This window comes from Haliotis rubra, unplaced genomic scaffold (genome assembly GCF_003918875.1).
Source record: "Haliotis rubra isolate DU_JTF1 unplaced genomic scaffold, ASM391887v1 Scf305, whole genome shotgun sequence".
Classification (NCBI taxonomy): domain Eukaryota; kingdom Metazoa; phylum Mollusca; class Gastropoda; order Lepetellida; family Haliotidae; genus Haliotis; species Haliotis rubra.
Window position 1 is genome coordinate 961,314 of NW_025766975.1, and position 144,179 is coordinate 1,105,492.

General features: G+C 40.1%; 1 protein-coding gene and 2 long non-coding RNA genes across 4 annotated transcripts; 1 reads left to right on the forward strand and 2 right to left on the reverse strand.

Moving 5' to 3' along the window:
• Nucleotides 1–42,980: 42,980 nt before the first annotated feature.
• On the reverse strand, nt 42,981–87,762 carry LOC124282875 (major vault protein-like). 2 transcript variants are annotated; one of them, XM_046718910.1, is made up of 26 exons: nt 87,609–87,762; nt 86,620–86,753; nt 84,174–84,237; nt 83,013–83,237; nt 80,101–80,192; nt 78,604–78,673; nt 77,471–77,565; nt 76,645–76,711; nt 74,490–74,631; nt 73,805–73,906; nt 71,746–71,836; nt 70,866–70,926; nt 70,148–70,242; nt 69,241–69,319; nt 62,020–62,076; nt 61,480–61,576; nt 59,859–59,938; nt 59,027–59,086; nt 58,783–58,861; nt 58,275–58,420; nt 56,838–56,938; nt 53,739–53,965; nt 47,189–47,253; nt 45,260–45,340; nt 44,719–44,799; nt 42,981–43,915 (listed from the first exon to the last, which is right to left on the reverse strand). In XM_046718910.1, the coding sequence occupies exons 1-26, from the start codon at nt 87,675–87,677 to the stop codon at nt 43,790–43,792; spliced, it is 2,586 nt and encodes an 861-aa protein (XP_046574866.1). In that variant the 5' UTR covers nt 87,678–87,762; the 3' UTR covers nt 42,981–43,789. The 2 variants fall into 2 exon arrangements, 1 of the variants encoding a protein (XP_046574866.1); XR_006900274.1 differs by lacking the exons at nt 42,981–43,915; nt 44,719–44,799 and adding an exon at nt 53,150–53,182 and having other exon boundaries at nt 45,284–45,340; nt 53,771–53,965.
• Nucleotides 87,763–88,848: 1,086 nt separating this feature from the next.
• LOC124282878 lies at nt 88,849–91,284 on the forward strand. Its single transcript, XR_006900275.1, has 2 exons — nt 88,849–88,915; nt 90,950–91,284. It is a non-coding gene; the product is annotated as an uncharacterized LOC124282878 (long non-coding RNA).
• A 4,676-nt stretch (nt 91,285–95,960) lies between these two features.
• On the reverse strand, nt 95,961–105,956 carry LOC124282848. Its single transcript, XR_006900267.1, has 3 exons — nt 105,857–105,956; nt 103,871–103,875; nt 95,961–95,973 (listed from the first exon to the last, which is right to left on the reverse strand). It is a non-coding gene; the product is annotated as an uncharacterized LOC124282848 (long non-coding RNA).
• Between the last annotated feature and the right edge of the window lie 38,223 nt (nt 105,957–144,179).

A 144,179-nucleotide genomic window follows, 5' to 3' on the forward strand; every position in this document is an offset into this window, starting at 1 on the left:
ACCATCGTTATATATGATATACACTGACACTCGAGGTTTTCTATGAGGTATTTTATTTTTCTCAAAGGAGCGGGTTTTATTCTCTAATGGGGAATGGTTAACCCATCGAGAGTGATGCTCTTGCTATCGCCCATTGGTCCCACTGCGTAGACTCGAAATTACCAGTCGATAAATACCGGAAAAAACTTTACTGATACGTAAAACGTCATTAAGCAACCCATTCAATACTTTCGACAAAGAAGGTGCAAATTACGTAGTATTTTTGTCATTAGCCTACATTTGTTCAAATGTATACTCATCTAAATGTATCATGTTTCATATTAAGCTCACATGTCTGCGTCATTATTTATTCATCTCCAAATGATTTGAAATCTGCTCATACAAATCTACTTCCAGCAGCCATCATTACATTTACCAGAAAGGCAGTGAGATTTGCTTCCGTTCTACACAGTAAACACGCCAAATGCTTGTGTTCAGGAAACCACATCAGTGTTTGTCGACACCCAGTTAGCCTAACAATACCCGTATCCCGACAAGCCTGGCCTACCCTCCGGCTCCATTGTTGTTGAAAAAAATGATGAATGTGCTCGACCAGAAAATTGCAGAGGTCATGGTATGAGGGCAGAGTTCACACCGTCCACAGCAGAGCTGGGCAAGACTTAATAGACTGCAAATGAACTCTCATGGCCAACAATGGCCCTGGCATTACCTCGACAGACCGTCGATGACGGCCCATACTGCGACTTGATTCCTGGAGTCGCAGAGAACCATTAAAATGGCCGGACCTGTCTACTTGATTGATGTATCATTGAGGGAACCCTCTGTTGGTTGTGACAGGCTATGTACGAGCCTCAGTCAGGGCTTGCATCAAGGCTCCCGTGCATACTGTTTCATTAGGGCTTTCAACTTGTACGGTATAGCGATGTACAAATTCTCAGTCAAATTACCAGATCTCGGTACGGATTCAGGTTAGGCCAATGTAGTATTAGTATCTGGTACAATTGGAACTCAAATTGAATCTGATATTTTACATGATGTTTCACTGAATCGTCGTGTCAGGTCAAAATGTATCCATCAATGGATTTACATACAGTGGCATATCCTTATTAGGGCCATGTATGTAGATGACGTCAATCCTGCCCCAAATCTAGTGCTAGATGGAGATATTTAAGATATGGAGCCTGAAATACCCATGATTGCCAGGGGCATGTTTACCTCCATGTTGATTTCAATTATACGAACAAACCTGGCTCAGGTGACTGGTTTCGGAAAAACAAAAATCAAATAAAGGTGACGTAGATTTCACGCCGGTTGTTGGTCAGGCAAATTTGAAATTTAAAACCAGGAATGACAAATGATCATTAAGGAACGTTTTTTCTGGGTTAATCTCTTTGTTTCCTTGGCTTTGACACAGTTCAAATGGGATATGTTTTAGATTATCGGGATTCCATGAACAGCTGGACTAGTGATAATGAACCTTGTCCTGACGAAAACACGTGCTGTCTTGATAGTTTTCAAAATGTTATTTTACGCCGCAGTCTGTGATATATCTGCTATAATACAACTGCTTGCAATTGCTTCATATACATTTACAGAGTCTGATTACTGTCTTAATATTTAAAAGCTTATTCGCATATTCATTTAGAGTATATATTGGATAAAAGGGCACCTTTTTCAACCGAGATGTAAACAAAATAGTATTAGGTTTCTGACAAAACAATAAGGTTTTTATGTCAGTTACGTAAATAATAAGTATGTCTGTCATTATTGTGGTCTCATTTGGTGTACCACATACGGAAAAATGTATAGGGTCTGTTCCCTACTGTTCTGAAACTGTCATGAATGTGCCATCGCAGGCGTATGCATCAGAGACGTCAAAATCAACCATGTCTCTAGGGTTATTATGAACTCTTGTTTATGCCCCTGAACGATATAAATACACTTTAGAAGCTTCAGACAAAAAGAATGTTCTTCACCGTTTTGTTTTGTTTTGTTTGGGTCAGTTACGCTGGAAGTTGATAGCATGAGCGACAGGACGTCATCATCATAGACGCATTGTGACAGTGCAGTCATGGACATCTTTGAGACCGACATGCTGTTCTGAGAACCTTTTCTTTCCCGAAAATTCACTTTATTTTCATTTGAACACATACCGATGACACGTCAAAAGAATGGCATAGATGGGATTGATTGACAAAGAAGATAAGACGCGGTGTTAGCAAGTGATTCTGAGTTATTCGGCCGAGTTTTGTGTCTTGGACAAAACATACGTCAATCATACGTCAACAGTAATAACAACGTATGAATTAATCACGAATTAAAACAAGCCACAACATATTTTCTACTGCGCAATTCTGAGATGGATGAATAATTTTTCAGGACCAATGCTAATTTGATGGGTAATTTAACGGGTAATTTTAGTTCAAGAAATAACGTCAAACTTTATGGAAGTTCATATGCTTGATGGACATTTAGAAGTTGGAAGGTAACATAACAACGTATGGTACAGATATACAACTTCTTTAATATTTACAACACGACTTTTCTGAGCAAATTCTTGCCCCTTCATCAGATGAGTGATGAAGGGGCAAGCATTAGCCCAGAAACGCCCTGTTGTAACTATTAAAGAAGTTATAAATCCATACCATACGTTGTGATATAAGAATATGTCCCCAGCAAACGAAGCTGGTGGTGAGAGGTGATCTCGTGAATCGGTGGGTAACATTGATGTCATTGTACCACGAAGATGCAGAATCTGCTTCACCGTTTCAGTCACCGGATTGTCTGATCCTGACTCGATCATGTTTTTTTTATTTATTGTCAGCAATATTCCATCTTTATGGCGGCACTGTGTCTTATTTTATTCTGGCTTTGTGGACCAGACAATCCAGTGAGCAACAACACGAACATCGATCTACGCAGTTGGGTTACAATAACGTACATGCCGCGATCATATCGCTATAATATTACCTAGTACGGCGTCAAACAAAACACCCAAACAAAACAGCTGGGATCTTGGTAATTATAAAACAGGTTAGCTAAAGGCTACAACAAGGTCCATCCTCTCTGAAATCAAGGTCTTCGTGTTTCTATACAAAATTCATCAATGACCAAGCTCATCTAAGAAGTATTATATCTCGAGTAGTGATCAGTTTTGGGCACCAGCGACCATACAATCGATGGTTTATCATACGTGCCGCCCCCAGATACATTTCATGGGGCTGTAATGTGTCCAGCTATGGATTATTTACGCAGTCTGGTCATTTTCCTAAATATTGAAACATTTATTCGCACATTCATTTATAGCAATCTTCGGGGATATATCTCATTGAATAATAGGGCATCCTATTCTATCGAGGTTTATAGAAAATACCATGGTAGTTCTTTGACGAACCGTAGTTTCTTTGAAGTGAGTTACGTGATATGTATGTCTGAAGATATTATGGTCTCACATCTGAACAGGATTCGGGGTGAAATATATAGGTAAATATTTAGGCTGTACTCTTTACTGTTCTAACATCATGAATGTGCTCCTGCAGTCCAATGCATCAGACTTAAAATGAATGGTTTCAAAATAGACAAAGTCTCCAGGTTTATTAATAACGCTTGTTTGTGCCCAAACGGTTTAAATACAGTTTAAAAGGTTCAGACAAAGGGGATATTCTTTAACGTTTTCAAATATTTCCTGCCACTGAAAATACAATTCCTTTATTGTTGACATAAGCGCGTGCTGAATTTTGCCGAAAAGGCAAAAGTTTAAGTGTCTCACAATATTCTTTGAAATACGCCAGCCACATCGACTCCTCTCAGAACTGAATATTCGTGGTCTCGGCGGCATAGGAGTATGGCCAGCTTCGTGGGTGTGTGTTGTGTCAGATCGGAATCTACACATGTTGGAACATGTCCCGTCCCTATGCGGCACAATTAAATATGTCCCTATGCCCTTCTAAGTACACAAATATAATAGCGCCCAAATCGGCCAAAGCTGTCTGGAAAGAGACAATGTAATTGCAAGACAATAAGATGTGGCACACATGAGTGCGCATGACCGTGGGGACCAGTTCGTGTTTTTGTTACTCTCTGCGACATGTGCGCCAAATCAAGCGACGACATGCCATCTGTCCACGAACTGTCCTCGGGAAGCCCGTGCAGCACGGCTAAATCTGTCCACGACCATTTCGTGAGCTGATCGTTTGAAGTCCTAATTAAAGAAACATTTTAGTTGATTTGGGCTAAACCTTCTTCCTGTGTCATGATCTCGTATCTCCTTTTGATCGTTTATGTCCATTTTGGACGAAAAACTGTATGCCCCACCTACTTACGACGGGCGAGCTGACAGAGGCACGCGACGTGCAGAAGGACAGACGGGGCGACCGGGCGGGAACAGCCCAAACATCGATAATTTTATTGTAATGGCAGAGAGGACGGGAAATCTGAGATGGAGGCTTTTCAGCTTTTATCGCCGGTAATAATCGTGAGAAGTTCCGTTCTCTACTTGCTCCATTGTTTCCCGTTGGTGTTCAATGTAATATGGCGTTATTTTCTTTTCACCGTTTCGCTCCTTGTGAATAATTGTCGACGGCCGAGCGCGGTAGGGGGTGGTACCTCAAGGCGAAGGTGTTATGTGGCATTCGGTCCTGATGTTAAAGTCATCTTCAGACTCCTCTCAGCTCCACGGGAACTCTTTCATATTGACAACATTAGTTTACGATGTGCTATTTCATGCATAAAGTACAAAGTATCACGTGACTTGAAACGAAGCTAGTGAGTGTTTTAACTGGCAGGACGGAAGGGCTGATGCTTTAATCTTACTACGTCGTCAGAATATGAAATCTCATATTTGATGCCGAACGGTAGGACAATTAACGCATATTTTATGTTCAACTTTTACATGTGCTTCTTGAAATTTCTTAGGCCTCCGTGATAGCTTGAGAAAAAAACCAAGTTGCCAGAGCTTTGATATCGAATCTGATAGCGAAGATAAACACTTCTATATGTGGGAGGATCTCTGATAATCATATTAACACGTTTGAAGAAATTAGATTAGCTGCAGAAGCATCACAAGAAGTACTGAAAATGAGCGTGTATGTTTAAAATATATCCGATCTATTCCTATCTTCTGTGGATGATGTTCACTTCCTTCACGAAGGCTTCGAATCAAGTTTGTTGCTAGGAAACACATCAGATAGGATGGAAATGGAGGAACGCCCGTTACCCGCCTCTCCAAATACACAATTCAGCATGAAAAGAGGTTCTAGATTTGAGTGAAGTCTAATTGTGAACGTGTTACATTATGAAGCAGCGCCTCGTGGTAGCGGACAGAGCAGCAGAAAGATGACGGTCGGGGTTCGATCCTGTCAGCGTCATACCAAAAGACGTGAAATGATGTTACTTTTCGTTACCCTGCCTGACGATCAACATTACTGGGATATTATTGTTTTGTTGTTTTACGCCACACTCAGCAATATTCCAGCTACATGACGGCGGTCTGTAAATAATCGAGTCTGGACCAGACAATCCAGTGACCAACAACATGAGCATCGATCTAAGCAACTGAGATACGATGACATGTGTCAACCAAGTCAGCGAGCCTGACTACCCGATCCCGTTAGTCGCCTTTTACGACAAGCATTTGGTTACTAAAGATCAATATTCTAACCCGGACCATCACGGGTACATTACAGGGTAAGAAAGACTGAGTATATGAGTGAGTTTAGTTTCACGCCACACTCAGCAATATTCCAGCTATATGGCGGCGGTCTGTAAATAATCGAGTTTGGTTCAGACAATCCAGTGACCAACAGCATGAACATAAACCTATTCAATTGGGAACCGATGACATGTGTCAACCACGTCAGCGAGCCTGACCACCCGATCCCGTTAGTCGCCTCTCACGACAAGCATGGGTTACTGAAGATCAATTCTAACCCGGATCTTCACGGGTCGTAATAAAGAGTAGTCTGGTCGGAGTCGGTTTACTGTATTTGAGTGGAAGTCCGTCATTGCAGCTTGGTGACCTAGATTGCAACAACAATACCACCAATAACAATAACACCACCACCATCAAGACCACAAACAAAATAGATAACAAAAAACCCACAAAACAACTACAACAAAACAACCATCTGTCCAGATTTATACAAGCAACCGCACACTAACGTGCATGAACGTCGTTTTATCATCTTGACCGCCACGTTAAACCTCCTTTTATCTCGCCTTACCTCGCCCTACCAAAAAGTTGGATATACTAAATAGTGTGATACCTCGATCATTTTGCGGCCGATGACACTTTAACACATATATATTTCATTGAAAACATATCACGGGATTAATTAATCCAGAAGTGCGTTTCTCTGGACAGTTTCACTGGGAATGGACCCGATTAATTTCTTTGTGTATGCTACTTAAAGAATAACAAGCTACGGGGCAATATAGATTGTCTGACCAAAGCGATTGAATGGGAAAGTCCCGACATTTTGCAGAGGTACCCAAAACACTGATGCCCCATCATAATTAGAAGATAAAGCTACTCTGTTTTCAATTTTGCGGTCCTTTATCGTTGATTTAAGACCGCTAAATGTAATTGAAAAACCGAACGCGTTAGCGTGAGCTCTCAGCCAATCAGAATCGAGTATCGCACCATGTGCTAGAATTCGTAATTCTGTGTTGAGGCAGCCCCTTGTTGACGCATTCTTCTGTGTCTCCGAAGGCCGATTTGATTCCCCCCAAATGGGTGAAACGCTTATGTGGTGTCTGCAGCATTGCTGTAATATTTATAAAAGCGGCGTAAAACCACACTCACTCTCTCACATACTCACACAGTTATTCTGATTTTGTTTGTTTGATGTTTAACAGCGCATTCCAGCTATATGGTGGCAGTCTATAAATAATTGAGTCTGGATCAGACAACCCAGTGATGAACATCATGAGCATCGATCTACACAACCGGGATACGAATACATGTGTCAACCGAGTCAACGAAGGCTGACCACCTGGTCACGTTGGTCGGCTCTTACGACAAGCATTCGTTGGTCGTAAGAGGAGACTAACAGGATCGGGTAGTATGGCTTCCTCACCTGGTCGTATTCCAATTACGTTGATCATGCTCATGATGTCAGTCACCGGATTGTCTGGTCCAAATTATATTGTTTTTACAGACCGCTGTTATATAGCTGGAATTGTGTGGGTAGTCGATGCCTGAGTTTATGATTACATTATTGTAGAGTTTCCGAGTTCACGATGCCACTTATATACATTTCCATGTGTTCGTTATGACAGTATTGACGTAGTTTATGGCGTCTTATTTCTGCCCTCTTTTTAATGTATACCAGTCTCTGGTAGCAATAATAGTAATAAACAAACGTTTGATGTATTACTGACCCTGGCAGTGTATTCACTTTGTTATGTATCATCTCTCCTATTGTTATGCATCTCCAACCTTGTGTTATCTCTCCAGTCCAACCCTGTCATTGTTTGCCTGATTGTTATGTATATCTCTCCTTATTGTTATCTCCTATTGTTATGTATTATCTCTGCCTGTATTATCTCTCCTATTGTTATGTATTATCTCTCCTATTGTTATGTATTATCTCTCCTCCTATTGTTATGTATTATCTCTCCTATTGTTATGTATCATCTCTCCTATTGTTATGTATCATATCTCTCCTATTGTTATTGTATGTATCATCTCCCTATTGTTATGTATTATCTCTCCTATTGTTATGTATCATCTCCTATTGTTATGTATCATCTCTCCTATTGTTATGTATCATCTCTCTCTCCTATTGTTATGTATCTCCTATTGTTATTGTTATCTCTCCTATTGTTATGTATCATCTCTCCTATTGTTATGTATCATCTCTCCTATTGTTATGTATCATCTCTCCTATTGTTTGTATCATCTATCTCTCCTATTGTTATGTATTATTATCTCCTATTGTTATGTATCATCTCTCCCTGTATTGTTATGTATCATCTCCTATTGTTATGTATCATCTCTCCTATTATGTATCATCTTATGTATGTATCTCTCCTATTGTTATGTATCATCTCTCCTATTGTTATGTATCATCTCTCCTATTGTTATGTATCATCTCTCCTATTGTTATGTATCATCTCTCCTATTGTTATGTATTATCTCTCCTATTGTTATGTATCATCTCTCCTATTGTTATGTATTATCTCTCCTATTGTTATGTATTATCTCTCCTATTGTTATGTATCATCTCTCCTATTGTTATGTTATCTCTTATTATCATCTCTCCTATTGTTATGTATCATCTCTCCTATTGTTATTGTTATGTATCTCTCCTATTGTTATGTATCATCTCTCCTATTGTTATGTATTATCTCTATTGTTTGTTATGTATCATCTCTATTGTTATGTATCATCTCTCCCTATTATTGTTATGTATGTATCTCTCCTATTATTATGTATCATCTCTCCTATTGTATCATCTCTCCTATTGTTATGTATTGTCTCTCCTATTGTTATGTATTATCTCTCCTATTGTTATGTATCATCTCTCCTATTGTTATGTATATTCTTATTGTTATCTCCTCCTATTGTTATGTATCATCTCTCCTATTGTTATGTATCATCTCCTATTGTTATGTATCATCTCTCCCTATTGTTATGTATCATCTCTCCTATTGTTATGTATCATCTCCTATTGTTATGTATCATCTCTCCTATTGTTATGTATCATCTCTCCTATTGTTATGTATCATCTCTCCTATTGTTATGTATTATCTCTCCTAGTTTCTTATGTATTATCTCCCCTAGTGTTATGTATTCTTTCCCTAGTATTGTGTTTCCCCTCCCCCTTAATGTTGTGTATTTTATGTATTATTTCCCTAATGTTGTGCGTTCTTCCCTTAGTGTTATGTATTCTTCCCTTAGTGTTATGTATTCTCCCCTTATGGTATGCATTCTAAGCATTTTTCACATACCGTTATGCATTCTTCCCATAGTGTATGTATTCTGAGTATTTCCCTCTAGTGTTATGTATGTTCCCCCTAGTGTTGTGTACTCTTTCCCTAGTGTTGTGTATTCTTCCCCTAGTGCTAGAAGGTAGGACAAAAACCCACCCAGACAAAATCCCAGCCTGACAAAATCCCATAGGATTAAATGTCTGCACACTGCGGACAAATCCCAACAGTGTGACAAATGAAATACGATTTATTTTGAAATATATAATTTCATTTTTCCTCATAAATAAGCAGTATTGACCATAAGCACATAAGCACATAAGCACTAATAACATAAAAATAACGTCATCGACTGGCAAGAATGCTAGTCCATCAAGCCTTTCAACAAAATGTGTTCTGACAATTACAGACTAGACAGGCCAAGCTCCTGTATTTTGCGCCAGGTGGCCTGTGTCAAATGAAAGAAAGACCCGTGAAGATCCGGGATAGAATAGGTCTTTAGCAACCCATGCTTGCCACAAAAGGCGACTATGCTTGTCGTGAGAGACGACTAACGGGATCGGGTGGTCAGGCTCGCTGACTTGGTTGACACATGTCAATCGGTCCCAATTGCGCAGATCGATGCTCATGCTGTTGATCACTGGATTGTCTGAACCAGACTCGATTATTTACAGACTGCCGCCATATAGCTGGAATATTGCTGAGTGCGACGTAATACTAGACTCACTCACTCACTCAAATGAAAGAAACAACCTTGAGTGGTCACTTGCTCTCCAAAGACATAACAGGGTACATTTGCGTCTGCTCCAAATCAGTAACAACAACAGTGGGAATCGGCACTGAACCAAGATCATCATATCTATCAGAAACAGCTCTAAGCATTTCTTCACACAAATATGCCTGATAATCAAAACATGCTAATCAGCTTATCTCACTGGCCTCTGTCACGAAGACATGATAATTTACTTATCTCACTGGGTTCTTGGTGAAAAAGGGTAGCAATAACATATTAAAATGGGATTTTGTCTTATGTTGGCCATTTTGGTGTGGGATTTTGTCCAGAGAAATTTTGTTCAATGGGATTTTGTCTGGGTGGGATTTTGTCTGTCCCCCCAGTGCTATATATCCTTCCCCTAGTGTTATGTATTTTCCCCTTGTGTTATGCACTCTTCCTCTATTGCTATATATTCTTCCCCTAGTATTATGTATTTTCTCCCTTATGTTATATATGCTTCCCCAGTGCTATATATTTTCCCCCTAGTGTTGTTTATTTACTCTGTTGTGTTATGTTCTCTTCCCCTAGTGCTATATATTCTTCCCCTAGTGTTGTTTATTTACTCTGTTGTGTTATGTACTCTTCCCCTAGTGCTATATATTCTTCCCCTAGTGTTGTTCATTTACTCTGTTGTGTTATGTACTCTTCCCCTAGTGCTATATATTCTTCCCCTAGTGTTGTTTATAGTTGTTTATTTACTCTGTTGTGTTATTTCTCTTCCCCTTTTGCTATATATTCTTCCCCTAGTGTTGTTCATTTACTCTGTTGTGTTATGTACTCTTCCCCTATTGCTATATATATATATTCTTCCCCTAGTGTTGTTTATTTACTCTGTTGTGTGATGTACTCTTCCCCTAGTGCTATATATTCTTCCCCTAGTGTTGTTCATTTACTCTGTTGTGTGATGTACTCTTCCCCTAGTGCTATATACTCTTCCCCCATTGCTATGTATTCTTCCCCTAGTGTTGTTTATTTACTCTGTTGTGTGATGTACTCTTCCCCTAGTGCTATATATATATTCTTCCCCTAGTGTTGTTCATTTACTCTGTTGTGTGATGTACTCTTCCCCTATTGCTATATACTCTTCCCCCATTGCTATGTATTCTTCCCCTAGTGTTGTTTATTTACTCTGTTGTGTGATGTACTCTTCCCCTAGTGCTATATACTCTTCCCCTAGTGTTGTATATTTACTCTGTTGTGTGATGTACTCTTCCCCTATTGCTATATACTCTTCCCCCATTGCTATGTATTCTTCCCCTAGTGTTGTTTATTTACTCTGTTGTGTGATGTACTCTTCCCCTATTGCTATATACTCTTCCCCCATTGCTATGTATTCTTCCCCTAGTGTTGTTTATTTACTCTGTTGTGTGATGTACTCTTCCCCTATTGCTATATACTCTTCCCTCATTGCTATGTATTCTTCCCCTAGTGTTGTATATTTACTCTGTTGTGTGATGTACTCTTCCCCTATTGCTATATACTCTTCCCCATTGCTATGTATTCTTCCCCTAGTGTTGTTTATTTACTCTGTTGTGTGATGTACTCTTCCCCTATTGCTATATACTCTTCCCCATTGCTATGTATTCTTCCCCTAGTGTTGTATATTTACTCTGTTGTGTGATGTACTCTTCCCCTATTGCTATATATTCTTCCCCTAGTGTTGTATATTAACTCTGTTGTGTGATGTACTCTTCCCCTAGTGCTATATACTCTTCCCCCATTGCTATGTATTCTTCCCCTAGTGTTGTTTATTTACTCTGTTGTGTTATGTACTCTTCCCCTATTGCTATATATTCTTCCCCTAGTGTTGTATATTTACTCTGTTGTGTGACTGTACTCTTCCCCTAGTACTATATATTCTTCCCCTAGTGTTGTTCATTTACTCTGTTGTGTGATGTACTCTTCCCCTAGTGCTATATATATATTCTTCCCCTAGTGTTGTTTATTTACTCTGTTGTGTGATGTACTCTGTTGTGTGATGTACTCTCTTCCCCTATTGCTATATACTCTTTCCCCATTGCTCTTCCCCTAGTGCTATATATTCTTCCCCTAGTGTTGTTTATTTATTTCTGTTGTGTGATGTACTCTTCCCCTATTGCTATATATTCTTCCCCTAGTGTTGTTTATTTACTCTGTTGTGTGATGTCTTCTCATTTCCCCTAGTGCCCCATATATATATTCTTCCCCTAGTGTTGTTTATTTACTCTGTTGTGTGATGTACTCTTCCCCTAGTGCTATATATTCTTCCCCTAGTGTTGTTTATTTACTCTGTTGTGTGATGTACTCTTCCCCCATTGCTATATATTCTTCCCCTAGTGTTGTTTATTTACTCTGTTGTGTGATGTACTCTTCCCCTATTGCTATATACTCTTTCCCCATTGCTATGTATTCTTCCCCTAGTGTTGTTTATTTACTCTGTTGTGTGATGTACTCTTCCCCTATTGCTATATATTCTTTCCCCCTAGTGTGATGTTATATATATTAACCCTAGTGTTGTGTGATGTACTCTTCCCCTAGTTGCTATGTACTCTTCCCCATTGCTATGTATTCTTCCCCTAGTGTTGTTTATTTACTCTGTTGTGTGACTGTACTCTTCCCCTAGTACTATATATTCTTCCCCTAGTGTTGTTTATTTACTCTGTTGTGTGATGTACTCTTCCCCTAGTGCTATATATATATTCTTCCCCTAGTGTTGTTCATTTACTCTGTTGTGTGATGTACTCTTCCCCTATTGCTATATACTCTTCCCCCATTGCTATGTATTCTTCCCCTAGTGTTGTTTATTTACTCTGTTGTGTGATGATGCTATTACTCTTCCCTAGTGCTATATATTCTTCTCCTAGTGTTGTTCATTTTCTTTCCCCTCTGTTGTGTGATGTACTCTTCCCCTATTGCTATATATTCTTCCCTAGTGTTGTATATTTACTCTGTTATTCTTTATGCCTTTCTGTTATGCATTTCTTTCCCTAGTGTATGCATTGTATCCTCAGTGTTGTGTATTCTTCCCCTGGTGATATGCGTTCTTAGATAAGGTGTGTTGTATTCATACTCTTTCCCCTAGAGCTATATATTCTTCCCCTAGTGCATTGTTATATATTCTTCCCTAGTGCTATATATTCTTCCCCTAGTGTGTTAGTGTCGTGTATTTTCTGCTTGTGTTATGTACTCTTCCCCTAGTGCTATATATTCTTCGCCTTGTTTTATGTATTTTCTCCCTTGTGTTATGCATTTCTTTCTCTAGCGTTATGCATTGTACCCTCAGTGTTGTGTATTCTTCCCCTGGTGATATGCGTTCTTAGATAAGGTGTGTTGTATTCGTCCCCTAGAGCTATATATTCTTCCCCTAGTGCTATATATTCTTCCCCTAGTGCAATATATTCTTCCCCTAGTGTTGTGTATTTTCTGCTTGTGTTATGTACTCTTCCCCTAGTGCTATATATTCTTCGCCTTGTTTTATGTATTTTCTCCCTTGTGTTATGCATTTCTTTCTCTAGCGTTATGCATTGTACCCTAAGTGTTGTGTATTCTTCCCCTGGTGCTCTGCATTCGTAAATAAGGTGTGTTGTATTCTTCCCCTAGTGCTATATAGTCCTTCTGTTCTTCTGTAATGTATTCATTGCCAAGTGTTGTGTACTCTTACAGTCATGTTCATTATGCTCTTATACTGTAATCCCTTGGGATGAAGATGACAGATATAGCCTTCCGTTAAATTCATGAATGCATATTTTACTGTCCTTCATGGTTCAATTGATAGCATATCATGCAGTCCCCATGGTTCACTGTGACATTACAGTACATTCCCTTGACACATGATGACATTCGTATATTGTTATCAGTAGCTTTCTGTACGGCAACTAATAATGTCATAGCAGCGTAGAACATGTAGAATGTTAACCAATATCAATTTCAAACGTCGTGTTTTAAAGGGAATGTTACATAATACGTTATCGCTAAGAGCGTTCATAGTGAACAATATCCTTGATATGTAAAGTCATAATTACCCCCAAGGGAACTTGAACAAATAGCATTATTGCCTGTATGGTTATAACGAGGTCATTATCTCGACGGACTGTTATATATAACGTCAAAATAACCAATGGAATTGTTATATAATATCATTATTACCTTCAAAGTGATATGAATTACACAGTACCGTTTACAGAGTGGTCAAATGGAGCATATATTATATTTGGGATTACAGTGTTTCAGTCAAGTAAAGATTCTTGTACCCTTTGGGTTGAATATCATTATTTTCTGAACGGCGGTTGCTACCGGTAGAGAATCATGCTTACCCTCTTGGCGAACACCTGTAGTCACCGCTGATTTTCAGTGATAATTTTCACAGCTGTTTTAAATTTGATTCTGGTTATAGTCAGTGTTAGTCTCCCTTCAGACTTCGATGTATGTTCTCACGCCGAAGACCCGGGTTCGAATCCCCACATGGGTACAATGTGTGAAGCCCATTTCTGGTGTCCCCCGCCGTGATGTTGCTGGAATATTGCTAAAAGCGGCGTAAAACCAAACTCAGTCAGTCAGTCGATGTATGTTCTGGCAGAACCCCAGACTAACGCTCTGAATGCATAATATTTTTAAAGAAACAGATTATTCCATTTACATGTATATTGAAACGGAGCCCCAGTGACTTTGGAGATTTCAGACCCCGAGGAAATCTAGACTAGCTTCATTTAGGGCTTTGGAATTGCAGAAAGGGCTGAGCGGAGGAAACATGATGCGGTTCAGAGACTGTGAGACAAGCGAACCCCCGATCCGGAGTTAGGGATTGGTCCTCAATACCCTCTGCTTCTCAAAGCGTCGATTAATGTGGATTGGATGGTCAGGTTGACCTTGTTCATTTTGTGTATGATTATACCGTGCCGGTGGAGAAAGGTTGCTCTTAATGTGGTTTGTCTGGACCACGCTCGTCATTCTCATTGTTCGAAAAGATTGTGACTGCCGAGTAAAATAACATTGCAATATATGTGTGTGTACATCTTACGAGTCGCGTTCTCCTTCATCGGAGTATGATCCAAATTCACCATCCAATGTCGGGCTTAACTGGGTATCTCTTATACCTACAATGTGACAGACCATATCAAAATATAGTCCATTTGTAGAAACTGAAAATGTTGAGTCACCAAACAAATTGCCTGATTTATTCCATGTTTATATGTTATTAGGATTGGCACGCGTTACACTATCAGATGACTGGTTTAGCCGCATTGAACTTCTGTAACGTTATTAACCTTACTTATATACAAACCGAAGCAAATATAGACTATTAATCACTAACGCGTTTATTGGTTGCTTGTTGTTTGATGCAGTAGTCACAGATAGTCCAGTTGCATGACATCAGTCTGCGAACAATCGTGATATCATAGTTTACTCTGACCTATTTTTGTCACCCAGAAACCGACGGGTGCCCTATTTTGTTATTGTGTTTCACTTACTATAATTCAATCATCTATATAACAATGCAATACATCAATAACAAGTTTAGAGGGAATGAGTTCCTCAAACAACGTGTAAGTCCCATTTCATTCAAGGGATGGTGTAAATGCAGCTAGGGTCCATTCAGGTAGCAAAAGCACTGTAAGTCCCCATGGACCCTAGAATGGTGATCTACCTTTAGTTGTTGACGATCTATAGCCCGTTTTTATGTTTTATCGTGTATAAAAAAACTTTGTAATCTAAATCTGTGATTGATCATCTCGTTGTTTTTACTGTCCTTCGTTGGCAGGTTTTTATAATTCAACTCATGACTTCTTGTCATGATATGGCTGAAATATTGCCGATGTGACTTTAGATATTACCTCACTCACTCACTCTTCAAACAATGCGTATATTTGCAGTAAGTGTCAGTATTTATTATAAATAGACCGATTTGTTCAGCAGATTATTCAGTTATGCACAAATTATTACCTAAACAGATTGAGTTGTTTAGTTACCACACCTATTTACTATTTCTTCTGTTAATACCCCAAATGATTAACTTGTTCATTTATTAAATAAATACATTGAACAGTTCAGTTACTACACAAACTGACTTAATTGTGGGTTAATACACGAACTGAATAAATTTTCAGTTTATACATGAATATACAGAAAATTTAAGATATTACACAAACTGGCCTAATGTGTTGGTGATTTGCCAGACTCACTGAATTTCGACATTGTAACACAAACACCAACAGCCTGAAAGGAGCTGGGCGTTAGCGCTTCCAAATACTTCGCCATCCTTCTTGCACTGTAAAACAATTAACCATGCTCTATTTGTAGACTCGCTCTCTTACAATTGTTACTCCTTTCAAACTTGTCATTTTACGGTAAATTAAAACTTGGCAAAACGCATACAGAAATAAAGGGTAGTAATATATCTTAAAAAACGAAGACATACGTTTTTATGTGTTCCGCCTTAGCGACAGAATTTGAAGACAAGGAATTGACACCTGCTCGGAACTGTCACATACATGCAACCAAAAGATCTGTTTTTTACATTTAAAAAAATAAGAACTTAATAGTTTTAGAAAGTTTTCAGGCAATGCCATAGCGATGAATTTTGAAGGGTGTAATATATTACAGGATATTAGTTTTTGTTCGCGGTGGTTATCTAAACATTACGTCGGGGTAGGCCATTTGTCAAGGGAATATATAAGAACCCTTTCATGTGTCATGGAACGTAACGCGTTGTAAATGACATGTGTACTTTGTAGACGTTAATGGTTTGTTATGGGTCGAGAGTGAGTGAATATTGTTTGACGCCGCACCAGGAATATGTGCTATTCGCTGCTAGATTGGACTAAATAATACCCCATAGTCTCTCTCACAGACCCCGAGACCCGTGAAGGTCCGGGTAAGAATATTGGCCTTCAGTAACCCATGCTTGTCGTAAGAGGCGACTAACGGGATCGGGTGGTCAGGCTCGCTGGCTTGGTTGACACATGTCATCAATTCCCAGTTGCTTAGATCGATGCTCATGCTGTTGATTACTTGATTGTCTGGTTCAGACTCGATTATTTACAGATCGCCACCATATAGCTGGAATATTGCTGAGTGCGGCGTAAAATTAGACTCACTCACTCACAGACCCCGAACCACATTGTTTCTTCTGCCAGCCCATTTTGAAGTGTATACGCTTCATAAAGCAAGTATAGATTTAGGCTACATATTCCACATCACGTGGGCTACTTTTCAGTTTAAATAGAGTTATATGTTTCTTTCAGAATTATATATTTTCAGAGACTAAGCCTTAGTTTTTACATAACCAATAGTGGTTTTCAAATCTGTTCTGACTTGTATAGTGGGAAGGTTTATAGGTCCTTGAATCAAATGCAAACAAAAGTACAGCAGTCTAGGCTGTGGTCTTTTATGCCTCGAAGAAAAGCGATAAATCCCTTTCCATAAGGAATGAATAGGTTACCGGTAGGACGAGATGGTAACGTTACTGTTTACCTTCAAACACCTAAGGGAGCGGTGGGGTAGCTTAGTGGTTAAAGCGTTTGCTCTTCACGCTGAAGACCCGGGTTCGATTCCCCACATGACTGCAATGTGTGAAGCTCATTTCTGGTCTTCCCCGCCGTAATGTTTGCTGGAATATTGCTAAAAGCGGCGTAAAACCATACTCACTCACTCACTCTAACACCTAAACAGCTTGATGTGTTTACTTCCCATGGAGCTGAGAAATAAATCATGCACACTGTTTCTTTGACCGGGATAATAATGTAGCGAAATAGACAGACAGACAGTTTTATTTCAGTATATAAGGCCATTGCCCATTTTACAGAATAATATTACATTTTATTTGATGCGGGTAAAACCAGTAACAATCATACATTATTGCCTTTGAAAGCTATGGAACCATTTTTGCACAATGTACAGGCATAATATATCCTTCTAAAGAAAAAGTAGCAATACTTATCAAAACATCATCCTTAGATGACGCAAGTCTAACAAAACTATCCTTACACGGGTTACCAATATATAGGTATGGTGGAAAACATTCTATCTTATGCATCTTTTAAACATTGACAATTAAATGGTATTCCTCTTCAACTACTAGTATAGCAATATAAACAGAGTCTATTACAGTACAGTGTATTATGCCTCCCTGTTACAGTTGGCGGTTGGAAGCTATTATATCTGGACTAGCTTAAAACATGTTTATAATACTGTAGAATATATCTAAGGAAATATATCTTTCAATTTGCACAAGTGTCAAAGAAGAATTCAATATGAGTGGAATTTGCCACCTTATATATGGACAGAAATCAATTCCTGTAATTCCTCAATTATTTTGATAAATGCTTTTTTGCTGAATCCTAATCATCTAATATTTCAGAAGACGTTCAAATATAACAATGTATGCAATTAATGTCATGTAATGTTTAAACAATCGTAGAAATAAAATCTATATTGCATATGCGTACCAATTCATGCATAAAAAACCGATCTCTGCACTTGACTTTAATCTGTGATGCATTAGGTCCGGTAAAGAAAACTGATATATCTACATTCTTTCAAAAGGGTAGAATATATGCTTTCAACTAAGACCGTTGTGTGGTTTGTCAACACTGTATCTTTACAAACGTTTGAAAACCTATTTCCAGACCGCACATTTCTTCACTTCTCTTCAATAAATTAAAATAAAATAAATAAAAATAAATGTTGGCTATTTGCTGTAGCATAGTATCAAATTTTCACAAAACTTTAAAACACACTCAGAGTAATAAGTACCAGGTCATCCACATTAAAACGTAATTACTTCTTAAACCTAATTATGACGATAGGAACTGTATTGACATACAGACAGATCTGTCTTCCACACGTGTTCACTCGAAACGAAATTGAATCATAGCACCCATAAAGAACGAAAAAAGGTATTAATAAGTTCAAATATATTAAGTATAGTATTCATAAATCCTATGGGAATCAATATACTTTTTCAGCCAGTACAGGTAAAGAAATAACTTTAAAAATACATTTTAAGATTCAAATGTACTTCAGATTACAAGTGTTAATGAATCCAGTCTTCAACGTGCCGATACGAATGAAGAAATAGATGTTAGCTGAGTAGTTTTACAGTGTTGGGAAAGATCATCTAGAACGATTCATATGTACAGATGAAGTAAGAAATACACAAATTGGGTAATATATATGAACGCTATGAACTGATGTCAATGTTTTTTGTAATAAAGAGATTTCAAGCACTTATGACAGTCTCAAGGGTCAGCTAGCTACGCACCTTCCGAACTCACTGAGATTGGTTACTCATTTGTCTCTTTTTGTGAAAATGTACTATTTCCGTTTTAGCTAATCTCATACCAGCACGTGACAGGTTTTGCATATATTTTTTCTGAATCCTTGAAATACCTGCACTTAGTGTGTATATGAATATAAGAATCTTAGTACAACGTAGTCGCTTAATAGAGGTTAGAACTCCTGCAATATCTATTTATTAACTTGAATTTTGTCTGTGACATACAAGGTGCGGTCAAGAAAACTAATATATCTACATTCTTACAGAAGGGAAGAATGCTTTTAACTAAAACCAATGTGTGTTCATGTTAAATATTGACAACGCAACTGGCAGTTAATTCAACACTGCATCCCTACAAACGTTTAAAAGCCTATTTCCAGACCAAATAGTCCCAAACGTTCTTTTCATATTTTGTCAAACTTTACTCTGCCGAGCTACACGGGTTATGAATCTAAACCCTAAGAAAATACGCGCTTGGAACCTCACAGAGCCACACTCATGTTTTATGTGTTTTCGCTCTGAATATCATCGATGTTTCACGCAATTTAATGGCCTTTCCACCGATTCCTCATTTTAGTAAAAACCTCCTAAAGTAACGATTACTCTCGAAGCGTGGTAGTCGAGAGTGTTAAACCCATAACCCGGGATAATTCTTTCCGCGTCAAATTTGATGTCATATTCAAAGCCGTACCACCTCAGGCAGCCTTTCTTTCATTTTCTCCTTACTTTCACAAGAAATATATTCCGCATGATGTATTAGGTGGGAGTGCTTGTATGGGTTATTCCTCAAAGAACCATTTGACGTTCTTGTACACAAAATGTCAAAATATTTCTGATGTTTATCGGATATGTAAGTTAACTCCCCGTAGGAATTTAATGATTTGGGGGACTTTTTACTACCTGCTTCATTTGTTTTTTAACACACATGAATTTTAAATAACAACAAATTCGAGTATTAAGTTTATAGGATAATACATAAAGAATCTTACTATATCTGAAAATGAAAAAGTCGTACTCTTTAAGTTGCATTCCGCTGGGATGCAGAAAAAAGAATTATCCTCGGTATATTATTGTCGTTAGGACAGGATAAAGGGGATCAGGTGGTAGGGTTATCTTATTTTGGGGATTGAGTGTCAACGTTCTCAAATGGGGTGTTGTTCATAATCTCAATCACTGGTTTGTAAGATTTGTTCACATTTTGAGTTTGGTCTCGTCTCGCCTCTTACAGCAAGCATGGGTTGCTGAAGACCAATTCTAACTCGGATCTTCAGGGGTCGACTTGTCTACAGACCGATCAGATCTAGTTAAAACATTGTTGACTGTTATGTCATGCGGAAATAAACACCAGTTTCGCCATTTTCTAAAGAACACATGAGTATTTGGTAGAATAGATTTTAAAATTTGTTGCATTAATTGTTATAATACAATGACAGTCTTTAGAAATGACAGGACATTCATTTGAATTCAAATTGTAAATCTATCAACTTATTTGGAAAAACAGTGACTTTATGGAAAATGGGCGTAACGTTTTGCGCTTTTTGGATTTAACAAGATGATGCATGAAAATATGGAAAAAGCATGATCATATTCACTTTTATCTTTTGCTTATCGATGTATTCATTGCTACAACATCGTGAGTGGTAAGGTCAGCCAAAAATATTAATGTCAGATTCACAAAATACACACACACGCGCACGCACGAACACACACACATAACATGGTATCCGTCACTTAGTTCACATTAGAAACGTACTTTTCTGCATAGTGATATGGAAGAACTGGTTATTTTTCATTGATATGTACGTGTAGACTTATATCTGTGAGAATCTTTGTTTTTTCAATGTCCATTGCTGACAGGTGTTTGGTTTGAAATGTATTATTAGTGTATAACTTGTTTTAGTCACGATATGGTTGAAATATTGCCGATGTGATTGTAAAAATTAACTCACTCACTCGTCAGTATGTAACACACTATGATGGACTTATAACGGAACTCGTGAGCTGTTTCTGTCGGGACATTCATTTAATTCCTTGAAAACAAGCATAAAACCGAGACACGTGTGGAATCAATAACATCGCAAGCCTCCGGACTATTTTCAGATTTCGTACCTGGTCATAGATTCCCGTCAAACTCATACATCGTTACGGCGAATACCTTCAAAGGAACTATCTTCGAATTCTATTCAAAGTAACGCTCTCGCCTTAAATCTCGGGACAAAAAACACGCTTCTCACATTTAATATCGGTGTAAACTTGTAGGTTTTTATGCCTTTGTTTGTCATTTTCTTGTAAAACCAGATAACTTCGTTTTCTTTTTCGCAACATGATGTTAGTTTATGTTAAAGTGCTTGTCGCTTTCGTTTGTTCGCCGTCAGCAAAGCCCGGTTAAGCTTTTAGTATCCCCCATCTAAAAAGAGGGAGCGAAATCCAGACACGGACCCCGACCGCTTTCCATTCTAACGACACGCTATAACGTCTTACTCTTCACTGATGGCGGTCCAAGAGCCATGAAAAACCTGTAGCTCTCATTAGAGCCAAATGTTTGCGTTATTGGAAATAAGTTCCGCTCCTGCGGGTAAGGTTCGTTGGAGAAGCAGGTGAATTTATGCCCCAGTGATAAACATGTTGGAAGGCTATCAACGTGATGAAATTTGCCATAATTGACGGCCATCAATTTGTTCAACGCCATGTTGAAGCTTGTAACAGGGCAGGTTTTGTCATTACCGAGTAATCTCCCCTTGAACGATAATGCAGATGGCGCTCGCGAAATGGATGGCGACAGTTGTGATGTTGTTTCATAAATCTTGAGAATGCTTACCGCATCACTCGCCGCGAAATGAGCATTTAATACGAGATTTCAAACTTTTAACGGTCTTTCATTTGGTTTTTATTTGAGATTTTTGCGTTTCTTCATCAGGGAGGTTATGAGCTATCATCCAAGAATCCCACTATGAATTTGAAACGCGCTGAGTCGATGTTTCATTAGAAGTTAAAACTGCCTTGTATTTTATGAAGTCATATTTTCACAAGGTCGTTTTGTAGTCTGCGAATATGTCTGATGTAATGAACCCGTGTCTCGTTACAAGGAAGAGCCGATGTGTGTGTTTTCCTAAATATCCATGGCCAATCAAGTATGACGTGAAATTGACAAAAAACTGTAATGCCCTAAAAAAGGTGACATTATACAGAAGACTGTGTGTATCTCATGGAGAAAATTGCGAGAAAAGAGACAATGTGACGTAAAATTGAAAACGTAATAAAGCGACTTATAACCGTATTAAATGATAATAATTGGGAAAAGGAGAGAGAGAGAGAGAGAGAGAGAGAGAGAGAGAGAGAGAGAGAGAGAGAGAGAGAGAGAGAGAGAGAGAGAGAGAGAGAGAGAGAGAGAGAGAGCTGTCGACGTTTTTTTTTGGGGGGGGAGTTCTATTCAATGGAAATCGATATATCTCTACACAGCCCATAGTTGCCGGGATCGGGAGGTAAGGCTCATTAACTTGATGAAAACATGTCATCGTATCCCAATTGTATACATGGGTGCCCATGCTATTGATCACTGGATTGTCTGGCCCAGACTTGATTATTGATGAGTGCGGCGTTAAACAACAACCAAACTAATCAATCTTTAATGGCAATTGTTTTAGTTGGCATCAATATTCCCTTTACATCGGATAGGAATCAGCATCCCGTAGTCATACAGAAAATATCTGAGTTCTAGTCTCATATGGTGTGAAGATCACCTTGTTGAAGTATGATGAAAGTGCAAGTGGCGTAAAATGAGATTCACTCACTCACGCAAATGACCCATGCCAACCCTTCAGCCCCACCCCACTTCCTAACATACACACACTATTATTCGACATACGTAAGATCACTACAGTTCATAAGCGAGAGTTGAATAGCGTCATTAAACAGCAAAAGAACATTACCGGAATATGGGAGTTCGTTAATACAATAAATCAATGTCAAGATGTTGCCTAATTATGCCTTAGAGATATATTTAAGCGGATGATAAAACAACTGCAAGATAAATGTAAATACATTTGTCGTGTTGAATTTAAGCCCCATTGTACATATGCTCATAGTGTGTGGAAGCATTGGGAATAAAACGGTCTTTTGGGGGTCGTTTATTTCTGCTTAAAACACTCTCGCTTTATTCCTGCCCGTCGTCCGTGACTTGTCACACTTTACCGGGTCATAATTGCCACGGGACAGGGAAACAGTCGACTGGCATCAAGAGCCCTCCATCCCGTTATCTTAGACAATATAATGCTCGCGCACCTTTGTCTCCGACTTCCTGTGACACGCTCCAACATCCGGGACTTCTAGGTCCTTAAGACAAACAGCATTAGGCAATGAGAGGCAATTGAGCGACTCAACGACCCCTGTTACGATGATCTAATTTAGTCCTGTGCCCGAGTAGCTAAACTGCCATTCAGGACCGATCCGCATCCTAGCGCTCTGCCATATTGAGAGAGGTGCTGGGTGATAGCGAGCCAAACACAGGCCGAATTGGATCACATTAGCTTCGTCCAGCGTTCAATTGCCTGGAAAGGGAAGGAAATTGGTTAACCCAGCTTTCAGTTTCTTCTTTAAAGCAATTGTAGCCACGAGTAGCCATTACATCGGTCATGTGCATGGAATCAGCACGTGCGCACGTGCATCATGCACGCGCCCTGCACGGGGATCCGCTCGCCTGGTGCGCCCAAACACGTGACCTGAATTGAGGGGAGAATTTAATGAATAAAAAAGTCATCTATGCCTCCTGTTCGTATCTGGTTGGTCAAACATCCTGATGGTCACTCTATGCTAATGTCCAGCGCAACGTGTCCTGCAGACGTCATGCCAAATTCGATTGGGTCAGCCATATTACTCTGTCAATCCAACATTTGTTTATGATGAGTAATGATAGATGGAAGAGCGATACGAGCGAAAAGGTCAATTTGATAGCAATCTGTCGTATGGGAAAAGGTCGCGGAGCTTTATAGGTGAGCCTAATAGAAGAACGATTCCGGACAAAAGAAGGCAATTAGTACCTTCCTAGGACATATGTACGTGTGTATGTGACGCTGTATGATCATGCGCACACATCAGCATGGCCACTGTGTTTGTTGTCAAAGTCACCCTACCCACACGTGTATTGGTGGACAAGTCACTGGGCAGGTACTTGTCAGGCTGTTAGTTCTTTGGAGTTTTCACACAGTAAACAATGTGAAATGTTGATACAACATAAATCAGCTTACATACAGTATTTCCCCTATTAAATGCCCAGACGTATATATTTTTGAGATGTTAAATCGCAAAGACAATGATCGGGAGATGTCCGTGAATAATAGCAATCGAGCGTTTAACTGAAACCGGGCGTTTGATCGAGACCTGGAATTTAACTAGAGAAAATACGGTAGGTAGTGTTTTCGCCATAACGAAAATTCAAGTATCTCTTTCAAAAGAAGTAACAACGCTCTGAATAACAACCATATGTTTAATATCATAACTTAAATTGCTTTATTTCTCAAGATGGAAAGTGGAAAGAGGATAATCGCCTCCCTCTTCAGAGATTTACGTTTAGGGAGCCCTGTGGAAGGATACTCCGAGAGTCGTGTAGACACGCACTGCAGCAAAGAGAAAATTGCATTTTGAGTTATTGACTTTTCTTCTATGTGCTCTTTGCAAATATTGCCATCGATATTTAATAACAGTTAAAAAACGCCCTTTCATTCTATTTGGTTTTTGGCACGTCGATACCAGGTCATATCGTTTTATGATCGCAAAACACTGAAAGAGTGCGGACTAGGTTTGCATTCCTGCGGTATTTCAATGTCAAGGTCACGTTTGCGTAAGGTCAAAGGCAATCATTAGAATTGAAGTTTCATTACCTTGAATGTTGATGAATGTTCGAAAGCTAGTGTTAATCTTCTGTGTCAGCTAAGACATAAAACTTTCAACTCAATATTCCAATGAAGCTTACTGATGGTCCGTCAATATGAACTAAAGTCTCCAACTGTAAATATGTTCCAGTAGCAGACCTGGGATTAACGGTTAGCTGGAAGTTGATTAAACATCAATAAGGCAACTGATAGCACATGAAAATATCCAAATATTATTTCATTTCACAATTATGACTCTTCAAAAGCGGTTTTAAATCATGAAATAATCAATGGTAATTGCTCTTGGCTAGCTTAATGGCGGTCTTATCTTCTCATCCACTTCTCGCGAGATTTGAATCGAGGTTACGTTGCAATGAAGGGATGTCGTCACGGACGTGCACGGGATTTATGGGGCGGGGGCTGACATGGGGGGTATCACTGTGCCTGACGAGGACGAGGGGTCAGTACAGGAATCTCATAAAGTAAGCTGAGTCACATAGGGGAGAGGAGAGAAAGATGGCGGTGTTCCAACTGAAAACTCCTTTATTCAGGGCCTTGGTGACCTTGAAATGCCAAATGCTAAATTAAGCTCTCCGTCACTTAACGAAATTTAGGATAGTGAGTTGAACTGGACTTTGTGACTGCAACTGTCAGTAACGCCATTTACAGGTATCTCAAACAATGAGATTCACATTGTCTTTGAAATTGTACTCGTGTTTTCGAGCTATGCGCGAACACAGTGTTACCACTAGACGTGTAAGCTGTACCATTTTTATACCAGATTAGTGTTTGGGGACACATATAGTCTTTGTATAGATGAACATCACACGAACTGTCAGGTCATGAGAGATCTAAGCTAACTATTAAATACCTGAATGTGCAGAATAATTTATCAGAGGGTAACCTTGATAGGGGTGGTACGATAGCGATGTGGGTTAAGCGTTCACTCGTCATGCCGAAGACCCAAGTTCGATTCCCCACACGGGGACAATGTGTGAATCCCATTTTATTGGGTCAGCATGATCCTTGTTCACAGCACCAATCACCAGGTGAGTGAGTGAGTGGGTGAGTATAGTGAGCGGTCATTAAATAATCGAGTCTGGATCAGACAATCCAGTGATCAACAGCACGAGCATCGATCTACGCATTTGGGGTATGATGACATGTGTCAACCAAGCCAGCGAGTCTGACCACCCGATCCCGTTAGTCACCTATTAGGAGAAGCATGGGTTGCTGAAGATCAATTCTAACCCGGATCTTCATGGGTCTGGTCGAGACAGGATCATGTGCAAGTCTACGTCAATAGATGGAATGTTGATGAGCATGGTGTGACACCCAAACATTTATGCTTGCCATTACGTGTTCTGTGTACGTTCTTGGGGTACCGACAGACGTGGCATACTGTGGCATCATTACTGTATTATACGGTTTTGTATTCAAGGATTAAATCCTAGGTAAGGGGAAATCATCACAAAATATACTCATGCCAATAATGGTTGTCACCCCCCCCCCCACCCCAACCCCACACATACCTCACACCCCCACCCGACACCCCCTCTCCAATTAAAAAATTGAAGGGGGTGACAACCATTATTGGCATGAGTATATATAGGAACATGAACATACACTGTTGCGTTATACCACCCACCTGACATCCTCTCCAACCCTATCTGAATCACGTTTTGTGTTATTTTTACAAGATCGAAGTTTCGCCAGGCGTTCCTTTAAGACAGGTGTTGGTTCTTTCTCTGAAACAGTTGATCTGAAGCATATTGAAGGGATCACAGTACTGTATATGTTATCACTATTACCTGGGAAAACATGGCCACTGAACGAACCCATCAACTTCGCATAGTTGCCCCTCTTAGGCACGTCATCATCACCAGATATATCCTGCTTATGATCCTTGATGTTTCAACAGTACAGTACACGTTGGTTTCACCAGAATGGTAAATGCCAATGACGTGCATCACTCTCGTCTTTGCCAAATCCAAGTCACATTACTTTTCATATTTGCTTTGAATTCAACTCACTCACCCTGAACGGCGTGGGAATCAAAACGACGTGTTACTGTATTTGTTGTTATACTTCGCCTTCACGTAATATTTCAGGACAATGAGAAGTCTCTGTTGTGACTATTTGTGGAATGTGACTGTGAACTAGCACTACATGACTCACCACAGCAAAGCCAAGGAACAGATACTTTTATTTATTTGCACAGAGCCCAGTCTCAATAATATCATCATGGACAACCGCTGGTCAAGCGGTCCTTTCACAATATTTATCCCCGTGAGAAGGTCCGCGGATTGCAAGCCCAAACAGACTAGTTATGAAACTGGACGCCGGCATGAAGCGTCGAGAGAACGCACCTGCAGAACCAGTCCCGAGGCTAGGGGTGTTGAAGAGCGAGCCGGCTTTCATTTAGGGTCATTTAAAGAGGAGTTTGTTAAATTGAGTTACCGTTTTCGGATATTTTGGTCATCGCCACCAGATGACCTCCGGCTGTGGTTTTGCCACAATCTTTGTTGTGTCAGGTTTTAGAAGGACGTCTTAAATAGTTGCTAATGGTGGAGAGACAACTACCCGATATGGGTTGATATTTGAAACAGACTTAATTGAAATACTTTGCATATGTCATTCCCTCTGACGTCATTGATGAATGCCATTGTATCCCAGTTGCATGGATCGATGTTCATGATGTCAATAACCGATTGTTTAGGCGATAATCGATTATTTACCGACCTCTGTCATAGAGCCTAATCATTGGTGAGTGTGGTATATTTAACACCGCACGAATGAACGAACGAGTGAACGAACGAACGAGCGAGAGAACGAACGAACGAACGCACAAACCACGTCTGTGGCACTGTCGAACCATCATCCCAACAACTATTGGTGATTCCAAATCGCAAAGGCTTTGAAAGGAGTCTTAAACGATTGAAGTTTCCGATGAGTATTTTTATATAGTTCTTTGTCCAATTTTAACCGACTTTAAATTCTTTCTAAAACGCTGGTTCAAACACTAACCGCACTCGCATTTCAGTGAGTGAGTATAATTCACGCCGCCTTTAGAACTACAACAGCACCATCTAGGCGGGAGGGACCACAAAAGGATTAGTTTTTTAACGAGAAGGCCGTAAGAGCAATTGCACATGCTTGTATCATGTAACTGCCTGGACTACCTACCTAAATCAGAATCTGACAAGGAAGTATATCAGAACACTGACGTGATACTGACGATTCTACAGCCCACAGCCTTATAAAAATGAATGAGAACATTTCGGTTCGGCACTTTCACTTTTTCTCCACCCGTTTGCACCATATATTGTCACGTGACCATGTATATTCCCCAGGGTATATCTGTCCCACAGATGTTATCGCGTGTTAAAGATAAGACACCGAGGTCTAATTTCAACTCTTCCAATTTGCGCAGAAAAAGCGAGGTATCAAAGTTTCCTCCCGGGAAATAAAACATAATTCCTCTTCCGACGATGCATTTACCGGACTTTAAATGTACAAGCCGGCTCTGTTTTAAGCGTTATGTAAGATGCTTATCTGTTTTTGGTTGGCCTTCTTATGACAATTAAGCCGAATTCCTCTACCCTGTAACATAATTGTTCAGAGGTTTACCAGATGAAAGCTGTGGCGCTGGTCTGGTAATATGGATAAAATGCACTAGCTCAAAGAGTTTTCATTTTCCTTAATGTAAACACAGTTCACGATGAGATAAGATGTATGAAAATGCACGGTTCGACAGACACGCGGCGTTTGCCGATTCGCGAGTTCATAGCCAATCAGAATGTGAAATATTGCTTAGAGGGGTCTCCATGGGTGGTAGACAGGTTTCGCAATAAACACCATTTTTTGTCACGTTCTCGAGATATCGTCATATTTGTGGAGATAAAACGCGGAAGGGGAGAGGCTGCGCGTATGGTTATTGTAACAGTAAATTCTCAGATCATACGGGTACTGTACGCGCCCTGTGGAGGAAACTTGCATGCTGGAACAAATTCTCACTGCGAATCTGTATTTACGCACCGTAAGTGCTTACTGAACACAACGGTTGTGTTGCCACGGCCACGGCCACGCCTAGCGTTATCATTATAATGTTCAAGTACATTGTTGGTGCTATTATTTCCATTTAACAGCAGTTGGTAGAGGAACAGAAGCAGTAGTATTGGTAGTAGTATGTGCAGTAGTAATAGTAGTGGTGGTTGTTGTAGTAGTAGCAGTTGTAGTAGTAGTAGAAGTAGTAGTAGTAGAAGTAGTGGCATGTGCAGCAGCAGCAGTAGTAGTAGTAGTAGTAGTAGTTCTGGCGTGGTGAGGCATATCGTTATCAAATAACGTTTAAGTACATTCTTATTGTTTGTTATTATTTCCAGTTAACAACAAGAGCAGTTGTAGCAGACATAACTGGAGCAGTCGTGGTGTCTGTTATGTTGCGTGGTGTCTGTTGTGCTGAGGTAGCAGGAGTAGTAGTAGTATTATAAAAAGTAGTAGTGGCAGAGGAGTATGTGACCACTAGTAGTGGCAGTGGTAGCAGTAGTATGTGACCACTAGTAGTGGCAGGGGTAGCAGTAGTATGTGACCACTAGTAGTGGCAGAGTTAGCAGTAGTATGTGACCACTAGTAGTGGCAGAGGTAGCAGTAGTATGTGACCACTAGTAGTAGCAGAGTTAGCAGTGTATGTGACCACCAGTAGTGGCACTAGCAGTAGTGGCAGCAGTAGTATGTGAGCAGTAGGCAGAGGTAGCAGTAGTATGTGACCACCTAGTAGTGGCAGCAGGGTAGCAGTAGTATGTGACCACTAGTATTGGCAGAGTTAGCAGTAGTATGTGACCACCAGTAGTGGCAGTAGCAGTGGCATAGCAGTGACCACATTGGCAGAGTAGCAGTAGTATGTTAGCAGTGGCAGGGGTAGCAGTAGTATGTGACCACTAGTAGTGGCAGTATGTGGTAGCAGTAGTATGTGACCACTAGTAGTGGCAGCAGTATATGTGCAGTGGCAGAGGTATGTGACCACCAGTAGTGGCAGAGATAGCAGTAGTATGTGCTAGTAGTGGCAGTAGCAGTAGTATGTGACCACTAGTAGTGGCAGAGATAGCAGTAGTATGTAGACAGAGTAGCAGTAGTGACCACTAGTAGTGGCAGAGGTAGCAGTAGTATGTGACCACTAGTAGTGGCAGAGGTAGCAGTAGTATGTGACCACTAGTAGTGGCAGAGATAGCAGTAGTATGTGACCACTAGTAGTGGCAGAGTTAGCAGTAGTATGTGACCACTAGTAGTGGCAGAGGTAGCAGTAGTATGTGACCACTAGTAGTGGCAGAGACCACTAGTAGCAGTAGTATGTGACCACTAGTAGAGGCAGAGATAGCAGTATATGTGACCACTAGTAGTGGCAGAGGTAGCAGTAGTATGTGACCACCAGTAGTGGCAGAGGTAGCAGTAGTATGTGACCACTAGTAGTGGCAGAGGTAGCAGTGGCAGAGATAGCAGTAGTATGTGACCACTAGTAGTGATAGCAGTAGTATGTGACCACTAGTAGTGGCAGAGAGATAGCAGTAGCATGTGACCACTAGTAGTGGCAGCAGTATGTGACCACTAGTAGTGGCAGAGATAGCAGTATGTGACCACTAGTGGCAGAGTGTAGTATGTGCAGAGATAGCAGTAGTATGTGACCACTAGTAGTGGCAGAGTTAGCAGTAGTATGTGACCACTAGTAGTGGCAGAGGTAGCAGTAGTATGTGACCACTAGTAGTGGCAGAGGTAGCAGTAGCATGTGACCACTAGTAGTGGCAGAGTTAGCAGTAGTATGTGACCACTAGTAGTGGCAGAGGTAGCAGTAGCAGTAGTCATGTGACCACCTAGTAGTGGCAGAGGTAGCAGTAGTATGTGACCAGCAGTAGTGGCAGTGGCAGAGGTAGCAGTAGCATGTGACCACTAGTAGTGGCAGAGGTGGCAGATGTGACCACCTAGTAGTGGCAGAGGTAGTAGTATGTGTGTGACCAGTGGCAGAGGTAGCAGTAGTATGTGACCACTAGTAGTGGCAGAGGTAGTATGTGACCACTAGTAGTGGCAGAGGTAGCAGTAGTATGTGACCACTAGTAGTGGCAGAGGTAGCAGTAGTATGTGACCACTAGTAGTGGCAGAGGTAGCAGTAGTATGTGACCACTAGTAGTGGCAGAGGTAGCAGTAGTATGTGACCACTAGTAGTGGCAGAGGTAGCAGTAGTATGTGACCACTAGTAGTGGCAGAGGTAGCAGTAGTATGTGACCACTAGTAGTGGCAGAGGTAGCAGTAGTATGTGACCACTAGTAGTGGCAGACGTAAACGAAGTATGGGTGGGAAACCTTAGTAATAGAGGTAGTAGTATTGTGGTAGTAGATCTGACACATTAATATTGTTATGTTCAAATATATCACTATTATTATTGTTATTATTTACGGCTAGCACTAGGAATCGTAGTAGCAATAGCAAATCAGTTGTAGTGGTAGTAGTAGATGTAGAAGTTGTAGCACAAAACCACAGAGGCAACAACAGTATTAGCAGAAGAGAAGTATTAGTACAGGACAGTAGTAGTAGTGGTGGTGGTAGTAGTAGTAGTAGTAGTAGTAGCATTAGTAGTGGTTGTGGTAGTAGCAGTAGTAGTAGTAGTAGTAGCAGTAGCAGCAGCAGCAGCAGTAGTAGTAGTAGTAGTAGTAGTAGCATTAGTAGTGGTGGTGGTAGTAGCAGTAGTAGTAGTAGTAGTAGTAGTAGCAGTAGCTAGCAGCAGCAGCAGTAGCAGAAGCAACAGCAGCAGTAGTAGTAGTAGTAGTAGTAGTAGCAGCAGTAGTTTTGGTGTAATAGTAGTCATAATTATATTGAATTTGTAATCCGTTTCAATCACAGAAGGCAACATTACTATTCATATCATTGTAATTGGCAAAGCTTATGTTTTGGAAAGGTTGAGACTTATGGCATGAACGTTGTGATACCATCCGTAGTCTTGTTATTGAAAGACTGGCTGAAGATTTGGACACATTGTGATGAACGCCATGGCCAAAGCGAAGATTTTTCACCCAACTTTAAATCACCAGAACATGGTATTGCCAGCACGTCTGAGAGATGACCATGGCACTACCATCCTAACATGACAGGCCATTCCATCTCGTAGTGTTAAATGCTTCTATCGTGCATAATAGGCACTTTCCGGCTGCTGAGATAACAGTTTCTCCAAAGAAAATTCATCTTCGAGAATAGATACGTCTTGCAAAATGTAGTCGTTTCATTGGAACCGCACTCGTTTCTTCTTCCTAAGGTGATATACGTTTCGATTTACGATTATGATTTCCGGCGTGTATGTTTCTCACGTACGTATTTGCGTATATTTGTCAGTAGCATGCGTCCAATCTTCTTATACGTATCTACTGCACTTTGAGTGCCACAAGCTGCATAAGGGTCCTTTGTTGCGCGTGTGGTAATATGATGTTTGTTTGTTGTTTAAAGGCGCACTCAGCAATATTCGAGCTATATGTAAATAATCGAGTCTGTCCAGACAATACAGTGATCAACATCAAGAGTATCGATCTACGCAACAGCGTTTTTTATGCTGTAACATCATTGTTGTTTCAGAAATGTGCGTCTCTTCTGCTGTAACATGCAATGTTGTTTAAGAAATGTGCGTTTCTTATGCTGTAACATGCAATGTTGTTTCAGTAATGTGCCTTTCTTCAGCAATGTGCTTTCTTCTGCTGTAACATGCATTGTTGTTTCTACAGAAATGTGCGTCTCTTACGTAGTGACATGTATTGAGGGATCAGTAATGTGCTTTCTTCAGTAATGTGCTTTCTTCAGTAATGTGCTTTCTTCAGTAATGTGCTTTCTTCAGAGATGTGCTTTCTTACATTATTGTTTCATTAATGTTCGTTACTTGTGCGGTAATATGCGTTACTTGTGCGTTACTTGTGCAGTAATATGCGTTACGTGTGCGGTAATATGCGTTATTTGTGCGGTAATATGCGTTACTTGTGCGTTACTTGTGCAGTAATATGCGTTACTTGTGCGGTAATATGCGTTACTTGTGCGGTAATATGCGTTACTTGTGCGGTAATATGCGTTACTTGTGCGTTACTTGTGCAGTAATATGCGTTACTTGTGCAGTAATATGCATTCCCTACGCGTGTACATATACTTTGCTTTTGCGGTAATATCTATTTCTTTCACAAATACGTTTCCCATGTCTGTTGCGTGTATAGTTATACATATTGTATTTAGAGTCCTTATGCAGTGTATATTATAGTATCTGCAGTGTGTATAGTCGTTCCGGTAATGTAGAGACCTGTGAAGATCCAGGTTAGAATTGGTCTCCAGCAACATGTGCTTGTCATAAGAGGCGACTAATGGGACCGAGTGGTCAAGCTTGCAGACTTGGTTGACACATGTCATCGTATACCAATTGCATAGATCGATGCTCATGCTGTTGATCACTGGATTGTCTGGTCCAGACTCGATTATTTACAGCCGACGCCATATAGCTGGTATATTGCTGATTGTTGCGTTAAACAACAAACAAACAAATGGTAATGTAGGCATGTAGTGCATGTAGTCGTGTCTGTGGTATAGAATTGTATCTGTGGAGCACACAGTCAAATATAATTTTAATATAGTGAATGGACATAACTATATACTTATGATATTGAGAGAATGATTGGTATGTAGACAGGGTTTCCTACTTCACGTGTAAACCATACATTCAGAAATTCAAGTAAAATGCAGGGCCTCTTCTAATAATGATTCTTAGCGTTACAAATATGCATATCTATAAAGCCCCAAACACATGCATCTTGCACAAAACGCCTCATTATTTCCTCGTTCTATGGATCAGCGTGCACTCAGTCAGAGGCCATTTATTATTTTCAGCTCCTTTGAGGGTGTACAATCCAACTTGATGGTTAACCATCACATAAATTAATCTAATACTCCCGGGTACCCATTGGTTGCTATATCAAAGTGACTTGTAATTCGTTTATGGCACAGATATATGAAAAGGGTTTGGAATCAGGTCATGTCACAACTGGGGCGGTGGGATAGCGCAGTGGTCAAAGCGTTCGCTCGCCACGCCGAAGACCCGGGTTCGATTCCCCACATGGGTACATTGTGTGAAGCCCATTTCTGGTGTCCCCACCGTGATATATGGTGGAATATTGCTAAAAGCGGCGTAAAACCCAACTCACTCACTCATGTCAAAAGTATGCCAAGACTGCTTGTAATCAGATAACATTACATATATATGAAACGTTGTAGACCGGTTATATTATTAATTACATACATATATATATATATATATACTTACATATGTATATATCATCAATCATGGCTTGAAATCAGGTTATATTACAAATACATGTATATAAGGTGGCTTGTAATCAGCTGATGTCACATGTGTATCAAGACAGATTGTAATCAGATGACATTTACATATATATATGACAAACGATTTGTAAAGAAGTTTGTTGTAATAGTAAATATTACAGTATATGACATGGAGTCCACTCCGGCTATTCCACATATATATCGGTGGTTGCATGGATCAGAAACTATAAACTGAACCTGATCTAGTTTATCGATCCACGCTATCGGGGCACAATGACACATTCGCTCGACAATATCACTACTGATCGAGCCAGGCACACACGATACCCAGTTCGGGGATCTGACGGGAATCAATTCCCTAGTTACAACAATGTAGAAGTTAGGCATAAACAAAAGCGGAAAAGTGAGTACACATTATCATGTGACATATGAAAAGGATCGATGCACTGATATGCCCTTTCTTCAACACGTCGCTCGTCACAGTGAAAGAAGCGCACGTAATAGGTTCGAAAAGCGCACAGATTCGTATAGTAGGGGAAGCAACTCCATTTTGACAGATGCTTTCATCGTATTACGTTATTATCTCCCTTCCTGTTATGCGCCTGAGTAAAATTTGGCCATTGCCGATCTAACTTACACGTTGAAATTAAACATTAAAGAGCATCGACTTTGGTAGGTGCAATCATATTTCTACAGGGATTTAATTTTTCGTCAGCGTGTTTGTGTTCATTACGTATATCATGTGATTCCATGAAATTTACTTGGTTGCCAAATATTGTTTGATTATGTTTCCATAAACCCAAAAGAATCAGGCCACTGTCACTTTCAGACTACACATACATTAATGTGTTAAACAATGCCACTTATATCAAATCATTGTCTACAGTATTCGAGTGTTGATCGTTAAATAAGCAGCCTGAGTTAGTATTGTTTGCACACATATTTATACGGAGTGATTTCAACACAGGTTTAAACAATGTACACATCAGCGTTTAAGTTTGTAGCTCTGAAACGAAGTACATTCTTAAGTGTGTGACGGGAAAATACAGTATACTAGTATATAAATTGAAATAAAATCATCTGCAAAACCTGACTCCAGATACAACCCAATGTAGAAACTACACCTTTGAATGTACCGTTAAACATGAACAATTTATCAGAATTTAATTTCTGCTTCCCTTGGAGTGAAAAGTGAAAGGCAGTTGACTGACACAGAAAGTACAACAGCCGAGGTCAGCGTTCAGTCAGTGTCTTTAAGTTCTGACATATCGGACACGACGACATCAAAGGACCCACAGATTTAGTTTGCTACAAAAGGGTGGGTTCAAACTCCCGATGAGTGAGTGAGTGAGTGAGTATGGTTTTACGCCGCTTTTAGCAATATTCCAGCAATATCACGGCGGGGGACACCAGAAATGGGCTTCACACATTGCACCCATGTGGTGAATCGAACCCGGGTCTTCAACGTGTCGAGCGGACGCTTTAACCATTAGGCTACGCCACCGCCCCTAATTTCGATGAGCAGCCGTATAATATTACTGAGTTCGCGGCGTTAAACAATCAACCAACCAACCAATCAAACACCCGATAACGATAGGGGTGGTAGGGTAGCCTAATGGTTAAAGCATCCGTTCGTCACGCTAAAGACCACGGGTCTATTTCCCACATGGGTACAATGATGTAGCCCATTTCTAGCGTCCCAGCTGTGATACTGACTTGAATCTTGCTTTTAAAAAGCGGCATAAAACCCTACTCACTCACTCACCCGAGGGACGTTACACATACAACCAACCACTTTTGTGTCTGGTTTAGACTGTTCACAACCAGTATGACGTCACTGTTATGTTTCATATTAAACACACACCCTTCCCCCCACCCCACCAACAACAACATTTTAAAAAGATTTTTCAAAGATTATATACTGAGGTTAATGCTTTATATCAATGATATAAGAATCATAGTGAAATAAATAATAATAATAATGGACATTTGTTATGCGCTATAATCCACACACTAGTGCATGCTCAAAGCGAAGGGGGAAGAGGGAGGGAGTCAGTTATATACAGGGGAGAAAAGGTAAGTCTTAAGTCGTGATTTGAAAGCTGTCATAAAATCAGAGTCTTTGATGTGGACTGGCAGTGAATTCCATAGTCTTGGGGCTGCATGAAAGAACGATCGTTTACCAAATGGGGAAAGTCGAAAAGTTGGTACAGTAAGTAGGAGCTGGTTCTGAGATCGAAGAGTTCTGGCTGGTGTGTATACAGCGATCAAGTCAGTGAGATAGGATGGGGCCTGGTTGTGGAGGCATTTGTAGACAGTACAGAGAACTTTAAAGTTGATACGTGATTCGATTGGGAGCCAATGAAGTGATTTGAGAACTGGAGTAATGCGACATGATTTTGACTGTAACGAAATGATGCGGGCGGCCGTATTCTTTACTTTCTGCAGCCTTTTATGCTGAGCCCTGTTAAGACCTACAAGCAGCCCGTTGCAATAATCTAATCTGGAGGAAATTAGACATCTGACTAGAATCTTCGTGCTTTCTTCTGTGATGTACTTCCGGATGTTCCCAATCCTGCGCAAATGGAAATAGCAGGTTTTATAAAGTCTGTCGATATGTACATCCATGGCGAGATCCGACTCTAGCCATACGCCAAGATCCTTCACCAGAGGAGAAAAGGCAACCTGTGAGGAACCTATTGTTATACTATCACTTGTGATAATCTTCAATTGTTGTGATCTGCCAATAGGTAATACTTCAGTTTTATCATCATTCAGTCTTAAAACTCTACTTGTCATCCATGTTTTTATCTGGGTTGTGCAGTTTTCAATGTTCTTGAAAGTAGCTGCTTCTGTATCTGTATCTGGTATACAGGAGGAAGAGGACAGGTCCCATAACGGAGCCTTGAGGGACACCACACGATAGAATGGATTTCTTGGAGAGATTATCAGCAACTAACACTGCCTGGCTTCTGTCAGGTAAGAGGAAAACCATGACAGAGCAATACCACCTATTCCAACGTGATGTTTAGAGTATGTACATATGTTGTGTTCCATACTTTGACTAAGATACCCTCAGCTGTGAGGATTCGGTTCCAGAGGCGACTAAAATTCATTGGCTTCACTATTTATTTCCAACATATGAGACCAGTGAAGGTCCGGGTTAGAATGAGCCTTCAGTAATATAACCCATGCTTGTCGTAAGAGGCGACTAACGGGATCGGGTGGTCAGGCTCGCTGGCTTGGTTGACACATGTCATCGGTTCCCAATTGCGCAGATCGATGCTCATGTTGTTGATCACAGGATTGTCAGGTGCAGACTCGATTATTTACAGACCGCCACCATATAGATGGAATATTGCTGAGTGCGGCGTAAAACTAAACTCACTCACTCCAACATATGAATCTTCGACCTGAATTGTTTTAGAAACCTGACGGTTAAGAGGTTACAAGAAGAAGTGGTCAGCGCGGTATCACTAGGTACTATACTGTGTGTGACTGGGGTATCCATGTTATCCATATCAGTAGGCTAGCACACAGGCCCTCGTTTCTTCGCGAGGATGAAAGATTAAAATACATGACCCATGACTCGAAATGCTTTACAGTACAATAATCATGATTTGTTGTACTGTGAAAGCATTTCGAGTCGGGGATCAGCACAATTTTTTTTATTATAGCCTCCCGATTTCTTCTATCTGGTATGTGGCCGCGGAGATTTCGGAGTGTCCGTGGCAGAAAATGCTTGAAACGTTAGTACAATATCGAATGCTGATGTGGGTCAGATTGCCACAAGCGTTAGAGTTATCTCCCTTGCGTCTTCATATGTAGATGACAGCTCTACCTTTCGAGAAGTTTCGTCATAGGGCAGTTTCAAGTTGGCTGGTTGTATCTAGACATGAGTGTGTTAGTTTAGTTTAACGCAGCACTCAGCAATATTCCAGCTATATGGCGGCTGTCTGTAAATAATCGAGTCTGGAGCAGACAATCCGTGATCAACATCATGAGCACCGTTCTACGCAATATCTATACATGACTGCCTCCCGTTTCCGCAACCTTTTCGAGACATTGTGTTTCCCTTAGGTGAACCTAAATTTAAAACTGTATTTCAGTATAATCTATTAGTCATTCCTTGATCTTGTGAAGTCATTTAATTACCGATTTCACATTTCTGTACGAACATATCTGTGGGTAAACCTCTGCGTCTCGATATGGAAATCACCTCTGAAGGTTTGGCTGAAGGTTGCCCATGTTCCTTAATGAAATCATTCAACAAGTAGAAGAAAAAACAAGCATATTGCTTATAATTTTTTTTGAGTGATCGAGCATTTCTTACAAGTCAGCAGTTTGAAGACTATGTAACATTCAGCTTTAGTAATTTGGTTTATCCAAGGCTAGTCCAGAGTGCCAGTGTAAAACTTATTCAAACAGTCTTTGCTATTCCTGCTTGAACCTAAATAAACTAATTACTAGGGTTGTGAGGTGAGGTGAAATTGGGTTTTACGTCGTACTTGAGAATATTTCGCTCATATGACGACGTGCATGCGTGTGTATGTGTATGTGCGGTTGCTTGTACTAGCCCAGACTTAAGCTGGTTTTATAGTGCTAGCCCACTGAGATACCATGCCGCAGTGAAGCATGAATACCCCACTCAGACACATTATACTGACTCCGAGCTGACCAGTCCTTGTTGTACCCATTAATGCCGAGCGCCAGGCAGGGACCAACAAGTACCATATTTTAACGTCTTTTGGTATGACGCGGCCGGGGATCGAACCCACGACCTTCCGCTCTCTACTAGGGTAGTAAAACCCTCAGATACCATCCATTGACTTTTACTTGTTAACAGCACAACTTAATAATTCCGGACAAGCAGACAAGCATGAATTTCTAAAGCACTGAAAGTAGCTTGTTAAGTTGCTCAATGCTGCATATATTCCAGCTATATGAGGGCAGTCTGTAATAATAAATAATCTAGTCTGGATCAGAACAATCCAGTGACTTACATCCTGTGAATTGATCTATACATTTGGGAAACTACGAAATGCATCTACCAAGTCAGGGATCCTGACAACACTATATTGTTGCCTCTGAAGACAAGAACTGGTCTCTGACCAAATCTAACACAGATGTTCAGGAGTAATTTCTCAAGTGAAAAATATATTTTACGTTTAAATGTAAACACACCAAAATAAAATTTAAAAAAAATACCAACGCCTTGAACATGCACTAGTGCATGGATATGTGCGCTATATAAATATCAATAATAATAATATCCAATAATAAATATAACAAGAAAATATAGGAAATTGATTTTACTGAAATCTATATATGTACATCAATAGATATGTACATATTGTGTTCTACAGTATCAAAAGAAACAATATAATTTCTATAAACATCCACATGGAAATAACATAACAAAGGTGGTTGTGGACTGGACTCCCACACAACAAGCCGTGTGTGACAGGACTCCCACACAACAAGCCGTGTGTGATAGGACTCACACACAACAAGCCATGTGTGATAGGACTCACACACAACAAGCCGTGTGTGAATATCAGACTCCTTCTTCTCCAAACTCTGGCTCTCAGATCTTGTGATTCAATACCCCTAAATATTAAACTTTGTAATTTCGATCACTGGCATCTTCAATTTTTATATCTCAAGCCTGATTGCCTCAAACCTTGCCACAAGGAATGGTTCAAAAGCAGGTTACTGTGATAAGCGGAGAATTCTCAACAACTCACCTGGCACATCTATACAAAATACCATCATACTAAATACAAAGGTGAAGATTTCACTGGTGTATATTCATAAGAAAATCATTCTGGCAAAGTGTGTTGGGGATAGATGTAGTTCAGAATCCAAAAAGGTAATTAGAGGGCTATCAACAAAGTTAGTTCAAATGTTGAAATTAAAGACCCTTATTTTGCAATAGCATATATATACCTGCTGTGCTTTTTCAAGTTAAAAGATAAACAAATGAGAAGAAATTAGAGACTGAAAAATGTGGTGTTTATAAATTTAATACATTTACCTAAGGCTAGGCAAGAGGTTTGTATGGGAATAATTTATGGGGGCAGAACACTTAATATAGTGGACACAATATTTAATACCATGTTGTTTTGGATGAAAACTATCTTCCGTAAGTAAGATATGTGATCAACTTTGGTCCTAGGATGGAAACATATAATAAACAGCTCTCATATTTATGTAAATATGGTAACATGGACTAAATAGACTCTTCTCCGATCAAAAAAGGTAAAAATGCACAGAAGTATTATGCAAAACTTTCAGAGATATTGTAAGGCACAAAGTTCAAGTCATGGAGCAGGTATTAAAAACTAACCAGAATAATGGAAACCAAATATGGGGAATATATAGATGCAAAATATGGGATAAACAACTAAACAAAACTGTATACTGGATATCCTGAAATGTTTGTTGTTGGTTCGCTCGCAAAAGGTGTTTGTCTTCTCCGTTCAGTGACAAAACTTGAATTTCTTAAAGTGGTGACCGACAAGATATTCTGTTTCATTATATTCACTGTGGACCTGGTAACAAAGATGTTCAAAGTTTTGGTAACAAAATGAATTGATTGTATGGCCACTGAACACAGACGTCTTCGTTCCTGTCCTACAAATACTTAGCAACCATACACACAGAAAATAGTGTGAGAAGAACGGTAGTTATTCATTTCAGCAGAAGTAAGGTCTGGTGACAACCTTATCTAAAACAGACTCTCATAGGTTCTTCAAAAATCCCTTAACCCATTCATTAGTTTCGTTTGACTACATGATATATACACTCTATACACAAAAAAGGAGGTAATTATAGGTAATATAACATGAACAAAAACATATATTTAATATCAAAATAATTTCTGGTGCCAAATGGTGTACACATTACAAAGCTGCTTCATTGTCAGATTAACCTTAGAATATTCATTGTTCATATATACAAGTGCAACAACAGTGAACTGTTAACACAATGCTCATATACATTAATTTGGCGACCTTATATTAACGAAACTATGACAAATTCTGGTACAAAACAGCACTCCAAATATCAACAATCAAAGTGTAATAATTACAGATCAATATCACAGACTTATCGCCAAGTACATGTACCAATATAGAAGGTCAATATATTAATAACTCTAAATATTGCCAAGCTATCTCTCACACATAGCTGCTTCAAAGAATTTGGCAGGAAATAATAATTCCGGAAGGGAGATATATTTGATTCCAAAACAGGCACCCCTTGTACCCAGTTTGAGAAAAAAATTATTTGTTTAAAAGCAATTGATACATTAAAAAAATACAATAATGTTTACAATAATGTTTAGCATTAACATTTGGGAAAAATTGTTATTTGCTTCAAAATGTTGTCTTTTCACTTTCAAAAGTTCTTATTTGTCATTTTCCTTTAATCACAGCAATTTTAATAATGCTTTTAATTTATTCAAAAAATACAATAATGGTTAAGCTGTATCCAAGCCTCATATTCTACACTTGTCTAGTTATCACTGAGATGCAAGTTACCTCCACATACCCTTAACATTAAATACAACAATATTCATTCCACTTTGGAAATTTTTACTGAAATTAGCTGAAGACTTGGTTCCATTCATCTGTGCAATACAAGTCAACTCTACAAACCCGTGACATTAGTTTTATTCAAGTCATGTAATTCATTTTCCCAGATTTGCTGAAGTCTTGGGTGAGTGAGTGAGTGACTTTAGTTTAATGCCGCTTTTAGCAATATTCCAGCAATATCATGGCAGGGGACACTAGAAATGGGTTTCACACATTGTACCCATGTGAGGAATCAAACCCGGGTCTTCGACATGGTGAGCCAACGCTTTAACCACTAGGCTAAGCCACCGCCCTGCTGAGACCTTGGGGCAGCTCTACATAAATCCCTGTCCTGCATGATGCAGTCATTTTCACACTGCAGCACATCAATCAAATAGATTTCCATATCAGATAACTTACATGTTGTGAATATACTTCTCCATACAAGAATTTTTACTCCAGCATATTTTGTATTACATAGTCATCACATTAATTTCATGACTTACAGTATCTAAAACAAGTAAACAATAATTGTCAAACGTGTGTATCATCATCATCATCATGCGCTTTGATCATGCACCTTGTGGATGGATACAGTGCTTTATAAATACTCATCAATATTATTATTATTATTATTATCTTAGTATGGCTTAATCACTATACTAATATGGAGAAACACCTATGTTTGACAATATTTGGGGAATCCAGCTGCATGTGATTTCAGGCTATTAAGAAATTTCCATATTTCAAAAGCTGAAGGCATTACATGTCAAAAGAAATCCAAGTAACCAAACTTCAAAATATATCATGGCAATATTCACATTAATATCACAGCTGCCTTACTTCTATGAAGGTTATATTGACAGCTGTGGGATATATATACTCTTCAAAAAAAGTAGGGGAACCTGAACTTTCAATTTGGATAGGAAGTATTTCAGTGTTAACAAACTTTTCAAAGACAGACATCTTAAGAACGCACCACCCCTACACAGAATGCATGGGATATACGTGCTCAACGCAGTAGCCCCATACACATGCATTGAATGTCAGTTTTTTATTTTGATGGTTTTCAAGAAGGTCGATAAATCACTGTAGACTATTAATTTTGACAATCATCTTGCATCACACAGTTGTTAGTGTTTGTTTCTAGCCATGTTTTTTTAATTTGAAAATTGTACACATGCAAATAAAACATGTTGAGGGCCAAACTTCACGTCATACACCAATCATCTTGCAAGATCGATTACTGTACAAACAATTATCATAAGCAAGTGCAAGTGGTGATGCACTCTCAAAACATTTATTATTATCATATCCACATTGATTGACTTTGATATATCTCCCAGTTGTTTCAATTGTAAATTAAAAATGAAGTTCCCCTAATCTTTTTTAAGAGCATAGTGTGACGAGCGAACGCTTTAATCACTAGGCAACCCCAACGCCCCTTTCATTTGTGAATGAGTTATATACAGTTAAATCAAACTGCCAGTATAATGTGGAAGAACAACCTGAAGTGATGCAGGTCTCAGAACTTTACCACTTCAGTGTTGATATGGTGAGGACAATCACAGAAACAAAATTTCAGATGATCTAAATTTTCTCGCGTGAACAAGGGACGGAACTCTGCACAGCAAATAGTGGCATCTTTGATGACTGGGCTACCCATGCCCCTTTGACTTAAGTGTCCTTTCATTTAACTTCATTCAAAATGTCTACTTCTTCATCCTATGTTATTTTTTCAAACCTGGGAAACATCTAAAATTTGTAACTTTTGTAAACTTTCAATTGAATTCCTTCAACAGATGATTGTGTTAAACTGCATATAAACTGCTGCTATTTTGTGAACTGTTATCTTGTGAAATGGGGCCTGTTTTGCAAAAGTGATCGTAGCGCTACGACTGTCGTAAGTCTATGTTAAAGTATGGGAGTTACGATCACCTTAGCACTACGATCGCTTTGTGAAATGGGGCTCTGCTTGGTAAGCCATGCTTCTAGCAATGACTATCAGAACCAATGGTGGAGTGGATGCAGCACTTCAAGCAGATGTCTGCCTATCTTGTTCCCTGCCTACAAGACCACCTGCTGTGTTGAACAGGTTGAGGGGATTCTTGGCATCAGTGAACAACACGCTCTGCATCCCGAGAGCCTGCAGCAAGCGGGCCTGAAAAACAAAGGTAACATTGAAGTTGGTTGGCTGTCGTTTAACACCGCTGAATGCAGTGTAAAACTAAACTCACTCACTCATTCGGCTGGAAACCATAGATCTACGAGTTGTTTTAGAAACCGGGAATCTATATTGCTCAGGAATGATCGATTTTTGTATTTTTCTGGTCACTGATCTTGACCTTGTTAATCTGGATGCCCTGCTCACATGATCAAAATATCGAGCTAAAGAGTCATGAGCTCAGTAAAGTATTCACCCACATGAAACTGTTGCTGATGCTACAGAGACAAAAGATCCTATTTGCAAGGATTAACAATTTGTTTGTCTTATTTAACACCATACTCAGCAATATTCCAGCCATACAGTAATCTGAACCAGACAATCCAATGACTGACCCTCGATCTATGCGAATCCATGAAGCTTTTCCTCATTGACAAGGAGCACTGAAGTACTTAATGGTGAACCAGTTCTCAATACTTTAAGATTGCTATGAATTGAAACAATAGGTGGCATACACATACTGAACGTTTTGTCCCATTCAAGCAGAATGAGCAATATTCCAGCTATAAGGAGACAGTCTGTAAAAATCAAGTCTGGACCTAGACAATCCAGTGATCAACAGCATGAGCATCGATCTACACAATTGGGATACGATGACGTGTGTCAACCAAGTCACGAGTTTGACCACCCTATCCTGTAAGTCGCCTCTTACGACAAGCATGGGTTGCTGAAGATCAATTCTAAGGCGGATCTTCATGGGTTCCTGTGGAGGAACTCCTACAGGGCACAGAATGTCTCACCTGGGTATCTGGGCCAGCTTGGGCCATGGCTGCACATGTCTCTTGGCCAATACTCTCAATCATCTCCTGGAATTTGTTCACCTGAAATTAGACAGTAACTGTCAACATTTTCAATATCTTCCAATGAACAGTATGGTTTCTCCACAGCCTAAGACTATTACAGATATAAACTTATATACAGACTCTAAGATGTTATATTTTGTTGAAAATCTGTTTCCTTTGAATTCCTGTGTTGACAGAGCAGGCTACACAAGAGTTGCTTCCCTTTGGTCATGAGAATGAAGTATTATTTAGTAAAACCGTAATTGTCCATCTTAAAACAATGGCTCTATTGTAATTTCCCTTTATTTACATCTTCAATATTTGAAGGAGAGAATATTCCCCATTAAAACACAGATGTAACTGTTGTTAAATATGTGGAAAAGGATCTAGGAAATATAAAACACAGCTTGATGGTTATGACCAAATCATATGGTGATGGAACGTCAGCAAATCAACCCTGCTTGAAACAGGATACAGTGCATATCTGGATTTTGCTCACTTCAATCTCAGCCTTCCTTCTTTCTTTGTCCAGGTAGAGCTCGTTTTGACCTCGCAGGTAGTTGATCTCGCCCCTCTTCGCCTGTCACACAAGTCACAATACTCTCCTCACACTTAAAAACTCAAACTTTAACTATATGTTAGGGAGAAGGCCTAACAAAATAGATGTGTAAATGAATGCTTCTTAAGCAAAAATATTAAACAATCTATATCAATGGAGCCTGTACATAATCAAATCTGGAAATCTGGTCTATGCAAACGAGTGATTGATGAGTGAGTGAGTAAGTATGGTTTTATGCCTCTTTTAGCAATATTCCAGCAACATCACGGAGGGGACACCAGAAATGGGCTTCACACATTGTATCCATGTCAGGAATGGAACCCGGCGTCTTGGGCATCACGAGTCAACGCTACCCCACCGCCAAATTGATAGGAGCAGAGTTGCCTCCTATTAGGGTATAATGACTTGCACTGGGCCTCACCAGCTTAGGTGTCTACTACAAGTCCCACTGTAAACCGATCGATATGGAGTTTCTTCTGCAGAAATTTAAGCTTGTATAATCTGAGTGATTTCTTGTAGTGTTCTCATACTTTAGTGAGAACAAGTGAGGAAATTCAGTTACTTAAGCTCTGTGGCAGTCAAGTATTGTATGATATACTTACCAGGCAAGTACTACCCAAATAGTTACCATGATTTGTGGCAATCAAGAATCAATATTTAGCATGTTATGTGACAGTCAGGTACCTATATTTACCATGCTCTGTGAAATGCTCAGTGACAGTATAACATCACAGTTAGCATGTTCTGTGACAGTCAGGTACCTATATTTACCATGCTCTGTGAAATGCCCAGTGACAGTATAACATCACAGTTAGCATGTTATGTGATGGTCAGGTACCTATATTTACCATGCTCTGTGAAATGCTCAGTGACAGTATAACATCACAGTTAGCATGTTCTGTGACAGTCAGGTACCTATATTTACCATGCTCTGTGAAATGCTCAGTGACAGTATAACATCACAGTTAGCATGTTATGTGACAGTCAGGTACCTATATTTACCATGCTCTGTGAAATGCTCAGTGACAGTATAACATCACAGTTAGCATGTTCTGTGACAGTCAGGTACCTATATTTACCATGCTCTGTGAAATGCCCAGTGACAGTATAACATCACAGTTAGCATGTTATGTGATGGTCAGGTACCTATATTTACCATGCTCTGTGAAATGCTCAGTGACAGTATAACATCACAGTTAGCATGTTCTGTGACAGTCAGGTACCTATATTTACCATGCTCTGTGAAATGCTCAGTGACAGTATAACATCACAGTTAGCATGTTATGTGACAGTCAGGTACCTATATTTACCATGCTCTGTGAAATGCTCAGTGACAGTATAACATCACAGTTAGCATGTTATGTGACAGTCAGGTACCTATATTTACCATGCTCTGTGAAATGCTCAGTGACAGTATAACATCACAGTTAGCATGTTATGTGACAGTCAGGTACCTATATTTACCATGCTCTGTGAAATGCTCAGTGACAGTATAACATCACAGTTAGCATGTTCTGTGACAGTCAGGTACCTATATTTACCATGCTCTGTGAAATGCTCAGTGACAGTATAACATCACAGTTAGCATGTTATGTGACAGTCAGGTACCTATATTTACCATGCTCTGTGAAATGCTCAGTGACAGTATAACATCACAGTTAGCATGTTCTGTGACAGTCAGGTACCTATATTTACCATGCTCTGTGAAATGCTCAGTGACAGTATAACATCACAGTTAGCATGTTATGTGACAGTCAGGTACCTATATTTACCATGCTCTGTGAAATGCTCAGTGACAGTATAACATCACTGTGATGGTCAGTCATCAATAGTAGCCATGTTTTGTGACAGTTAAGTATCTATATTTACCATGCCCTGTGTCTCCAGTCTAGCTTGATGTTCTATTGCCTCTGCCTCTGCCTTCAGTTTTGCAGCTGGAAAAAACCCACAAATTGCAAGAAAGAATGATATGCATAAGGTCAGTGCCCGCTTCAGTCCTCCTCTCCTAATTGTAAGTCATTTATCATTCAAGTCCTCATTCATTCTATGGAAACCTCAAAACTAAGCCATAGGATTCTGAACACAGCAGAAATCTGATATGAGGGAAATGTTCACTGAGCACTGCCCTGAATGACTGTTTGACCAGAAAACTTTCTTCCATAAAAATCCATCTGTATCACACACAGCTCACCTTCAATCTCACTCTGACACTCTATAAGCATCCTCTCTGCCTGGGCCTCTATCACACACAGCTCACCTTCAATCTCACTCTGACACTCTATAAGTATCCTCTCAGCCTGGGCCTGCATCACAGCTCACCTTCAATCTCACTCTGACACTCTATAAGCATCCTCTCTGCCTGGGCCTGCATCACAACTCACCTTCAATCTCACTCTGACGCTCTATAAGCATCCTCTCAGCCTGGGCCTGTATCACACACAACTCACCTTCAATCTCACTCTGACACTCTATAAGCATCCTCTCAGCCTGGGCCTGCATCACAGCTCACCTTCAATCTCACTCTGACGCTCTATAAGCATCCTCTCAGCCTGGGCCTGTATCACACACAACTCACCTTCAATCTCACTCTGGCACTCTATAAGCATCCTCTCAGCCTGGGCCTGTATCACACACAGCTCACCTTCAATCTCACTCTGACGCTCTATAAGCATCCTCTCAGCCTGGGCCTGTATCACACACAACTCACCTTCAATCTCACTCTGACGCTCTATAAGCATCCTCTCAGCCTGGGCCTGTATCACAGCTCACCTTCAATCTCACTCTGACGCTCTATAAGTATCCTCTCAGCCTGGGCCTGCATCACAACTCACCTTCAATCTCACTCTGACGCTCTATAAGCATCCTCTCAGCCTGGGCCTGCATCACAGCTCACCTTCAATCTCACTCTGATGCTCTATAAGCATCCTCTCAGCCTGGGCCTGTATCGCACACAGCTCACCTTCAATCTCACTCTGACGCTCTATAAGCATCCTCTCAGCCTGGGCCTGCATCACAGCTCACCTTCAATCTCACTCTGACACTCTATAAGCATCCTCTCAGCCTGGGCCTGTATCACACACAGCTCACCTTTCAATCTCACTCTGGCTCTATATAAGCATCCTCTCAGCCTGGGCCTGCATCACAACTCACCTCTTCAATCTCACTCTGACACTCTATAAGCATCCTCTCAGCCTGGGCCTGTATCACACACACAACTCACCTTCAATCTCACTCTGCCAGCTCTATAAGTATCCTCTCAGCCTGGGCCTGTATCACACACAGCTCACCTTCAATCTCACTCTGACACTCTATAAGTATCCTCTCAGCCTGGGCCTCTATCACACACAGCTCACCTTCAATCTCACTCTGACACTCTATAAGTATCCTCTCAGCCTGGGCCTGTATCACACACAGCTCACCTTCAATCTCACTCTGACACTCTATAAGTATCCTCTCAGCCTGGGCCTCTATCACACACAGCTCACCTTCAATCTCACTCTGACACTCTATAAGTATCCTCTCAGCCTGGGCCTCCTATCACACACAGCTCACCTTCAATCTCACTCTGACACTCTATAAGTATCCTCTCAGCCTGGGCCTGTATCACACACAGCTCACCTTCAATCTCACTCTGACACTCTATAAGTATCCTCTCAGCCTGGGCCTGTATCACACACAGCTCACCTTCAATCTCACTCTGACACTCTATAAGCATCCTCTCAGCCTGGGCCTGCATCACAACTCACCTTCAATCTCTCACTCTGACACTCTATAAGCATCCCTCTCAGCCTGGGCCTGTATCACACACAACTCACCTTCAATCTCACTCTGACGCTCTATCAGTATCCTCTCAGCCTGGGCCTGTATCACACACAGCTCACCTTCAATCTCTCACTCTGACACTCTATAAGTATCCTCTCAGCCTGGGCCTGTATCACACACAGCTCACCTTCAATCTCACTCTGACACTCTATAAGCATCCTCTCAGCCTGGGCCTGTATCACACACAGCTCACCTTCAATCTCACTCTGACACTCTATAAGTATCCTCTCAGCCTGGGCCTGTATCACACACAGCTCACCTTCAATCTCACTCTGACACTCTATAAGCATCCTCTCAGCCTGGGCCTCTATCACACACAGCTCACCTTCCAATCTCACTCTGACACTCTATAAGCATCCTCTCAGCCTGGGCCTCAGCTATCACACACAGCTCACCTTCAATCTCACTCCTGACACTCCTATAGGTATCCTCTCAGCCTGGGCCTGTATCACACACAGCTCACCTTCAATCCCACTCTGGCACTCTATAAACATCCTCTCAGCCTGGGCCTGTATCACAGCTCACCTTCAATCTCACTCTGACGCTCTATAAGCATCCTCTCAGCCTGGGCCTGCATCACAACTCACCTTCAATCTCACTCTGACGCTCTATAAGCATCCTCTCAGCCTGGGCCTGTATCACAGCTCACCTTCAATCTCACTCTGACACTCTATAAGCATCCTCTCTGCCTGGGCCTCTATCACACACAGCTCACCTTCAATCTCACTCTGGCTGCATCCTCTATAAAGTATCCTCTCAGCCTGGGCCTGTATCACACACAGCTCACCTTCAATCTCACTCTGACACTCTCACACAAGCATCCTCTCTGCCTGGGCCCTCCTATCACATAATGTCAGCTCACCTTCAATCTCACTCTGACCTCTGTAAGCATCCTCTCTGCCTGGGCCTCTATCACACACGTCTCACCTTTCAATCTCACTCTGACCTCTATAAGTATCCTCTCAGCCTGGGCCTGTATCACACACAGCCTCACCTTCAATCCTCACTCTGATACTCTATAAGCATCCTCTCTGCCTGGGCCTCTATCACACACAGCTCACCTTCAATCTCCTCCTGACCTCTATAGGTATCCTCTCAGCCTGGGCCTCTATCACACACAGCTCACCTTCAATTCTCACTCTCAGCCTGGTCTGTATCCTGTGGCTCTCACTCTGACACTCTATAAGTATCCTCTCTGCCTGGGCCTGTATCACACACAGCTCACCTTCAATCTCACTCTGACACTCTATAAGTATCCTCTCGGCCTGGGCCTGTCACACACAGCTCACCTTCAGTCTCACTCTGACACTCTATAGACGTCCTCTCTGCCTGGGCCTCTATCACACAGCTCACCCTTCACTCTCACTCTGACACTCTCTATGGTATCCTCTCTGCCTGGGCTCTGTATCACACACAGCTCACCTTCAATCTCACTCTGACACTCTCTATAGTATCCTCAGCCTGGGCCTGTGTCACAGCTCACCTTCAATCTCACTCTGACACTCCTTATAAGCATCCATCTCTGCCTGGGCCTCTATCACAGCTCACCTTCATACCATTTTCTCTGACCACTCTGCAATGTCCTCCTCTCAGCCTGAGCCTGTATCACTGGCTCACCTTCCAATCTCACTCTGTCCTCTATAAGCATCCCTCTCTGCCTGGGCCTGCATCTAACTCACCTTCCAATCTCACTCTGACGCTCTATAAGCATCCTCTCAGCCTGGGCCTGTATCCAAAACTCACCTTCAATCTCACTCCTGACACTCTATAAGCATCCTCTCAGCCTGGGCCTGCATCACAGCTCACCTTCAATCTCACTCTGACTCTCTATAAAGCATCCTCTCAGCCTGGGCCTGTATCACAGCTCACCTTCAATCTCACTCTGACACTCTATAAGCATCCTCTCTGCCTGGGCCTCTATCACACACAGCTCACCTTCAATCTCACTCTGGCACTCTATAAGTATCCTCTCAGCCTGGGCCTGTATCACACACAGCTCACCTTCAATGTCACTCTGACACTCTATAAGTATCCTCTCAGCCTGGGCCTGTATCACACACAGCTCACCTTCAATCTCACTCTGACACTCTATAAGCATCCTCTCAGCCTGGGACTGCATCACAACTCACCTTCAATCACTCTGACAATCTATAAAAGCATCCTCTCAGCCTGGGCCTGTATCACAGCTCACCTTCAATCTCACTCTGACACTCTATAGAAGCATCCTCTCTGCCTGGGCCTCTATCACAGCTCACCTCCAATCTCACTCTGGCTCTATAAGTATGTCCTCTCTGCCTGGGCCTGTATCACAGCTCACCTTCAATCTCACTCTGACACTCTATAAGCATCCTCTCTGCCTGGGCCTCTATCACACACAGCTCACCTTCAATCTCACTCTGACACTCTATAAGTATCCTCTCAGCCTGGGCCTGTATCACAGCTCACCTTCAATCTCACTCTGACTCTCTATAAGTATCCTCTCAGCCTGGGCCTGCATCACAACTCACCTTCAATCTCACTCTGACACTCTATAAGCATCCTTTCAGCCTGGGACTGCATCACAACTCACCTTCAATCTCTCACTCTCATGACACAGCTCTATAAGCATCCTCTCAGCCTGGGACTGCATCACAGCTCACCTTCAATCCTCACTCTGACACTCTATAAGCATCCCTCTCACCTGGGCCTGTATGTCACACAGCTCACCTTCAATCTCACTCTGACACTCAATAAGCATCCCCTCAGCCTGGGCCTGTATCACACACAACTCACCTTCAATCCCTCTCTAGGCTCTATAAGGATCCTCTCAGCCTGGGCCTGTATCACACAGCTCACCTTCAATCCCACTCTGACTCTATAAGCATCCTGGGCCTGGGCCTGTATCACACACAGCTCACCACCTTCAATCTCACTCTGACACTCTATAAGCATCCTCTCAGCCTGGGCCTGTATCACACACAGCTCAGCTTCAATCTCCTCTCTGGCTCTATAAGCATCCTCTCAGCCTGGGCCTGTATCACAACTCACCTTCAATCTCACTCTGACACTCTATAAGCATCCTCTCAGCCTGGGCCTGTATCACAGCTCACCTTCAATCTCACTCTGACGCTCTATAAGCATCCTCTCAGCCTGGGCCTGTATCACAACTCACCTTCAATCTCACTCTGGCACTCTATAAGCATCCTCTCACCCTGGGCCTGTATCACACACAGCTCACCTTCAATCTCACTCTGACACTCAATAAGCATCCCCTCAGCCTGGGCCTGTATCACACACAACTCACCTTCAATCCCACTCTGACACTCTATAAGGATCCTCTCAGCCTGGGCCTGTATCACACACAGCTCACCTTCAATCCCACTCTGACACTCTATAAGCATCCCCTCAGCCTGGGCCTGTATCACACACAACTCACCTTCAATCCACTCTGACACTCTATAAGCATCCTCTCAGCCTGGGCCTGTATCACACACAGCTCACCTTCAATCTCACTCTGACGCTCTATAAACATCCTCTCAGCCTGGGCCTGTATCACAGCTCACCTTCAATCTCACTCTGACGCTCTATAAGTATCCTCTCAGCCTGGGCCTGTATCACACACAGCCTCACAGCTCACCTTCACATCTCACTCTGACTCTCTATAAGCATCCTCTCAGCCTGGGCCTGTATCACACACAACTCACCTTCAATCTCACTCTGGCACTCTATAAGTATCCTCTCAGCTGGGCCTGTGTCACACAACTCACCTTCAATCTCACTCTGACACTCTATAAGTATCCTCTCAGCCTGGGCCTGTATCACACACAGCTCACCTTCAATCTCACTCTGACACTCTATCAGCATCCTCTCAGCCTGGGCCTGTGTCACACAGCTCACCTTCCATCCACTGACTGGCTCTATAAGCATCCTCTCAGCCTGGGCCTGTATCACACACAGCTTACCTTCAATCTCACTCTGGCAGTCTATAAGTATCCTCTCAGCCTGGGCCTCTATCACCACACAGCTCACCTTCAATCTCACTCCTGGCACTCTATAAGCATCCTCTCGGCCCTGGGCCTGTGTCACACACAACTCACCTTCAATCTCGCTCTGGCACTCTATAAGGTATCCTCTCAGCCTGGGCCTCCCTATCACACACGCTCTTCACCGTCTCACTCTGACACTCTATAAGTATCCTCTCGGCCTGGGCCTGTATCACACACAGCTCACCTTCAATCTCACTCTGACACTCTATAAGTATCCTCTCAGCCTGGGCCTGTATCACACAGCTCACCTTCAATCTCACTCTGACACTCTAAGCATCCTCTCAGCCTGGGCCTGTATCACACACACAAGCTCACCTTCAATCTCACTCCTGGCGCTCTATAAGCATCCTCTCAGCCTGGGCCTGTATCACACACAGCTCACCTTCAATCTCACTCTGACACTCTATAAACATCCTCTCAGCCTGGGCCTGTATCACAGCTCACCTTCAATCCCACTCTGACACTCTATAAACATCCTCTCAGCCTGGGCCTGTATCACAGCTCACCTTCAATCTCACTCTGACACTCTATAAGCATCCTCTCAGCCTGGGCCTGTATCACACACAGCTCACCTTCAATCTCACTCTGGCACTCTATAAGCATCCTCTCAGCCTGGGCCTGTGCTTCAGCTTTGGCTTGCCCAGTTGACTCAACAGCTGCAGCTATAGCACACAGATGCAGCAAGTTGGCCCTCTCCTTCTCTGCATCCTTCTCATTGGCCAGCTTCTGTCTCTCCAGCTGACCGCGTGCAGCCTGCTCAATCTTGTCAGCCTCATGGGCTGCTGCATTCTCTATGGACCTGTACAGTATTTATGAGGGAATTAGCCGTCATGACTTGCTACTCACTAGTGGTGGGAATTGGTTAAAGTTTCAAGACTAATCATGGTTTAACAAAAGGACTGTTGATGGTTTAATGAATAATCATAATTGAGAACACAGAAATACAAAGAAATGCAGAGCTGTAATTCTGCATTTGTCCTTAAAAATGTAATTTTTGGAGTAAAATTGATATTTTATACTTATCCTGACTCATGCTCTTTTTGCTTGTCTTCTTCTTCTTGCGAACATAGTGGAACACTTGTATCTCCCTAATTGAAGCTCCCTTCAATTTAAAATCACTAATTAGTATTCACCACGAGTTACCTCCTTTCCACAAGCGCGGGAACGAGGGCGCCACCTCTACCCATGTGCCTCACTCTCTCCTCATATACTGAGCCCAACATTTGAATTTACAGGAAATCCAAAGTGTTATTTGGGGAGGATGGGAGGGGCTGACCTCATGAGTCAGGATAAGTATAAAATATCAATTTTACTCCAAAATTACATATTTTCCTTATCCTGACTCATGCTCTTGCTTGTAGCATCCTACGGACGGAGGTGGGAATATCTAATACTTTGGATTTTTAATAATTAGTGATTTGAACTGTGATGATTGTAATAACCCTATGGGAACTTCATAAAGGCACTGAACTGATGAATTCCTGCTGCTAACTTATCAGCTGCCATATATGTTAAAAGGTTATTACCATGTACTTATTATGATAAAGTATATATAACATTAATACAATGCTTAAGACTAATAGACTTAAGCTTGTTAATATGCTAGTATAAACTCCTTAGAGTTTGTTAGCTAAAATACTTTAAGATATAACATAGTACTAAGCTTAAGATATGATTAAACTTAAGCTAATTATATAATAGCAAACTCTTTAGAGTTTGTTAGCTAATCTACTTATATGATATAGATATAGTGCTGAGCTTAAGATATGAATAAGCTTTAGCTACCTATATATATAATAGCAAAACTCTGTAGAGTTTGTTAGCTAATATATTTTTATAATATGAGTATAGTACTATGCTTAAGGTATAATTAGCTTAAGTTACCTATATAATAGTAAAACTCCGTAGAGTTTGTTAGCTTAATTAACTTAAGCTATGTATAAAATAGCCAAAAACTCTGTAGAGTTTGTTAGCTAATGCATTTATCATGTAACCATAGTATTACTCTTAAGATATGAATAACTTAAGGTAAATATATATAATAACAAACTCTGTAGAGTTGTTAACTTATATATTGTATGATGTAATAATCATAGTACTGTGATGATAAAAGGAACTTAAGTAAATTATATATAGCATGAAGCTATTTAGTATTGTTATAAGATAAGTAAAAATCTGTTAGATTGACTTATCTTCTAAGAGGAACTGTCAGCTGTTGTGCGAGGACCATGGGATCGAATTGGTGTATACCTGAGACGTCCTCCTGGTGGTGATATCTCTCAGATAATGGTTTGCAACCACCATATCGATTTCCAGAAATAAACCCTCCATTATTTCAATCACATTTGTGTAGAACAATTGTAGAAGTTAGCGCTATAATATCATGAGTATTAAGCTCATGGAGGGTCGGAATAGGTCCATCCGCATATGCACGTAGTATGACAGTTCTGATCCAAATGGAGATATAGTACATGAGACTTCACTCTGCGTAAGTTGATGATAGAGGAAATAATCTGTTGCATTTTTCCTCCTGTTTGGTTTGGTGGAGATAAATTTACAGTGCTCTTGCTGGCCATCTTGATAGAATCATCGTGATCATGGGGTCCAAGTATGTCATCCAGGCGGTTGTTCATAAACCCGGATCAGCAGCAGCATAAAAACGCAATCTGTAATAGTACAGAATTTTCATCAACGAATCCACTGAAACAAACACGCGCCCCGTGAATAAACTGTAGAAAAAAACGAATTAAATATCAATATATAATCGCTTGAAGGATACTAGCTAAACCTCTATAGATGTCTATACGAGGTAACTAACTAAATATAATTCAAAGGATATAGTGTGTCGGAGACACAGGCGCTTCTCACGTCCAGCTCACTGGGCGAAGAAGGAGAGAGTGAGGCACATGGGTAGAGGTGGCGCCCTCGTTCCCGCGCTTGTGGAAAGGAGGTAACTCGTGGTGAATACTAATTAGTGATTTTAAATTGAAGGGAGCTTCAATTAGGGAGATACAAGTGTTCCACTATGTTCGCAAGAAGAAGAAGACAAGCAAAAAGAGCATGAGTCAGGATAAGGAAAAATTAACAGTATGTAGAGTAAAAAACATGAGAATGATATCATTCCATATTCTGCAACACAAAATCATCAACAATCAGTGTTTTCAGTAGCAACTGAACCTCCAATGACAGATGTGGTGAGCAAGGACCCACTACTGGAGAACAATGACACGCAATAGAGCGAGAAACTGAATGTTCAGTCACCTTGTATGACCAGAAATGTTTGATTTGCTTGTTTGTTGTTTAACATTGCACTCAGCAATATTCCAGCTGTAAGGTGGATAATTAATAATCAGATCTGGACAAGACAATCCAGTGATCAACATCATGAGCATCGATCTAAGCAATTGGGATACGATGACATATGCCAACCAAGTCAGCGAGTCTGATCACCATTCCTCGCCTCTTATGACAAGCATGGGTTGATATTCCAGCAATATCACAGCAGTGGACACCTGAAATGGGCTTCAAACATTGTACCCATGTGGGGAATCGAACTCTGGCCTTCAGCGTGACGAGCAAACGCTTAAAGCACTAGGTTACCCCACCGCCCCTGGACCACTACATCGGCAGACATAAAAGATGGTTGCTGAAAACAAATGTCAAGAACAAACTTTGTAGCAATCTCTATGGCCATCTGTATTGACTTGCTGAGGCTGTCCCTCATCTTCACGTCTGATGGCTCGATGCTCTGAACGTCGATACTGGTAATTACCTGGTGATATAAAGGAGTGAGTGAGTGAGGTTTAGTTTTACACTGCTTTTATCACTATTCCTGCAATATCACCATGGTGGATACAAGAAATGGGCTGCACAAATTTCACGCCTTGGGGAACCAAATCCAAATCTTTCGCGTGGCAAGAGAACGCTTTTAACCACTAGGCTACCCTAACGCCCTGTGTAATATAAGGAAACACAGAATCAGCATTGTACTATTTGTAGAACTAAGGCCTGCAGAAACAACTGCTGACAGTGTCACAAAAATATACTACTGCCTGGGCAACTTATATCAGTCAACGATTTTTGCTGTGTGGCTATACATTAATAACTCTAATCTCACCTCTTGTTGTTGTAAGAGTGAGTGAGTGAGTGAGTGAATGTTTCTCATTCTCTTACCATACAATTTCCCAAGCATCATGTAAGATTCAGCCTGTAAAAAAGATGCAGCAAAGACCCTTTCTCATTCCATTTCTTCATTTGGTTGCAAAAATTGTTTCGTTTTTTTAGTTTCTACAGAGAAACTGTTTTGATCAACATCATATAATTATACATCTAAACTTTGCTTACGTCAAAAGCTTACTGCATCAATGTATGTAATATGTGCAGTGAAAGTTCCGGAACTTATGGCGACATGTTTCTTAAGACACACAAGTGTCTTATGATATCCACAAGTATCTAATGACTTCTTAAGTATCAATCAAAGTTGTTTTAAGTTTAAGAGTCTAATCCGTTCAAGGGTGCCATCCTATCTATAATGGAGAGCGGAAGGTCGCGGGTTCGATCCCCGACCGCGTCATACCAAAAGACGTTAAAATATGGTACTTGTTGGTCCCTGCCTGGCGTTCGGCATTAATGGGTACAACAAGGACTGCTCGGCTCGGAGTCAGTATAATGTGTCTGCGCATGCACGTCGTCATATGAGCGTAATATTCTCAAGCACGACGTTAAACCCAATTTCACCTCACCTCACCTATCTATAATCCAATATCAACACCCATCACAGTTTGTTCCATCACAGTGGCTCGACAGTAAAAGAGCAGCAAACTAGCTTCAGCATCAGAGACATCAGCGATGGTATTTGATTGTGACGTGACGGTAACCAAAGAATAAGTGAGTGATTTGGTCTTATGCCGCTTTTAGCAGTATTCCAGCAATATCACGGCATGGGACACCAGAAATGGGCTTGATGCATTGTACACATGAACGGAATCGAACCCGGGTCTTCGGCGTGATGCTTAACCCACGACGCAACGCACTCCCACTGCCCGTAACCGTAAAGGTCACAATGGACAGTAAAAAATGAATCGTGATGCAATTTCATTGCCACATACCAAGTTGTTTTCACTGAATCTGATGTGTGTCCTGAGCTGCTTGTTGACAGGGTTGATACCGAAAACGGCCGTTCGTATGATCTGCAGGGAGTGTCTGTGGAACTCATCAAAGGGAACCAGGGCAACAGCACCTCTGATCCGGCTTCCTGGAAAAAGGTGTTCAGAAGAAATAGTAACAAATTGTGCTACGTTTGACAGCTTTCTAAAAAAGTATTGTGTATTCATAGCTTTCGGCTGTGGGAGCCATGCCATTCTTGTGGAAGTGCGATGGCTGAGTGGGTTAGATGGCTGACTTTGTGATGGCAATTAGGTGCCTGACTCTGAGAGTGTAGGTTCAAATACTTGATTGGACGCAACCCAACAAAAGTACTGGAATCTGTATTTTACTGAGAAAGTGAAACGGGGCCCTGGATGACATAAAGCTAAAAAGGCAATAAATAGAAAAAAGCGTCACAGAAATTATTTCAGTTACTGAAGAGAATGTTTCTTATTCATACATCATACTTACCAACTTGTCGACAGGCAAAGCCAATGAAGTCTGGTACAGCAAACATTTGCTTCAGACTTTCGTCATCTTTTCGATCGTACTGAAAGCAAATCAAACATTCATGTTCATCGGCAGTGTACAAGTTATCAACTTTTACAGACTATAAATAAACATATAAATATTAACATACATTATAAAAATAAGCAAAAAAATCTATATGAATAACTAAAATATATCATCACAAAAATTGTTGAATTGTAATTACCTCGAAATGATTGTTGAATGCTATTTGGATTCGTAGTCTTGCATGATCTGCAGTTTCAACCTGCATACAATAAACAAAAGCCATGTTAAGTAAGTTCCACACGTTACAGAAACATAAGAATAGATAATGGGTAGTGTTCAGTCCAAGTGCTCAGTCCATGTGCGTACAACTTCCGCTTAACATGTTCATGAGAGTCTGTATAACCTTTACGCCATTTTGATGCTGCATCAGTTTGGGCCTCCCAGTACAGGAAGCCATTTCTGTTTGCAAAACAAGCATTGTAACAAAGGCGTCATGTGCCTTTCAATTTGAATCTATCAGTAATAGAGAATTTATGTCACACATGCTTTACCAAATAATGGCAAAGTGTATGCAACTTTGCAAGCTGTTCATTGGAATGAAAACCTGACTTCGTACAGCTAAGTGATGAGCTAAGGTAATGTTTAAATAGTGAAGAGAAGTGAAGAGAAGCTGTGAACCGCTTTTCACTTCAAGACATTGGCAAGAACTGGAAGTAATACTAAGTGGTGTGCAATGGGAGACAACTCTGCAATTGAATAATGTCTAGACCACTAGAAAATAACGCCAATCATGTGAGAGAGTGAGTGAGTGAGTATGGTTCTACGTTGCTTTTAGCATTATTCCAGCAATATCACTGTGGGGGACACCAGGAATGGGCTTCACACATTGTTCCCATGTGGGGAATTAAACCTGGGTCTTCAGCGTGAAGAGCGGACACTTTAACCATTAGGCTACCCCACCTCCCCTCAAACATGTAACTTAACAATGACATGGGTAATGTCATACATGAATAATGCAAAGATCCTCTTACCTCAAGAATATCTGTAATAAAGTCTGGCCCCAACATCATGCATAGTGACTTCAAAGCATTGGCTTTCTTAGGTTTTCCAGCTGATGTACAGAAAAAAAAAAACAACCCACACTTTCATCAGAGTGAAACGTACTTAATAACGTACATATTTTCATGATCAGAGTAGTGTAGTTTTGAAGCCAACTTTAATCTTACAGATGTCAATATTAACACTTAATATTTCATAATTATGTGTGTATCTATAAAGGGCATGGTCTATTTAAGAAATACACTTCGCTCTACCACCATGTATAGTGTAATAAAACACACTTTTGCCCTGAACTATTATAGTTAAAGCTAACGAGGACGCCATGTCCGAGTGCTTTAACGCTATAATAGTTCAGGGCTTAAATGTTTTATTACTATATGGTGGTAGCGAGCAATATTTCTCTAAGATGCCAAATTTAATACTTTCTAAAGATAATTACTGAATAAGGCAGAAAACAAACGACGGTGTCGGTGACCTAAATTAAGAATCCTCGCACAGGGCCAACTGGCTGGCTGTTCTATTGATGTGTCTGCCCCCTACGTTAACATCTAACGTTACCAGAAAAAATAAATGATAACAGTTTGATGACGGTTTACGTTAGGATTAAATATCTTCTCTGAATTATTTTAATTACATCTGTCATTAACGTAAACCATATGGGGCAATATGAACGCTGCATTTCTACTACCAGCGTAAGTTTAGATAAGTACATCCAGAGGAAGTTGAGTAGTCAAGCGACATTCCACAATTGCATTGTGGGAATGTAAACATTACTGAACGCTACCGTGGTCGCTGAAAACTTGTGAGTCGAAATGACACATTTTTAACCGCCGTAAAACATAAACGTAATGTTTCCACCAGTGATGTTAGCTGCGTGAAGCAACAGCAAACCAAGAAACTGGATGCAACGGTGTAGTTTATTGTAGGAGGCCGTATGAGGCGATGACAACTGACATGCATCGTGACGTCGCTTACATTGTGACGTAATGTAAAATGGTTCGATTACGAGGGGGCACACTAGAATGGCGCAGTGACGGGTTAACGTCATTCAATTGTTACGTCATCAAAAAACTATACCTTTATTGCCTGATAATGTTTGTTTTTTTCCATTGTTCTAACCGCTAGGCATCTTAGAATAATGATTATTACCTTTCAGGATCCAAATCTCAAGTAAACTTAAACACTGGAGATGAGACCCATTTGTTATACAAACAGGATAGCTTCTTACAGCGCTAACATTACAATTTATCTTACCTTGCACATACATGTCTTTTTTGATTGGCTGAGCGTTCTCCTATTATTTTCAATGTACTCCACTTACCACTCGAGGAACATATTCTATGTTACCCCCTAAAAATTTGTTTTTCTTGTTGTCTGCTAGATTCTATGTCATCTGAAAGTCTAGTATTGGCAAATTGCCTAACTCTTGTACTCCTTATTATGATCTGATACCCGTGCTTCAAACAGTTTAAAATAAACACTGAGGTGTTCAGTAAGGAAAATACGTTACTCAGGGAAAATTAAGTCCATGTTCGAAGATGAATATGGAAAAAATAAATACATTTACGGCTGGTACATCAACTATCAACTGACCACTGAGACTGAGCACATTGAAGTTTTCGTGTGGCCCCAGGATGATGAGGTCGGGTCCGAGTACCACCCTCGCTGTCTTCTGCATGTAGTTGTACACCTGCGAGAATGTCACCAGTGTGTACAAGTATTGGGTCAGGAAATGGGGAAATTGATCATGGAACTAACAAAATTTATAGACTTGCAGAGTTTGCTTTTTGTAACAGCAAACACACCACAAATTAAAAATATGAAAGAATTTACTTGAAATACATAAGTTTTTATGTCTGTGTAAACAGAAAAACAAAACTTGATGCGTCAGCGGAAACAGTTCTGCCTATAGATTAAGTATAATCAAATTGCCAAAAAACATATAGATTGCAACATGATTTTTAAATGTCTTTCAGTGTCACAATAAAGAAGTTGACATCCATAAATCTTGCTTTTCTTGTACTGTTACCAAGGTTACAATTTAAATAAATAACATAAACAACCATGTTGTACCATGGTGTAAATATGTACACTGTACCATTTACATCCTCTTTTCCAATAAATATAGCTCACCTGGACAGCTGTGTTGCCAGGGCAACGGTATGTAACTATTTTGGTTCTGTTTCTACCCTGAGAAAAAAATTTAAAAGAGAACATAATGAGTGACGTTAGTGTAGGATGCCGATCTGAATGGCGAGGCCATAACTGACAAAAGGTTAGTTTGTTGTTTAAAGTCGCACTCCACAATATGCCAGCTGTATGGCGGCATCCTGTAAATAATGGAGTCTGGACCAGACAATCCAGTGATCAACATCATGAGCATCGATTTACGTAATTGGGATATGATGACATGTGTCAACCGAGTCAGCAAGCCTGACCACCCGATCCCGTTAGTTGCCTCTTATGACAAGCATGGGTTACTGAAGACCAATTCTAACTCGGATCTTCATAAGTCAGTGACAAAAGGAAGGATGTTACTTTTTGAGCTGTAATGATTCATTCACCCAAGCATCCGACCACCACCACATCATGTATCTTGATATAAATATTGTTTTGTTATGTCATGTACTGATAAAAGGTTTGCTAAGATAATGTAATTTTTTGAGTAAAATTGATATTTTATACTTATCCTGACTCATGCTCTTTTGCTTGTCTCCTTCCTCTTGCGAACATAGTGGAACACTTGTATCTCCCTAATTGAAGTTCCCTTCAATGTAAAATCACTAATTAGTACACCACGAGTTACCTCCCTTCCACAAGCGCGTGAACGAGGGCGCCACCTCTACCCATGTGCCTCACTCTCTCCTCATATACTGAGCCCAACATTTGAATTTACAGGGAAATCCAAAGTGTTATTTGGGAGGATGGGAGGGCTGACTCATGAGTCAGGATAAGTATAAAATATCAATTTTACTCAAAAATTACATATTTTTCCTTATCCTGACTCATGCTCTTTTGCTTGTAGAATCCAACAGAGCCGAGGTGGGAATATATAATACTTTGGATTTTAATAATTAGTGATTTGAACTGTGATGATTGTAATAACCCTATGAGAACTTCATAAAGGCATTGAACTGATGAATTCCTGCTGCCAGCTTATCAGCTGCCATATAGAGGTTATTACAATGTACTTATTATGATAAGTATATATAATATTAATACAATGCTTAAGACTAATAGACTTAAGCTTGTTAATATGCTAGTATAAACTCCTTAGAGTTTGTTAGCTAAAATACTTTAAGATATAAACATAGCACCAAGCTTAAAATATGATTAATTTTAAGCTAATTATATAATAACAAACCCTTTAGGGTTTGTTAGTTAAAAATATTTATATGATATAGACAGTGCTGAGCTTAAGATATGAATAAGCTTAGCTATATATATAACAGCAAACTTTGTAGAGTTTGTTAGCTAATACATTTTTACAATATGAGATAGTATTGTGCTTAAGATATAATTATCTTAAGCTACATATATAATAGCCAAACTTAGTAGAGTTTGTTAGCTAATATATTTTACAATATGAGTATAATACTGTGCTTAAGATATAATTAACTTAAGCTACATATATAATAGCCAAACTTAGTATAGTTTGTTAGCTAATATATTTTTACAATATGAGTATAGTACTGTGCTTAAGATATAATTAACTTAAGCTACATATATAATAGCCAAACTTAGTAAAGTTTGTTAGCTAATATATTTTTACAATATGAGTATAGTACTGGGCTTAAGATATAATTAACTTAAGCTACATATATAATAGCCAAACTTAGTAAAGTTTGTTAGCTAATATATTTTTACAATATGAGTATAGTACTGTGCTTAAGATATGATTAAACTTAAGCTATATATATATAATAGTAAAACTCCGTAGAGTTTGATAGCTAATACATTTTATTATGTTGATTTAGACCTAGTATTGAGCTTAAGATATGAAGTAAACCTTAAGCTAAATATATAATAGCAAAAAACCTTTTAGAGTTTTAATAGCTAATATACTTATATGGTATCAACATAGTATTGAGCTTAAGATATGAAGAACCTTAAGCTACATATGTATAGCAAAAACTCCGTAGAGTTTGTTAGCTAATACATGATATAATGTAACCATAAAGCTTAAAATATGATGAAAACTTAAGCCCAATATATAATAGCAAAAAACTCTTTTAGAGTTTTGATAGCTAATATACCTATATGCTATAAACATAGTACTGCGCTTAAGATATGAATAAGCTTAAGTTACATATATAATAGCAAAAACTCCATAGAGTTTGTTAGCTAATACATGTTATAATGTAACCATATTGCTTAAGATATGATGAAACTTAAGCCAAATAGCAAAAGCTCTTTTAGAGTTTGTTAGCTAATATAGTTATATGATATAAACATAGTACTGAGCTTAAGATATGAATGAGCTTAAGCTACCTATATAATAGCAAAACCCCGTAGAGTTTGTTAGCTAATGTATTTTTTACAATATGAGTATAGTAATTATGCTTAAAATATACTTGACTTAAGCTACGTATATAATAGCCAAAAACTCTGTAGAGTTTGTTAGCTAATGCATTTATCATGTAACCACTGTGATGATAAAAACGAGCTTAAGCAAATTATATATAGCATGAAGCTATTTAGTACTGTTATAAGATAAGTAAAAATCTGTAAGATTGACTTATCTTTCTCCGAGGAACTGTCAACTGTTGTGCAAGGACCATGGGATCGAATTGGTGGATACCTGAGATGTCCTCGGTGGTGATATCTCTCAGATAATGGTTGGCAACCACCATATCGGATCTACAGTAATAAACCTCCATTATTTCAAATAACATTTGTGTAGATGAAATTGTAGAAGTTAGGGCTCTAATATCAAGAGTATTAAAGCTCATGGAGGGTCGGATTAGGTCCATCTGTCTTGTATGCACGTAGTATGACAGTTCTGATCCAAACGGAGATATAGTACGTGAGACTACACTCTGCGTAAGTTGATGATAGAGGAAAAAAAATCTGTTGTATATTTTCTTCCTGTTTGGTTTGGTGGAGATAAATTTACAGTGCTCTTGCTGGCCAGCGTGATAGCATCATCGTATCATGGAGTCCAAGCATGTCATCCAGGCATGTTCATAAACCTCACTTGTGAGGTGTTGTAGCACTATATTCATATCCCCAAGTTGGTACGTGAAACTTCCGTTTATTCTCCAAACAGAAACTTAGTAGGTTTACTAACCATCTAGTTGTGTTAGTAGCTTGATGATGAAATTCAGGTGTAGTCTGAAACGCTGTGGATTTCGATCCACTTGTATCACGTCGTTCTAGGTAAATCGCTGCGATGTCCTTGACGATGTATGTGCACAACCGGGAGTTTGTGTCCTCGATGAACTTTATGTAAAATCGCCTGACTGCTGTGCCCTTGTCTAAACTTGACAGGGAGGTCTCTAACCTGAAGAAAGCAGCCTAATCATGAAGGTTCAGGTTAACTGGGCTGTAAGGAGGCTTGCTCGTTCATTGATATAAAGTTGTCACTTGCAACCTATGTCTTGAACTGTGAACTATGCTCGACCTCTGTGTAGGGCGTTGTTCATCGGGGTCCAATCAGAATAAGGCATTTTGATTCTGTAGAGTACCCGCGCTGTGATGTCACCGGTGTAGCAGGAAAAGGAACCTTGTATAATATAGTGCCGTCGTTGATATTAGAACAATCATCGGTCTTCATCGTAACTTCCCGAAGTTACCCGAGTGACCACGTGTTTCGAGGATTAATGGTAAACGCGCGAAAGCTTCGGCGCAAAATACCTTGCTCTGTAATATTAATGCTGGGTAGGTTATTTTCCTGGCTGTCGTGAAAGTACTTCAGTTTTGAATATAATTCCGACTTCTTTATATATAAAGGTACAATAACTTGTAAGTTGTCAGCTTGTAGACTGTATACATGAATGTATCGTCATAATTGTAGAATTAAAGCTGAATTTGTTGTACATATTTCTTCTCAGAAATGTTGACGATTATGAGTTATACTCGCTGTAACAAGGCTGCTGTTCAATTTCGATATTGAATTGTCTGCAGATATGCGTAATGGTCACGCATGTAGATAATCGTATCGTCGTCCGGGATTGCATATACTAGCAATTTATACGGAATAGTTGATTTCTGTGAAGATCTATGAAACGTCGTTGACAAATTAATACAGCGACGTTCTGTGTTGTAAATAGCCTGTGCAATTGTCTTCGCGTAGGCTTATAGACGGCATCTGGCATACAGTTGATAGACAACTTATGCGATGTCTTGAACGGACTGAGGAGTAGCTATATATGACGAGTGGCTAGTATATGGAGACCTTGGAGGAGACTTCCTCGGTGAACGCCGGAGACTTCACGAAGCTCTCGAAGTATCCCTTCTAGATCTACTGGTGAAGTAGACTTGAGTTACTTAGCCTTCGCGACCTTCGCGAAGGTATCGAGTCAAAGTCCGATTAGAATATATATATATATATATATATAAGAGCGCTTGCTTCGCGAATGGCCTCTGTGTTTAACAGGATGTGGGGTCGGCGAAGCGCTACTCCTCCGCGACGTCCCTTGTAGCTGGTGAGGCTCTAGCTCCTTCGCGGAGGCGGCCTGGGACTTGCTGGTTCTGCATAAGTAGGGCCGAGTGGATCATCTTATCATTTTCAGAAGTCGTGTTACGAAATCTGGTGATAAGTGTCTCAATGATCGTTCTAGATCTATTTAGGCCAACGAACATACGTCTCGTCATGGATTCAACTGAACCAATTTACGATTGTAGTTCTTATTGTTGATATCGATGATCAACTTGTAGTTTTCATCGATGTCTTAAGCCTTGAAGAAGGGGTCCATGTTGTGCGTGGAAAACTTCTAGGCGTGAAAGTTCGGCAATTATGGTGTCTGAACTTTTGTGGCTTTATGGGATGCTATGTCTAGATTCTGTGCTACCGCAGCAATCGGGTCGATCGGAGGTAGGGTGATAGCATCTGCGTCGTCTTCCTTCATCAGGTATGTCTGCGTCGTACCGCCACTCTAGGAAGGTGATGTAGACTTGTGTGCAGACTTTGTGTGGTAACCTGTGAGGCGATCGATGTGGTGATGTACGAGGAGATCGGAGACTATTGACAGCTTCGCGAAGCTCTTGAGTAGTCCCTGACTCTGTTAAATGACGATCTATATTCGGGTGTCCTTCCCGAGTGCCTTCGCGAATGCCTTCGCGAACGCCTTCACGAACGTTTCGCGAACGCCTTCGCGAAGCTTCCTCTGCGTTCGGTGCTGGGGAACGGCGATTTGAGCTTCGCGAAGGCTTCCGTGAGGTCTGGTGGCTGAGTCTGCATCTAAGGATGAAGCCGAGGAATGTGATGATCTATCCCGCCTTCGCGAAGGCCTTCGCGAAGGCTGTACATCTGGGTCCTTCGTCAAGGTGGTCTGCGACTTCCCGCGAAGGCTGCATCGTCTTGGCTGCTACGTTGACTGGAGGTGCCTCTAGAGTGTTGTCTAAGTTGGAGCCTTCGCGAAGGCTCGTACTCTGGGCTGGCTGCTTCTCCAGTCTGTAGTGACCTCCATCACGACCATGATTTGCCGTAGTAGCTCGTCTGGGATGGTCTGCGACGAAGTAGTCGGTGCCATCTCTGCGCTGTTAGTGGTGGGGCCCTCAGGTAAGTCGTCTGACATCAGTGTAGAGACATCAGGCTGCATGACGATCTCTGCTGATGTCATTGTAGCTGTCACCGGTCGCTACTTGTCTCATACGTCGAGGATGATGATCGGCTGATCATCGTAGAGGCCAAGTTCAGCGGCTGGAACAATCTCGGTTGAGAAAGTCCTAGTAGACTTCGCTGAATTCCCTCAGAGGTCGACGCTGCCCTGGGGTGCGAAGTTCGCGTTGAGTGTTGGTAGCGACGGGACCCTCAGGAAGATCATCGAATGTTGATCTGCGCTGACATCACTGTTGCCGACATCAGTCATTCTTTGATGTATTATCAGGAATGATGATCGGCTGATCATCATACAGGCCCAAATCTGCGATGAGAACAATCTCGGCTGAGAAAGTTCTAGTAGACTTCGTTGAATACCCCTCAGTGCGACGAAGGGATGTCTGGGGAAGCAGGACGCTTCTTGGAGGCGGCGGACTACGTCCCACGCCTCTCCACCATTCTAGCGGAAAACCAGACGGGAGGGGGGTCGACCAACAGCAGTAGACTGGCGAGGGGTTCAGGTGTATCAGTCATGCTAGACTCTGCATACGTGACCTATCTGCTGCGCGTCTCAAACGCAAAGTAATTATTTATTAAAGGTAGAATTGGATAAATTAGTATCGCAACTGCAACGTGAATCACATGAAACATGGCGCAGTACAGCTAGGGCATATTAAATGCGGATCAGCAGCAGAATAAAAAACGTAATGTGCAACAGTACAGAATTTTTATCAACGTAATCCACTGCAACAGCACGGCGTCCCGTGCATAAACAGTAGAAACACGACTAAATATCAATATATAATTGTTGAAAGATACTAGCTAAACCTCTATAGATCTCTATACGAGGTAACTAACTAAATATAATCAAAGGATATAGTGTGTCGGGAGACACAGGCGCTCTCACGTCCAGCTCACTGGGCGAAGAAGGAGAGAGTGAGGCACATGGGTAGAGGTGGCGCCCTCGTTCCCGCGCTTGTGGAAGGGAGGTAACTCGTGGTGTACTAATTAGTGATTTTACATTGAAGGGAACTTCAATTAGGGAGATACAAGTGTTCCACTATGTTCGCAAGAGGAAGGAGACAAGCAAAAGAGCATGAGTCAGGATAAGGAAAAATAATGATCAAGATTTGTGTGAAGTGTCATCTTACTGACCAATTTTCAATTACAATACTTTTGACTTATGTGTTTTTTAATAATGAGGTGAGGTGAGGTGAAATTGGGTTTAACGTCGTACTTGAGAATATTTCGCTCATATGACGACGTGCATGCGTGTGTATGTGTATGTGCGGCTGCTTGTACTAGCCCAGACTGAAGCTGGTTTTATAGTGCTGGCCCACTGAGATACCATGCAGCAGTGAAGCATGAATACCCCACTCAGACACATTATACTGACTCCCGAGCCGACCAGTCCTTGATGTACCCATTAATGCCGAGCGCCAGGCAGGGACCAACAAGTACCATATTTTAACGTCTTTGGGTATGACGCGGTCGGGGATCGAACCCGCGACCTTCCGCTCTCTGGACGGACACTCTAACCACTACACCACGGAGGCGGTCTTTTTTTAATAATGAAGATGAAGCAACAGTACCATGAGAATGCTTGGGTTGATGGACTGCTCGTAGTACGCCAGTTTTCGGATGTTCCCATCTCCGATTCCACCGCCATTCCTGAAAATGTTCCAGAAAACAGACTCATTACCACTTCACTTCAGTGAAACTCTCTTCAGCGGAGTGCCTTGCTCTGTCTACAAGAATGCAGCCATAAATGGCATCGTACATAATAGAGGCTTGCAGTACACAATGTTATTCCTTATTCATCATATTCACAAAACAAACACACACTTGGCTAGTAATCTCTATGAACTTGAAGAGGTTAGAACTGATTCCTGACAGACAGCATGCAGATAAAGCTGGGATTTACACAGCTTTGTTCAGATGCCAAGGTTCATCAGTTTTCCATAAAAATAACCTAACCGGAATCTAAATGTACTATGTTGTGTAAACGTAGTATTGACAGATGCTATCATCGATGTGACTTGAATTTCACTAACATATGTTATATTTGGGATTACACTTTCTTAGTAAAGTACAGTTTCTATCACTTTTTTCAGTTGAGTCCCTTCCAGGATTCGAATCCACACCCTCAGAGTCAGGTACCCTAGAATCTGTATTTTACTGTGAAAGTGTAATCCCCCAAAATATATGTTACATTTGATCACTCTCTAAATGGCATTGTGTATTCATTGAATTTCACTGATGAAAAGATCTCAAAGGAGGGAGATGCTTATCTTCACAGAACTGTATTGGATGCAATGTTATATGATACATGTCTGAAAAATACATAGTCCAAGTTGAAAACAACTAATATTTCCATCCCAACCCCAAGCCATCCCAATTTCTGCATGTTGATACAATACTTAAATACTTCTAAGATATACATGTAGTTGCGAAAACAATCATCTATGGGTAGTAATGGAAGAGTTCATTGTTAGGTACCTGAGTATCTCCTCAACCTCTGGAGTTAATGGTTTCTCCCACAGTTCTTCATGGGCATTCAGCATGTACGAGCATGGACCCATCACACTTCTTATCTGAAGAAACAATATCAAACAGGTGACTTCAGGAGGCCTCAGTGTGAAATAACTTTGATTGATAACTTGCAAAACATCTTTGATCTCTGCAAGGTTCTCTTCATGGCCAGGAATACCTATCAGGTTTGAGTAAAACTGTGAAGTGAGTGAGTTTAGCAATTTTTACGCCGCACTCAGCAATATTCCAGCTATATGGCAGCAGTCTGTAAGTATCGAGTCTGGACCAGACAATCCAGTGATCAACAGCATGAGCATCAATCTATGCAGCTGAGATATGATGACATGTGTCAACCAAGTCAGCGAGCCTGACCACCCGATCCCGTTAGTCTCCTCTTATGACAAGCATGGGTTACTGAAGGCTCATTCTAACCCGGACCTTCACGGGTATTGAGTGATCTAGATGGATATATGTACCCACAATGAAATATTGTGACCTGTCAACGTTTAAACGCACATTTACTGAATGGTCACAGGTTAAGAATGGGGTCAAACTATGCATTAAGGCTGTGATATCTGTAGCCAGACAAGTGTGTCCTTTGTCTCACTAGCTAGTCTGAATTGTGGGAGATCTTACAGAGTGCATTATTGTCCATTAACACAGGTATCAAATGTTGTGAACGTACCTTTCCAGTCTGTCTGTTCTGAACATAGATACCTTCATTCTTGCTAAGTGGCATAGTTTCTCTGGAAAAAATAAGAGTGAGTGAGTGAGTTAAGTTTTACGCCACACTCAGCAATATTCCAGCTATATGGTGGCGGTCTGTAAATAATCGAGTCTGGACCAGACAATCCAGTGATCAACAGCATGAGCATCGAGGAAAAAATAAGAGATGTCAAGAGTCATATCATACACTCGCATACCTGTGCATAAATCAAAGAGGTCATATTGTGATTCACATTATTCAACTACAAAGGTGAAATTCTCTTCCCAGTCTCCACTTAAAAGTCTGATTTGATCGACCTACAATCCCTTCACAATGTCCAAGTTAATAAATGGGTGGATAGATACTCCTCACGATCTTCATTTTTCACAGTGTGGGATAGAGCTACTTCTCCTCATAATAGGCCCCGTAAGTCTCTCGAGGCGCTACTTCCAGTACTAAGCGACTTCCCGGCTCCCTTTGAGCACGACAACGTCCGGGGCCCAGCTTACTTCTGGTACCACATTTCCAGTGACAAACGTATATTCAAGAACCAGGTCTGGTTCCAAATTGTTTGACCGCCAAATATGACTTTACTAGACCAGACCAAGTGTACAACCATGCTTGGCTGTCACAGCTGTTGACAGCCGTAATAGTTGGCTAATGTGGGAATGGTTAGATCGGAGATTTGTTATTCCTGCAAGGAGTATCGGTTCCTTAATGTCAACTGACAACCATGAGTCCATTTGAAAAGTTATGAAATGTTGTGCCATAACCTACTTACAGGCCCTATACATTAGCAGGCTAGTATAGACCTACCAGGCTTTCACAATCTCCATTGCAAACTATGGGATAGCCCTACCTTCTCTTCACAATCTCTACTTCAATGGGTGGGATGTACTCCAGTGGTCCTCGGATCAGCCATAAATCACCTGGCTTTCTTTTTGGCTTTCCTGTTGTAAAAAACATCCCAATATGAAAGCTCTTCACTTTAATAAACAAGTGTTTGCCACTGATATGTCCCCCGCCGCTAAAGAATGGAACATCTATATTTACTACTTTTTATTTTTTGGTCACATACAAATATGGAATAACTGGTGTCTGCCTAATCACCCAATGTAGGCCGTCGACATAATTGAAAACATTGGGTGCAATGTTTTATGAGATATCGCATTTAAAAAAGTTTGAAAAGTGGTAAAAGTGTCGTGGTGACTTTGAAGATAAGGTCAAGGTCACCCAAATCAACAAGTGTCTCTGTAATCCCCCAATGTAGGCTGTCACCAAATTTGAAGACATTGCATGGCTACAACAGTCCATGAGATGTCGCGTTAACAAGAGTTTGAAAAGTGATCAAACTGTCATGGCGACCTTGAAGATAAGGCCAAGGTCATCCAAATAATCTGGTGTCTGCGTAATCCCCCAATGTAGGCTGTCACCCAATTTGAAGACGTTGGGTACAACAGTTCATGAGATATTGCATTAACAAGAGTTTGATAAGTGGTCAAAGTGTTATGTGCCCTTGAAAATAAGGTCAAGGTCACCCAAAATCGACTGGTGTCTGGGAAATCCCCAAATGTAGACTGTCACCAAATTTGAAGACATTGGGTATAACAGTTCATGAGATATCGCTTTAAAAAGATCCAGGATGTATGTACATACGTACGGACGCCGCCAAATACATAGTCCCCTGTTCCGCGTTGTGGAGGGGGACAATAAACAAGCTTCATGTGGCCTTATAATGATAAGTGCATTTGTAATGCGCTAAACTCCATTCCCTAGGTGAATTTCCAGTCAAGGATATGGATACAGACATTATACAGATTATTGAAAATCTGAAAGGATTGATTTGGAAGGAGTGGTGCATGAAGGATAATGTAACTCTCACACCCAGACGTTTTCATTCTCTGTTCACATGTGAACTGAACTGATCGATGTTACAGTCGGTTGTAAGTACATAATTGCTATAGTATTGCTATACATTGTTTATGGTAATGTGATGAATTTATGTGTCAGTTACAGTAATAGATGCTTAGCCCTAAAAATCTTAGCTTGGAATAAAGAGTAGTTATCATAACTAGGGGTGTCGCGATACGCGAATGTATCGATGTATCGATACATTTTTACTGGCGATACGATACGCGATACATGCTTGCATGTATCGATTCCTATTTTAAAACTTTATCGATTCAAATTTTTATGCTATATCCATCTCCTTCAAAGTCTTGATAGTAAAATTATACGAGATCGCTCCGATAAATAGATGTAGCTAGCTTTACTTAAAAAATAGGTTGGAAACTAACAGCTTTTGTGATTGGCTAGACTATTTTGATGGACCAATCAGCGAGAGCCGTACGTTGCCGGTAAGGTAATGCTATGAAAAGGCGAGAAAATTATGTATCGCGATACGTATTGTATCGTGACCTTAAAATCGTGATACGTATCGTATCGTGAGATTGGTGTATCGTGACACCCCTAATCATAACCTTCTGATTCGAAAGTCAGACGACTTGTCCACATGACCAAAGATGTTAACCCCATCAGCAAGCTGACAAGGTAAGGATGTCAGCTATGGGATGATTCAACGCCTTGCTACATTCGCACCCATTAACAGAAGGCACGTCCCGGACTGCATAGCTGGGTACTGAGACTTATTTTGCTCAAATTTATTATGAACGTGCTCAACCCCATGTTGGGCCCCAATATAGCAGCCATAGAATATCAGAATTGATTTGGGATTCGAACCGCAGATCTTCTGATCAGAAGTCGGACATCTTGTCCACATGACAAAAGAGGTTAACCCTGTTAGCAAGCTGACAAGGTAAGGATGTCATTTGTGGGACTACTCCACGCCCTGCTACACAAACACATGTTATCATGTTATCACTGAGCATACCTTTAAATAATATCATATCTGTGCATACCTTTAAACATATCGTCAGTGAAGGCTCCCTTGGCCTGGAGGACAAGGCTCTCGTCAGCTGACAAGACGTGGGTGTTCTGTATGCCATCCTCAAGCCTCTCGCCTAAACATAGAAAGAAACACAATGTTCTTCAGGTCATTACAAACAACAACAGGGTCAGCAAAAACAGGAAAGGAAAAGTCATATATTCAATAAAAGTAGGGGAAACGAAAATTCTAGATTATGATTAAATGACCATGATGTTGCTTGATGCTGCTTACAGGGGTAGTATGAATGAAAAAAATAAACCTTTTAATATGAAATGAAACAGGCTTTTAGAATGAGTTGAGGTAAAAAAAGAGTGAAATTGGTCTTATAAGGTGTAACGATGTTATTCGCTTATCAGTTGGCACGTGTCACATATTACAATCGTCATCAGCCAACGCGTGTTCATTACAGAAACAGAGTTCTCGATAAATGTGAAACATTTGAATCGATATAATGCAAAAAATAAACAAGTTACTTTTAATATCTGTACTGTTCTGTCACTGAAATTACTAGAAAACTTTTTATGTTGAAAAGAGCAAGACAAAAAGGCATATTTATGAGCAAACTTGTCCTATAAGGTGATGAAATAATACAACTCACTCAATCATTATGATTGTGTGAAAAATACAGAGTAGGTATATGTGAAGCTTTTGTTTACCTGGGTGTAGGAAAAATGTACACAACCCTTTCTTCAGCACCCGCTTCCCAAGGCATGGCCTCTTGTCCTCGTCTACTGGGTCCAGGACAACACAGTACTGACCCTTGCTGACCACCTCCTTCTTCACCTGCTTGACAACCTCCTGCAGCAGGAAGAGTCACAGTTGTTGACTACATCAACATCGTCTACAGCTATTTCATGTGCATCACTAACACAGTGAGTGAGTTTTGTTTTACGCTGCTTTTAGCAATATTCCAGCAATATCACGGCAGGAGACATCAGAAATGGGCTTCACACATTATACTCATGTGGGGAATCGAACCCGGTTCTTCGGTGTGACAAGTGAACGCTTTAGCTACTAGGCACTACCCCACCACCCCACCAACACAGACTGCACCTACAATACCTACATGCAAAGCATCTACACCAACATCATGTATCTTCACTACCTACACCATCAACATCGACATTGTTAAAAACACTTACATCAACATCATGGGCATCAACATCAACATCTGTCAGGCAACATCAACTTTATTTATACTTACACGAACATTATCTACACCAACAGCATTGTCTGTACCCATACTGTCTTCACCAACAGCAATGACGGCACCCACACTGTCTACACCAACAGCATCTACACCTACATCATCTATATCAACAGCATTGACGGCACCTACACCAACAGCATCTACACCTACATCATCTATATCAACGGCAATGACGGCACCTACACCAACAGCATCTACACCTACATCATCTATATCAACAGCAATGACTGCACCCACACTGCCTTCACCAACAGCAATGACGGCACCTACACTGTCTAGACCAACATCATCTACACCTACATCATCTATATCAACAGCAATGACTGCTACCACAGTGGTAAAAAATATCAATGAATATTGGGTCAACACCATTATCATCTACAGCAACAGCATTGACTGCACCCAGATTGTCTACATCAACAGCATCAACAGCTTCCACATCTACACCAACTGCACTGACTGCACCCACACTTTCTTCACCAACTGCATCTACACCTACATCACCAATATCAACCGCACTGACTGGGCACACACTGTATCAACAGCACCTACACCTACATTAACTACACCAACAAAATTGTCTACAACAGCAGCATCTACATCTTCATCATCTACACCAACAGCATTGACTGAACCCAAATTGTCCACAACAACAGCATCCACATGTACATCAACAACAGTGAATGCATCAACATTGTCTACAACAGCATCTACATCAACTTCAGTAACATTATTTAAAACTTTACATTCTCTACAGGTATAATCACTGATCACATCCATAAAACATTGATCTTGTTAATCACAACAACATCAATAATAATGTCCACAACAACAACATCATGTGGTGATGACTCCACCCCTCTAGCCCCCATCCTCCTATCCCCCTGTTGTTACAAGCCACTAGAGCTCAGGTCACAAATCAGTTAAGTTGGGCATGGAGAGTCCTTGAATTGGTGACCATGTTTGGCAGCTTGACCTCTGAGAGTTTCTTGCATTTCAGTCCTGCCCCATTTACAGCAACAGCATTGACTGCACCCTCATTGTCTACATCAGCAGCAGAGGGTGTACACAAGGACGGAAATACAACTACAGTACATATTAACATACACCTTCCCATTACTGATCACACCAACATCACTAAGGAACCGTTCATAATTTATGGCTTGGGGCATTGATGATTATTTTTAGGGAATCATGTACAATGGGAATGACACACACACACACACACACACACACACCCCTAAGATTTATGTACAAAGTAAGTGACCCCTCCCGCACGTCAAGTACAAAATCAATGATCCCCCTTCCCTTTCCATAATTTTTAAGCATAAATTTTAATAATATTTACGCACAAAATTGCTGACACCCCCAAACATTTGTACAAAAATCCTGGCCCCCACACAATTTAAAAAAAAAGAAATGGGTGACCCCACCTTAATATCAACATTATCCCCCCTTAGCCATAAATTAAGAATGATCACTAATAACATCATATTGTCTACTACATATGTCAATGACTACACATACATCCCATATCACATCAAAATCATTTCCACATACATTACCAACACATCTGTGAACTAAGACTCAGGCTGACTTACCACTCCAACTTCAGGAAAATAACTATCAGTTTCTTCTCCAGTCAGCAGCCATTCTTCTCCAGCCAACCTGCAACAAAAACATCACATCTTCACCACTGAGGCTATTTCACATCAGTATTTGCTACATTTATTTAACATGTTTACTGTTTTAGCCACATTCGAGTTCTAAGAGCTCTAAATTAGCAGTCCAGGGCCAGACAATCCTGTGATTGATTTTTGTGAGCAACGATTATCAGGGTACAAAGACAAGCCATCACCTGCTGCTTTTAGTGGCCTCTTGCAAGATAGGTTGCTGGGAAACTATTTTAGTGGAACAGTTAGCGAATGTTGCAACATTCTGGCAACAAAATGGCCATCTCTAAATAGCCAACTGACTGCATTTATGACAAGCATAGGGTACTGTAATCATCTTTTGAAAAACACATAAGAGTCTGATGAGAAGAATTAATGCAACTATAAATATGAATACAGTCAGTGGATGGGACTCAACTCAACAAAAGTGCCCGTGAAGATCCGGGTTAGATTTAGTCTTCAGGAACCCATGCCTGTCGTAAAAGGTGACTAACGAGATCGGGTGGTCAGACTCGATGACTTGGTTGACACATGTCATCGTATCCCAGTTGCGTAGATTGATGCTCATGCTGTTGATCACTACAGACCGCCGCGATACAGATGGCATAAAACAACAAACCAAACCTAGCCCAACAAAATCACTGGAATCTATACTTTACTGAGAAAGTGTAATCACAATAGAACACGTATTACATGTATCGCAGCTGCACAGTTACCCTAATGGTCAAATGGATGATTTTACAACTCAATTTACCTGCTGTCACCATACGCATCAGTTAATGTCCGAGTGGCTCGAAGGTGCAGGCCAGCATCATGGGTCAAGGTTATCTTCGATTTCACATCGAGTACCTACAGTGAAGCACAATACAACTGAAGTGAAATCACATTATTAGAGATTTAATAAAAAAGTTATGAGTAAAAGAAATTGGTCAATGCTGACAGTAGTTATGAAAATATGAGAAACAAATCCATGTCACCATGGATAACGTCATAATTTGTACATTTGTTTTAGAATGTTAATAAGTATGTGCCTTAATTATTACACTAAATTACACCACACCATTCCACACACATGGACATTTTGTGTACACCGCTCTCTTCAAACATCATTGCCACCGACAAACATCTATATACACCTCACTCTCTTCTCTTTGCCCTTCCCTTAGCCACACACACACCAGTGCCAACTCATAACTGAATTATGTATGTCAACAGTTTCCAACATGGCACTACGTGTACTTATAACTAGTGTTGAGAATTAGTTGAAATCTCACTATTGATGATTGGTTCATTATCAACGGGTAATCATCGAAAAAAATTGGTTCGTGTCATTCTTCAGATTTTATTGTTCAGGTTGCTAAGGCAGATAAGTTAAAAACCAAAACGTATGGTTTTCTGTAGGTTTTTGTTTTATTTAAGAACTGCACAAATTTCACATCCAATGTAAAATGATGCAACTTGCTCCTTTAAAGTGATGACTTATATATCATGAACTTCCCAGAGTCTTCAAGAAATACTGAGTCATGACTTTTCAGTATGTGAAAGTGAGTTTTGTAAGAATTAAACACGTTTTCAGGCCCTGATGACTTATAAGAAATGTCAAGTGTTTCAAACACTAAACAGTAGTTCAAAATTCGTTTGTGATTATGAGAAAATGAGATTGACTGCTTGATCGTTTGGTCACTGCGGCCAATCTTTGAATATTTCAATTAAACAGAAAACCACTACTTATAAAATCAAGCCCTGTGTGCTGGTGTACAAGGCAACCTTAGCGCTACGACTGTTGTAAGTCCATGTTAAGGTAAGAGAGTTATGGTCACCTTAGTGCAAAGATCACTTTGTACGATGGCATACTGTACTAGAGAAAGTAAACAGACTGTGTCTCACCTCTTCAAACACTCCTGGAACATAAGCCCCTGGTGTTGACACAAGCCATTCCTCGCCAGTCACACGATCGCTGAAAAATGCATCCAAACTATGAACCTGTTCTTGTTCACTTGAAGCTTCATGAATATCAATTTTTTTCCTCTTCCAAAATCTAGATACATACAAAGAACTTTTACCAACAGATTCGTAGTAATATAACAATGGTAAGTAATTAATCGTCTTTGGACCACACAATTCAGTGATTAACATCCTGAGGATCAACCTAAGCAATTGGAATACAATGACAGTGAGCCCGACCACCTGATCCTGTTAGTCGCCTCTTACTATAAGCATGGTTGTTTAAGAAAAATTCTAAATCGCATCCTCAACTCTTTGCATCCAGGATGCCAAATTTAATTGAAGATAATTTCTCAGCTCAACAATGGCATAATTCTGGGAATAAGTATAAAGTTTCATGAACATAGACACTCAGCCATACACTTAAAATTCATCCAATCAGAACACTTGACATCAGTAACATCTAAATAGATATTCACGTACAGATCATATCTTAGTGGATTGCAGACTTTATTCCAATACAAAAAAACATTCACAGGAAATATAGCCACATGACTGAGTGAGTGAGTGAGTTTAGTTCTATCCCGCTCTTAGCAATATTCCAGCAATATCATAGCAGGGGACACCAGAAAAGGGCTTCACACTGTGCTCATGTGGGGAAACGAAACCGGATCTCAGCATGTTGAGTGACCGCCTAAGCACTAGTCTACCCAACCACTATAGCAACATGAACTAAAGGGACTTAATACAGTCATCTGTAGATTTTAATCGACTGGTATTGATAATGGCCCAAATATGAGCTTTAAGTGTTCAATAGTGGATGCTGCCCTACTTAATTTAGAAACTGGGTTCTGAAATAACTGTCCTTGTAAATGTGCTTGAGGTAATTCAAAATTCATTTGTCTGCTCACGTAGATGCCATGATGTACAAAGTGTGTGTAACTTGATACAGAGGAGTCTTACACTGGGCACTATAACCTGTGGAAAGGGACTCTTGACAGGGGAGGTAATATGGTTTCATGGAGAGTTATTTCCCTTTAGTCATATGAAACATCCAGTCATGTCCTTAACATACTAATCTTAATTATCAAACTCAAAAGAAAACATTAATTTCTAATTGGCAAGTACATTTACAAACAGAGAAAACATATCCTACAAGGTAAGAGTGACATCTATTTGAACGTACAAGAAAAAAACAAGGACTATTCCAAAAATGGGTTATTTTTTTAATCACCTCTTCATGTTAAATTTGTGATTACAGAGTACAGAGTGTAGTACCTTTGGGTTGAGTCCCACCTAGGATTTGAATTCCCACTCTCAAAGAGAAGCACATAAGCGCCAGCACACAGAGTAAAGCATTAGAATCTGGACCTCAGAAAGTGTAATCACAAACAGGTTACATTTGACCACTTTCTAAAAGGCATTGGTAACCATCCTTACTTTCCTTCGTTATCATAACAGTCCTGAATGGCCCGTAGATTGAGGGAATCTCCATTCCTGATGATGAACGGCTGCACAATCTTCACAACCTCCTGTAGGATGACAACAATCATAACAATTACTGATCAGGTTTACTGAACATGATACTTGATGACATATATGAAAGTATGTGAAATCAAATAATTAATATATAATAACATCACACTTTGGGTGTATGAACTGGTCAGTACTAACAGCTATCTGCTTCAATTACCTTAACAATTAGGACAAAATCTAATGATGTTTCAGTCTTCTCACCATTGCAGCTCTAGAAATGTGGTCTACTCGCCACATCAGCTCTAGCAATGTGGTCTACTCGCCACATCAGCTCTAGGAATGTGGCCTACTCAACACATCAGCTCTAGGAATGTAGGTTACTCAACACATAAGCTCTAGGAATGTAGGCAACTCGCCACATCAGCTCTAGGAATGTGGTGTACTCAACAGCTCAGCTCTAGGAATTTGGTCTACTTGCCACATCAGCTCTAGGAATGTGGTCTCTCGCCACATCAGCTCAACACATAGGCTCTAGGAATGTGGTCTACTCGCCACATCAGCTCTAGGAATGTGGTCTACTCAACATATCAGCTCTAGGAATGTGGTCTACTCAACACATAGGCTCTAGGAATGTGGTCTACTCAACACATCAGCTCTAGGAATGTGGCCACATCAGCTCTAGGAATGTGGTCTACTCAACATATCAGCTCTAGGAATGTGGTCTACTCACCACATCGGCTCTAGGAATGTGGTCTACTCAACACATCAGCTCTAGGGATGTAGCTTAGTCACCACATCAGCTCTAGGGATGTAGCCTACTCAGCTCTAGGAATGTAGGTTACTCACAACATCAGCTCTAGGAATGTGGCCTACTCACCACATCAGCTCTAGGGATGTAGGCTACTCACATCAGCTCTAGTAATGTGGGTTACTCACCACATCAGCTCCAGGAATGTAGGCTACTCACCACATCATCTCTAGGAATGTAGGCTACTCACCACATTAGCTCCAGTGATGTAGGCTACTCACCACATCATATCTCTAGGAATGTGGGTTACTCACCACATCAGCTCTAGGAATGTGGGTTACTCACCACATCAGCTGTAGGGATGTAGGTTACTCACCACGTCAGCTCTAGGAATGCAGGCTACTCACCACATCAGCTCTAGGCATGTAGGCTACTCACCACATCAGCTCTAGGGATGTAGGCTACTCACCACATCAGCTCTAGGAATGTGGGTTACTCACCACATCAGCTCTAGGAATGTGGGTTACTCACCACATCAGCTCCAGGAATGTAGGCTACTCGACACATCAGCTGTAGGTATGAAGGTTACTCACCACATCAGCTCTAGGAATGTAGGCTACTCACCCACATCAGTTCTAGGAATGTAGGCTACTCACCACATCAGCTCTAGGAATGTGGGTTACTCACCACATCAGCTGTAGGGATGTAGGTTACTCACCACATCAGCTCTAGGAATGCAGGCTACTCACCACATCATCTCTAGGCATGTAGGCTACTCACCACATCAGCTCTAGGGATGTAGGCTACTCACCACATCAGCTCTAGGAATTTGGGTTACTCACCACATCAGCTCTAGGAATGTGGGTTACTCACCACATCAGCTCCAGGAATGTAGGCTACTCGACACATCAGCTGTAGGGATGAAGGTTACTCACCACATCAGCTCTAGGGATGTAGGCTACTCACCACATCAGCTCTAGGAATGTAGGCTACTCACCACATCAGTTCTAGGAATGTGGTTTACTCACCACATCAGCTCTAGGAATGTGGTTTACTCACCACATCAGCTCTAGGAATGTGGGTTACTCAACACATCAGCTCTAGGAATGTAGGCTACTCACCACATCAGCTCTAGGAATGTGGGTTACTCACCACATCAGCTCTAGGAATGTAGGCTACTCACCACATCAGTTCTAGGAATGTAGGCTAATCACCACATCAGCTCTAGGAATGTAGCCTACTCACCACATCAGCTCCAGGCTACTCACCACATCAGCTAGGAATGTAGGCTACTCATCACATCAGCTCTAGGAATGTAGGCTACTCACCACATCAGCTCTAGGAATGTAGGCTACTCACCACATCAGCTCTAGGGATGTAGGCTACTCAACACATCAGCTCTAGGAATGTAGGCTACTCACCACATCAGCTCTAGGAATGTAGGCTACTCACTACGTCAGGTCTAGGAATGTGGGTTTCTCACCACATCATCTCTAGGAATGTAGGCTACTCACCACATCAGCTCTAGGAATGTAGCCTACTCACCACATCAGCTCTAGAAATGTAGGCTACTCATCACATCAGCTCTAGGAATGTAGGCTACTCACCACATCAGCTCTAGGAATGTAGGCTACTCACCACATCAGCTCTAGGGATGTAGGCTACTCACCACATCAGCTCTAGGAATGTAGGCTACTCACCACATCAGCTCTAGGAATGTAGGCTACTCACCACATCAGCTCTAGGGATGTAGGCTACTCACCACATCAGCTCTAGGGATGTAGGCTACTCACCACATCAGCTCTAGGAATGCAGGCTACTCACCACATCAGCTCTAGGGATGCAGGCTACTCCCCACATCAGCTCTAGGTATGTAGGCTACTCACCACATCAGCTCTAGGAATGTGGGTTTCTCACGTCAGCTCTAGGGATGTAGGCTACTCACCACATCAGCTGTAAGGATGTAGGCTACTCACCACGTCAGCTCTAGGGATGTAGCCTACTCAACACATCAGTTCTAGGAATGTAGCCTACCCCAATCAGCTCTAGGAATGTAGGCTCATCACCACGTCAGCTCTAGGGATGTAGGCTCATCACCACATCAGCTCTAGGGATGTAGGCTACTCACCACATCAGCTCTAGGGATGTAGGTCAGTGGTCCAGGCAGCTGCCACATCTCCTCTTCCTTCCTCTTCACCCCAGAGTCCTCCAGGTCAAAGAGGGCACGGAGGCGGATTGCATGGTTGGCATTGATAACAGGGAGGGGACGGACAGCCTTCTGGTACTGACCTCTCTGCTGGACGTATTCTGGGGCCAGCGTGAGTGATTCTCCTGGGTAGAGAGGGAATGGGTCCTGCAAGGAAGAAGAGAGATTCAGGCTATCATGAAGACATAAAGTATCTGCAGTATGTTGTGAACAAAAAAGAAGAGAATAGTAAAGAGGACTGTTTCTGTTTGACTCATTTTGTCCTCCATCACTGAAAACATTTGTCCATAAATATATCCACAAGCATGACCCCAGATGATTCAGCAACATGCAAGACTCATGACGACGCATATCATGTACCGTGCCAAGATAAGATAAAGTATAATTCAACACCACAGTCAGATGCAGGACTTTGGATAATGCCAGTGTATGAAATAAGGCCCGTCCGACCGCCCGAGACGGGCTAGATTTCAGCCGGACAGTCTAATTTTACAGCTAGCCAGCCCGATGGACGGGTGGAAAAAACTATTCAAATAACATGTCCACTGATGCTGTCTATCTAGTATTTAAGAAGGACTGGTTAAATCTCTTCTGGGTTGGTAAGTTTTTGGAGTTACCAGCCCAGATGTCGGGCTGGGTTTTGGGCTTATTTCATACACTGATAATGCACTTCAATGCTAGACTTGTTTGATGTCTGACACCACACCATACAACAGAATTCATTCCACAACTAGAGGACAGAAACTGGTTTACTTAAATTATGTAGTAATAATGTACCTACTTAATATGAAGTTGGACATGCTCAAGTTACATGGAATTATCTCCAATCAACCAATCACACACACTAATTGTTTTAAGGTACCACTCTCAGAATATCCCTATCAAATGTTCTGTAGTAAATATGAAAATCAATTCCAGCAATTAGTGCTAGATCATTTTTCACACAGGTCCTCACTTTTCAAGAAGGTCCATTGCTGAAGTTAAATTTGGCAATTTTGTAATAATGTCACTTTGACCTATGTGTCTTGGAGGAGGCACCATGGTATCTAAAGGCAAATGTGTCATTTGATTGAAGTCACCTACCTGATGAAGTCTTACTTCCTTGTGTCCAAGTTTGAGCTCACATGCCTTGCCTGCCTCATAGTGGCTAGAAGAGAAACAGCAAAGCATTAAACAAAACCCATCTTCATCAACACCTAGAAATATGCTTGTGTATAGCCAGGTCAAAAGCAATGGCTCAGAGATTGTGATTAGTCTTGCTAGATTACCTACCAGACTTGATGCAAACATTTAGTAGGAGTACATATATTGGGAGATCAACACCTGTTAGGTGACCGAGATGACCTCACCTCATGGGGTCTGTGATGATGTTATGGTGACCGAGATGACCTCACCTCATGGGGTCTGTGATGATGTTATGGTGACCAAGACTACCTCACCTGATGGGGTCTGTGATGGTGTTATGGTGACTGAGATTACCTCACCTGATGGGGTCTGTGATGGTGTTATCGTGGCTGAGATGACCTCACCTGATGGGGTCTGTGACACTGTTATCGTGACTGAGATGACCTCACCTGATTGGGTCTGTGATGCTGTTATGTTGACCGAGATGACCTCACCTGATGGGGTCTGTGATGCTGTTATGGTGACCGAGATGACCTCACCTGATGGGGTCTGTGATGGTGTTATGGTGACCGAGATTACCTCACCTGATGGGGTCTGTGATGCTGTTAGGGTGACCGAGATGACCTCACCTCATGGGGTCTGTGATGCTGTTATCGTGACTGAGATGACCTCACCTGATGGGGTCTGTGATGTGTAATCATGACCGAGATGACCTCACCTGATGGGGTCTGTGACGGTGTTATCGTGACTGAGATGACCTCACCTGATGGGGTCTGTGATGCTGTTATGGTGACCGAGATGACCTCACCTGATGGGGTCTGTGATGCTGTTGAAGTGACTGAGATGACCTCACCTGATGGGGTCTGTGATGCTGTTATTGTGACTGAGATGACCTCACCTGATGGGGTCTGTGATGCTGATGAAGTGATCTGAGATGACCTCACCTGATGGGGTCTGTGATGCTATTATAGTGACTGAGATGACCTCATCTGATGGGGTCTGTGTGATGCTGTTATCGTGGACCAAGATTACCCTCACCTGATGGGGTCTGTGATGCTGTACCTATCGGACTGAGATGACCTCACCTGATGGGGTCTGTGATGTATTATCATGACTGAGATGACCTCACCTGATGGGGTCTGTGATGCTATTATGATCGTGACTGACCTCACCTGATGGGGTCTGTGATGCTGTTATGGTGACTGAGATGACCTCACCTGATGGGGTCTGTGACACTGATGAAGTGATCAAGATGACCTCACCTGATGGGGTCTGTGATGATGTTATGGTGACCGAGATGACCTCACCTGATGGGGTCTGTGATGATGTTATGGTGACTGAGATGACCTCACCTGATGGGGTCTGTAATGCTGTTATCATGACCAAGATGACCTCACCTGATGGGGTCTGTGATGCTGTTATGGTGACTGAGATGACCTCACCTGATGGGGTCTGTGATGCTGTTATCGTGACTGAGATGACCTCACCTGATGGGGTCTGTGATGCTGTTATCGTGACCAAGATGACCTCACCTGATGGGGTCTGTGATGCTGTTATCATGACCAAGATGACCTCACCTGATGGGGTCTGTAATGCTGTTATCGTGACTGAGATGACCTCACCTCATGGGGTCTGTAATGCTGGTGACTACCTTATGCTATTATGGTGACTGAGATGACCTCACCTGATGGGGTCTGTGATGCTGTTATCGTGACCGAGATGACCTCACCTGATGGGGTCTGTGATGCTATTATGGTGACTGAGATGACCTCACCTCATGGGGTCTGTGATGCTGTTATCGTGACCAAGATGACCTCACCTGATGGGGTCTGTGATGCTGTTATGGTGACTGAGATGACCTCACCTGATGGGGTCTGTGATGATGTTATGGTGACCGAGATGACCTCACCTGATGGGGTCTGTGATGATGTTATGGTGACCGAGATTACCTCACCTGATGGGGTCTGTGATGCTATTATGGTGACCGAGATTACCTCACATGATGGGGTCTGTGATGGTGTTATGGTGACCGAGATGACCTCACCTGATGGGGTCTGTGATGCTGTTATCGTGACTGAGATGACCTCACCTGATGGGGTCTGTGATGATGTTATGGTGACCGAGATGACCTCACCTGATGGGGTCTGTGATGATGTTATGGTGACCGAGATTACCTCACCTGATGGGGTCTGTGATGCTGTTATGGTGACCGAGATGACCTCACCTGATGGGGTCTGTGATGATGTTATGGTGACCGAGATGACCTCACCTGATGGGGTCTGTGATGATGTTATGGTGACCGAGATTACCTCACCTGATGGGGTCTGTGATGCTATTATGGTGACCGAGATTACCTCACATGATGGGGTCTGTGATGCTGTTATCGTGACCAAGATGACCTCACCTGATGGGGTCTGTGACACTGATGTAGTGACCAGGAGGGACAACGATCATAGGTAAAGGTCCAGCCTCAAGACGTTCATTACTCTTCAGGACGAGGGTCTGTGGCCCGACCTCTAGCCGTGTGATGTTCGTTGTCTGCAACACAGGACACGACCAGTATGTATTTGTCATATCAAACATAAAACTAACTTGATCATCTCGCAATGGTTTGACAAATAGAGACATATCAAGTAGCATCCTGAGTTTCAGGAATATCACATCAAATCACAAAGGTCATACTTGGATTATAAGCAAATATGTAAGGGTTATCAAGTTTGCAAGAAAAAGCTAAAGACTCAGGGGTTCAAATGTTTTTTTAAAAGCCACTTGCCACAGGGCAAGTGACTTTAAGAAAGTAACTTGTCCTGGCTAATTTTCCACTTGCCATGATTTTTATGACATAATCGTCATGATGTAATTATGAAAGAATAAATCAACATGGCATTTGATGTTAATGTCCACTGGACTATTTGAGAAGTGATAAATGGCACAGAAGAATAACTCTACTTAATTATCATTGCAAAATTTAATAGCTACATTTTGAGCAGATATGAAATGAAATCCAAGCTTATTTGCAGTTTGAAACCGAAAGCAGAGATTATCTAGTAGCCCACGGACAAGTAAGATACCATTATTTGATTGCCCGAAATGAAAACTGACTTGTCCCGGGCGTCGGGCTATGGGAGTTTTGAACCCCTGCAGACGCATGGTAAAACTTAGCCGAGAGCCGCGATGCGGTCAACATTTTTTATGCGGGATTTATAACGATTACATTACACTTGTGTAGTAGAAACATATACATAATTCGAAACAGGTCAGCAGGCTTGCAGATCATGGTCAAATTTGTAACGTGCTGGTTGATTGCTCATGACCTAGTGAATTGAGCGATCGACAAAGACCCGTCCGAGGTGACGGGCACCTGTCAATAACTGGACCTGTCAAATAGCTCACCAGATCCAATACGTGGACGTATTGGTAGGGCATCAACCCAATAATGGACCCTTCCTTGTTGTGATTCATGACACCCGTTTGTATGTGCACTCGTTGCGGATAACTTTGAGACTAATTCTCCAGGTTCGCTGTTTACAATAAAACCCGGAAGCGTTGCGACTGCTGGGGATACTATTACCCACATAACATATATTCGTTTCTCAGATCTTGATGTAACCGTCTGTTGAAAGAACCAGATATTTCGTTTCTCTTTGTAATTGGTCGAGTTACTGATTGTTGTTTCAGAGCAGTGTGCGAAATAGTTTCTAAATATTGCTTGCCAGTCGGACTAGCTATGCCTGAAAGTTACTAGCCAACAAAATAATTCACTAGTCCGAAATTTGAATGTGGACACGGGTTTCATCATTAAGCTGCTAATATGATGAATATTTTTATCAGGCCATAATCTTGCATGCTTTAAAAGTGTGTTATAACTTAATAAGTCGGAGAGACTGATATGTCACAAAATGACCCCATGAAAATTTACTAGCCACTTGGGATTTTTACTAGCCACGGGCTAGCGGGCCAGTGGCTATTTTGTTGCCTGTGATGATGCGAGAGCATCAACGTCTTCTCTTGTGATCCATGAGAAGATTCGAGTGAAGGAGCATGCGAAGATTTTCAGAGCGCTTCCATGGATATCATATGTTTTTATCTTCTTGCTTGTGAAAGTATTAATACTAATTTTCACTGTGAAACTTATTAAAGTACCATATGAGAAGTTCAAAGCCTCTACATACTACAACTATCTGGGAATACTCTTCTCTACACAACTGTCATGGACTAAATGTACAGAAACACTATCAACCAAAGCAAACAAGGCATTATTTTCTATTAAGAAGTTAATCTACAAGTATTTAAATATTCCAGTTAATATTCTTTTTAAGCTCTTTAATACCAAAATGAAGCCAGTATTACATTATGGTGCAGAAGTGTGAGGTTATCATTATCAAGAGCGATAGATAATTCATTCATTCAGTTGACGTCCCACATAAGACCATATTCAAATTTGATGCATTTCTTTTTTTTAAAATGTATGAAATACGTTATCTTCTCATGGATGACCTATTATCAAACGGTAAATATGGCTGATGTGCTTAGGCGCTGGTAACATTTTTATAATATTCCATAGGACATTCAAGACGTATTTACTATCAGTTTCGAAGTATGTGTTATAAGTCGGTGGAAAGTAGTATACGGAGTACGGTTGAGCAACCTGGCCTATCGGCACTTGGACGTGACGGAGATGAATTATCACTCCAACCTACGTCAGTAAATATCTTTGTTGGGTCTATACTTATACATTAGTCACAGGCAGGAAATTCTACAGTAGCGAGTGATAAAACTTTAAGTTTCTTAAATTAATAGAGGTTGGAAATCAGCCATAAAGGGGCCCTGATCTCCGACAATTCGCTGAGGCTGGTTGTTATTATTTTTCCCCCGTGCATACCCGGATGATATCCCATAAATATGATTTGCGATCTATGTTGCGCCTTCAAGCGCAGATAATCGGGTATCCTGACTTTGATCAACAGAAATGAAAAACAGGTTTGTCTTTGAATTAATTGGGAAATGTAGTCATCTTTGTGACCCCTTTCATTATTTTATAAACTAGCTGCAAAATATATCCATCTGGTTTATCATGTAGTTTACTTGCATCCCCCCAGTGACAATAATTGTTAGTATTGAAAGAAAACGGCCACTGCACATCGTTTCATTTGTTACCTTACTTAACACTATGATTAATTAATGTATTATTATGTTTTATGCATTTTATGTTTTTATGCTCAATAAGCTTGCGTGGCGAGTGCATTGATTAATAAAAGTAAACTAATACCTAGCATTTGAGTTTAAATGACGAGTGTACAACGAATAATAGCAGAGAGGAATAATCTCTGTTAGTTACGGAAAGACGATAACGAAACTCACTCGGCACATATCAATCGGAATGACTCGGTATGAGAATGACGTTCGAGGTACTTGTACTAATGAAATACTTGTTTGTATGTTCCAATCAATTATATTCAGATATTAGATACAAGTAGATATCACATACGAACTTGTTCAAGATACAGCATGTAAACCAATTTAATATGTACTTTACTTCTTTTATAAATTGATAAGCCCATTGGTAAGCCTATTCAGCCCTGTGGTATGATCCCCGACCACGCCTACCAAAAATAGTGTAAGATGGTACTTCTTGTTCCCCTGCCTTGCTCTCAACATCGAGGGGTTTAAATAAGGACTGTAAATAAGGTGAGTAAATGTTAACTGGTTGATGGTTTGTTGTTTAACGATGCACTCAGCAATATTCCAGCTGTATGGCGGCAGGCTGTAAATATACTATGCAGCAAAAATACGTCAGTTTGGAATTTTCCTTCGCAGAAACGGATAACTGTAAACTCATTTAATGTTTTGATTGTATATTTTTGACAACATCTCCAACTTTACCTGAGCAAAGACATTTATTTCCAAACTCAGAATGGAACCCAGGAAATGGTCTCAAAAACGCAACCTGATCTCGGAGATGGTACGGTGTTCTCCATGTTTTTCATGCAACTCATGCTGCACGTGCTGTTTACAAGGACCAGCCCTATAAAATGCACCCCCAAACCTGGTTGAAACATTCACATTATAACGTCAGCAGGATGCCCCTTCTCACGACAGCTCAGGGGAACAAGGCGCAAAGAAGACTTGAAGCTGGCCTCACTGCACAAACCGTTGCCAATCACTTCCAGGTCAACGTTTGGACCATCTACAGGCTGCAGCAACGTTTCCGGGCCACCAACACCACAAATGATTCCCCCCGTACTGGCAGACCAAGGGTGACCACAAGACGACAAGACCGCCATGTTGTGCGACAGCAAGTACAGAATCTCTTCATGCAGGCATCCGAAACAGCACGCCAGACAGTGGGAACACACGGAAGACCAATCAGTACTGATACAGTACGACGACGTCATAACAGCGGGAACCTCCATTGCCGTAGACCTTACCGTGGACCTATCCTCATCCCTCGTCATCGGCGTGAACGTCTGCAGTTTGCCCTACAACACGAAAACTGGCGACACAGGCAATAGTGAACTGTTCTGTTCAAAGATGAGAGTCGGTACTGCGTATCAAGTGCAGATGGCAGAACAAGAATATGGCGACGACGTGGCCAGCGTCACTCAGACCAATGTGTTATGGAAAGAGACTCATGGGGAGGTGCAAGCATCAATGTACTTGAAGGGGCTGGCAATATAATACCGACATTATCAGGAGTAGTACAAGCACCGCACGCACCGTGTGGCTTTTTTCAGTTTAGGAAAGCAATGTGCCACAGATGCCTTAGACGGAACGCGCCTTGCAGAGTTGCGTCCCTTAGCCTCTTACGTCGGATTCGCAGAACCGCCACGGAACCATCCCTTTACCGAAACATCAAGGCTTTCATGCAGAAACACCAAAGCTTACTACATGATTACCGCCAGCACAGCTGCAGACCTTTAAACCGGTCACTATTCAGACCTTTCCAAGCGTGTTAAGAATATTGTAAATCCATTATCGGATTATATAGGAACTCTGGTTGAAATGTATGTCACCTTGTGTTTTGTACAGGTTGATATTGCTTTGTAATAAAGTCTACAAAATAAAGTTCTGTCGTTTCTAATTCGTCAGATTAAATAGACATTATCGCTCGTTGTGGAAGAAATATGCTATGCAGAAGCTAAAAAGATCGCGAATACAGACATCTGACGATGTCCACACTCGATATTTGGCGAAAACATGAAATCTTAAAAGTTGCGGTAACTGATACTTTGTGGTTTAATAATTCTAACATTTCACCAACAAGTTTTCTTCTGTGACCTTTTTGTGAGTAAATGACACACCAATTTAGTATTGCAGTACATCGACAAAGGATGAGATACGCCAGATGTTCTAAGCGAAGACGAGCAATGTTGCTTTTCACTCACGTTTTCAGTGTAACGCTACTTAGAATGTACACGTAATTTGATTCACATTCATTAACCTTTTTAGATTCTTCTGATATTATTTTAATAATTTTATTCTCTGAAACACTTTATTACAGCTTTGGAGTACAGGTTTGTGTTACGGATCAAATGCTCTATTATTTACTATCATACAATATATGTTTATAGTTACTAAGTTTATTTAATATTTTCGCGGAAATATAGAGGACACACTCCTAGCTTAATTTTCTGATTCAGATCTGTTATTTGGAAATTCCGACTGCATTTACACTGCATTTTCGTGGCGTTGTTCAAAAGGCTGAGTTTACCCAGTGCTGAGCTGTTGAAGTTAAGATTCGTAATCCGAATCACCCGAGGAGCGTTGAGGACCAAAACCTTACCACTCGAGTAAGGCAGGATTATACCATGAGATGTGACCCGTGTTATAAAACTATATTTTTAGATTTTAGATTTTTAGATTTTAAATATGGAATTCATGGTTTCTTGGAAAATGTCATTGCAGACTACTCGTTTACAAACCCTATTAATTTGGATCCGATGTGCATAATGAAACATGCCCATTAAGCTGTTGGATGACCTAACTGTGGCACCAGCAATCATTAAGATCTATACCCGCGAAGAACCAAGGTTAGAATTGATCTTCAGTAACCCATGCTTGTCGTAAGAGGCGACTAACGGGATCAGGTGGTCAGACTCGCTGACTTGGTTGACACATGTCATCTATCCCAGTTGCGTACATCGATGCTCGTGCTGTTGATCACTGGATTGTCTGGTGGAGACTCGATTAATTACAGACCGCCGCCACATAGCTGGAATACTGCTGAGTGCGGCGTTAAACAACAAACCAACCAACCAACCAACGTTAAGATCTACATCAGAATATAGACGTATGCCCACCTCGCGTGCGTTTGGTTGCATACCCATGCACATGAACGTAAAGTATTAACACGTGTATTTTGTCATGCAAACGCATTGACGCATCCTGCACGTCTGCAAAGCAGGAGGAATACATTTACAAGTATGTGCTAATGGTAATTTGTATATGTGCAGTTTTGCAAGCTGTGTAATGCATTATGTCATGTCGTGCTGAAGATTTAACTTTTGCGTTTACAACCCTCAATTACCAACACCTGTCTTAAACCTTTCGAACGCCTATATGTTTGCAGATTAAACATAGGACTGAGCTTACATTAGTGACAGAATGCTGTCTTGTGCAACAGTTCTTAACTATTACAGTCAGGCTAATTGGTATATACTTTGTTGTAGCCTCTAAGTTAACCCTGCCACACAATCCTACTCTCATTGCGTCTCCTTGAACCGGATCCTTGAGTCGTCGATATTGTGAAACCGGGAAATAAACACAACTACTGTAGACACACACAGACACAGACGCAGACACACAGACATTCTCATACTTAAACAGCTTTATTATACCATATGAAAATTAAATGGACGAAGCTTCACAAGTTCATCGTATTTACTTTTCATCTGACACTATCTCTGAAGTAAGTGGTAATAACACAAAAGACTGCTTCGATGTTGAGGATAGCCTAATGGACAGGATTTAAAGACTGGGGAAAAACACATTTCATCATTAGGAACGAGTACTGAGCAGCACTATCGCAGCGTCTGTTGTTCAGGAACACGCTGTCACACGTGCGGATCAAACTCTTATCACAGGTGATCTATGAGGAGAAATAAAGGGACCCGTAAAGACGTATATTAAATAGCTACTGCACGCTTTGGTTGATAATGCTAACGTTTTAGGACCATGTTTTAGGTTTGTTCTATACGTGTGGTAGATAACCACCCACATCATTGCGCCACTACAATCATATCTGACATTATGCAGGGATGCATTCTGCATTTCTTGCTAAAACTTTCATAGAGACGTCGGTAAACTCACATTCCCCGATCATCACCTCGATGCAGCACGAATTGTTGCTGAAACACACAGCTATCGCACGATGCCGCTGACGTTGCAGTTGATAGCTGGTACCACCCAACATTGTTTGTTCTCCAGGAATCGTTTCTTCTGAGTGGATGTTGTTGTACACCTTTTCTTTGAAAACGGTCTTTGGATGACGTTGTAAATAACACTTATTTACCTGGCCTATGTCGGTGACGTGACGTACCATGCTGTTTGTACTGATGTGTGCAGAGGAATTAAAAATGGTCGTAAACTATGGACCAAAATTGATTTGAATTTTTCATACCAAGCAATGCCCCATCAGCTCCAGGGCACTAACAGTTGAGCATGTACATATTAATCAAAAGTCACAGAATCGCATATTTTGCTGACAACGAAGCCTTTCGATCAATGTTTCACCACCAGAGGCCTGTTTAAGTAACTCCAGAATTTGTACAACCGCCATCCAGTGTGTACTACGTATGGACCCGTGAATGTCCGGGTTAGAATTCTTCTTCAGCAACTCATGCTTGTCGTAAGAGGCGACTAACGGGTCAGGCTCGCTGATTGGGTTGACACATGTCATCGTATCCTAATTGCGCAGATCGATGTCCATGCTGTTGATCCCTGGATTGACTGGTTCAGACACGATTATTTACAGACCGCCACCATATAGCTGGAATATTGCTGAGTGCGGCGTAAAACTAAACTCACTCACTCACTCGCTACGTATGACTGTCTATATGATGTGTGGCGCTATCTCGTACTACGACCTTCACATCGAGATTTTACTGTTTATTCTCTGGCCAGCATTTATTTACTGTTATGAAATCTGTGTGAGTATTGGATGCAAACTTACCGTATTTGCAAACATCAGGTGCCAGCACTGATTTTCAGGGACTTGTTGTATTTTCAAACATGTATAACTCGTCCACAAATAGACTTTAGTACATGGATTTTTACATCAGTTTAGGAGAAGGAAATGTCTATACAACCAAGTGGATAATGTTAGATAACAGAGAAGTTGAGCGCCATGGTGACGACGTAGCGCGGGCCCGACGTCAGGTCTCCTGGCTCTCAGTCCAATCTCTCTCAACCTGTTCCGTACAGTTTACTGGATATCCTCAGAAGTCCAGGCACACTGGCTGCTGTGCTCTCACACGTGGCAGTACGATCACGCAAATGTAGTACCCGGATGTACCGATCTTGGGCTACAGTGGTGACTCGAGGTCTGCCTGTACGGGGACGGGCATTTGTTATGCCTGTTTTGTTGTAACGAGCTGCAAGCAGTGATATCGTGCTCATACTAACATTCAGGCTCCCGGCAACGGAAGATTGGTAATCGCCAGCGTGCATTCTTTCAATAGCGATGTTCCGTGTCGCAGCGTCAAGACGTGGCGTAGTGATTTGACCTTGAAACTTCTTCAAAACGAATGCCGATTTCCGAAAGTCATCTGCATGTTTAGACAGTGCATGCTCTTTGCTGCACAATTTCAAGTGGAAGGTGATTTCTGTTGCGTTGTGGCGATGCAGCTTTAATCCTTGTAAGAAATCTCATCAAAATCTACATTTTCAGGTAAAATCGATTTTTCACTTATGCAATTGTGTAAATCATGTTAGCAACACTTTTATTGCATATTTTGACGATTGTTTGAACACAATAGGTAATGTATTAGATTTTGAAAAATACAAAATGCCTATGCGTTTCCTTTTTTGGATAGTATATTTTGTCTTTTAAAGGAGAATACGAGTGAATTGCAATAATTTGCTGGGTGAAAGATAAAGTCATCAGAAACATATTCCCAAATTTTCAATTAAAAAATATGTATAATTATGTTTTAATCGCGAAAACAGTTTCTGTAAATCTCAGCTTCGGCCATTATGCATATTTCGCTTGAACCCACGGGACCTTTCCGCTCGTGACGTCAATGTGCCTGGAGTCCGCCATATTGCAAAATGACCAAGCGCTACGGTAGTACAAATCGTGTTGTTTCTGTCGTTTTTGTAAATGGTACGATGGTGTATTCTGTTGCCTGGGGATGCACGGAATCATCGAACAATGGAAAGCCACCATTTCTTCTGTTTTCCATGTAAAGAGATAGACTTAGGCAGGAGAAATGCTCCGATCATTCCGAGTCTGACGCATATGAAAGAGACAAGCACACATGGGGCATACAAATCCCAAAGCTAGGCTGAAGAAGGAAGAATTACCCACGAGATTCATTTCTACTCCATCATTCCCTGTTACAGCTTATTGTCAGTGGTATTTTTAACATAAATTAAATCAAGTACGATTGCCAGTCGAATTGCCCCAGCAAAATTTGGTCAAATTGCTCCGGAGTTTTGGTCAAATTGCCCAAGAGGGGTAGTTAAAATGCCCCAATTTATTTTAAATGATTAAATATAGGCCATAAATGCATAGTTTTGTCAACTTTGATAATATGTTCTTCATATAAAAGTATATACATAGTTATGAGTTTACTGATGGAACATTTATCAGAAATATTACTTCTTAATAACTTTTATATGAAGAACATAACATCAAAGTTGACAAAAACTATGCATTTACGGCATATGTTTAATCATTTTAAATAAATGTGACCAAATTAGAATGAATGACCAAATTTGCTGGGGCATTTTGTAACTGGGGCAGTTCCACAGGTACCTATGAGATGTATATTAAGAAAATCAGTAAGAGATTTTACATGAGCTTGAAAATGTTCCGCTTTGACGTTCTTTTCGGTTTGGAGCCCTAAATGCTGCAGACTGCCCGAAACATTGCCGAATACAACGGCAAATCATGAAGTACTTGTTGCTTTCATTGTTTTCCATTTTGTCCAGTTACGCACGTCGGCATCAGACTCGCTATTTGTCAGTAGTGTGTGCCGTGAAAGTTGTTCTGTGTTCTGTGTTGGCTGACAGGGTGTCATTCTAAGGCTATGACCATAACCAAACAAATGGGAAACATACGTTGTCCTGACAAGTATTTTATAATTCACCAGTTTTCGGGGAATAACTTATCTGCGTTGCGAATATTATCTCTGCTCGACTTGGCTGGGATTTTGTGTGGAGACTTGCTACGTTATTTATGAGAACTAGGATCCTAATTTTTTTTCAACGAAATAACTCCAGTGTAATTTTTGTAGCAGATAATTTCTATTTTCCCCTGTCTGAAGCATAATTATTGTTTTTTTAAATCCCAGACATCCTACAGTCACCCATTTGACACAAAAGGAACTGCAATCGCATTGCCAAAAATATAATTCTTAGGGACTGGTCATATACTTATAGGGCTGGGTTTGCTGGCTGGAGCTGTATCACATTTTGCTGTCAAATAGTATTCTTGTTAAATGATATGGTATATTTTAAAATTTATTTTGAACTCAAGCCGTGCCTCTGTTTCGCTTGATTTTTCTCCATCTTCACTGGAAGATTGTCTTGCAAGATGTAAAATCGGATCGTATTGATACGGTCTAACATCCATTTCAGAAATGACATCAGGATCACCTTTTACTGCTTCAGAATCCATGGACACTGTTAAGTTGTGAGGTAAAATCAAAGAGGCAGCCATCAGCAACAGGCACATATGACGTCATGTCACGTGATACCCCCTCTGCTCATTAACTGTCGGGTGTTTCCGTAAAAGGCGGAAATACGAGTACGTTTTTTGTGTTTTTATTGCCATTTTACAAACTTTTTGTTCAATTTTAATCACGGAAGGTGACTTTTAGAATATCCTTTACAATATATCAATTTTTTTGTTTTCGTTCGGATTCTCCTTTAAGCCCTGTGATAGATATTTTAGACTTATTATTCAGTCTCTAAAATTTGACAGCAAGACTCGTATAAATATTCTACTTCCCTTCCCACGTATTTCCTAATCATATTATTATGTATCAGTCCATTAAACGAAGAGTGATTACAGTAGTATTCTGTACCTATAGAGCTACACCAAAATCGCACTCGAAACAATTGCTTGCGATGATAATTCTTACAAATGCGTGACCACAATCCTTTTACATAAACGTGATACAGATTCTGTCATCTATTAATCTGTTAATTCCGGCTATTTTTGAGGTTATAACTCATCGTTCTATTGTTTAATCAGGGAGGGAAATAGTTGTCGATGTTCAAACGTCCGTAAAATCTAACCTTGCGATACAGTTATGCTTCGCATGTTGTGTTAGGCACTTTAAGAAGAGCTCAAAGGGTCCAATACAGAGGCTATACTTGTTGTAAGTGTTGCAGCAATTCGTGAGAGCTTCCCACAATAATACAGCATCGTATACCTGACTGTATATACGGCTATACATCTCAGTGCGTGAACACTGTTTATGAAAAAAGTATTGGAGAAATGTCAGTATAAAAAGTACTGAAAAGATTACACCGTGGGGAGCATTAAAGATGTATCTCAGTGTCGAGTGTTTCAGATATATGATGTGTGGAGTATTGAAGACAGTAGTGAGTGAATTTAGTTTTACGCCGCGCTCAGCAATATTCCAGCTATATGGCGGCGGTCTGTAAATAATCGAGTCTGGACCAGACAATCCAGTGATCAACAGCATGAGCATCGATTTGCGTAATTGGGAACCGATGACATGTTTCAACCAAGTCAGCGAGCCTGACCACCCGATCCCGTTAGTCGCCTCTTACGGAGTATTGAGGAAATATCACTGTACTGAATGTAAGTCACTATGTTTAGTATGAAACAAATATCACTCTGTAGTACTGAACACGTATTACTGTGTGGGGTATTGAACACAAATCACTGTGACTTATTGGACATATTCTGTGGAGTATTGAGGAATGAGTGATTATGGTTTTACGCTGATTTTACCAATATTCCAGCATTATCACGGCGGAGGACACCGGAAATGGTCTTCACACATTTTACCCATGTGGGGAATCGAACCGGGTCTTCAGCGTGCCACGCGGACACTTTAACCACTAGGCTAACCCTACCGCCTCGGCGTACAGAAGAATTATGACTGTCCCGATTATAAAGATACATTGTGGTGTGGAACATTAAAACATCACACTGTTTAGAATTTAAGGAATGCCACTGACTTAACAACTGAAAAAATAGTATGTCTTTCAGCGGCTTTGAGAAGTTGTTATAGATGACCAAGATTTTTTAAGGATTTAAGCTTCTTTATTCTTTCCCACGCAACGTTTCGGGATCATTACAGATCCCTTCATCAGGTGAGTGAGTGAGTTTAGTTTTACGCCGCACTCAGCAATATTCCAGCTATATGGCGGCGGTCTGTAAATAATCGAGTCTGGACCAGACAATCCAGTGATCAACTGCATGAGCATCGATCTGCGCAATTGGGAACCGATGACATGTGTCAACCAAGCCAGCGAGCCTGACCACCCGATCACGTTAGTCGCCTCTTACGACAAGCATGGGTTACTTAAGATCAATTCCAACTCGGATCTTCACGGATCCTATGATGATGAAGGGATCTGTAATGATCCCGAAACGTTGTGTGGGAAAGAATAAAGACACTTAAATCCATAATATATCTTGGTGATGAAATATTGTATAGAGTATCGAAGATATATTTCTGTAAAGGAACACGTTATATGGATTGACAACTTCTTTACTGCAATGTATGTAGATGTACACTTGCTTGATAACGGTGGTAGCATCTTCACCGAAACTTTGCATCCATTACAATAAAGAAGCTGCCAATCCATAAAACGTGTTCTTTTTCATCATACCAGTTTCTGAATACCACTCAAAGGAGGTGTGTTTCTGTGCAGAGTGTGGAGTATTGGAGAAGTATCACTTTTCCATCCACTCGGTGTTTACATGTGAAACGTTCCCTGTAACACAACATGAAGTAATGACATGTTTTAGGTGTGAGCAAGCTGTGTTTCACACAACATTAAGTAAGTTTACATCCGTATCAGGTCGGCCATACAGCAAAGCCATCACAACCCAGCATTTGATCCAAATGTCATATTGCTTCACCCATTCCTCGATCTATACTTTTATAAGACTCATTAGCAAGGATTTGTGCTTGTAAATCACCACCCAAATCCTTATGGACAAGTTCTCTCTATAGGGCAATATGCCACCATGAGATCGCATCATAGATGAATTGTATTGTCTCGTATGCCTCGCTATGGTCTTTACGGTCAATCCTCGACTGACCACAAGCCACTAACTGCCCTTTGCACGTAAGCCGAGACCCAGACAAGACCAAGAACAAGACTGATTAATCTTCTCCTGATGTGACCACGATCCCAGAGTATAGCATTGGTCTCCTTTGTCACACTAACACGTATTTAGCATCCCAATGTGAATCAGATTTGATGGAGCGGGTGATTACAACGCCATCTTTCTGCTAGAACATTCTTGTAACACAGACATTGAGTTGGAACCCCTTATCGTTTTGTATTAATAGTCAGTCCCATGATTTTATTGTCTTTCCTTCTGACTAGCATGGGTGGTATTATCTCAGGTTAGCGGGCAGGTCAAATTGAATTTCACCTTTGCAAGGAATTCATGGACCTTGTTTAATCAAATTACCTGGTCAGCGGACCCTGATTATTTGAACAGGCGTCTTTTATTGATACATTTAATATTTTGTTCTTGAGAATGTAGATTGTTTGTTGTTTAACGTCGCACTCAGGAATGTTCCTGCTATATGACGTTGGTCTGTAAATAATCGGGTTTGGACCAGACAATCCAGTGATTGACATCTTGAGCATCGATCAACGCAGTTGGGATACGATGATATGTGTGAACCAATCCAGCGAGCCTGAGCATCCTATCCCATTTGTCGACTCTAACGAAAAGCATGGGTTGAGGAAGACCAGTTCTGATACTGATCTTCACGGGTCCATAAACAAATGCTTGTGCTGAGGTCGGAGTCATACAATGGACTCAGAATATTTTGATTTCGGAAATGGTTTCGTCGCTATGTTTACATATATACTATGAGGATTGTTTCTTCAGTTACAATAAATTTCCTTGGACTGGTATTTCTGACCTGGTTAATTGTAACCCGGATATTCAGGGGTCTCTTTTGATTATTGGCATGGTATGTGTCGTGAGACAATGATCGACGCATTTCTCTGACGTATTTGTCAGCGTGTTTTAGGGTTTAAATCTTAAAGAATGGGTCGAGCGCACCGTAATGATACTGTAACAGCAGTAACTGATTACTCAGTGTTGATATGGAGGTTAGACAGGTTCTTAAGAAGAGATGGCACTATGTAAAAATATCGCATTTGAACTTTCAAGAGAACAGTTTACTTGCATCTGCAATAAACCATTTTGTACCCACATTCACTGTTACGTGTCATGTATTGCACATGGGTTAAACGACTGGTTGCGTTCAGGTGTGTGTTTGGTGTTTTTCCCCGCCATCTGCAATCTTGCACTTTTCAATGTATTTAATGGCTGTCGTTTTTATCAGTTTCGTAAAAGCACCCAATCGGTGTTACATAGGCATAAGTCACGTATTCTTCAGCTGACAATCACATTGCCACTGCACTCAAGCCTATTGGCGCTCGTTCCTATGTTCATAATTGACACCTTCCAAAAGATACTTCAATATTGATGCTGAAACCAGTGTGTGTGTCGGTCAGAAGACGATGGATCGAAAATTGGTTTATGCTATAGTCATCAATATGTAAGCTAAACATATTTGTCATGTAATAACCGTTTGAACAATATGTTACTTTTGAATCATTTTCAGTGATTCGGAATGATAATTAGCCACGAGAAGAAGCATTTTGATTTATTGATTTACAAAATGTGTTTGTATGTTCACAAAATAGCTTTCGTTGCTTAAGTTTTAAAGACTGAATGTTCGCAATGGAATGATTTAGCTACTTGTTATAAACACAGAGAAGTGCTTATGTTAACATTTCTTTTGCTATATTGACATTATTACCAACAGCAAATGAGTATTTTTTCAAATTCATTCTGTAGTCAGTAGAGACATTTGACTGTGGCCAGTAAACCATGGATGTCGGACCAGCCAATCCAGTGACTAATAATATGAGCAATGATAAAATCAGCACAGTTGGCACTCAACACAGTCTCCGATCTATTAAGAAGCCTCTTTGGACCAACTTATACTCCTACCACGATGGAAGGTTTAAAGGTTACAATAAGAGTCGATTATACAGTTGTGACTGTATCATGATTATGTACTTGTTTCAGCAGTATTACTGAAGTGCGATGTTGTTGTTTGTAAACAATCGAGTCTGGACCAGACAATCCAATGATTGTCATCATGCATACGATGACAGAGCATGGATCACTATGAAATAGTGATGATACCAGGTGTTCGCGAAAAGGTGAGCGTATCCTGCCCCGCCGGTGGCACCCGTCACAAGTATATGGTATGTCTAGTCCATTGTTCACCTAAAATAATTCGGGAAGTAATTATAAAACAAGGATGAAATCTCAAACGCAGGCACAGTTCCGTTCAGTTGTTGTAAGGACAATTATCAGCTTTTGCCATCAATGTAATTACTTATGTTTTATTTTTATTGCTTTCTAATGTGTCACGAAAGATGAATGCGTTCGCCCGTCACTTCGGAGGCCTGGGTACAACGTCTGAAGCCGAATTGTGATCCAGTTTAATGTTACTAAAAGGTCGTTAAACCATACTCATTCCTGTATGAAATACATTCATCATTGTCATATGTCTATGTTCGATGCTTGGAAAATAATGACATCAAGACATGAGTATATGTGGTAGGAATATACTCATCTGGACTGGACTGTGTCCACCATGTAATTACTATAGTGGTCATAGTTACACGTTAACAATACACACGATCTAGACCCCCGCTGATTCATATTATAGTCTGTCTATCTAATAATACTTGCTATCTGTGTCGCGAGGCATAATTTCCGCCAGACAAGATGTATATTTATGGTCTATGATTTACAATGCTGAACGCAAATTCTGTAGCAATGAACCCTTTGTCAATACTGAACACGATAAGCGTATATTTGAATAGTGGTCGAGTGGTCAGTGTGTTTATACAACTGTCCAGACATATAATCATACATCATAGGGTTGGTGGCTGAGATACATCAATGTCCATTATTTGACCTTTGAAGAAGATGCATAGACAACTACATTTTGATTATAACGAGAATTTTGGTCTAAAATATGCATTCTCTATGTTTAGGAGTAGACTAACAATGTAACAAGTAATAATTAAGACGTACTTCCCCCCTTTACTGACATTATATCAATAACATTGGCTGCTGTATGTATAATTCATTGGGTTGTGTGGCAGTAATTGTCTGGACTGTTAGAAATGTGTTGTTTATGAAACAGCAATGCAGGGTATTTCTAACATGAAGTATTGACAGGAAAAGGACCTCTTCTCCACATTGACTATAACAATCTTAACACCATTGGGTGAAAATGCGAATTCTTTCATCGATGCCTCATGATACTTCTTGAGTCAGTGAGTGGTAGTGTAAATGGGTGTGTTTGTTGGACGGCAGTCTGGTGAGTGAGTATTTGCTTAAACATTATGTCTCCCGAGAGGAGCAGAGATTCTACTGTTTGGAAGGTAAAAGATACACTTTAAACGTTAATGATAGAGGATCCCCAGTCTCTCTGATACTATGAAACAGATTCCATTCGGCTGTAAAGGACTACAACACATATTCTTACCGACGCCGTATCTTGCCACACCTGCTGGAATTGGTTTTTAGATGATTTGTATTTTCAGCCTGGTATTGTGAAATGGGACGTAAACGTGTCTCCAGATCATCAGTATTTCATGCATTTACGCTCACACTTTGACCATTCCAGAAAGCAGGTGTAAACCAAATTTCTGGTGTCCGTCGACGTGATATTTGTGGAATAGAATGAAAGCGGCATAAAACCATATTCACTCATTCTTCAAACAGTAGTGAATACCAGCAACTAACGCCAATCAACTAATGGATGTTCGCTAAGTAAACATAGTTCTCTCACACTACTTCCATTCAGACATGTCCAACAACAACAATGTGTTATTAAATGGTTTTTTACACCCAGACCCTGACAAATTTCCAAATGCATCTAGTGTTTATGTCTGAGTGATCAAAGGAGAATATTCCCGTAAACCAATGTGCTAGTCTAAATGTCAAAGATTTCCGCTACTACTGAGATTTGCGGTCACAAGTATGTGTATATTTTGTCATCAGTGTAAATCTAACGTATTTAAAAGAATCGCTTGGCTTTGGAATATTGGGGTCATATGAACAGAGTTATTTATGGAGATAGTTTGGCGTTTTTGCAGCACCATATAAATCAGGATAAGTTCAGAATCCAATCAATAAATCTGGCATCACTGGTTTTTGACAATACTAAGTCTATAATCGCCCAGTAAATAACACGTCAAGCCGACACAACTGGAACAAATACATACAAGCTGTCAAAATTGATTGATGAATTGCCATTTGAAGTAAGTCTCGAAGAAGACACGATGATCCTTGTCCCTTTACAGAAGGATTTAAAGTTATTTATTGTGTAATTAGAAGTAGGAATAAAGTTTGATAATATTTGAAAAGGTTCATTGTTGGTGTATTTTGAAATATCTTCAGTTGACTTTGAAATCGTTAAAAGTTTGAAAATTGAACATGGTTGGAGAGAAATCCCGCCACTTTAACACAAACAAAGGTCTGTGTATGTACATTCTCGAATTCCAAAGTTATAGTGACATGGAATTTCTTCATTGGTATTTCCTGTGAATAAATGTTTGGATTTGAACCCGGGAAAGAGTGTGTTAAATGGTTGATGAAACGCCACCAAGCAGTGGTTCTAATTGCACGACATTTGGAAGAGGCAGGACAAAAGCCGAGAAAAATGGCCAGCAATGTTCATTTAAGAAGGACAGAAATCAAAGAGCGTAAAAGTTCCACTCAATGTTCTCTTAAGAAGTGAGAAAAACCCCTCTCTTCATCTTCTGTAACACATTCGACATGCCATGAGGAAAATGATACTTGGAGAGCTCTAAGTATGCCTCAGCTTGGTGCCTCGTAACATGACGTTGGTCGTCGATGCCCATGGAAGCCCCATTTGGCGTTAATGGCTACATTTTCAGCAAAATATTCAAGTTACATACAGTCATTTTACATACACAAAGGCTCATGAAAGCCGGAATAGTACCAGATTTTCTTATGGCTACGGAAATGGTCTTGCCGTTGTTATTTGCAGAACCGCATGTACTTTCATTCATAATAGATTGAAATGATTCAGTCGCCCACCAAGTTAAATTTGCACAAGCTAAATCCAGTATTGTAATCGATTGTGGAAACCTATCCACCAAAAGCGATGCAGTTATTATTTCTGTGTACGGAGAGTGGAATGGATGGCCACTCGTGAAGAACAGATGACGACACTGGTAATTACATTGTACACTAAGGAGACCATAAAGACAGGGCCACCTGATAAAGCTTGATCACATCTTCTAATATTCACGCCTTGGCTTCTTTGATGAGTGTTGCTTTAAAGGTTAATGTGACTGTGTTGAAACTCGATGCGTTCTGTAATGCAATGTATGATGTAGACAGAAGATCTCAAGTGTGAATGAAAAGACAAGAAAAACATCAAAATAGAAAGCATGTAATCTATACGACACGTATTATACAGAGATAGTACATAGGCATAAAAAAACATGCATCTGTGTCTTTGCCCAGGATGGTGCTTTGAATAGATCACTTTTTCGCATCTCGTGATCTCAAAACTGGTATGATCATTATTTCATGATAGTAATTCATACACACATGCTAATGATATAGCCGGAATGGTACAATGGACGAGCACTCACAAGAGACATCCTACCAACATGGGAAGTTATTTATATAAATGGCCAGGAAAATGAAATATACAGCCATGTTTGAGGGTTTGTAAACATTGAGCTATTAAAGTTGTTTTTCGATAGTGATGTATTTGATGAAAGTATCTAAGTTGTGTTTTACACCTTAAGTTTGCATTTTGATGCTTTCTGTTGCAAAGTAAGATCAAATACCTGTAACTTCTAAATTTATGCATTAATATCTCTTTGGGTAATCAGAATGATAATGCTAAGCTTAATGCAAGTTTATTTGATTATTTCGCGAGACATTCTGTGGATAACACACAAACAACGTCGCCATATAAGACATAAAAGGGAGTCAACAAGAAATTTGGAATGCAAGAGCTGTTCAATTGACAGATTGTCAATTTGTGATAATTTCAAATTCCATTTCCATTATTCCTTTTTCAGGAGTGCATAAACCGTCTTGACAAACATATATTATACTCCATCAAAGAGGCGAGATTATAATACACTGACGTTTGTAGACAAGTCACAAAACATATGTTTTGTTTTTTTTCACTTTATTTCTTTCTTACGCATTGGTACAGTTTTATCATTCATACACAACATTATTTCAAATACACAGCACAATAAGTAACAAGCATAAGTGAGATCGAGTAGGTTATGTAAATAAGTTGTTAGGTTATGTAATAAGTAAACATATGTAATATTTAACTGATATTTGACATATGGTGCAATCGTATCAGTTCACATGGACAACATTTATACAACTTTCGCGCGGAAAATGTCTGTAAGATTGCATTATGTAGTATTCTCAATTCACAGTACATTATGCTAGCTTCTTTGAAGTTCATGATGTGACAAGCGCCAGGGTAATCTTCCCAATGCGAATGGTACCAATAATTGTACCAAAGATAACTTAAATACATGCTTGGAAATATCCGCAAAGAACAACTAATACTGGATAAATGACACTTTTTGACACACGAGGACTGCTAATAAATCCGCCCATCAACCAAGGAAAGACCATTAAGAGGAAACATATCAAGTGTACAATGAAATACCACAGGTACAAATATATATCAACACTGAAAAGGTTAACAGTCGCCAGTCATAATATAATACAATTGCAAATATCCATTATGAAAGGTAATGATTTTGAAAGTTTAAGGTATAATGTAACCAATATCTCTTGGATACAGGTTTTAATCAAAACGATAAAGATATTTACTCTTATATCTTTGTCATATGAACGTCCAGACCAAATGGATGAAACAGATTCATAGAAACTTCCAGTGGGTTTTTAATGTATAAAGTATGTTTTAGCTATGGGATTCTAGCAATGTCTATTTACTAATAATGTGCAGAGAAGAGTTAGTGAATGTGTTCAGGTTTATGCCGCATTTAGCAATATTATTGCAATATGAAAGTAGGGGAGACCAGAAATGGGCTTCATATATCTTAAAAATGACAGGAATCTAATCCGGGTCGTAGGCATGACGTGAAAACGCTTTAAATACTAGGCCACCCCACTGCCCGAATATTGTAAAGAGAAGAGAAGTGTGTGGACAGTGATTATGACGCTGTTGCTATGGTCATACAGACAGGATAGCCTTTCTGGTAACATTCCTATATTCGTTGGTTTACGTCGATGAGTGTTTTGAAAGGTTAATGCTGTCTCTGTTGGTTCTTTAATGAAGTATATGTGGTATAGGTTCTAGGTATCAACGACGAGACAACCAAGGCTACCATGACAAGTGTTATTGTTTCGGGACTGTGTGTCTTGTTGAAAGTCTCAATATCAGAACCCAGCGTTCTTTGATCCACATTTCATTTGGGCTTCACCCATATATCGACCTACGTTTATCATATATTCATTTGCTAAGATCGACTATGATAAATCACCACACAAATCCTTATGGACAAACTCTTTCTAAAGGGCAACATGTCATAATAGCATCGCATCATAGATGAAATGTATTGTCTCGTATGCGTCGCTATGGTCTTTACGGTCAATCCTCGACTGACCACAAGCCACTAACTGCCCTTTTGCACTTTAGCGGAAACCCAGACAAGACCAAGAACAAGACTGATTAATCTTCTCCTGATGTGACCACGATCCCAGAGTATAGCATTGGTCTCCTTTGTCACACTAACACGTATTTAGCATCTCCATGTAAATTAGAGTTGATGGAGCGGATGATTACAACGCCATCTTTCTGCTGGAACATTTTTGTAACACAGACATTGAGTTGAAAGCCCTCATCGTTTTTGTATTAATAGTCAGTCCCATGATTTTATTGTCTTTCCTTCTGACTAGCGTGGAAGGTATTATTTCACGTTAGCTGTAGTGTAGCAGTTCAAGTTGAATTTCACCTTCACAAGGAACTTACGGACTTTGTTTAATGAAATTACTTGGTCAGCGGACCCTGATGATTTTTACAGGTTGCTTTCATTGATAAGTTAACACTTCGTTCTTGTGAATATAGTTTGTTTGTTTGTTGTTTAACTCCGCACTCAGGAATGTTCCAGCTATATGACGGGTGGTCTGTAAATAATCAGGTTTGGACCAGACACTCCAGTGATTGGCATCTTCACCATCGCTCTACGCAATTGAGATACGATGATATGAGTGAACGAAGTCATCGCTGCTGACCATCCGAACCCGCTAGTTGCCTCTTACGACAAGCATGGGTTGATGAAGACGAATTCTAACACGGATCTTCACGGGTCCATAAACAAATGCTTGTGATGAGGTCGGTGTCACACAATAGACTTATTTTGATTACGGAAATGATTTCGTCGCTATATTTACATCGATTTGAGGATTCAAGGAGGAGACGTGTGTTGGCGTGTATGGATGCACTCGTGAGTTACACTCGCTATTGATGATTTGACTACTGTCTCATTATAACACGTTTTGAATGAAATCTGAAAGAAAGATTTGTGTATTTTTTAATTTTGACCCCTTTGACTCTTTCTTAATGACTTGCGGCAAATACAAGCTCAAATTATTAGAAAATGATATATGTGTTTGTAAAATAATCATCATAAATCTCACATACGTCTTTGTTTCTATTTTCTGGTCAAGTTAGATCAGTGAGAACTTTCATTTGTCCGGTAGTTCAGTTCCACTCAGTTGTTTTTTGGACAAACAATTAACAGCTTTTAAGGTCAACGTCATTTGTTTTAGACTCCTTTCTAATCTGTCACGGAAGGTTGGATAGCTCAGTGGTTAAAGCGTTCGCTTGTCACGTCGTTGGCTCGGGTTCGATTCTGCACATAGGTAGCCGATTTGAAGCCGATGTTTTGGTCCAGTGTAATATTGATAAAACCGGCGTTAAACTATACTCACTCATGTACGAAGTTCATCTATCATCCCCACATTTCGATGCTTGGAAAATAATGACATCATGACATGAGTGTAGATATGCATGAAGTATAGTCATCTCGACTGGATGCAATTACTATACAAGAGGTCGTAGTTACATGTCAGCAATCCAGACGATCAAGAACCCGCTAATTCATTTGATGTCGTGTCTATCTAATAATACTTGCTATCTTTGTCGCGAGGCAAAATTTCCGCCAGACAAGATGTATTATATATGGTGTAGGATTGACATATGCTCAACACAACTAATGTTACAATGAACCCTTTGTCAATACGGAACACGATAAGTGTATATTTGAATAGTGGTCGAGTGGTCAGTGTGTTTATACAACTGTCCAGACATATAATCATACATCATAGGGATGGTCGCTGATATACACCAATGTCCATTACTTGACCTTTAAAGAAGATGCATAGACAGCCACACTTTGATTATATGAAGAATCGTAGTCTAAAATATGCATTCTCTATGTTTAGGAGTAGACTAACAATGTAACAAGTAATAATGGAGACGTACTTTCCCCCTTTACTGACACTATATCAATAACATTGGTTGCTGTATGTATAATTTATTGGGTTGTGTGGCAGTACTTGCTTGGACTGTTAGAAATGTGTTGTTTATGAAACAGCAATCTAGGGTATTTCTAACATGAAGTATTGACAGGTCCACATTTACTATAACAGTCTTAGCATCATTGGGTGAAAATTCTTTCACCGATGCCTCCTCATACTTCTTGAGTGAGTAAGTGAGTGCGTGAATAAGTGAGTGAGTGAGTTAATATTTAACGTCACATCGGCCATATCTCAGCCATATCGTGACAAGAACATATTTGACATTGAAATGGAATATATGTATACGATAAAAACCTGTCTACGAAGGACAGTAAAACAACTAGAATATCACAATTACAACTAACACTAGTGTGGAAAGTTAAAACTAATAGCACTATTTGGACAATACAATATAAAATCTGGCTATAGATCGCTAACAACTGAAGGTAGATCACCAAATTAGGGACCATGACTTACATTACTTTTGCTACCTGCATGGACCCTAGCTGGATTTATGTCATCCCTTCAGCCGCTGGCCATTGAATAAGTGAGAGAGTGATAGTGTGAGTGGGTGAGTGAGTGTGTTCCACGGACGGTAGTTCGGCGAGTGAGTGTGTCATTGCGTCAGTGTTAAATATAGTTTTACGTCACGCAATATTCTCGCAACATCACGGACAGTGACACCCGTCTGCACACATTATGTGTAGCAAACGAAACTGGACCTTCATTGTGAGAGATCTTCTTGAATCTCATCTCAATATAACGATTTTCCAAAGTTGAAAGATTTGGAGCAGTCAATCTTTTCGATGTACATTTTTCCAATACACATCTAAAATGATAATTAAAATTTAGGACTGCCTAACTTTCCGACTGGTCGTTGGAATGATGCACGAAAAGAGCAAACATTGCACTATGTCATTATTGTATCCTAAATAGTGAAGGAAGTGTTTTATGCCTAACGCTGCACTCCTGACATACTACTGTGATCATTAAAGTGATAGGTGACCAGACCATCCATCGAAACGACAGTGTTTATCAATTTTGTTGAAACCACAATTTAAAGTATTTTTAAAAATCAATTACGTCTCATGAGAAGAGAAGAGAAGAGATTCTATTGCTTGGAAGGTTAAAGATACACTTTACATGTCAATGATAGAGGATCCTCAGTCTCTCTAATACTTTGAAACAGATTCCATTCGGCTGTAAAGGACTACAACACATATTCTACCGGCGCCGTATCTTGCCACCCCTGCTGGAATTGGTTTTTAGATGATTTGTATGTTCAGCCTGGTATTGTGAAATGGGACGTAAACGTGTCTCCAGATCATCAGTATTTCAGTACATTTACGCTCACACTTTGACCATTCCAGACAGCAGGTGTAAACCAGATTTCTGGTGTCCGTCGACGTGATATTTGTGGAATAGAATGAAAGCGGCATAGAACCATATTCACTCATTCTTCAAACAGTAGTGAATACAACAGAGTAACGCCAATCAACTAATGGATGTTCGCTAAGTAAACATTGGTCTCTCACACTACTTTCATTCAGACATGTCCAATAAGAACAATTGTTATTAAATGAATTTTTACACTCAGACCCTGACAAATTTCCAAATGCATCTAGTGTTTATGTCTGAGTGATCAAAGGAGAATATTCACGTTAACCAATGTGCCAGTCTAAATGTCAAAGATTTCCGATACTACTGAGATTTGCGGTCACAAGTATATGTTATATGTTGTCATCAGTGTAAATCTAACGTATTTAAAAGAATCGCTTGGCTTTGGAATATTGGGGTCATATGAACAGAGTTATTTATGGAGATAGTTTGGCGTTTTTGCAGCATCGTATAAATCAGGATAAGTTCAGAATCCAATCAATAAATCTGGCATCACTGGTTTCTGACAATACTAAGTCTATAATCGCCCAGTAAATAACACGTCAAGCCGACACAACTGGAACTAATACATACAAGCTGTCAAAATTGATTGATGAATTGCCATTGGATGTACGTCTCGAAGAAAATACGATGATCCTTGTGCCTTTACAGAAGGATTTAAGTTATTTATTGTGTAAGTAGAAGTAGGAATAAAGTTTGATAATATTTGAAAAGGTTCACTGTTGGTGTATTTTGAAATATCTTCAGTTGACTTTGAAATCGTTAAAAGTTTGAAAATTGTACTTGGTTGGTGAGAAATCCCGCCACTTTAACACAAACAAAGGTCTGTGTATGTACATACTCGAATTCCAAAGTTATAGTGACATGGAATTTCTTCATTGGGAATTCCTGTGAATAAATGTTTGGATTTGAACCCGGGAAAGAGTGTGTTAAATGGTTGATGAAACGCCACCAAGCAGTGGTTCTAATTGCACGACATTTGCAAGAAGAAGGACAAAAGCCGAGAAAAATGGCCAGCAATGTTCATTTAAGAAGGACAGGCATTCAAGAGCGTAAAGGTTCCCCTCAATGTTCTCTTAAGAAGTCAGAAAAAACCTCTCTTCATCTTCTGTAACACATTCGACATGCCATGAGGAAAATGATACATGGAGAGCTCTAAGTATGCCTCAGCTTGGTGCCTGGTAACATGAAGTTGGTCGTCGATGCCCATGGAAGCCCCATTTGGCGTTAATGGTGACATTTTCAGCAAAATATTCAAGTTACATACAGTCATTTTACATACACAAAGGCCCATGAAAGCCTGAATAGTACAAGATTTTCTTGTGGCTACGGAAATGGTCTTGTCGTTGTTGTTTGCAGAACCGCGTTTATTTTCATTCATAATAGATTGAAATGATTCAGTCGCCCACCAAGTTAAATTTGCACAAGCTAAATCCAGTATTGTAATCGATTGTGGAAACCTATCCATAAAGCTCTGCAGTTATTATTTCTGTGTACGGAGAGTGGAATGGATGGCCACTCGTGAAGAACAGATGACGACACTGGTAATTACATTGTACACTAAGGAGACCATAAAGACAGGGCCACCTGATAAAGCCTGATCACATCTTCTAATATTCACGCCTTGGCTTCTTTGATGAGTGTTGCTTTAAAGGTTAATGTGACTGTGTTGAAACTCGATGCGTTCTGTAATGCAATGTATGATGTAGACAGAAGATCTCAAGTGTGAATGAAGAGACAAGAAAGACATCAAAATAGAAAACATGTAATCTATACTACACGTTTTATACAGAGATAGTACATAGACATAAAAAACATGCATCTGTGTCTTTGCCCAGGATGGTACTTTGTATAGATCACTTTTTCGCATCTCGTGATCTCAAAACTGGTATCGTCATTATTTCATGATAGTAATTCATACACACATGCTAATGATATAGCCGGAATGGTACAATGGACGAGCACTAGGAAGAGACATCCTACCAATATGGGAAGTTATTTATATAAATGGCCAGGAAAATGAAATATACAGCCATGTTTGAGGGTTTGTAAACATTGAACTATTAAAGTTGTTTTTCGATGGTGATGTATTTGATGAAAGTATCTAAGTTGTGTTTTACACCTTAAGTTTGCATTTTGATGCTTTCTGTTGCAAAGTAGGATCAAATACCAGTAACTTCTAAATTTATGCATTAATATCTCTTTGGGAAATCAGAATGATAATGCTAAGCATAATGCAAGTTTATTTGATTATTTCGCGAGACATTATATAGTGGATAACACACAAACAACGTCGCCAGACATAAAAGGGAGTCAACAAGAAATTTGGAATGCAAGAGCTGTTCAATTGACAGATTGTCAATTTGTGATAATTTCAAATTCCATTTCCATTATTCCTTTTTCAGGAGTGCATAAACCGTCTTGATAAACATATATTATACTCCATCAAAGAGGCAAGACTATAATACACTGACGTTTGTAGACAAGTCACAAAACATATGTAATATTTAACTAATATTTGACATATGATGCAATCGTATCAGTTCACATGTACAACATTTATACAACTTTCGCGCGGAAAATGTCTGTAAGATTGCATTATGTAGTATTCTCAATTCACAGTACATTATGCTAGCTTCTTTGAAGTTCATGATGTGACAAGCGCCAGGATAATCTTCCCAATGCGAATGGTACCAATAATTGTACCAAAGATAACTTAAATACATGCTTGGAAATATCCAAACAACTAATACTGGATAAATGACACTTTTTGACACACGAGGACTACTAATAAATCCGCCCATCAACCAAGGAAAGACCATTAAGAGGAAACATATCAAGTGTTCTTAAATTATAAACAAATGAAACTTTACAATGAAATACCACAGGCACAAATATATCAGCACTGAAAAGGTTAACAGTCGCCAGTCATGATATAATACAATTGCAAATATCCATTATGAAAGGTAATGATTTTGAAAGTTGAAGGTATAATGTAACGAATATCTCTTGGATACAGGTTTTAATCAAAACGATATAGGTATTTACTTTTATATCTTTGTCATATGAACGTCCAGACAAAATGGATGAAACAGCTTCATAGAAACTTTCAGTGGGTTGTTAAAGTATGTTTTAGCTATGGGATTCTAGCAATGCCTATTCACTATTATTGTGCAGAGAAGCGTTAGTGAATGTGATTAGGTTTATGCCGTTTATGTTTAACTTTGGGGAGGGGGGAGGGGGTCACACTTTAGTTTTGATGGGGGGCACTTGTCCTAAGGGGCATATAGCCTAGGGGGCAGTTGTCCGGGGGCCACAATGGATGGGGGCAGATAGCCAGGGGGCAGTTGTCCGGGGGACAGTTAGCCTGATACCATATTATTGGCAATATGTTTTATTTGTTTTACTAAATGTGTTTGTATGTTAACAGCATAGCTCTCGTCGCTCAAGTATTAAGGGATGTTGATTCAAACGATTCTTACAAGAACAGAGCAGTGCTTATGTTAACATTTCTTTTGCTACACTGGCATTGTTACGAACATCAGCTGAGACGTTTGACTGCGGCCTGTAAACCATCGAGATTAGACCAGCCAATCCAGTGACTGGTAATAATTCCTGGTAATAATTCAATAAAGGAGCTACAGGCCCATTATACAGTTACGAAGGTTCACTGATATTGTGAGCCACGATCACAGCAGTCGGAATATTGTTAACGCCCTATCAACCAAGTCACCGAATATGTCCAGTCGATCCATTATGTAGCCTCTTAGGACCAGCTAATAATCTCGTCATGATGGAAGGTCAAAGATTACAATATGACGAATACAATTTTAGTTTCAAATACGTCATGAAGTTAATCTCAGACCCAGATATTGTTCCGTTCAGCTGTTTTTAGAACAAACAAAAGGTTACAATATGACACATCAAATTTTAGTTTCAATTAAGTCTTGGAGTTATCTCAGACCCAGATAAATTCCAGTTCCATGATCAATTATCAGCTTTTGAGATCAACATCATTACTTATATTACTTCTTATAAAATCCCATCAGTCACGGAATATGGGGTAGCCCAGTAGTTAAACCGTTCGCTCGTCACGTCAAAGAGTTCGATTCTGCACACAGATACAACGACTGAAGGCGATTTATGGTCCAGTGTAATATTGCTAAAAGCGTCGTTAAACCATACTCACTCCTGTACGATAGACACTTATCATCCTCACGGTTCTATGATTAATGCTTGGAAAATATTGACATCGCGACATAAGTATATGTGCGTGGAGCAGACTCATCTCGACTGTGCAGTGTCCAACATGTTATTACTATACAAGTGGTCATTGTTACGCGTCAACAATACACACGATCAAGACCACGGCTAATTCATTTGATGGCGTGTCTATCTAATAATACTTGCTATCTTTGTCGAGGCAAAGTTTCCGCCAGACAAGACGTATATTTATGGTCTAGGATTTACATATGCTGAACGCAAATACTGTAACAATGAGCCCGTTGTCATTTCGGAACACGATAGGTGTATATTTGAATAGTGGTTGAGTGGTCAGTGTGTTTACACAACTGTCCAGACATATAATCATACGTCATAGGGTTGGGCCCTGAGATACATCAATGCCCATTGCTTGACCTTTAAAGAAGCTGCATAGACATATACTCTGTGATTATAAGGAGAATCGTACCCATGAAGGTCCGGGTTAGAATATTGATCTTCAGTAACCCATGCTTGTCGTAGGAGGCGACTAACGGGATCGGGTGGTCAGGCTCGCTGACTTGGTTGACACATGTCATCAGGTTCCCAATTGCGCAGATCGATGCTCATGCTGTTGATCACTGGATTGTCTGGTCCAGACTCGATTATTTACAGACCGCCGCCATCTAGCTGGAATATTGCTGAGTGAGGCGTAAAGCCAAACTCACTCATACACTATAAGGAGAATCGCGGTCTAAAATATGCATTCTCTATGTTTAGGAGTAGGCTAACCATGTAACGTAATAATTAAGACGTACTTTCCCCCCTTTACTGACACTATATCAATAACATTGGTTGCTGTATGTATAATTCATTGGGTTGTGTGGCAGTAATTGCTTGGACTGTTAGAAATGTGTTGTTTATGAAACAGCAGTGTAGGGTACATGAAGTATTGACAGGGAACGGACCTCTACTCCACATTGACTATAACAGTCTTAGCATCATTGGGTGAACATTCTTTCATCGATGCCTCCTGCTACTTCTCGAGTGAGTGAGTGCAGGACTGAGTGATAGTGTGAGTGGGTGAGTGAGTGAGTGAGTGAGTGCGGGAATGAGTGATAGTGTGAGTGGGTGAGTGAGTGTGTTCCACGGACGGTGGTCTGGCGAGTGAGTGTGTCATTGTGTCAGTGTATGAATATAGTTTTACGTCACGCAATTTTCTCGCAACATCACGGACGGTGACACCCGTCTGCAGACATTATGTGTAGCAAACGAAACTGGACCTTCAATGTGAGAGATCTTCTTGAATCTCATCTCAATATAACGATTTTCCAAAGTTGAAAGATTTGGAGCAGTAAATCTTTTCGACGTACATTTTCCAACACACATCTAAAATAATAATTAAAATTTAGGACTGCCTAACTTCTGATGCACGAAAACAGCAAACATTGCATTATGTGATTATTGTATCCTAAATAGTGGAGGAAGTGTTTTATGCCTAACGCTGCACTCCTGATACTACTGCGATCATTAAAGTGATAGTTGACCGACCATTCAGCGATTATCAATTTTGTTGAAACCACAATTTAAAGTACTTTTTAACAAAATTACGTCTCCAGAGAAGAGCAGAGATTCTACTGCTTGGAAGGTAAAAGATACACTTTGAACGTCAATGATAGAGGATCCCCAGTCTCTCTAATACTTTGAAACAGATTCCATTCGGCTGTAAAGGACTACAACACATATTCTTACCGACGCCGTATCTTGCCACACCTGCTGGAATTGGTTTTTAGATGATTTGTATGTTCAGCCTGGTATTGTGAAATGGGACGTAAACGTGTCTCCAGATCATCAGTATTTCAGTACATTTACGCTCACACTTTGACCATTCCAGACAGCAGGTGTAAACCAAATTTCTGTTGTCCCTCGATGTGATATTAGTGGAATAGTATGACAGCGGCGTAAAACCATATTCACTCATTCTCCAAACAGTAGTGAATACAACCGAGTAGCGCCAATCAACTAATGGATGTTCGCTAAGTAAACAGTGTTCTCTCACACTACTTCCATTTTTACACCCAGTTCCTGACAAATTTCCAAATGCATCTAGTGTTTATGTCTGAGTGATCAAAGGAGAATATTCCCGTAAACCAATGTGCCAGTCTAAATGTCAAAGATTTCCGATACTACTGAGATTTGCGGTCACAAGTATATGTTATATTTTGTCATCAGTGTAAATCTAACGTATTTAAAAGAATCGCTTGGCTTTGGAATATTGGGGTCATATGAACAGAGTTATTTGTGGAGATAGTTTGGCGTTTCTGCAGCATCGTATAAATCAGGATAAGTTCAGAATAAAATCAATAATTCTGACACTACTGGTTTCTGACTATATAAGTCTATAATCGCCCAGTAAATAACACGTCAAGCCGACAAAACTGGAACTAATAACTTACAGCTGTCAACGTTGATTGATGTATTGCCATTGGAAGTTCGTATCGAAGAAAACGATGATCCTTGTGCCTTTACGGAGGGATTAAAACTAATGTATTGTGTAAGTAGAAGTAAGGAAAAAAATTGATAATATTTGGAAAGGCACACTGTTTGTGTATTTTGAAATATCTTCAGTTGACTTTGAAATCGTTGTAAAACTGGATAATTGTTGGTAATAAATCGTGGCAATTTGGAGCCCTATCTATCGAGCGCTGCAGTTACTATTTCAGTGTACAGAGAGTGGAATAGATGACCACTCGCGAAGAACAGATGACGACACTGGTGATTACATTGTACACTAAGGAGATCATAAAGACAGGGCCACCTGATAAAGCCTGATCACATCTTCTAATATTCACGCCTTGACTTCTTTGATGAGTGTTGCTTTAAAGGTTAATGTGACTGTGTTGAAACTCGATGCGTTCTGTAATGCAGTGTATGATGTAGACAGAAGATCCCAAGTGTGAATGACGAGACAAGAAGGACATCAAAATAGAAAACTTGTAATCTATGCATATAATACAACGCTAGTACATAGGCATGAAATGCATGCATCTGTGTTTTTACAAAGGATGTGCTTTGTATAGATCACTTTTTCGCATGTGGTGATTACAAAACTGGTATCATCATTATTTCATAGTAATTCATACTCGTATGGTAATCATATAGCCGGAATGGTACAAGGTACCAACACCCGTTAGAGACTTCCTACCAACATGGGAATGGTTTTGTGGCTTTTATTTATATAATATAGCCGGAATGGTACAATGGACCAGCACTCGGAAGAGACATCCTACCAATATGGGAAGTTATTTATATAAATTGCCGGAAAAGAAAATATACAGCCATGTTTGAGGGTAACAAAAGACTGAACGAACTGTTGAAATTGTTATTCGATGGTGTTGTATTTGATTTGAAGTTTCAATATGTGTATCAAAGTTTGGTTTGGTTTGTTAGTTGTTTAATACAGCACTAAGCAATATTCCAACTATATTGCGGCGGTTTTGAAACAATCGACCGTGGACCAGAAAGTCCAGTGATCAACATCATGATCATCGGTCTACGCAGTTGAGATACGATGACATGTGAACCAAGTCAGCGAGCCTGACAAGCCGATCCCATTCGTCTCCTCTTACGACAAGCATGGGTTGCTGAAGACCAATCTAACCCGGATCTTTACGGGTACAATCCATCAAAGATACGAGACTTTAACACACTGTAGTAAGTAGACTAATGCACACGACAGACACATTCAATATTCAATCTTAATCTTCTCAGTTCACATGTAGGACAATATTACAGATTTCACCCTAAACATTGCTGTACGATTGCCTTATGTGAACACTCGATGAACTTTATGAAAGCTTCTTTACAGTATCAACATTAGATTTTGAAGTTCATGATATGACAAGCGCCCGGTAATCTTTCTAATGCCAGTGGTACCATTTATTGTACCAAACGATTACTTAAATACCTGCTTTGAATTGTCCGAAATGAACAAGTGATGATGGATGAATGACACATTCTGACACATGACCATGGTTCCTAGTATGGATATCTACCTTCAGATGTGCTGGCGATCTATAGCCCGTGTTTTATATTTATTTGTATTGTCTTCCTTAATTACACTGTTTTAGTTTTACATGCTAGTTTTATGTTCATATCTGTGATACTCTAGTATTTTTACTGTCCATCGTCGACAGGTTTAACTCTTCATAATGTTATCATGTTTGTATTATATAAATTGTTTTCGTCACCATATGGCTGAGATATTGCCGCTGTAACGTTAAATATGAACTCACTCACTCTGACACATGAGGACTGTTCTTAAATTATATTATACTATATTCCAATGACATACCACAGGCACACATATGTATTAGCTCTGGAAAGGGTAAAAGTCACCAGTCATAATATGATAAAATTGCATACAGCCATTACGAAGGTTAATGATTGTGAAAGTTTAAGGTATAATAATAATATATCCTAACGGATAGCCTTTGGGTTCAGGTTTTAATCAAAGCGATAACGGTATTTACTCTTATAGCCTTGTCATATGAACGTCCTAACAAAATGGTTGAAACAAATTCATAGAAACGTTCAGTAAGCAGTTAAAGTATGCTTTACCTCTGGTATTCTAGCAATGACTATATTTACTGATATTGTGTACAGACAATGTGGACAATGATGATGCTATTACGATAGATATATAGACAGGGCTTTCCGGTAACATTCCTACATTCATATACTGGCTTCAGTTGACGAGTGTTGCTCCGAAAGGTTAATGTTGTCTCTCTTGGCTCTGTAATGAAGCATATGTAGTAATAGAAGGTGCTAAGTATCAACGACGAGATAGCCAAGGCTCCCATAACGTTACGTTATCGTATGTCTCGTAGAAGGTCTCAATACATATAAGGTGCAGGAATTCCGTAGTAAGTGTTATCACCCGTATATGAGTTTTTGTTCGTTACTTTCGCAATTTGAATATAACAAGGTAGCCAACTTTGATGTTTCATCTACCAAAATATAATGAGGTTATGGTATGATCTAAAAAGGCGGGTATATATAACCGTGAGATGTTGAGTCATATATGTTCATTCAGAAGTGTTACATGGACATTTACAAACGAAAATGTATGTTCCTGATCCAGTCATTAATCACGTCAATATATATTGCAGCCATGTCAACAATGTCAATGCATGTCATTATCTCTATCCGCTAATATGAAATATAATACATGGTAAATATATTGTAGAAAGCTGAATGGCAGAAGATAAATTGGATACATCTTCATTTCTTTGCCATAAACACTTTAAATAGAATGTTCCAAATCATTTCTATAATTACAAGAAATCGTGCCGAAAAAACAGATTCTATTTTACGATTCTACCCTTAAACGTTTCGAAACTAAAGCTTTAAAAAAGCACAAAGTAAAGGATGATATTTCATTGCAACTGCAACATTTTTACCTAGAAGTGGTAATTACCGAATGTACAAAAAATATGGCACGTTAGAGTCATCTGTGAACAAGGCATCCAATTACGTAGAGGTGTAAGATGTAATATATAGCTACCGAATGATCGCTCTGTTCCTTCCGGGCGTTCTTCAACATCGTAATCAGTTTGGCCAGTTCATGTTCAGTAAACTGGACATGAACTTCGTCACCAAATTAACCATCGTGATATCCCAAAGCTTCTTCTTCAAACACTTTTAAAATGAAATATTTTCATGTATTATGTAGCTCATGAAAGGCATAAGTGAGTGAATTTTGAATTTCAGGTTAAGAAGAAGTACACAAGCCATTTCCAGTACCATACGAAACCTGTGCTTAGAGCAGAGCCCGTCGATTATATTATAAACATGCGTTACAAAATCACTAACACTTAGTGGTGATACCAGATGTTCGCCAAAAGATGAGCATATTCTGCATGTTGCCATCTTAGTTCTACGACTAACCTAAAACCTAGATGTATTACTAAATCAAATCATTATCTCTGCCAAAAAACATATCAATTTATGTAATATAAAAAAAATCAATTCCAAAATTCAGTAATTATAAAAATGTATTAAAAGAGATATTTTATGTAGAAAAATGTATTTCAAAGAGAAACAATGAAATTGAAAAATTCAATCTTAAATGGAATTCGCTCATCCCAATATTCAGCAACTAATTATTATTACATCTCTACAGCAATGTATCTTCACCTTTTCTGTGCTTGTTGCTACCATATACCCTTGTTATGGATTTTGTAACCATGGGAACAAATAAAAAACAAAACCAAAAAAGACAAAAACCCAACCTAAACCTAAGCCAATATTAAAGAATGGGAGCTATGATTAGTGATAAGGCTGCTTTAACAGCTAAAACTGAACAATCACACCAGACCTCGGTTTAGTTACCTATGATTCAAATGTGGAAATGTAATCCATATGTTCACAATGAAACGTTTTGAAAGCTTTGCTGTGGCCTTAAATATCGTGATCCTGATCGAACAACGTTTGGGCAAGAGCCGTATCACGCTCTTTAAAATCTTGATAAAACGATTGTACCTAAAATGTGAAAAGTAAACACCAAAGCATCGGATAAATCTCTGACTAATGAAAAGTGTTGAACTTTAAGAGTAGTTCATGTAACTGTTATTTGTCCGAAACTGAAACTTTAAACTATGCAAAAGTTCAAGAGATGACACTTACAACATTCAGTAACAGCCAGACAAATATCTTATACGTAGAAAGCATGAACTACCATGGTAAGCTTTAAAGTAAATTTAATGAAAATAAAATGTAATGTTTGACTCGGATGTAGTTCCACAATGTTTATGACTGTGTCCCTTCTGTACAGGTCGTTTAGAAGATGATCTTCATATTCTACATTCGTGAATCTCAAAAATGGTTTGAGGAGACATAATAACTACCTGCTAAAGACATGTACACTTACCATTAGAAGTGTGATGTGTTATCATCAAATTGGTCATTTATTCAATTTATACTTTTCAACATACATTTAAATATTAAATATTGCTTATTATTCAAAAAGGAAGATAATACACTTGTTGATCTTCAACTAGCCACATAATTGCATACTTGTAAGCGTACATGTACATCTTAATAATGTATTGCATATCAACTGAATCAAAATAGAATATCATATTCTTGGTGACAAGTGTACCCGAATATTATATGCAAAAGAACATTTACAATTTGTTTAATTGACTAATGCTTTGAACGCATTTCAGGAATCGATGATAAAAATATATTCATCACCAATCCGACATGTTATTCTTGCTGATCATCCGTAATTCGCCTACACGAGAAGCCAACGTTACGATCATCACAAACTGTTGTGGACGCCTTCTACATTATGGACTGAAGAACGGTGCACATTTGAAGAACATTTGTACCATTCGTGGTGGTACATCAGATATTATTGGGATTTTACGTTTTACATGTCAAAGGAAAAAGAAACGTTTCAATATATTCAAATGAAAAGTCAGCCTTGTGTCGTCACTGTTTTTTAATGTGATTTCCAGAGGGAAACTTGTTCCTGTTTTGTTTTGTCCCCCATGAGTCGTTAATTCGTTTTAGTCGCTGATGTAGAAGTTGTAATCTTTCCGATCTGTTGAAACCCGACTCTGGTGTAGACACTGCGACAAGCGTTTTTGTAACAGCATCACTTCACATTCTATGTGAAAGTCTCAAAGGGGATTATGATAAGCTCAGCAAACATATTTAAAGGGTGTATTCCTAATGCAGTAATCCCGTTTCGACTAGCAGTTTTACATTAGTCTGAAAGGGGATTATGATACGTTGTGCAAAGATATTTTTAAAATGAATTTCAAAATCGAATAATTCCCTTACGACTCGTTGTTGTGCAGTTGTGTCACATCTCGTTGACAGTTAATGGCCGGGCAGATTCACAATAATGTCCTACGATAGGTAGGCTCGGCATCACAGCAATAACAACAGAATATTGAGCTTAGGCCACTTTTAACAAGGTTCACAAAATTATGTCTGTTCTGGCATTCGCAGTAATGATCAGTTAATTGTAAAACGCATCTATGCGGCAAATTGTGGCACACCAAACAACTCGGGCAGCCTTCTTGTTTCTTATCTTTCATATGTGTGTTTGTTGTTTAACACTGGTCACTGCAATGTTCCAGCTATATCACGGGGAACCGATACGATAATCGTGTCTGGACCAGCCAGTCCATCAATTGATATTGTGAGCATCGACCAACACCTTCGGGCTACGGAAACAATCTATCAACCAAGGTGACCAAGTATAACCACCTGCTCCACCAGGTCGCCTTTTACGACCAGTCTGCTTGTGGGTTAGATTTTCATGAACAGCACAAATTGTCCGAAGACTGTGCATAAAGAAATACTTAAACATCCCAAGAAAAGCATGATTGCATATACAAAGGCTGGCTGCCGGCACATTGCGTGTTAGAAAGTTTCAAACGTTTCCAGTAGTATCAACTGTCCCATGAACATCTTTACAAACTCGGACCGCCTCCGTGGTGTAGTGGTTAGAGCGTCCGCCGGAGAGCGGAAGGTCGCGGGTTCGATCCCCGACCGCGTCATACCAAAAGACGTTAAAATATGGTACTTGTTGGTCCCTGCCTGGCGCTCGGCATTAATGGGAACAAAAAGGACTGGTCGGCTTGGAGTCAGTATAATGTGTCTGAGTGGGGTATTCATGCTTCACTGCTGCATGGTATCTCAGTGGGCTAGCACTATAAAACCAGCTTCAGTCTGGGCTAGTACAAGCAGCTGCACATACACATACACACGCATGCACGTCGTCATATGAGCGAAATATTCTCAAGCACGACGTTAAACCCAATTTCACCTCCCCTCACCGTTACCAGCTCATATTGGAACATATAAAGCAAATATTAAATAACACTGCATTGACACACTGATCGCACACCCTCAGGCTTTCAGAATACACGTTCGATGAATGTTTTTCATTAAACATAAAACATTATACAGCATTTTTGCTGTTTGCCGCAGCTGACGGCATGAGTTATTCCTGTGATTGTTGCTTTTGGTTCCCTGTTATTTCCTCTGCTCCAGTAATGCGTTTATCCTTTGCCGAGAAATTTGACTCAAGATGTCCATGGCAGAAAGAGGCCGACACAATGACTGCTAGTTGTAAATTATGCATTGTGTCTAGGCACGAACATAGCTGGATAAATAAAAGTAAAAATACTATTTCCATATTCATAAGAAATATTTTCTAAAATCAGAGTCGATTGAACGATCCCGACATTATCATTAGCATGTGAATCATCTTCAGTTATAACTGATGCTTAAGTTAGCTGGCAACGTAGAGCAAAACGTTTTCTTGAATATCTCGCCAAATTATGTCCAAGGTAGACAAGATTATTTAAACCTTCAAAGCTTAGAGAATTCACATTTAGAGCCCCGTAGCATGAAAAAAATTAGAATAAGTGTACCATACCAATAAAGTATATTTTCTTGCATTTTGTTTCGTGTGAAGCAATGGAAAACATTTTGTTATTGAGTATGAATTGTAGGAATACTTGATTTTACGAATCACTGAAACATGCTCTGGCTACGAATACTAATACCCCATGGTAATGTATATAAAACACCTTAAATTACTGCACATATTATATGGATATTTTCATGAATACATGCTTATGATATCGTTGGAATCATGCAACGCTCCGATAGTTCTTATGGTTATGGAAATGCTTGTGTTTGGCTTTAGATAAGTGTCTGTCCGAGGAAATGGTCCACGCGATGTAAGGTTATGTAAATGCTGGCAATATTAATTCATAACGTTCTAAACGAAACGAAAGTTCGAAATCCATAATTATGTATAATATTGTTCACTGTGGAAGAACGTACTACTTACATTTGTATAGATAACCGTTTAGATCAGTCGTTTTATTTCTTGAGAAAGAAATTCATTTCAACGGAATCACGGCAATCCTAGCGTTTATTGGTGTTCAATCGTTTTTTATCAACTTGTAACGTTGAAATCAATTTCAAGTGGATCTGAAATAGACACACACATGTGACTGACATAGGATCCGAATATATAATGGCAATCTGAGGACAAAGAAAGACTTCTGGTTTGCTATGCAAGCTTCCATTCCTTCAGCTTGAGAAACATGTATTTCCTTAGAATCATTGAAACCCTCCAGGTCTGTCCGATTCAGGAGGATTTCTTGTACCGTCACCGAATCCTGGTAATCCAGTGTACGTGATCAGGAAAGCGTTTACCATATTGATGTTCCATAATGATGATACCGATTGAATAATAACTTCTACAACAGTTCTTCCAACGGCTGTTTAGGACATTCAGGGATCAATAATGACAGTTTTATGTCACTTATCTGCTTCAAAGAATCCATGCGTGAGAGAGAGAACGGAATTCGAAATATCCGTGTCGAGTACTAGTAACTCCCCATGTCTTAATAAATGTATAGATTTGAATGAATGTGTTTTTACTTGTAAAGACTGATGATAACGTGCGGCTACTAACAAGGAATTATTTGATGACACGTTTCTATTAAGTGTGTATTATATGGGTAATTGGCAAATTCTTCGTTGTTGACAACCAGCAGCTGATCCAGATCAATATTACCAGCATAGGCGGGTGTATTCAATAAACGATTTTTTATACTGAGTGTTGTAAAAGCTCCAAAGAGTGTGCATTATTATATTGTTTCGCTCATATTACTTGTTATAATTAACAGACGCTTTTGTTACAAAACGGGTAAAAAGTGCGGAATTGGATATATTTGAAGCAATTGTAAAATCTGAAACTCTGTCTAACTAACTTTATAGAACTTACTTTGTTTGACCAGTTGTATTATTTGTTTTGCATATTCAAATCCAACTGGTATATAAAGTATACTTGAACACGTTAATGATACGATATTTAAAGAGAGATACATATAAATGTGATATTTCCAACTGCTGTTAATCGCAGATCCTTTGTGATGCCTCTGACGAGCTCCCGATACAAAGTTTATTGGTGACATATACTAACCCTGTAGATTGCTTCTCTCATGGATGTGTTTGCTTTCACTCACAAGCCATTCCCCTCGTCAAACATAATCTTCAATTACCTAGGCATACTGTCTCCATACCGCCATGGCAGCAAAGGAAGTAGAAGAGGACAGTCCGGAAGGCAATAGTTTGTTACGACGTGATCAAGTAAATCATGTTCCGTTTGATTGAATATAAATGCAAACATCAGTTGTTAATCCAATGAAAAATGTAATGGCATACAATCTGTGACAAACTATTTCCAGGCTGGACTAGGTTGGTATCAACTGTAATCCCACACCAAACCTTGTGTATTCGTCTTCGATTCCTGTCATTGAAATGGCATACATAGAGTGAAGGCAATATAGAGCAAAAACGTTTCTAGAAACCTACATCCATGAATCATGTTTTATGGTTTTCTTTTTCGATTTTTCTGAAAACATTAGATCTTACGCTGTATTTTAAACCTTTGATATTTCCACAGCGGACATAAATCCATCATGGATTAAATAACGGTTCATTTCGGTAAGTGAGTCATTTATAAATGCCATTACCTTTTTGAAACGGACAACAGTTGTTCAAAATGCGCTGATTAAGATTGATATCCATGTGAAAGAATCCCGAAATATGGCTTAAATAAATGATGGATGGCGTATCTAAAGATAATGGAGTTTTGAAAGAGTTGGTATACAAGACAGATGTACATGTTTTCTCAAAAGAGGGGAGGAAGGTAATTCTGAAAACACTTCATTTTATTAGATGTTAGCAAACGAGAGGATCAGTCTTTCTAAATATGTACATGATACAATGGCTTATGCTTGATGGAATAGGTACATCCAGAACGGGATGCTTGTCGTATTTATCCTTGACAAAGATGAAGCAGTTGATTCATCAAAGTAGACCAAAGACGGATGTTTGTTTTGTTTCGTTTGGTGATGAAACCATCTCCCGAGGAAAAATGGTCCTGACAGAGAAAGATGGGTGATTGTGCTTGTCTATTGGACCTCATGACATAACTGACTCTTCCATCAATTTGGAATTGCATCGTAGTGTCAGATATATGTTTTAATCTTGAAGTGTACTATATGAACATCGGTAGAAGTATAACAGACATCCGTGTTGCCTTGCCTTGTGGACATTTGCCCAGAATGACGCAGGTACTTATCAAGGTCCTCTCCAACTCTGAACGTGTTTATGAGTCTCTATCAACTAATGACGACACCAATTGAGCGTGAAATCAATATCATTTGTTTCAAACAGACAGTCGTTATATGCCTATATTACCGATTGAGATGTGTTGTCAAAGTGAATAACCTGAAGGTGTTCCACACAGTGTCAAGTCAATCAGCTAGAGAATGTTCAAGCTCAATGCTGAACGGTGACAAGCTTTTATTTCACAACCACGCATTAACACAATCGCTGAGAAGGTATTTTCCTAGACTGACTGACTAACTGAGTTTAGTTTTACGCCGCTTTTAGCAATATTCCAGCAATATCACGGCGGGGGAGACCAGAAATCGGCTTAACACATTGTGCCCAGGTGGGGAATCGAACCCGAGTCTTCGGCGTGACGAGCCAACGCTTTATCCACTAGGCTACCCCACCGCCCCGTATTTTCCTAGAGCTAGCGAGTATTGTTAACAGAGAGGTTTAGCTTCGTTCATTGTGTAGAGAAGTATCGATTCGAATAAAATGGAACCTTTGTAAGGCGTAGTATTTCTTCCGACGTTAATTAATTTTGACATAAAACATCGCAATCATAGCCCTCGATAGTTACTGTCAACACGAATGCTGAGTCAATCTAATGTCGACCTCAAATTGCCCTAAAAAAGTGATTGACAGAAACTTTCCAGAGTTGTTTTGATTAACTTTCGTGAACTTGCTGATTGGTTTCTTTCCAACCTTTGCATGTACCTTGCGATCAAATATTGATTGGGAATGTGATGCAGGGCTAAACAGGTTTGTTGAGCTGATAGAATAGCATTTAATTAGTTTTTATTGGTAACATGATGCCAATATTATCTAGGAAAAGATTATGATATTTTGTGCTATTCGTTTAATTGAGTACATTATCTGATTCATCATTTGAACTCGAAAACCCCCGATATTTTCCAAAAATGGAACTACATGCCGTTATGAATTACTCAATAAGATTTTGAAATAGGGGAGTGGCATATTTCATCATTGTTAATGGCACTCAAATAATTACATTTCCATGTACGCTTCATGCTTGTTAGTTTCTACCAACAGGTTGGTGATTTCAAAGGGCGTCGTACAACCTTTGTTCAAAAGGTGTCTCATGAAGGTTATGATATTAGGGAACTTAGTGAAGCTTTCAAAACGTTTATGGTAGACATGTGTTTTTTTTCCAGATTTGACGCTTCAGTAACACACTGATGTCTGATGCAATTGCTTGTGACATAATGTTGTTGCTCCATGTCATCAGCGGGCCTCACCCTTCACGTGCACGTTACTGTATAACCATCAATAAGTCAGGGGCACTGAGTACATATATAGTATGAAGTATATTTCGATAATACTATTGACTTTCACATTATACTCTATCGAAAGGGGCCTGCACTTTGCCCAGTACTCTTTCTCTTTGCAATTTGCTCAACAGACTTGTGTTTCTTATGTATGTCAACAACAGCAACAACAAAAACCGGATGGGCAAAAAATCTAGGTCACTGCCAATGCAACATGTCGGTAACACACGTGGTTATCTTCGGAGGGAGCTGGTTTTGTTCTAGTTTTGTTTACAACAATAACTTAAGATGTTACTTCCAAATATTCTTTAAGCCACTGCCTGTAAAAAACATTTCCCAGTGTTACAAAAAAGAGCTTCCTGGTTTGTTTGGCAGAATTTGAGGTGCCCCAAGGAGACACTGAAATGGAGTATATCATCCATCGTAGCAGTTGGTATTTCTTCCTGTTTTGTTTATAACAATGGGTTGGAATACAATAAGATATTATTTTAGTCTTGTTCAATAAAATCTCGACAACAAATACTAGCATTGACTGTATAATCCATTCCTCAGTGTAACAAGAAAGATCATCTTGGTTTGTTTGGCCGAATCTAAGGTCCCCCAATGGGACACTGAAATGGAGTTTAATATCAATTGACGTTGAAACAAGTGGGAGCTTAACACCACCGAAGATATAAAGAACAATCAATTCGCTGTCAGTACAATTACAATGGGAAACCCATGGGAGGACATCACTCAATGTATTTTATTCTTTCCGTATTTTTTAGTCGTAGTACATTTGTGAAGTTTAATTGCTGGCTGAAATTGCGTACAATCGCCAGCAGCTAGACGAATGGTGTAAATCCGACTGGGAACCCCTGCAAGAAGCAGAAATCCCCAGTTTGGTGACCAAACTTTGTTTGATGTTGATCTTCAGTCCAGTTTTATACTGTGTTGCTGGATAACAATTTAATGTTTTAAAATCGTCTCAGACTAATCTTAAGTATAATTTGTGATAATCTACACTAGACGCCAAAAGAAACGTTACCATCCTTCCTGAATGACTGAGGTACCTATCTTCAGCTGGCGTTGTGATGCTCGGACGACCACTTCTTGGTCTGTCTACGGTGACTCCAGTCGGTCTGGAGCCCTGAATATGTCTTATAACCGTGATACGGTGGCATCCGAGGGCGTTGGCAACGGCAATGTATTTCGACCCCATCTGCACCATCCCAATGGCCCTTTCTCTCTCTTCAGCTGTTAATCGTGGCGTATTTCTCGTACTTGTGTATCATATCATGTATTCTAGGTTCTCTTCATACCCTATAGAATCATTCTACATTTGAAATGATTGCAAATATTGTTTGAATATTGCTGCGTTTTGGCGATTGCTATTGCTATGTGTAAACAGAAAATGGAACAATGTTACTTTGCAAGCAAAATATTAACAAAGATAATGTAAGATGTTCCTAAACATTTTTTTCATAATATCAAAGACACGTTTAACTTGTTTTCATTAATAAGTGAGTGAGTGAGTGAGTTTAGTTTTACGCCGCACTCAGCAGTATTCCAGCTATATGACGGCGCTTTGTAAATAATCGAGTCTGAACCAGACAATTCAGTGATCAACAGCATGAGCATCCATCTGCGCAATTGGGAATCGATAACATGTGTCAACCAAGTCAGTGAGCCTGACACCCGATCCCGTTAGTCGCCTCTTACGACAAGCATGGGTTACTGAAGGCTCATTCTAACCCGGACCCTCACGGGTTTTCACTAATGCAAATCAGCAAAAAATGTTTTAAAAGACTGAAATCATAGGAATGATTATTTTACAATTTTACACACTCTACAACAGTTGTTTCTTGTTTTAAAGGTTGAAAAATTGTGGCTTTTAATGGTTTATCTTTGTCCCAAAGCAGATTTTATTGCAGCCTTTCTTTTGGACATCTAAATCACTATTATTGGTTGAGTTTGGCGTGGACGAAAATAGGACAATTTAACTCTTCTGAAAAAGATGCATTTCACCTAAATGTGAATGCATTTGAGAATTTGTTTTCGTGATTTGCATAAATCTGTTGTTAAGCTTTCTTGAAAGCTAATACCTTCTAACATATCCTTGATATTTTCTAAGTAATTCATAAAGGTAGGAGGGTAACTTTTCTTTTGGCGTTTAGTGTTTGTGTTGTCTTTCGACGATAGGTTTCCATACAGTAAAAATCTCAGAATTAGTAATTAATGATTTTCTGTCGGCATGATATATGGCTGCCTGTGACGTGGAATGTGAACGCACTCTGATGGGAGAAAGAGAATACAATTCCAGTGATAGCTGCAAAAGAAACCTAGCAGTAGACTGGATATCAAAGGTGTAATCGTCACACAACCGCTTGAAGAGAGATGCATGCACTTGCCCACTTATGTAGTTTCAATACATTCTTGAACGTTTCACACAATGGTGCATAAACCTTTTTCAAATATTGTAACTTCCACACCTATGCTTACATTCCATAGCAAATTATTCTTACATCCTTCCATCAAACTTTAACAAAGACAATGTAATACAACATAAACAGTGTTCACAAATGTATTAAACTAACGCTCCGATAGTTCTTATGGTTATTGAAATGCTTCTGTTTGGCTTTAGATAAGTGTCTGTCCGAGGAAATGGTCCACGCGATGTAATGTTATCTTAATGCTGACAATATTAATTCATAACGTTCTAAACGAAAACGAAAGTTCGAAATCCAAAATTATGTATAATATTGTTCACTGTGGAAGAACGTACTACTTACTTTTGTATAGATAACCGTTTGGATCAGTCGTTATTTCTTGAGAAAGAGATTCATTTCAACGGAATCACGGCATTCCTAGCGTTTATTGGTGTTCAATCGTTTTTTGGATCTGAAATAGACACACACATGTGACTGACATAGAAAGGATCCCATTATACAATGGCAATCTGAGGACAAAGAAAGACCTCTGGTTTGCTATGTAAGCTTCCATTTCTTCAGCTTGAGAAACATATATTTCCTTAGAATCCCTGAAACCCTCCAGGTCTGTCCGAAGGATACCTGATTCCTGGTACTCCAGTGTACGTGATCAAGAAAGCGGTTACCATATTGATGTTCCATAATGATGATACCGATTGAATAATAACTTCTACAACAGTTCTACCAACGGCTGTTTAGGACATTCAGGGATAAATAATGACAGTTTTACGTCACATCTATGCGCGAGAGAGAGAACGGAACTCGAAATGTCCGTGTCGAGCACTAATAACTCCCCATGGCTTAATAAATGTATAGATTTGAATGAATGTGTTTTACGTGCAAAGACTGATGATAACGTGCGGCTACTAACACGGAATTATGTGATGACACGTTTCTATTAAGTGTGTATTATATGGGTAATTGGCAAATTCTTCGTTGTTGACAACCAGCAGCTGATCCAGATCAATATTACCAGCATAGCTGGGTGTATTCAATGAACGATTTTTTATACTGACTGTTGTAAAAGCTCCAAAGAGTGTGCATTATTCTATTGTTTCGCTCATATTACTTGTTATAATTAACAGACGCTTTTGTTACAAAACGGGTAAAAAGTGCGGAATTGGATATATTTGAAGCAATTGTAAAATCTGAAACTCTGTCTAACTAACTTTATAGAACTTACTTTGTTTGACCAGTTGTATTATTTGTTTTACATATTCAAATCCAACTGCGATATAAAGTATACTTGAACACGTTTATGATACGATATTTAAAGAGAGATACATATAAATGTGATATTTCCAACTGCTGTTAATCGCAGATCCTTTGTGATGCCTCTGACGAGCTCCCGATACAAAGTTTATTGGTGACATATACTAACCCTGTAGATTGCTTCTCTCATGGATGTGTTTGCTTTCACTCACAAGCCATTCCCCCTCGTCAAACATAATCTTCAATTACCTAGGCATACTGTCTCCATACCGCCACGGCAGCAAAGGAAGTAGAAGAGGACAGTCCGGAAGGCGATAGTTTGTTACGACAGGACAGTTAATCATGTTCCGTTTGATTGAATATAAATGCAAACATCAGTTGTTAATCCAAGGAAAAATATAATGGCATACAATCTGTGACAAACTATTTCCAGGCTGGACTAGGTTGTTATCAACTGTAATCCCACACCAAACCTTGTGTATTTGTCTTCGTTTCCTTTTATTTAAATGGCATACATAGAGTGAAGGCAAAATAGAGCAAAAACGTTTTTAGAAACCTAAATCCATGAATCATGTTTTATGGTTTTCTTTTTCGATTTTTCTGAAAACATTAGATCTTACGCTGTATTTTAAACCTTTGACATTTCCACAGAGGACATAAATCCATCATGGATTAAATAACGGTTCATTTCGGTAAGTGAGTCATTTATAAATGCCATTACCTTTTTGAAACGGACAACAGTTGTTGAAAATGCGCTGATTAAGATTGATATCCATGTGAAAGAATCCCGAAATATGGCTTAAATAAATAATGGATGGCGTATCTAAAGATAATGGAGTTTTGAAAGAGTTGGTATACAAGACAGATGTACATGTTTTCTCAAAAGAGGGGAGGAAGGTAATTCTGAAAACACTTCATTTTATTAGATGTTAGCAAACGAGAGGATCAGTCTTTCTAAATATGTACATGATACAATGGCTTATGCTTGATGGAATAGGTACATCCAGAACGTGATGCTTGTCGTATTTATCCTTGACAAAGATGAAGCAGTTGATCCATCAAAGTAGACCAAAGACGGATGTTTGTTTTGTTTCGTTTTGTGATGAAACCATCTCCCGAGGAAAAATGGTCCTGACAGAGAAAGATGGGTGATTGTGCTTGTCTATTGGACCTCATGACATAATTGACTCTTCCATCAATTTGGAATTGCACCCTAGTTTCAGATATATGTTTTACTCTTGAAGTGTAAAATATGAACATCGGTAGAAGTATAACAGGCGTCCGTGTTGCCTTGCGTTGTGGACATTTGCCCAGAATGACGCAGGTACTTATCAAGGTCCTCTCCAACTCTGAACGTGTTTATGAGTCTCTATCAACTAATGACGACACCAATTGAGCGGGTTAGGTCTACTAATGCCTACAGGGAATAATGCCTACAGGGAATAATAGCTACAACGTTTGCAGTGACAGCGATACGCTTACCTGCACACAAGTAGATTGTTCCACTTAGTGTGCACTATTGCCTACAAAGGGATTAGGGGAGGCCAGCAAGGAGAGTAAAGAGTAAGATCAAGAGTATTAAATCGTTAGCTAGCTTATGTTTTGATAATTCCATACGCATTTAGTTCTCACCCGAGAAGGAAATTGAAGAGTAAAGTAATTAATAGAGAGAGATTATTAAAGGGAGAAGGAAATGTATTGCTTTAAAATTCTTGTGATACAAATCTTCATTGCAAATCATGGCAAATCCCAAGAAAGTCGAATACTTCACATCACAGAAAGGAGGACAGCAGGTACTCTTGGAGGGGATACCGCTACAGACTCAACAACAGGCGACAGACGTGTGTACACTGGAAGTGTGTTCAAGGTGGCTGCTTTGGCAAGTGTACGACAGTCGGAATCAGACCCCACACAACCACCCACAAGAAGACCAGGTAGCCCTGAAGATTGCCAGTTCCCTGAGGCAGCGGGTACAGACTGAGACGACGCCAGTTCAGGTGATCTACGATGAGGAGATTTCCCGACTTGACCGAGGTGAAGCAGCAACAGTCAAGTCGTTCCATTCTATGAAGAGTGGACTCTACAAGCAGAGACGGAAGATGATGCCGCCACTTCCCCAGACGCTCAGCGAGGTGAATCTACCCGACTTATTCAAGGAGACTACAGATGGACTGCCCTTCCTCTGCATTGATGACGGTGATGATGACAAGATTCTCTGCTTCGCCAAAAGTGACCGCCTGACCCTCCTGCAAGAAGTGGACACCCTCTACATGGACGGCACCTTCTACTCCTGTCCTCCTCTCTGGGATCAGCTGTACGTCATCCATGGCCTAGTCGGAGGGAAGATGACCCAGTTGGTCTTCTGTCTACTGCCGAATCGTCAACGCCGCACCTATGAACGCCTGCTACGTCTCCTGAACGACAAGATCCAGCAGACAACGGGATCGCCCCTTCAGCCTGATGTCATCCAGACGGATTTCGAAATCGCTGCCATCAACGCTGTTGAGACCGTCTTCCCCAACTGCGACGTCCGTGGATGCTATTTCCACTACAGCCAGGCTCTCTGGAGGAAAGTACAGAACCTCGGCTTCAGCGAAGCCTACCAGCAGGATCCTGAGGTCCACAGATGGGTCCGACGAGCAGCAGCACTCCCCTCCTCCCAGTGGCCATGGTACAAAATGCCTGGATAGAGGTCATGGACGACGCCCCTGCCATTGGACAGAAGGATGAGTTCCAGGACTACATCACCAGCACCTGGGTAGACGACCATGCACGGTTCCGAGCCGGACTATGGAATCACCACGACACCAGCGGCCCAAGGACGAACAATCATCTCGAGGGTTGGCATTCGCATCTCAACAAGACCGTCCAGAGAGCCCACCCGAACATTTTCGCTCTTGTGAAGGTTCTGCAGAAGCTGGAGAAAGCGGAGAGAAATAAGCTGGTGCAGATGGCTCATGGCGCCCGTCCCCCACCCTGCAAGAGGACGTACACAGAAATTGACCAGAGACTCACTCGTCTGAAGGCCCAGCTGACATCTGGTATCAAGGCACCCCTGGAATTCCTGACTGCTGCAGGATATTTGATCAAGCTAGTTTGAAAACCAAATGACTATGTTGATGAATGTGTGAAACTGTGTGTATACATGTAAATTACTTTTGGTTACCACAATGACTTTATTAATGAATGTGGTAGTTGACTGTGTGAAAGATGTATATATGTATATATAATCATGAATCAAATTAAGTTTTAATTACATTTTAATCCAAATAAATGATTATGTTTATTTATGTAAATTTATTTATCTCAAAACAAACTACTATGTGAAAGATATGAATAAAGTTTAAGAAAATTAAGAAAAATATGACAACAATGTGAAAGATATGTATATGAATGTACATATGTATATGAATGACCAAATAAAATGTCTCTCAACATAGAAAGTTACTGTTTTCTATATACTGTAGGCATTAGTGCACTTTGAAATAGGACCATGCCACTTTATTGAAAGGTTGAAGGCAGGTGCAATTAGCAGCACTGGTGCGTAAAGTTGTTTATTTAACACTGTAGGCATTATTCACTGTAGGCATTAGTAGACTCCACCATTGAGCGTGAAATCAATATCATTTGTTTCAAACAGACAGTCGTTATAAGACTATATTACCGATTGAGATGTGTTGTCAAAGTGAATAACCTGAAGGTGTTCCACACAGTGTCAAGTCAATCAGCTAGAGAATGTTTAAGCTCAATGCTGGACGGTGACAAACTTTTATTTCACAATCACGCATTAACACAATCGCTGAGAAGGTATTTTCCTAGACTGACTGACTGACTGAGTTTAGTTTTACGCCGCTTTTAGCAATATTCCAGCAATATCTCGGCGGGGGACACAAGAAATGGGCTTAACACATTGTGCCCATGTGGGGAATCAAACCTGGGACTTCGGCGTGACGAGCCAACGCTTTAACCACTAGGCTACCCCACCGCCCCGTATTTTCCTAGAGCTAGCGAGTATTGTTAACAGAGAGGTTTAGCTTCGTTCATTGTGTAGAAAAGTATCGATTCGAATAAAATGAAACCTTTGCAAGGCGTAGTATTTCTTCCGACGTTAATTAATTTTCACATAAAACATCGCAATCATAGCCCTCGATAGTTACTGTCAACACGAATGCTGAGTCAATCTAATATCGATCTCAAATTGCCCTAACAAGTGATTGACAGAAATGTTCCACTGGCAAAACTGAGTTGTTTTGATTAACTTTCGTGAACTTGCTGATTGGTTTCTTTCCAACCTTTGCATGTACCTTGCGATCAAATATTGATTGGGAATGTGATGCAGGGCTGGACAGGTTTGTTGAGCTGATAGAGTAGCATTTAATTATTTTTTATTAGTAACATGATGCCAATATTATCTAGGAAAGATTATGATATTTTGTGCTATTCGTTTAATTGAGTACATTATCTGATTCATCATTTGAACTTGAAAAAAATGATATTTTCAAAAAGGGAACTACATGCCGTTATGAATTACTCAATAATATTTTGAAATAGGGGAGTGGCATGTTTCATCATTGTTAATGGCACTCAAATAATTACTTTTCCATGTACGCTTCATGCTTGTTAGTTTCTACCAACAGGTTGGTGGTTTCAAAGGGCGTCGTACGACTTTTGTTCCAAAGTTGTCTCATGAAGGTTATGATGTTAGGGAACTTAGTGAAGCTTTCAAAACGTTTATGGTAGACATGTGGAGGTATTTCCAGATTTGACGCTTCAGTAACACACGGATGTCTGATGCAATTGCTTGTGGCATAATGTTGTTGCTCCATGTCATCAGCGGGCCTCACCCTTCACGTGCACGTTACTGTATAACCATCAATAAGTCAGGGGCACTGAGTACATATATAGTGTGAAGTATATTTCGATAATACTATTGACTTTCACATTATACTCTATCGAAAGGGGTCTACACTCTCCCAAGTACTATTTCTCTTTGCAATTTGCTCAGCAGACTTGTGTTTCTTATGTATGGCAACAACAGCAACAACAAAAACCGGATGGGAAAAACATCTAGGTCACTGCCAATGCAACATGTCGGTCACACACGTGGTTATCTTCGGAGGGAGCTGATTTTGTTCTAGTTTTGTTTACAACAATAACTTAAGATGTTACTTCCAAATATTCTTTAAGCCACTGCCTGTAAAAACCATTTCCCAATGTTACAAAAAAGAGCTTCCTGGTTTGTTTGGCTGAATTTGAGGTGCCCCAAGGAGACACTGAAATGGAGTATATCATCCATCGTGGCAGTTGGTTTTGTTCCTGTTTTGTTTCTAACACTGGGTTGGAATACAATAAGATATTATTTTTTTCTTGTTCAATAAAATCTCGACAACAAATACTAGCATTTCCAGCAGCTGTATAATCCATTCCTCAGTGTAACAAGAAACATCATCTTGGTTTGTTTGGCCGAATCTGAGGTCCCCCAATGGGACACTGAAATGGAGTGTAATATCAATTGACGTTGAAACAAGTGGGAGCTTAACACCGCCGAAGATATAAAGAACAATCAATTCACTGTCAGTACAATTACAATGGGAAACCCATGGGAGGACATCACTCAATGTATTTTATTCTTTCCGTATTTTTTAGTCGTAGTACATTTGTGAAGTTTAATTGCTGGCTGAAATTGCTTACAATCGCCAGCAGCTAGACGAATGGTGTAAATCCGACTGGGAACCCCTGCAAGAAGCAGAAATCCCCAGTTTGGTGACCAAACTTTGTTTGATGTTGATCTTCAGTCCAGTTTTATACTGTGTTGCTGGATAACAATTTAATGTTTTAAAATCGTCTCAGACTAATCTTAAGTATAATTTGTGATAATCTACACTAAACGCCAAAAGAAACATTACCACCCTTCTGAATGACGGAGGTACCTATCTTCAGCTGGCGTTGTGATGCTCGGACGACCACTTCTTGGTCTGTCTACGGTGACTCCAGTCGGTCTGGAGCCCTGAATATGTCTTATAACCGTGATACGGTGGCATCAGAGGGCGTTGGCAACGGCATTGTATTTCGACCCCATCTGCACCATCCCAATGGCCCTTTCTCTCTCTTCAGCTGTTAATCGTGGCGTATTTCTCGTACTTGTGTATCATATCATGTATTCTAGGTTCTCTTCATACCCTATAGAATCATTCTACATTTGAAATGATTGCAAATATTGTTTGAATATTGCTGCGTTTTGGCGATTGCTATTGCTATGTGTAAACAGAAAATGGAAAAATGTTAACAAAGATAATGTTAGATGTTCCTAAACATTTGTTTATTATATCAAAGACACGTTTTACTTGTTTTCACTAATAAGTGAGTGAGTGAGTTTAGTTTTACGCCGCACTCAGCAGTATTACAGCTATATGACGGCGGTCTGTAAATAATCGAGTCTGGACCAGACAATCCAGTCATCAACAGCATGAGCATCCATCTGCGCAATTGGGAACCGATGACATGTGTCAACCAAATCAGCGAGTCTGACACCCGATCCCGTTAGTCGCCTCTTACGACAAGCATGGGTTACTGAAGGTTCATTCCAACCCGGTTTTCACTAATGCAAACCAGCAGAAAATGTGTTAAAAAACTCAAATCATAGGAATGATTATTTTACAATTTTACACACTCTACAACAGATGTTTCTTGTTTTAATGTTTGAAAAATTGTGACTTTTAATGGTTTATCTTTGTCCCAAAGCAGATTTTATTTCAGCCTTTCTTTTGGACATCTAAATCACTATTATTGTTTGAGTTTGGCGTGGACGAAAATAGGACAATTTAACTCTTCTGAAAAAGATGCATTTCACCTAAATGTGAATGCATTTGAGAATTTGTTTTCGTGATTTGCATAAATCTGTTGTTAAGATCTCTTGAAAGCTAATACCTTCTAACATAATATCCTTGATATTTTCTAAGTAATTCATAAAGGTAGGAGGGTAACGTTTCTTTTGGCGTTTAGTGTTTGTGTTGTCTTTCGACGATAGGTTTCCATACAGTAAAAATCTCAGAATTAGTCATTAATGATTTTCTGTCGGCATGATATATGGCTGCCTGTGATGGAATGTGAACTCACTCTGATGGGAGAAAGAGAATACAACTCCAGTGATAGCTGCAAAAAGAAACCTAGCAGTAGACTGGATATCAAAGGTGTAATCGTCACACAACCGCTTGAAGAGAGATGCATGCACTTGCCCACTTATGTAGTTTGTACATTCTTGAACGTTTCACACAATGGTGCATAAACCTTTTTCAAATATTGTAACTTCCACACCTATGCTTACATAGCATAGCAAATTATTCTTACAACCTTCCATCAAACTTTAACAAAGACAATGTAATACAACATAAACAGTGTTTACAAATGTATTAAACTACCACATACAGTACAACCAGAAATTATTGAGAATTTAAAGATTGTAATTTTTTATATTATTTTCACTCATTACTCACGTATTAAATGTGAATATTAGCAGAACATAACTCCAGATTCAAAGACAGGTGAACAGTTAGTATTTTGTCAAGTCACCATGGGCAGCAATGCAGGCTTCAATGCGGCGGGGCATACTACTGATCAAAGAAGTTAGAAAGTCGTGGTCCATGCTGTCCCAATATCGGACCACCTCTTCTTTCAATTCAGCAATATTTGTCAGATTTTTCTTATTGACACTTTCCTTCATAAGTCCCCAAACATTTTCTATTTGATTTAGGTCAGGGCTATAGCTTGGCCAATCTTATAATGTCATATTTTGGGTCCGAAACCAGGCCTGTGAATGCTTTGAACGATGTTTTGGGTCGTTGTCCTGCTGGAAAATCCAAACATTTCCATAGAACACGTGAGCAGATGGAAATAAATGTCCCTCGAGAATATTTGTGTACCGCTCACTGTTCATATTCCCTTCAAATACACAGAGGGGCGTTGCCCCTAACACAGATATGCCACACCACACGTTAAATTTCGGACTGTACTTTGGGCGCTGATACAAAGGTCTTTCAGTTTGTTTGGTCCAGAATTTCAGTGTATTAGGAAACAGCCACACAGAACTTTCATCTGAGAAAATCACATTGTCCCAGTTAAAATTTCTATGCTGTAAGCACCAGTTCAACCTTCGCTCCTTTTGTTCAGGTTTCATGATCGGTGATGGAATTCCTCGACTTTTCTACCAACCCATTGCATGCAGCTCAGTTCTTATTGTCTCCTTACAGACAGCCACAGTTCCTCTATCAATCATATCCAGCCTTAAGTTTTCTAAACGCCTTCGTTTGTTTTTAGAAACAAGAATACCAAGCCGCCTCCTGTCACCGACAGTCAATTTTCTGGGCCTACCTGCGCCTCCCTGGTGCTCAATGCCATATCCATTTGCAATATTTTCAAAACACGATAAACAGTGGACAAAGGGATGCCTGTTCTACTTGAAATCACTTTAGCTGATCTGATGTCCTTGTTATAATACTCTAAAATCAACTTCCTCTTCTCTAAATCATCCATACTGAGGATCACTGAAAATGTCGTCTGCTAGCAAGTAAACAAAGGGGGATAACTCTTCACAAACTAATGAAAAAGGGTTAACGGAGTTGTCTCTCTTGAATGAAACCAAACACTTGATAGCTGGTCAAGGTTGTTTATACTAGAAATCCAATTATTAAACATATTCCTAAAATTCTCAATAATTTCTGGTCATACTATAGCATAACGCAAAGGCTTCAAACATATTGTATTACTGATTTCAGGAAGTATCGGAGAAACAAAAGCCCCCTTTGGTCAGTCACAAAGTCAAAATTAATACATCACAACAGAATGGACCGGACAATTGATATAGGGATGACTGGGTCTTAGACAATCAGGGTAGGGTCATGGAAGACACATAATATTTGGGGTTGGTTATTTGAAAGGCATCATCTTTATAATGAAATATATGGTTCTTTTAGCATTTTATCTTCATGGGGGGTTATAAAATTGAACATGGAGATAGGGAGAGTCATTAACAATATTACAAGAACTCGGGGAGGGTAATTATTTCCAGTACATTTGTTCGGGCAAAAAAATATCTGAAACACCCTCCGTTACTAAATGACCGGTCTCTAAATGGAGGTTTTGTGTGATAGAAAGTCCTAGGATATACAGCTCTAAGACGACGAGACTCGGGAAAGTAAGCCGACAGATATTTTACTTTGATGTACAAATTATTGACTAATAAACTAACACAAAGTAGAGATAACTGTAATCTGCTCGGAGCCAACTATAATCCAGCCCAACAGAAGACGTCCATACGTACGAATTGGAATATCTTAAGAACCGTTGACTGGATTCTTTTCATATTTGGTACCTAGGTTCATCACAGTAAAAGAAAGGTCCCAGTCAGGTTTGGTGACCTTGACCGTCATTTCAAGGTTACAAGTGGACTTTAACGTCTTACCCTTGTCAGCAAGATATCTCAAGAACCGTTCCTTGGATTTTCTTCATATTCAACACCAACCTTTATCTAGGGAAGGTGCAGGGCCCAGTCGACCTTCACTTAATTTTCAAGTTCACGGCGACACTTTAAACATTTCAGCAAGTTAAGCTGCATCTAAAGATTGTCAGCGAGATATCTAAGGAACCATTCACTGGACTTTCGTCATATTTGACACCACGCTTCATCTAGGGAAGGTGCAAGCTCCAGTCAATTGTGGTGACCTTCATATGATGTTCAAGGTCACAGCGACACTTTGAAGATTTCAGCATGTTAAACTGCATGTTAAGATTGTCAGCGAGATATCTCAAGAACAGTTCACTGGATTTTCTTCATAGACTTTCAAGACTTCCCTTAAATGTATTTCACTAAGCAATTTCTTTATTACTATTTTTGTATATTTCATACACTAAGACATTCATGTCAAGGTGAAAGCGAGGTTTGACTGGTCATGTTTTTGTTGACATTTAACTTCATCTTAAATTACGACCCTCGATTTCATTACTTTTAGGTTTGATTTGATAATTTGCGGCGGGGGATTATGTCACCTTAGTGACAATGCTTGTTCTCATGCACTTCTCCAGCTATATGGCGGCAATCTGTAAATAATCGAGTTTAGACCAGACAATCCCATGACCAACAGCATGATCATCGATTAGGATACGATGGCATGTGTTACAAAAGTCAGCGAGTCTGACCACCCGATCCCGATAGTCGCCTCTAACGCAAGCATGTACTGTTGACGACCCTTTCTAACCCAAATCTTCACGTGTCTCCCGTTACTCTTGAAAACGTGAGAAGGGGCCTTCGAGACTGTATTCTCAATCGTTGCAGTGCTGAATGGGGTTGCTATCGTACAATTCTCTAGCGGTCTGTTTTCTCAAGGTTCAAGGATACATGACGCATTAATTATATTTATAGGTGTGGTGTGGTGAAAAAGGATATACATTGTATTACTGCTTTCAGGAGCTATTAGTGAGCACACTTTGGTCTGTCACAGAGGGTATCAAGATAACTAATCAAGACATAAGGAACTGACCATTCTATTCCAGGGGATGGTAGGTCATTTGGTGTAGGGGATGACTGCATCTTAGAGAATCAGGTGCCGGTCATGACAGAAGATACACATTTATTTATTTATTTATTTATTTATTTTTGTTGTGTGTGTGTGTGTGTGTGTGTGTGTGTGTGTGTGTGTGTGTATGTGTGTGTGTGTCATTTGGATAAGATAATTCATAATAAAACATAAAGTTGTTTTTGGAGTGTTTCTTTGTCATGGAGGGTGATAAATAACAGTGACTGACAATCCAGTGATTGACATCATGAGCACCAATGTACACAGTCGGGGTGTGATGACATGCAGCAACCAATCTAGCGAGTCTGTCCGACAGTAGAAATATCTAACCGCCGTGTCTGTTCTATACTGCTTAAACTCCTGATTGTCCGCTTAGTCCCTCCTCCAGGAGAGGGGGGTAAACTGCACAATCACGTCAAAGTATTACCTGCTTTAATTGAATGGATACTAAAAACATCTATGTTTTAAACACTTGGATGCATTTGTCTTAAATATCAAAGCAAAGTTTACTTTGGTAGATTTGAGATAGATCCAGGAGCTTCGTAAAAAGTTTCCCTTGCAATGTTTGTTGGTGACCTTAACGACTCGGTGTATCAAGGTTTACTTCTGTCATTAGACGCTCCTCTGCTCGTCGAACATAGTCTTTAATTTAACAAGGCTCACAGCAGGAGACCACTGGCTGACAGCTCGTCCAGGCACGACAATGAAATGGAATCATTTAATGCAAATGTCAGCCCAAACTAAGCAAAATGTTATATCATATATACACAGGGGAAACTTCAGCAGGTTAGACAAGGTTAATCAAAACGTCAAAGCCTATGTAGCATGAAATATTGAGTTTTCGTCTATGTCAATGGACCGATAGTCTTTAGAAGTTAATGAAAACCTACTCTCGTAAATCATGTTCACGGACATACTTTCGTTGTGGGTAATGACAATCATTGTCATGGATCTTTATCTATAAACTCTATAGCATATTCGATCTGAATCCATATGAGTTACACAAATAATAATGTTAAGACACACGAAAATGTAATGGCATGAATTATGTGGGAAGTATGCCTATGCTGGACTAGGGTATCAACAATTGTCAAATCTCCACACAAAACCTAAAGTATTCATGCATATTTCCTTTATTAGATGACATACATAGACATAACACAAACCAGAGCATTGTATACCTGTTTCGAGTTTTCTCAAAGCAATTCATCTTACTCCGTATCGTAAACCTTGACATTTCCACAGAGGCTGTAAATCTATCATAGATTAAATAGCCATTCATTTCAGTTCCGAATCGTTCAGAAATGCCATTACCTTTAAGACACATTTATGTTCAGACAGCAGTAGTTGACTAAGCGCTGATTAAGATTGGTATCCACTTTCAACTACGAGGAAGAAATACGTAGTTTGAACTGATCTTGACCATGTCAGAAATACCAGTCCAAGGAAATTCATTGTAACTGAAGAAAACATCCTCATAAATCCATGTAAACATAGTGACGAAACCATTTCCGTAATCAAAGTAATCTGAGGCCATTGTATGACTTCGACCTCAGCAC

Excerpts from the sequence above, each read along its gene's own strand:
- LOC124282875 (XM_046718910.1), bottom strand. The coding sequence starts at position 87,677 with ATGAATCACAACAAGGAAGGGTCCATTATTGGGTTGATGCCCTACCAA. Across the intron at positions 83,238-84,173 it reads AGGAAGTAAGACTTCATCAG|GACCCATTCCCTCTCTACCC; the intron begins GTAGGTGACTTC and ends TCTTCCTTGCAG. Across the intron at positions 58,421-58,782 it reads CTTTGCCTGTCGACAAGTTG|GAAGCCGGATCAGAGGTGCT; the intron begins GTAAGTATGATG and ends ACCTTTTTCCAG.